Source organism: Pelobates fuscus, chromosome 11 (genome assembly GCF_036172605.1).
Source record: "Pelobates fuscus isolate aPelFus1 chromosome 11, aPelFus1.pri, whole genome shotgun sequence".
Classification (NCBI taxonomy): Eukaryota; Metazoa; Chordata; class Amphibia; order Anura; family Pelobatidae; genus Pelobates; species Pelobates fuscus.
Window position 1 is genome coordinate 76,769,229 of NC_086327.1, and position 144,179 is coordinate 76,913,407.

A 144,179-nucleotide genomic window follows, 5' to 3' on the forward strand; every position below is an offset into this window, starting at 1 on the left:
TGGGATTCAGTGGTACATAACGGAGCCCTGCAGATAAATGTTTCTCATGTGGAAGAATGATTCCTGAATTATACTTGAAGGCTTATGAGCGAATGTTTGTTCTTCTCTGCAATGCAACATTAAACTAAAATGGTAGGTAGACAATATCGGTACATAGTTCAACACAAACACTGCATTTATTAATTTACTTATAATTATAGGGGATACGTAAACATAAAAGAAAAATTCCTGGAAAGTGACGGTTCCCATTTAAAATATATTTAACTGTGTAATGTGTAAAACAGCACTGCAGAACCATTTGCTTGTTTCTTTTAAGAGTGGACATATGAAATACAAATGTTTTGATTATAGTAGTAATAGTGATTCCCCCCCTCCCACCCCCTCAATTGTGATGCTCAAAGTGGCAGTTGGCATAGATTAAACATATTGAGAAAAGGAGAAATGAAACAATATTTATGTTTCTCCTCCTCATTTGGAATGGCTGTGCCTGAACTGAATTGGATTGTGATGTCACTTGCTAAATCTTTAAACACAAATTAAAAAAACACAGAGCATCTCATAAAAAAAAGGTTAGCACAATTATAAGTGATTTTCCACTGACGTTACAGTTCCCTTTAACTTTTTTTCATGTTAACTTGGATGTAGGAGTCTTCAGTATTTACTCAATTATATAGATGACAGGCATTGATTTCACAATAAAAGAAAGAAAAAAAAAAGCCATATTTCTGTAGATTTTACAATTTTCATTAGATTGTCTTGTTTATTTTTTCTGGGGATTTTATAGCAAAAGCTAAAACAGCAGCAGGTAGGAAAATAAAAGAACTAATGTTTCTTTAAGCTTATTTAATATCAGAATATTACTTCCCACTGCCCCTTCCAAAAATATCATTAAATGAGAGATATTTCATTACAGATACATACACCCTTATAAGCTATTATGCATAGAGAGAGCTATTCCACGTACATAAAGCTGGACAAATATATATATTTTAGACAACCATCCGTGACGATAAAAATACAGGATATGAATGTTATGACAATTCTTTTAAAGAATACTCTCAAATCTTGGATTTAGCTTTTGTTAACAATACATTAATCATGTATACAGTCAATAAAATGGAGGATGAATTCTTTTTTTTAAATATTAAAAAAGTCAGAAAGGATGCTGAAAATTCCCTATACAGGAAAACACACAGCTAGGTGAGCTGTGAATAACCAGTCCATACAGTGCAAAGGGTAGGTACTTATTCTTTTCCATTAGTCTAATCAACCAACACCAGCATTTCAAGGTCCACAGAACCAACAGCTGCAACCTGGAAAGTTAGTCATAGTAGTGTGTGAACATTGGCAATGTAAGCATAACAATAACTGGATATGCATGTTTTTGGCTGTTAACACGATACACATTGTAAGCTGGTGGACAGATTGATACCTCGTTGCATGGTTTTTAAAAAAAGTTACTTTCATTACAAAAGTAGAACTTGAATTACTACGCATGACACAAAGAGAATGTAGCGATTGTAGGTTTGCATTATCTTTTAGTCTGCAAAAGTGTTTTTCTACGACAATACTGAAGAACAGACTTCTATAGAGAGCAAAGTTGAACAGCAAGGTCCTCAAGTGGTAAGAAGATATGTAGACCAGCTAAAAACACTGGCTGGCACGTGATTTGTTCTCTTATATGAAAATAATGGAGCAAATTGGCATGTTCTGGTCCCAAAGCCACTTGCTGTGCAACATTTGTGAATAGTTTTAGAGAAGCGGTCATAACTTCAGCAGTCTGTCAGGTTGTAGCTGGCAGTGTTATAGGAAACGTTAGTTAGCAAATGTGGAAATGCTGGTGGCCATTTTGAGGATTGGAAGAGATAGAGGAAGTCAAATGTAAAATGCATTTGTACAAGCTTGGCAATGTCAGTGCAAAAAGATAAGCATTCAGGCAACTTTATTACTGGCCCTTAACATAAAATAAATTCTGGTGCCTGCTTCAAGAATTTGATGCCTCGTTAGCTGTGTAGTGTTATGCATATATCGTGCTCATGTAATAGATAAGGATGACTACAATGTCTGCCTGACTTTGAATACAATTAATATGCTTAGTTACACTTTAACCTTTCCACACAATTGCGGGAGGGTATAGGTATCCAATGACAAGTTTCAACATGAGCAATATGCACTTATTTCAGTTTTGTAAGTGGAAGAGAAGGAGAAAAATATTTGCACACCCCATCTAAACTATGAAGAGATTAAACAGTGTTTGTAACAATAAAACCATTAAGAAAATAAAACATGCCTCACGTCAAAGACAAATAAATACATCTCTCATTCTTTTTGCTCTCTTTTAAATGGCTAAATCATTTTTATATCCTATACACACATTTCTGTACATTTGGTGTGCTAATGTGGATCATGAGCTAGGTGGGAGGCTGTATTGCGCGTTTGCTGCAAAGTGAGCTCAGACTATATATACGCATCCCCAAGTTAGAATGGGATATTTCAATCAGATTCCTCCATTAAGTTGAGATTCCACAAATCAGAACATCGATGTCCCGCTTAACCCTTATCGGTGAGTAGCTTTGCAAGATCTGTGGGAATAAAAAGAATGTTTAAACAAGGTATTCAGGGATCAAAAACAACAAGATTCTAGATACTTTTTTCTTCAAATGTATCAGTGGCCGTATTTGAAAATTGACCTTTTGGTTTTTTTGGGTAGCCAGGAAAGGGAAAGTTGAGTGTGAGTTCACATAAATTTAGGACACTAAATTGGCTTGCATACAAATTCAGTAAACAGACAAACTGGCCGTTATGATGAAAACAAAACTTAAGACACCAAGATAAGTTAATAAATTATTGGAAAAAAAAGTTAGTACTGTCATTGATAATGAGGAAATGAGAATTTGCATGTTAATAAAAGTTTTTTTCCCCCCCGCACGTATACAGTGGCAGTGCATATTGCCACTTAAATAAAAGGATGTCAAATATTTTCTGTTTTGTCTTTGCCTAAAATACCTTCCATCCTCAAGTGGCATGGGGTCTTGTTACCAACACATAATGGACTGGGCGATTTTGTGGGATTTTCTATACATCTGTGTTGCACTCTCAAACATGCATGCGAGAAAAACAATGGTGAAGGCTCAAGAAAGATGCAAGAAAGTACTCCGGAGGGAAATGACAGCACTTGAGACAGTCAACCTCAAGTAAATATATCTATTTTCCCATGGGTTATCGTACACCAAACAGGCATCACTTTTTTAAGAACCTCTGCTACGTTTGACCTTTTATATTAAGGTATTCTATGAGACTTTTACAAGGATTCAGCCAGGATTAGTCACTAAAGTGTGAACGGTAAGTAAATTCAAATTAAGTAAATTTAAAATTTTAGGCCAAAATAGTTTATCTGTAGACATTGCTTAGGAAACCACCCACAATAAATTGATTACTATAGCAGCTTACTTTTCTCCAGTACAAAGGAGATCCATTTGACGCAGGGAAAGATCTAATTAATTTGCAGAACTAATTTTACTATTATTTTACATGCTGTTGCCTGGGTAGACCACACACTAGGTTCGACTTTCATTTTTTCAATAAAATGAAGGCAGCTTCACACAGAGAACAACAGTCACAACTAGAAAATTGGTGGCCATTGCCCTCAGAACAAAGGCCACCCACATCACTGCACAAAATAAAACAAATCCTGTCAACTTTCTGTCAAACAAATAGAAGGACAGACAAATACCAGGGAATTTGTAGGGGGTTACTGAACTTTTAGCCTGAGTCTATCTAAAACTTCACCCTCATGTCTGCCAGTCCTGTGGAGTGGAGGAAAATACAGCTTTAAGTAGTAAGTACCAGTGCTGCAAAATTCCATGTAAGAAAACACACATGTACAAGCGGGGTGGAACTAAAATGGGCCATAAACTATCTTTAATGAGTCAGTAATACTTTAATATCAGTAACTTCTACTTGAAATAGCAGATTGAGAACATAAAATATTTAAATGTCTGCATATCTTCCTGCAAAATGCCATGTAAGAAAATACACAGACTAACACACTAAGCAGCTCATTTTAAATCAAAGCAATATTCGAATTGGCCGCTTTTAATAGTACAACCGGAACAAACATCATGGTCATTGAGTAGAAAATCCACTGCACTTATGGCATCTGCCAGTAAAATTTAAAGTGAAAACAACCATGTCCCATTAATTCATAGGTATTTTTGAATTTCTCTAAGTATTTTATATTCACTAGACCCAAACTGAGGCAATAGTGCTTAGGTGCTTGTTTTTTCCTGTCCTATTAGTATCCATGAATCCAATAATTTTAATATGCACAATAATTTCCTTTGCAAACATTGAAAAACATCTGCGTAAATAGAATTCATCCTATGTCTCTTTATTAAAGGGACACTACAAGCACCAAGACAACTCTAGCTTAATGAAGCAGTTTTGATGTATAGAGCATGATTTCAGTCAAGGAGCCGAAGCTTGCGGTGGAGACTTGCAGCGCTGGAAAAACAATAAGTGAAATACCTTTTTAACGAGGAAAAAGGGGGCTGGCCACCTAAATGTTGCTATTAGACCTATAGTGTCAGGAATAAATGTTTATATTCCTGACACTATACTGCTTCTTTAAGCTAGTGCTTTTGTTGCCTATAGTGTCCCTTTAAGAAAGCACACTAGATTTACACACATTCTTCTTTTAAGGGATATTGTCACTTTACAGATTTTTTTATACAAGGTGTTTGCTTTTCTGTCCTTTTAACAAATATGTATTAGTGAGGTGTGAAAAATAAAATTAAATGTAAAAATCTTCACTTATTTTTCCTGCAACAGGATGCCTCCATCTTAGCTCCCATCAATCATTTTTTTATAAGGTCTGTCCTCTGTAACAGCATAGAAAAGTCTTGTCTGAACTGGGTTATGTAATATAATAAAAATTAGTATTAAAAAATTATTTTGTAATGAAAAAATGTTAATACAAGTTAAAGGTGGTGATTTTTAATAATGCAGATGTTACAGATGTACAGTTCTCATTTTAACTGAGCTAATTACTACTAGTTACCATATTGTTTTACATAATGCTTTCATTATGCTTAAAAGAACTTTTCCACATCAAACATGCCAAAAAGCCTACAATTTTAAGGATAACAGGATTATACATTAAACCAAGGCCTGCTGTTATGCAACTGGGGAATTACAAATTGTAGGCCTAAGTAGACTTTGAAAAAAAAAAAAAAAAAATGGCATACAATTTCAGGGCTTAGTGACACAGCATGCAAGATTGGATTCCCTCAAGAACAAAACCATGACATTTGGTTTGCCAACAGACTGAATTTGATTTAAATGACAATTTAAATTATTAGTCAATAAGACTGAATTTAAATCTTGTTTTTTTCTACGTAAAGACTAATTTTGCTGGTTGTTAAACTCTTAATATTTACAACCAAATGAAAAGGTTTCATTTTTAGAATACTGCAATTACTTTTATTATTTGTGTTTAATGTGATTTATTATCACAAGGTATTTTTCTAAACTGAGCAAAAAGTATTTTATAACATTTGTTGTGAAGAAGAGATATGCTATCTCTGCTGACACAAATGCACAGTTTTGAGAATGCCAAGTCCAAGTGTCTGTGATAATAGATGTATGATAGAAAAACTGTCCAAAATAATCTTACAGAAATCTTTGTGAAAGCATGACATTGACCAATGGATTATTAGACTTAATGTACCAAAAAAATTGGACGTAACACTACATGAATATACAGTTTTAATGTACATAACTAAAAACAAACCCCAATTTCACAATGATGATAACCTTTGGACCATAAAATGTATCTCAAATAGAAAACTATCTAGATTTTTTCCTCAAAAAGCATTTCATATTAAAAAAAAAAAAAAGTAAAATTTATTATATATATATATATATATATATATATTTTTAAATCATTGATTTGTATCGACCCTGTCTAACAATGACAGTAATGTATTTTGTTGCACCCACATCTTCTAGGACTTTATGACCTGAAGCAGAATAGCATAAGTGGAATCATGTATGGTACATACACTGCTCTACCAGTCTCCTCACTACCTGTGAAGTACAACTTGGCTTCCTGAACTCCGTGAAAAATCTCATTTTTCCAGCTCACCTTCCATGAAATCCTAAACAGCTGGTCACAATGTTTTCCTGTTCACAACTTATTTCTGCTGATAAGTAAGTCAAACCTTAAATGAGAGCAAATTAGCCCATAAAACAGCTCATCAATCTAGAAGCATCTGATTTGTAGGAGGCAAATTATACCACTAAAGAAGTATGGCTCAATTACTGAAATTGTTTTTTTTTTTTTTTTTCTAGTATGCCTTCAAACAATACAGCTTTTGACATACAATATCAAAGCAGAGTGGTGTATAAACTGGAAGATAATAGACATCTCTTTAATCCTTACTAAGCAACATTTTAAACACAATGTCACATAAAGTAAAGCAGACTTATTTCTCTAGACTATTACACAAGACACTGATGCCATGGGATGCAAGTAAAATTAGTTCTGCTTACAGCAATAGTATCTTGGAGGAGTTAGGCAATATAAATATTATATAGACACACACATTGCAAAAAGGGCAATATGAAGTACAGAGAGAAAAGCAGTTCTAAAGACAGTTTGTTTAAAAAAAAAAAAAAAAAGGAGGCATTTAAACAACTATTATGATGCATATAGAATTACATGTTTTTTCCTTTTAGTTTGTTTGATGCCCACTGAAAAACTGCCCTTAAAATAGAGGATTAAAATGAGTTGTTCTTGACAAGATCACAGTTCAGATCAAAATGGTATATCTTACCAGGATCGCCTGGGTCAGAACGGCCTGCGGTTGCCAGTCTGTTTTGTAGTGCGTGGTAATGACTTTCAAGTACCTACAAGACAAAAGATCAGTATTGAGATTGAAAACGGACTAAAAGGTCCACCTCCAGGCATTTGAGCGTATGAATAATACTGTTACAAAAAAGAAAAAGTACCTACAACTTAAGGGTGTTTTGGCTCTAGTTTCACCCAAACCAGTGATTACATACAAAGCATTGAGAGGTATTTCTCTTATTTGGATTTGTAAGTGCAGGCTAACATGTATGTCTTGATGAAGTCAGCAAACATGCTGTTAAAATATGGCTACTTCTATTTCTTTCTAGGCAATTCAGAGGCACTGCCTTCTGAAAACTCAACAAATTTGAGATTGCCGTTAACCTTAACTCATTACATTATGGTTGTGCCTTATGGAGACTGGAACTGTATGTTGCATAAACTTTAAAAGGGGTATTGTAGGAACCATTACCACTTCAGATGATTAGGAAGGTTATTGTGTCTGGAGCACATGGGTGCCAGGTCCTGCATCACTACTCAATGCTTTACTCACAGACATGCTCAGTCTCCAGCAACCTGGAGCCTGGCCTCAAATGATACAATGGCTAAAGTGGAGCTATGGATTGCTTCATGTAATACCAGGGGAAGCACTAAAAGTGTCATCTGAACAATTGGGGAGCAAGCACTTTACTGCCTCCTACACACATTACCAACACTTTATTCTTTACCCAACAGGTTTCATTATTATTATTATTATTATTTATAAAGCGCCAACAAGTTCCGTTGCGCTGTACAATGGGTGAACTAACAAGAATTTGTAACCAGACGAGTTGGACACACAGGAATAGAGGGATTGAGAGCCCTGCTCAATGAGCTTAGATGCTAGAGGGAGTCGGGTATAGTGGCACAAAAGGTAAGGGTAGAGTAGAAAAGTAGGTTGCCAGGATAGTGTTCATTGAGGACTTATAGTTTTGTTTTGATGAAAGTTTCAGGAGAGGAATCAGGGTGCAGGGAGGGAAAACTGTTCACAGTTTAATTAATATGCTTTTCTAAAGAAATAAGTTTTGAAAGCTTTTTTGAAGGAGTGGAGATTGGGTGAAAGTCTAACAGAGAGGGGAAGGACGTTGCATAGGAACGGTGTTGCCCTAGAGAAGTCTTTAAGGTGAGCGTCAGAGGTAGGAGTACGAACAGAGGTTAGACGTAGGTCTCCAGCAGAGCGTAGGGTCCTAGATGTGACATATTTTTGTAATAGTGAGGATAAGTAGGTCGGAGCAGCATTGTGCAGGGATTTATAGGCAAGTATCAGGATCTTAAATTGAGTCCTATATCTTACGGGAAGCCAATGTAGAGACTGACAAAGGGGGGAGGGTGTGGGAGGTCAGGAAGATGAGCCTCGTCGCCGCATTCATTATAGACTGTAACGGGGCAAGTTTGAAACACGTAAAATCACTGAGAAGTGGATTACAGTAGTCAAGGCGATAGAGGACAGCGGCATGGACAAGCACCTCTGCGTATCAGGCGTTAAATAGGGTCGGATGTGCACAATATTTTTTAGATGGAAGCGGCAGGATTTGGCGATTGATTAGACATGAGGGGTGAAGGAGAGGTCGGAGTCAAAGAGAACACCTAGGCAGAGAGCCTTAGCGGTAGAGTGGATGGTAGTACCATTGACTTGGAGGGACACAGACAAGGGAGTAGCAACACTTGAGGAAGGAAAGACCAGAAGTTCTGTTTTGGACAGGTTCAGTTTAAGGAAATGAGCAGCCATCCAGTTGGAAATAACAGAGAGGCAGTCAGAGACACAAGTCAAGAGGGGTGGTGAGAAATCCGGGGAGGACAGATAAGTTTGCATGTCATCCACATAGAAATGATACTGGAAGCCAAATGAGCTGATGAGTTTACCAAGGGAATCAGTGTAGATTGAGAACAGTAGGGGACCAAGGACAGACCCTTGGGGAACACAAACAGAGAGTGATTGGGGAGAAGAGGCAGAGCCCAAGTAAGAAACACTGAATAAGCGCTGGGAGAGCTAGGAAGAGCACCAGGAGAGAGCGGTATCTCGTAGACGAAGCTGTTGATGATCAACCGTGTAAAAAGCAGCAGAAAGGTCGAAGAGAATTAGGATAGAGTAGTGGCCATGGGATTTAACAGTGATAAGATCATTGTATTCTTTGGTCACAGCAGTTTCAACAGAGTGACGAGCGCGGAATCCAGATTGAAGTGGGTCAAGCAGAGTTGTATTCTAGGTCTGTCAATCTCGCATGCACAACTCTCAAACGGCAAACGGCAGTAGCGAGATAGGGCGGAAGTTGGATGGGGCATGAAACAGTCGTTTGGGCTCGCGGGAGAGTGTGGTTATGAGTGTATTGAAATAGTTTTCTTTTGAAGAGGAAAGAGCCAGACTGTAGGAGAGCAGCATACATTTATAGTGGAGGAAGTCAGACGCAGAGTGAGGAAGTCAGTAGCGTTCAGTAGTTGCAGTTCTGGAACATTTTTGGAGGTATCGGGTCAGCTTGGTGTGCCAGGGTTATAATTTGGGGCGCTTAGTGCGTTTAAGTGTAGGAGGTGCCATGGGGTCTATTTGAGAGGAGATAGTGGAGTTGTAGAGGGAGGTTGCAGTGTTCAGGCAGGTGAGATTTGAGATGGGTGAAAGGAGAGTTTGGAGGTTGGTGGAGAATTGCTGTAGGTCAAGACAATGGAGGTTTCTGTAAGACTGATGTGGTGAGGGCGGTGTCTCCTTTCCTACTTAATATATCTAACGCACAAATTACTCTAGAGCAGGGCTCAATATTTCCACTTGCCACTAGCCATTGGCAAATGGTACTTCAGTCCCACTGAACAGAAATTCACCCCTGGTGAATATGCCTTGGACAATACATGCTTTTAAAGTCCTGCTCTAGACCACCTGCTCCTGGTACTGTACCAATGTGTAGGTGGACTGGCAATAATCTGTGCTCCTTTGTTACTATTGTTTTATTCCTTTATTATTCTTAATGTAAAACAGGAGCCTTTATGATACTGCAACTAAATTTGCATTCATATCTTGTCATGAATATAGAACCACCAACCCACCAAAAAAAATAAAAAAAATATCTAAATATATACATACAGGGAGGTGTAATATCTGCTCAGCTACCTATTTTAATGGATAGATTTCTCTTGCCAACATATATTCTTGCATTATTATTTTATTTTAAAGTAGAATGGTTACTAGTGAAATATATGAACAATGAAAACTTCAACAATTCTTACTTTGTAATGTACACTCTATGCCTATCTGCCCATAACCTTGTAGCACAATATGACTTACTGTGCAAGTACTGCGTGTCTCTGAAGATGCCAAAGACTGCATGACCAAGCACAGATCATAGGGTGATGTCACCCTAAACATTGAAGTTGTATGGACGGACATTACCTCCACTTTTCTAGTCATGCCAGAGTTTACTAGAGAAAGAAAACGAGGAAACGGCACTTCCAGAGAAGGGAACGTTGGGTTTTAATATGCACATTACATAATTGACAGGACTGATTTTCCATAATTCATGGAGCTCTCTACAAGCCCGTGCCAGACTGATATTTTTTTCAATAAAAAAAAAAAAGTTTGTACATTGTGTTTTTACAGTGCTCACCTTCAGCTGTTGAAGGTCTGACTCAATATTTGCTATATAATGTAGCATGTGGCTAAATACGTCAGAAGAAGGCTCAGGCAAAAGGTGCTCACTGATGGGCGCTGCCAGTCTTTCACCAACATGTGAAGAAGAAGAAGCTGATACATCAGGTGGGGTGCGTTGCGCTAAAAGGTCTGTGCCAGAGAAATCTTCATCTGTAGAGCTCTCTTGTACTTTCTCATAGCCATCCAGAATCAGATACTTTCCTGCAAAAAAAAAAAAAAAAAAAAATGTATTTGTCTGTTTGACATCTTTGACAAAAAAAGAAGTATAAGAATAGTTTTCAAATGCTACACATTTTATATCATCTATGCAGATGAAATGTTCCCCATGACGAGAACGGGTTGTGAGATGGCCATTGAAACCAGTTTCATTCAACCCAGTTTAGGACACTGAAAACTAACCTGAAATCCTGAATTGTGTTTCTTCTGTATTTTTTGCTTTACATTGAATCTCTGCGTGCTCTTCAAAGTGAGGCTCCTGAGCATCAAAAACAGGTTCACAACCACTATCAATAGCTCCTCCAACAAGCTCTGTGGCACTATAGTCATATTGTCTGTCTGCACATGTTTTTTCCAAATGGGACGCAGCACTTGAGTACAGATCATCACTTCCCCTATGCTGGCGATTGTGAACTGCTCTCAGCTGGCTCTCACTTTTCCTTACATGCTCACGAGACTTTCGACTGCAGAAGCGCTGGAAGTTTTCCGTTTCTTCCTTTTGAACGAGCATTAGTTGTTGTAATAGTAACTTTTTCAGTAAGCCAACTGCAAAAAAAAGTAACAGCTGAATTAAGCAGAAATGAATGGCTCTGCAGTATTGTAAAACCTAATTAGATTATATTCAGTACCAATTAATATTCGCTTACATTACACTTATAGCAACTAAACATAATATTGTACTGCTTTGAAAACAATCAGAGCCCACTAATAAAGAGATGGTGTTGGAATCTTCAACATATACAAGATGGTAGGAACGAATGTCATATAGACTAATCAAAGTAATGCCTAGGTTTAATAAGGTGTGGGCAAACTGGCAAGTTGTTTATACATACACAGGGTCTGTGGCTCCTTCTCTTTTAATTCAATTATTTAATTTTCTCTCCTTTTTTTCTTTGGTTCTGATTGCTTGCCCTTGTGATTACTATGCCATTTGTTGCATATGAGTATGAGCATATGACAAGAGGAAAAATAATTTTAACATAGTTTAGGATAGTAACAAATTAAATCAAAAAGTAAAATTTTTCAGAGGCTTTGGTTATTGTGTCTCTTTTTCCCCATTGAAAATATTCAGCATTATGTGCAACAAGAATGTTTTGTTGAGTGGAATTCTACTCACGGTTGTGGAGTGCATCCAGGGCTCGATGGTGCTCTGATGAATGGTGAGAAGAGGCAGGACTTGGCTTGGGAAGTGACTCCATTTTGTGCAGATTAAATGTGTCATGCCCTGTAGTTTGTGAAACGTCATTTTCAGGTGTCTCAGGTGTAGAAAAATATTTAGGCATAACTACTGCCTCAGTGTCTGGGTCTTTGCCTATGTGAAATAGAATATATAGAAATAACTGAGAACAGGGTTTCATTTAGTGCAAGGTGTCCTTGTTATGAAAATGCTTTATTTCTAGAACAGCAACATTAAAATAATTATGTTACTATCCTATACAGTATATCTCCAAGTTTTCAGATTGTAGTCAAAAGCTACATTTGCAATACATACCTGAACACTGCAGGGAGGAGGTATTGTCTGGAGTACATACAGTGTCCACTTTCTGCTGGTCCCCATTTTCTGATTCCTCACTAATGGTAAAAAAGTAAGATGGCTGTGTCAGCAGTGAATACTTTAAGAACCTTAAAAGACAGACTGATCCTCCCTTCCCAATGCTTCTCTTTGCTCCATTTTGTTTACCGATCCTTCAACTGTCTACACATTTCAAATATTCCACTCTTTTATTTACCACCATTTGTCTCGGTAAAAACACATGTCACTTACGACTGGCCTGCACTAACCTATTAACGCCAATTGTTTCTATATGCCACAAAGTCTGATAACATGCATGGGTTCAGCACAAAGTTCATGTTTCCACTGCTCTGTCATTAATATTTTAGCACTCTCATGCCTAGCACACTGCGATACATTCATGTAGCTATATTTAATAACATTTCATCTTGAAGTTTTGCATTTTCCTTTCACAACTTACACACTAGTGATCGCTGTGGAAACGGTCGGTAAAGGAATTACTGGCCTATTATCCTCCACCTTCCTTGAAGCAGCCATCCTTGCTATCAGGTCCTGCCATCTGGGTTGAGGAGAAATTCAAGTCAGTTAGTGAAGGTGCAAATTCAAGTGTTGCCAATTTTCAAAATTATCTTACTTTCTAAAACGTTATTGTTGTGCACAAAAATTGCCATTAAAGGAAAACTATAAGAAATGTAACTCTAGATTTTTGGTAGAGTATGTTACCATATGCCATTTTGCAAAATACAGAGCTATTTACTAAAGTGGGAATTCAAAGTTATTTTCAAATGTAAGTCCATAGTAGCCTAACTGAAAGCATAACTGACTTTTCCAGTATTACTATTCTGAAAATTATAAATCCACTTTGATTTGTCACATATGTACAAATGTGGTAAAAAGGATAAACGTTTCAAAAAACAAAAACAAAAAAACCCCAGCAAAAACAAGGAGAGCATGTAAAAGTGGTAACTAGATAATATAGTGTAATATAGCTTGAAGACACACGCCCACACTGTATTCCTCACAGAGATTGAAAAGATAATAAAAGACTCCCACAATAGGGGAAGGGGATTGGGAGTAAAGAACTTTAGGGAAACTGGATGCGTTTCGCATTAACTACCGACACTTCATTAGCAGCTTTTTGAAGCTGCACTTGCTGTGGTCTGTTTTTCTGCTTTTATGAAATTAAATATGAACAAACCATACCTTTTCATGGAACTGCCTGGTGATATTTTCTGGGATACCATGAGTGTGGCTACAATCTTTGCCTAATTTGCTGCTTCAAGTGTGGCACAAAAGTGCCAGTACTGCAGGTAACAAATGTGTGCAGTTCGGACTGAGGGAGTCCGATTTTGACATGAATTTTCGGCCCATACTTGGTTAATAACTTAAATTATCTAGCACAAGAGTGTTCTTCCACAAACAAAATTGCTTAGCATACAAATCAGCCAATGTTTCATGTTGAAAGTTGGAATTTCTGCTTGAAAGATTGGATTTCCTGTCTGCTTTTAATCCCATTTGTAAAAACCTCCATCAATGATTCACTTGAATTAGTGCTGAGGGAATATACACTGGGTGTAAGTATGCAACTTAAAAGGAACACTTTGGACACCATAACAACTTAATCGTAATGATGTTGTTTTGATGCCTGAAGGTTCAGGGCACTGTCTTACCTTAATAGGATAAATCATTTCCGAATGGTATTGCCTTAACAGCTTAATAACCAGTGATGTAGTAATACATCATAACAATGAAAAACATGCAGGACATTCCATATTAGCACAGGGACTTTAGGGAAAAGATCAAAATCCTTAAGGGCTTAAGATGCAGTGATTAAAGAAGAAAAAACCAATCTAAAATAAAATGGTGTTAGAGTACCTTGTGTACCGTATGTCAGCATGAGAAATAGGGCTTAAAGGGGAGACAACTTACACATTTTTTTCAGAAACAGTGTTTGCAACCAGCTCGTAAATTGTAGCACCATTTTCTGACATGGATATTACAAACAGAGCCTTGTTATCTGTGAAAAGAAAAGAGATGGGTTTAGAGAGAATCTGTGACATTTAAAAGAGAAGATATGGTAATGTTCGTACCGGATGTCTAGCTGTTGCTGCAGCAAGAGGCTGTTCTATGAAGCCATGTGCAACCAGCTTTGAATTAAAAGCTCTGATTTAACATTGTAAGGTAGCACGTTTTCCTTCTGCTATGTTTGTTTCCCATGTTATAAAGTATTATTATAATTAATTGGGTTTCAATTAAGTCCAGTATAACAGCATGGCACTGAAGGACAAGCAGCCTTGAAGATAAATCTTTGGAAAAGTTTAATTTGATGGATTTTGTTTCTTTTTTTAAAACCTCATTAATTAACAAAACAAAGTCCCATGATTCTTGGTAAGCATTTGGCTGCAGAATAGAAAAAAGAAAGCTGAAATGTCAGCTAGTCCTGATATAAACATCCACAGTGGAATATTACAAATTGCCTACTTATTCAAAAAAATTACTTTTTAATTTTTTTGTAAATCTTTTGGTGAACAACTAGGAAACTAGGTGAAAATTGGCATTGAGAATACCAAAAACACAAGAGATTGGTACCCAGAAAAGTGGGTAGTCCTAGAAATAAGCAGAATCAAATATAAATAACTGACATAAACAACAAAAAAGTGTTTATTTCTTACTTTTAAACTATAATCTTTATTTTCTGCGTTTACAATACAATGGTGTAATAAAAACCTTAAAGGTAACTCCAAGCATCATAACCACTACAGTCTGCTGAAGTTATTGTGTCCGGAGTAACCTGGCCATGTACTCCGGTAATGGGGCAAGTCTCTTACCCAGATTTCTGCCAGGCTCCAAGGCTTTCAGCACTGGTGATAAGCTTCCAGCTTTTGCAGAGCTGCATAACTCTGAAGTCAATACACTCAGAACCATTCATTGGCTAAGAGCGTCAGCTGATATTGTGCATAAAAATGTGGACAGAATTGACATTAGCCATCCCTAAACTCTTGTTCCTGGCAGCCTAATGAGGCCCAAATGACGCTGCCGGGATGAAGTTACACCTCCAACAGCAAAAGACCATAACTCCATACTCATATTGAAACTCTGCACATACAGATGACGCCAGGCACCATGACCACTTCAAAAGATATAATAATGAGTAACTACTTTAAGGCTTTCTTAGTGACATTCTTCATGTACTTTACTGCAGCACTGGGGAACAGGGAGCTGGAATGTTTAATGGTAAGTTGGGCCATGAGAAAGACTAGCCCCGGGGTTCTTGGTATGTATTACTTGGAGCCCCTGTGGCATTTTTTATGTACACATTAACTCTGACACTGCGGCACATGGGAACAGTTCAGTATTTTTTTTTTTACAATCTTTATTTAGCATTTTTGACACAAAATGTACATACAGAAGGAGAAAGAGGAAGACAACCCTGCCACCCCCACCAAAGAGTACATGGAATTGGTAAGAAGAAAAAATACAGGCATGAGTGTTTAATCAAAACACCAATGTTTATTTGACCACTATGGAGCACCGCATGGAACAAGAAACAAGGCATATTAACACCTGTCTAATCTAACTACCCTCCTTAAAGTTGCAGATCTACTTTGCCAAGTCCATGGAGTAACACAACATATATTATATGATTTAGTTGTTTGTGTGTATTATTTCAATGTTCCAGCAAAGTCAAGCTTTAATTAATGTATTACTATCTAGAAAAGTCTTGCGTGCTTAATGAGGATTTAAGACTTCCTTAATTGGCTTTTTTTTTTTTACCCTTCGGGAAGCGTAAAAGAGGTTTTGGCAGACTATGGTATGGCTAATTTTCTTCCTGAAAGCTTTATTATATTGAAAGGGAATTTCATTTCTCTGCTGCTATGATGTATCTTTGCAAGTAGCAATTAATTTCACAAAGTCCAGGTAATTTCATTGTTGTCAGGTTTGTTTGTTTTTTACAACAGTATCACTAAATTTGCTTGTAGCTAAAAATAAATAAAATCCTTGTAATTATGGTGAAAGTTTGAATTAATTTGTTAAACTATGGGTCAAAATTACAAACATTTCGGGGGCGGGGCCTGGCTGCCGAGCAGGACAGACGTGCAGTGACCTGGCTCCTGCATGTAACGACCTGTTGGGTGACAAATACCCAGGCAAACTAGAGTTAAAACGGCAACAAAGGCATGCTGCAGGTGAGAGATACCCGGGGGCATCCAACGACCCCAAAAACGAGAAGCACACTCCCCGGGAACCCTCACAAGCTACTGGGGCCTACACGAGACCGCAAAGGGGAGAGGCGGCCGCTCTCCTCGACAGCAATGTCACACGCGGTACCCTCGACATGCGGGCCTCCTACCTCCCCCCCTATGGACCGGCGGGGGATATCCCGGTCCTCCCTGGACAACAGGGGCAGCTTGACAAGGTCTCACCACAAGATCAAGCCAACAATACAGCGGGGCAGCCCAATACAAGATGCATCCAAGATGGCGGCGGATAGAGAGGCCTCCAGCATCGTGACGGACACGGAGCTCCGACTAGCCGCGATCTTCGACTCCTTTTGGGAGAAGCTGGAGGCACGCATGCGACCTCCCCTCCCGGACACCCTGACAAGAGGCAAGATACAATGCCCGGTCCAGGTGGCCGCACAATGGCAGGCTAACAATCCCACAGGCTCCATGCACCTGAAGGGCCGGCGCCACAGGGGCACTATCCCGAAGAAAGACCTTCCCAGGAATACCAGCGGCAGCCTAAAACAGACCCGGAAGACCGAGAAAGCGAAAAGCACGGAATACTCAAGTCCCCCTTACCGACAAGCTGCAGCCAGCGACGGATATCACGACTACAATATCGCACCTTACTGGAGGCGGGGACGGCGAGAGATGAAGCTCATAACAGCGGCAATTCCGAGCAGGACCACCGAAAGCACTCAAACACAAAAAGGGGTGCCTCACAAGCACAAACAGCAGCTGAGACCAAGACACACAACGACACCAGAGTGGGACTATGGTATTCCCCTTGCGGGGGTTGGCTGACCGGGACTCTAGACACTACAGATGCCTCATATAGTATCTATCTGCAAATGTTGTAGTTTTAATTGCTTTTCCTTTGATGTTACTCTTTTATGTTATGCTCTGCAATTCAATGTTTAGGCCACTTCTCCAAGACACCAATTGGGGGGCCCTCCCTCCTCGTAGTAATCTCTCTACCCCCTAGTCAGGACAACCAGCTATCCTATTTCTGTGGCAATTCAAGAGTTGCAATGGCACCTGAGAAGGTAGTAAATCTTACTAAACTCGATCACACTAACCTAATGTAACATAGCACATACACTTCGGATGCGACTATCCTCATAATCACTAAGTGCTCCACACTCCCAGACTTCAGCATGCAACTCACTAATACATACACACTATTACTAAGTACTGTTAACTTGTTAACTTTATTTTTATTCTTGCACAATCTTCTATGTACATTCTCATGCATGCGCCATGCTCTCCTCCTATGTCTCTTCTTTAACTATCGCTCCATGACATGTGCGTTATGCTGCCATATTCCAAACTAACGCGAAACTAAACTACTGTTCCAAACATCACGTAAAAAAAAAAAAAATGTGCCCGTATATCATATACCACAACATGTTATACCAATGTTAACCTATTTTACCGGATGTCGCTGTTGTGGCACAAACCGGCTGTTTGTTCATCCTGTGCACAACCAAAATAAAGAATTTAAAAAAAAAAAAAAAAAAAAAAAAAAAAAATTACAAACATTTCACTATATATATATATATATAATTAAAAAAAATTCTATTATGCTGCAAGTTAATGAAACACTAGGAGATGACCACTTACTTAAAAAAAGTAATCCTACTAATTATCTGAGTAATGGCAATGTTTTACATAACATATGCTGCTTTTACCTTAGGCAACAAAAAGCAGAATTGAAAGAAAAAAATGTAAAAATAAATAGTGTCCCATTGGTTGGATAAATCTGTAAAAAAAAACATACATTCCTTCTCATTAAAGGGTATGCTGTTCGCTCAGGGAGATCTCTAGATGAACCTCTTCACTTCCAGAATGGAATATAAAAATGTTTACTTTCATGTACTTTGCACAACAAAAGTTTGTTGATAAAATCTCAATTATCTTAATTTATACTCTGCCTGAAAAAAACACTAGATACTTATTTAATTTAATTTCTTGACTAATTACTTATTTAATGCTTGCCAGTGTGCTGAAAATGTCAGCTCACCCTCTTGTTAGAAAATGGTAAAGAAATTTCCAATTAGTCCAACAATTCCTACAATCAGGGAGGGGAAGGAGCGAATTAGCATTTAAGAGAGTAATACAACGGAACATCACTTTTTAAATATCTTCACTCTAGAAATCATCTAACTGTATTTACGTGGACATAATTCTCAAATACAGAAATTCTTTTCACATTCTGTTGCCATATTGAAGCTGTACTGTTGGTAATGCATTCCAGGTTCTTACACAAGTATACTACTTGACCATTTTTATGTACCATACTTTTTAGATTATAGGACGCACAGAATAGGTAGGGAAAGGTTGGTAAAAAGCTAGGCTAATTACTTCAACAAAAGCAATTTTGAGTTTGAAATAGGCAAACATGGTGTCCAGTTAATTAAATAAGATTGGATGTGTGGGTTAGAGCCACTTTGAATTCTAAAAAGCCCTAAATAAATCACTATTTAGTAGATACACCCCCAGTGAATTCATGTATTTATTCATTGGGTGTAAACAGTCTGTAGATCATTTGTCTGCAGCCTTTTCAAGACCTCAACCAACTAATCCAGTCCAGACTTTCTGAAGCTGCCCAATCACAGGGCAGTTCAATAAAAAGTCTTTGCAAGGCAGATGCTCTGGGCAATTGCCCGTCTTAAGTTTAGTTCCACGTAGCTAAACAGGCAGGAAGTAACAGGACCAGTTGTCGGACTGACAGCCAAGGGGATGTAACTCAAGTACTTTATAAAAGTGGTATTTTCTATTGAAATCTGCACTTTTTGTAACTTGAAGAAAACAAACAAAAAAAAAACAAGGGAATGCGCTCTTTACACATAAAGCACTTCAGCAAGCTGAAGTGCTGTAACAACACTTTGTGGACTGATGGCTGTAATTAAAACATATAATTTGGGAAATAAGAAGGGTAAGACCCCAGCTAGCAATAAGAAACTTTTTCAAATAATCTATAAGTTCTGACATTAAGCAATGTGTTCATTCTTTTAAGCATAACATACATATTTTGTTTCTTTAGCTATGAAACACACACACGAAAAATGTCTGGATAACTTTATAATAAAAGAGGTTAAGTGAAATTGCATTATTGTTCCATTTAAAGACACATGTAATAAAAATTATATGTTTTTATCTATGTATCAAGCTCTTCAGCGACTCTTAAGAAAACTTCAGCATTGGCTCCTAAACAAAATGTAATCAAATAAAAATAATGACCAATGTATATGCCTGTTTAAATTTAAAATAAATAACAAATGAGCTTTAGATGACTTACCAGTCGCCACAGGTCGTACTAATACAGTGCTGAGCTTGATAACGGGACTGAATATGTGTTTGCTGTCGGAAGTGGAGGCCAGGTTCTTGCTGTGACACCTAAGAATCAGTTTGTCATCTTGCTTCTGAAGCAAAACCAGGATGTCCTCCAAAAGAAGGGTATATAGATCTGAGGAATTGAAGCAATAATGTGACAGCCATTAGCTTATGAGTTATGGGAGAAAAGACACACATTCTTTTTAAGAATATCAGATGCCATGATTTCTCAAGACACCAAACACAGATACTGACTATGAAGTAAAATATGAATACATTTGCATTATAAGAAAGGTACATCAATCATTATTTGAAAATGCAATACTTGCATCTTTGTGGAATCAGAAGCTCGGCTAAGCATGTGTGTTAAAGTCAAAGTAGAATTCCAAGGACCATAACCACTACAGCCCACTGAAGTGGGCGCCACAGAACCAATTTAGAAAGATATGGGTTTTATGGGGGCCTGTGCCACATCCCGCTTCTCTCGCTCAATATCTTTACTGAGCTAGGCAGGACTGATACAGGAGTGCATTCACAGATGAGCAATGTGGAGCTAGGGTATGCAGGGCATGTGGCTGTGTCCACCCAGTTGGAACCAGGTAAGTTGTGAAGCCATCCTAAAACAGCTCGACAAATTAAAACAACAACAGCTGGCTGCAGTGGTTATGGCGTTTTGAGAGCAAATGTAATCCTTACACTTTTCCTGAACTTTTGATTTTAATAAAAAAAAACATTTGCTAGTCTGACTACCAGAGTCAGATACCCCAAAAACTTTTCGCTGATTGCGAAAAGTATGAAGTCTAGCATGGCACTGTTGGGTGTTTTTAGCATTTACTTTAAAGTAATAAGTTCTATTTCCCTCAGCCTTGGCCTACTGCTGCACATGTTATAACAGAGTAAGACCTAGGCAAAAACTCAGTTTTTGCTTTTAGCTTATTTGGTGTTTTAGCTTGGGAAGGTGCAAATTACTAGACTTAGACTAAGCACAGTGATACTGTTTCTTGTTCAGATCACACTAATCCCACCATAGCCAAAAATATGCTTTAGCTGAACTGACCGCTACGATTTATGGATATGTATTTTACTATTTCTTATTCAATACAAAGAATATTTGTGCAATTCTGAGTATTTGTGAATTATTCTTGATGTCATTTTAATGAAAATATTGTAATTCTAACCCTATATTTAATAGAAAAGAACAATTTATACTCATAACGAGTTTAGGTCACTAAAACTTTATTTATAGTTCCTATATGAAGTGAGCAGAAAATGTGTAAGTGATACATGACTAACAGAATACATACTTTTTGGTCGTTAAAACTCACATTAAAAAGGCAAAACAGACACACAAAATCTTAAGTTCCTTTCATAAGTTGTGGTGTACTAAACACATTCAAGGTTATTTACCAAAGTGAGAAATGTTATGAATTCCAAGCTAATTCAAAATGAATTTGAAAATGTAGGAAAGAATAGCCAAATCAAGAATAATCTCAAAGTCAATTCTGTTTTCCTTTGGGCTATTTTGGCCTTAAATTTGAAATTCACTTTGAATTCTCTTTGCATTCCTGGCAACTCTCATTTTAGTAAAAAACCCTGGTTGTGTTATAACTGCTAAACTTCTAATCCGATAAATAATAAGGTTTGTGGGATATACTTAGCCCTCTGAAAATAAAGGGAGTACTAAGATTGGTTGAAATTTGGATTATTTGAAAACATAACCAAGCAAGTCTCAAAAGAATGAGACTTGCGCATGGATGTACAGTGATTATTTTTAGGTTATAGAGACTCCCTACTGAATACTTCTAACAAGGAAGGGTGCAAGTATGCCATTTGTCATTATTTGTGGAGCGGGTGTTTTATGAGGATTGCAAGCTATGTGTTTGGGGCCCTTAGCTAATGGATAGGGTTAATATTTGGGGCCAGGATACTGGTCATTTATTAAGAGATTGTTTTAGGAATTGTACCAGAGGATTGGAGAAAAGCAGTTATGGTGTCTAATTTTAAAAAAAGTTAAAAGCTCAACCTGGAAACTACAAATCTGTGAGCTTAAAGGGACACTCCAGGCACCCAGACCACTTCTGCTCATTGGAGTGGTCTGGGTGCCAACTCCCACTACCCTTAACCCTGCAACTGTAATTATTGCAGTTTTTCATAAACTGCAATATTTACATTGCAGGGTTAACTCCACCTCTAGTGGCTGTCTATTAGACAGCCACTAGAGGTCACTTCCTGGGTTCTAGCACAGGTTTCCTGTGCTAGAGCGTCGCTGGACGTCCTCACGCTGTGTGAGAACCTCCAGCGTCGCTCAAAACCCCATAGGAAAGCATTGAAATGATTTTTCAATGCTTTCCTATGGGGAGACGTAATGCGCATGCGCGGAATTTCCGCGCATGCGCATTAGGTCTCCTCGGCCGGTGAGCGAGATTAGTCTCGCCCACCGGCCGACGTAATCACTAGGAGGAGCGTCGCGGAGGCGGAGACAGCGGCGAGGGACATCGCCGCTGTCCCAGGTAAGTCACTGAAGGGGTTTTTAACCCCTTCAGTAACCGGGGATTGGTGGGTGGGAGGGAGAGGGACCCTCCAGTGCCAGAAAAACGGATCGTTTTTCTGGCACTGGAGTTTCCCTTTAACATATGTAGTTGGGGAATTATTTGAAGGGCTGTTACATGAACAATATAGTGGTAGGAACATATCTTTATGTAAACCTCGGCTATAGGTCTAAAGGGACTACTTATTTTTACCCAAAACCTCAAAAGGTTAGGGTGTGAATGAGAGAGAAGTTTCCAGGAACCCCTTCGTTAATCTTAGGGCCCAGATATCACACCTAGAACACACTGCATTATTTTTCTTTAAACCTTCTGAAGCACATTACAATCCAGATATAGTTTGTACATTTTTAATAATAATATTTATATATATATATGGAAAAACTGAAACTCTTGCATTCCAACTGACAAAAAATTTTATTACCCGGTGCCAAGTCACAATATTATTATAAGTTCAAAAAAATACCGGCACTCTAGGCTTTGCAGAGTCGATTATTTTACAGTCAATCCAGGACAGTCAACGTTTCAGCTCCCGGTCGGAGCTTTCATCAGGACACACCAAAAGTGTTTTTTGAACTTATATATATATATATATATATTATAACATAACTACACACAAACAAACCTAGTGACCAGTTTACTATATAGATCTCAATAATTGAATGAGGATTCACTTAAATACACCCTATAATTGGCTTACCAATCGTCTTATCTCGATTCACTTTCCACGCTAAAGGACCCTCGTGAATCATCTTCCTTTTGGTTAAATCAAGACTCTGTCCAAAATACGGAAATGCCATGGTTACGTTTTTTCAATATTTACATAATGAAAAATTAAACAATTTATTTTTAATTAACACATCATGGGTAAGAAACCAGGAGAATCAACATCTTGTCTAGCTATGTAGCAGCCATATAACAGTGTATTAATGTACTTTTTCCATATTCCACAAAAAGCTTTGAGATATTTTGCCAGTGATTAGTTCAACTTTATAAAATAATATCATTGTCACTCTATGCATCAGATATAAGCATTTGAAAAATAGAATATTCACAACTGCCATTTCAGTGCAGCATGTAACATTATTGTGCTGAAGACGATAAAGAAAATGACTTACTCTTAATTCATCAATCATAGGATACTCTCCTGGCTTTAAATAGGATAGATCCAGTCTGTGTTGGTAATCCTCTAATTTCTGCCAAAACAAAATGACAGCAAACTATTAGGAGCATAAGCAGCACAGGAACCAGTATATTTGTCTTCTTGTGATATATTTTGGGAGCCCATTGAAATGAACACTGCAAGTAAGCATTATTTATAGAGATGTCACTGAATTACAACATTAGTTGTCCTTTGTTCACACTTTTTATTGATTTTATTTATAAAGTAAAAAAATGCAAATAATATTTCAAACAGGTTTGGAAGATGTGCTCAGAAATTAAAATGAAACTTATATAAAACAAAACAAACAAACAAAAAAAAAAGTTCATCTTAATGTTGAATGGGTAGCATAAAGAAAAAGTATTATCCTACATATTTCTATAACTTATTCCTGAGTTGCATGAGCCTTACATAATGGGAAATGTAAGGCTGTGTTTTCTTGTATAGCCTTAAATAGCCCTAGAAATACCATAGACTGGGAAGGTAAAGCATTGATTGCATGGATACCTGTTTATTTTCTGCTTCCCTTACAGCCTGATTCACATAATCCAAAATCCGCCGGCAGTGTTCTGCTGCCCTTTTAATCTTGTCCTTCTCATCTTGACGGTCTGTTGAAAGGAAAACAAACAGTGTGGTCATTACAGTTACAGTAATATATACTTTGCTGAAGTGCCCATTTAAGTTTCACTGAATTAATGCACTCGGGCTGTAAAAGGTTCGGAGTTCATAACTAGAAGTACCAAATGTAGATCAGCCAAATATACTTATACATTCTAGTTAATACTATTCTCAAGTTAATTCGAAAGTTAAAATTTAAAAGTTAATAAGTTGAGATGTTCTACCTAATCTTGCCTTGAGAAGTTCTGAACCAAAAACTGGGTCCCTGCTGCCCACTGTACTTATTCAGACCAAGATAACTGCTAACAATAAAATTACTACTGAAGCACCTTGTTCCCCAGATCAATGGAGAACCTTATAACACTGAGCGACTTTCAACATTCTGAGGAATATATTTTAGTGTATGGTTCATCAGAACAGAAGAAGAATTGGTCACTGATCCATTTTTACAACTAAAATATGCACACTTAGCTAATAAGAAGTACACAGCTCGAAATAGAAACAATGTTTTATTGTATTAATTTGCAGGTAGAAGTGACGATAAAACTGCAGGCTACATACATCAGGACACCCAGTTCAGCATATGTGTTTGAGTTAAGTCTAATATCTGCAGTGCACTTTACCAAAATGTACAATCACATTTAGTTAAAATTATAATGAAATAATCTGGATTGTATTTATAAATCCAGCTGTTATTTCTTCTATGTACATTTTACAAATATGAAGTCGGACACGAGAGTCACAACTCAATAAGACCTCTTCCACTGGTTTAATAAACATTTAGTATAGCTGTAAGTATGGGCTTCCCCCCTCCCCCCCCCCCCCCCAGCAGCCCACTTAACCCCTTAAGGACACATGACGTGTGTGGCATGTCATGATTCCCTTTTATTCCAGAAGTTTGGTCCTTAAGGGGTTAAACTCACAATGTTACTAAATAGTGTACAATATATTTTCCATAAACCACATATCAGCGTTCTCATTTAAGTGAATGACAACAACATAATCAAGTGGAAAGAAGTCACCTCCCCTTCACTTGCATTATTTTTCAAGCCAACAAGAAGTCAATGTTGGCTTTGTTGCATATGGCCAATAATTCTCATTCAACTGAATGCTAAATCACAGCTCACGCAGACATCTCAAGTCATGTGTGCATCTTGTCATCTTGCTTTAAACAAAAGACCTAGTCCTTGTCACACTATGTGGAACATTACTTCTCGTTTCTCAGAAAACCTCCAGTGCTGTTTTTCTCCAAGCCATGCCCGATAGAAATTAATGTTTCTGCAGTGTTAACAAGATACATAGCGCTTGATGTAGTGGGACAATTACTTACTTTATTGGATGGATATCTCATCCTCAGAGAAAAGGGGAGGTTACAAGAGAACTAAACACAAGCGCAAATAAGCAAAATGTACATTTTGAAAACAGACCAGTGGGGACCTAATAGCACTATGACCAAAGGGTGACGATATGCATTCAGCATAGAACTGAGGAATGTGCATCTATCACCTGTACAGCTTCTAAAACAACCACCAATGGACAGTTATATAATACAGGAAGAAAACAGAAATTACCATATATAATCCCAAGGGAAAAGCAGCAGAGAAGAAATGCCAAGAAAAAATGCCACTGTGAAGACCAATCCATATTTTCTAGTTAGCAGCCTTACCGGTGTCTAACAAATAGTAAATATATTTCACAACAAAATACATTCATGGGGACATAATACTCTGTCTTCCAGGTATACTTACACAACTAACATCACATATAACTATAAACATAAATATCGGCATACTAAACATTGCAACAGGTACAAGACATATGAATAGGGATTATACAAGTGATCACTTCTCACATTGGAGAGCAGATTACACAATCAGAATGTAGAGAATGTAACCTGAGCGAGCCACACTGGATGCCTAGCCAACCTGGACATGCACAGTGCAACTATACAACACACAGCTGCAGTAGATACATCAGGATCTGCTTTAACCTTACCAACCACAGACTAACAACATTCAGTATAGTGCTACAGTATGACACACCAGAAAATACAGGTCAATACATACATGTGGGGTAATAATGAACTGTGTCTGTAATTACTAGATAACAATACATTTGGAATATATCAGCAGAGTTTGGATCCAATGTCAAGTGAACATTGTATATTGTACAACAAATTGCACATGCTATATTTCACACAGTATGGAAAGTTAGAAAAATAAAGGAAAATCTGTGTATTATACAGAAGATTTTATATATATATATATATATATATATATATATATATATATATATATAAAAACAATAACAATGCATTTTTTCAGTAACAGATACTAAATGGCTCCCTGATGTTAAGCAGGACTGTTGAGCCTGCTTTCGACTACATCCATCTTTCGAATTCCTCTATTTCTTGTCAGTTGCCTTCAGCGAAAACTTGCTGACTGAAAAAAATCAACTTCTCAGTAGTCTACCCTAGGGGTACAAACAGCTGAAATGGCATTATCAACCTGTCCAGAACATGATGCATGTCATTTCTGTCAGTGCTTATGTCTCCTTGTGGTTTATGAAAGCAGCATTGCTTGACTGGTAAGGGGTGACAAGTCAGCAGAGCCCTTGCAATAGCTTTAAAGTCCAAGGTATTGATTAGCAGAGCTGATCTAGATTTCCCACAGAGAACTTTAGTTTTAAAGAGGCAATCAATATTCCAATTTCCAATTCCAACAGACCAGAAACACTTAAAATTTTGAATAAAGGTCTGCACGGTTTTACTTGTAGGGAGAACACAAAAGGCTGTGTCACTTTGGGTTGTGACTTCAAAACAAAATAAATTGATAGAAATCCCCACAGCACAGTTATTGTGATCCTTTTAATTTGTAAATGATCACTCTAATGATTCCATGTAAAGGCTCACCGTGACTTTACCTAGAAAAGTCCTTAGAAGAAAAAAATAAAAAAAAATGTAGGACTTGTTTTGCCATTCTAGCTCTACTGGCCTGACCATAAGATTCATCTTGATATTTATTTGTGATAGACCTGCTGCATTTTTCTGAATGGTATATCCATTCAGAAGACAGACAATATCGGAGATGAAGAGCAAACAAGGATAGTCAAAGCAAGTTAATAAAAAATATCTCAAATGTACTGCCTTATTCAACCAGATGGGCTATAACCTACAATAGTGTGCAGATGGCTAATGATCATAACATATTGTAGTGTTTGTGGGGTAAAGAGGTTGTAAATGAAATCCCCCCAAAAAACAAAGGATTCCAGGCATGCAAAATATGCCCTTTCTGCTACTGTCACTGTCACTGTAATGCTTCTTCTCATTATCAGCCAAAATATTCTCTGCTTCTGTCCCGATAATGCATTTCCTCAATTTTCAACCAAAATATGTGTTAAGTAATCAGGATCTGGGCACTACCTTGATATGTATGACCAAATAAATTAATTTGTGTCATTGTCCATTAAGAAAAAATCTCCCTAAAAGTTTTATGCTACAGTTGTAGATTTGTATCCAACATTATGTCTGAATACTTGTTTTAGGATAACTGCGTAATGGAATAATCTGGATTATTCATATGGTTTTTTTTTTGTTTTGTTTTTTAGCATTTATGTGTCACACCTTCAGAAGTCCCATACCAGTTGCAATCGTATTGTCAACATGAATATCAAGAACTTTCTTAAAACTGCATTAGTTTACAAAATGTGTGATATTGCCATGACAGGATGACTTTCAGAAAAACATGTTAATCCCCTGTGAGCCCTACTTAGGCTGATCTTTTTTTCAAATACATTCAATCATAGAGGAGAATCAAGAAAGACTACTAAATTGAGAGGGAAAGAGCATGCCAAATGACAAAAACGGTGAACCAGAAAAGAATCAACATTTGTCTTATACTATTGTAATCAAACTTTGATGGATAGGTTCTCAAACATTCCGCTATCAATCGTACAGAAGCAGAAACAAAAGTCTATTTGTGCAAACATATATATTTTCACTCCGCAGTCCACCACCAGTAGGATTTCAGTGTGATATCAATCAAATGAACACCCAAAGGGATTAACGTGTGGTGGGGGGAGGGAAGAGTTTGTTGCTTAGCTAGTAAAGGAAATGTCAAAAACTGAAGTATGTTTAAGAGGCAGTGGATAATTCTGTCAGATTCGTAAAACTGCAATGAGATAATTACCTGAGTACTTGGCAATATTATCAAGTAAAAGTGGATATTTGGTTAGCCTCTGCATCTCAGTTGGAATAATATCTTTCAGCTGCTGGCGTCTGCACAGTGGGTTACTCTCTGCATCCTGCAAAGGAGTATCAAACATGAATTATTATATTTCACTGATAATTACATGCACATAAGCAACATCACCAATATATACTAAAGGAACATAAAATGATAAACAAACAAAAAAAACAAGACTGTATAACTAAAGAGCTGAACGTGATGATGAAGCTTAGAATAACAAAATATTTAACTGTAAGTCGATCAGGGTTATTCACTAAAAGTGAGAATCAGTGATCTTAGGCTGGGTTCAAAAATTCTCCAAGCCAGCTACATTGACCTAAAATTTTAAATACACTTTGAAGTATCAACAATTCACACTTGAGCAGGAGCATGTCAACTAAAAGTGCCAGTATAACAAGCGGTAAATCAGGAAGAAAAGAAAAAGAAGTATATATATATATATATATATATATATATATATATATATATATATATATATATATATATGTATGTATGTGTGTGTGTGTGTAAAAAACAGCTAAAATTCGTAATGACAAGCTTTCGGGAGAACCTCCCTTTTCTCAAGTCTACTTGAACACTATATATATATATATATATATTTAATTTCAGAGGTAATTTCAGTAAGGTGGGTTTCTGCCCTTGCCAGGTGGACTCCTTTACCTTATTTGTATGTATTTTCAACAGCTTAATGTAGTTGTTCTAGTAAGTATAATTATTCCCTGCAAGCATTTTCATGCAAACAATGGGTTTTCAAAAAAAAGTATATTTTTGTAACATTTGTATGATATTGTAAGATATATATATATATATATATATGTGTGTGTGTGTGTGTGTGTAAAAAACAGCTAAAATTCGTAATGACAAGCTTTCGGGAGAACCTCCCTTTTCTCAAGTCTACTTGAACACTATATATATATATATATATATATATATCTTACAATATCATACAAATGTTACAAAAATATACTTTTTTTTTGAAAACCCATTGTTTGCATGAAAATGCTTGCAGGGAATAATTATACTTACTAGAACAACTACATTAAGCTGTTGAAAATACATACAAATAAGGTAAAGGAGTCCACCTGGCAAGGGCAGAAACCCACCTTACTGAAATTACCTCTGAAATTAAATCATTCAAAGGTAATGGCAAAACAAGAAATAAATCATAATACTAAACTTTATTTAAACAAGAACCTGAGGTTAAAATAGGATACATAAAGAGAAGTGAATAAAGAGGAAAGGAAATCACAGTTACAAAAGCAAATGTGACTGTGATACAGAATAAAATGCTATAGCAAGTATAGGAACACCAACATTAATAATAAATAATTAATTTGTTATTGTTGGAGTGTTCCATGTTCATTTTGATTACAGTTGATTAGCTTTGTAGTTTTGATTACTACAGGACCCTGATATACACTGGATATCTAAGTGACTGTCAGGGCAAATCTGAATTGCACGTCTCAATACAATGCACTGCTGGTAATTCTATATATATTATTTGTTTCAAATCTCTTCCAAAATCACAACAAAAGATATCTGGTTTACAAACTTGTAAAATCTAGCAATCCCCCCCTCCCTTCCCAATTACTTTCAAATCTGAAGCCAATGTCTACTTTTTTTGAAAACATATGATTGCATTCCAGTTACACATATTTTATTTCTCTCACCTGTACAAATGTCAGGAACCTTGAGTCTTTTTTCTGTCGGGATTTGATCATGTCTAAAGCAAAGGGCTGATTACTGCAAAAGGTGGCAACTGCCTGCTTCAGTTTCTCCTCCTCAGGTCCACTGAACTGTGATCAAAAGAGAGTAATAAATCATGACGTGTGCTTCATGGGTTTACGCACAGAACTTCCAACTAAACAGCAGGTCAACCTACCCAACTGAGTACATCATCACCAATCTGACCAATCAAAGAGGTTTCATAACGTTTCCGGACAGCTTTCATCTGTTCATTTAAACCAACTGAGAAGAGTGGAAAGTGCATTAATAATTTGTAGTCGTTAGAGATAAAAATGACAAATGCTACAAAGTTACTTGGGTAATAAAACGTGAAACTTTCCATTTTCTTTCTTTTACTAATCATGCAGATTGGTGGGAGAGCAAAATAAATATTTGCATAAATCTAAGTTACCATAGCTTTACCACAAATAAAAGAATACCACATGTTACCAATGGTATAAACTTTACCAATTTAGGCCTTGATTTAATTTTGTTAAAAAAAATAAATAAAATTCAGATGATTTATCTACACAAAAAAAAAAAGCTAGACTTCAATGATGATTTATAATTTGAAAAGTTTTTCTAACAGATTGTGATAATTTGAAAATCGTATCTAAAAATATTAAATCATGGCCATAATATTTATTTTTGACAATAAGACATGATAGAGAGCAGAAATCTACAGTTAGAGTGTAAAAGTGATCTCCGGCATGATATGATAAATCTGCTAAATTGAATTAAAGTATTGGTACAGTTTTCATTCCTTGACTAACTTGCAATAGTTTGTTTCATTGTTTTTTTTAGCTCAATAAAATCCATAACCCTAAACTGGATTTATGAATGGATACAATGTCAGTTAGGTATGTGTACTTAAAAATACACCCAGACCACTTCAGCTTATTGAAGTGGTCTGGGTACAGTGTCCCTATTGCACTTAGTGCTGCAATGTTAAACATTGTAGTTCCAGGGAAAATGCAATGTTTACATTGCAGAAATAAGTCTGCCTCAAGAGGCTGTCTCCCCTGAAGACCAAGTAATGTCTCCATAAAGCGTCTGCAGCCTACCACAGGTCAATTCTATATGAACAAGACATTTCCTTTTTTTTTCCAAACTATGCCAGTATAGTAAAAACATTATTCATTATTAATAGATATAGGTGGAGACATAAGTATATTTTTATACAAACACAAAGATAAAGCACCGCGCTTACAGCAGCAGCTTAGTATCCAACAGCTTAAAATACATAGTAAAAACAAAGAGAACGTTACCTGCGCTCTGGCCTAAATCCCCAAGTACATTTAAACAAAATGGTGGCTCTTTTTGTTTAAAGAGCCTCAATTTTGGTTAAATGTACATGGGAATATAGGCCAGAGCACAGGTAACGTTCTCTTTAGAAGTATATTAATGAAGGTGGTTGGGTGTAAAATAAATTCCCATTTCACAAGCCTGTGTGCTTGGACTCACTGGGTACTATTATTCAATGCCGAGTCTACAAATCTAAGCTGTAGTAAAACAAAGATGTCTGTTCAGATATTCCCTTTGACCACTAACCATGTATCTGCAGAATCTCCTCCAAGTTGGAGAACACACTACGGGTTTCTGCGGCAGTTAAAAGACTTTCACGAATCACACGCTGGTGAAACACCTGATCTAGGACATTGAGAGTTCTAACATGAGCTCGCTCGGTGTAAAACAACTCTGTTAGAGAAGAACAAAAAGTAAACAAGAATAGTTATGTCAGAAGCAATCTTTCTATACAGTATAATTAATATTACAGAATGCCAACAGATATTAGTCACTTCTGGATTAAATAAATCCCTGGCACACATTATTATAGTTGCAGTTGCCATTTCAAAGAAAATAAAGCGTTCTTTAATAGTAAAGCTTTGATTTGGGAGGGTGAAGGGTAGAAAACTGGCAAAAGAAAATAAGAATAAGTGCAACAAAGCTATAATTCATAACACAACACAGAATGAAAGCACTGTCTAGATATGTCTTTTGTTCAAGGTGAGCTCAGTCCCAGAGCTGCTCTAAGATTAAAGTAAAATAAAGTAAACTGCCTGAAAAAGTAATTTATGTTCAGAAAGGATCTAAGGACTGAGAAGAAGACGTTTCTAATCTAACACAAAAGAAACCTAAGCGATTAATTTGACATTACCCCAGCAAGTATGAACTATGTTTAAACCCAAAGGAAGAAAAAACAAACAAAAACAAAACACATTTTATACTTAAATGTAATTTGTTCAAATAGGAAAAATAAGGTTTGCAGTCAGATAATATTCAAAATAAGTTCTTCACTTTTTTAACCACTATGATTTATTTTTTCACATATACATGAATAAATGGAAGGCAAATTTACTTTCAGTGTAAAACAAACACTTATTAGTGGATACTGCATAGGATTATTGCATTATAGGCAGATGAAAACAACAACACATCCATAATGATGCAAACGATAGGCATGTGGAATATTAATGCTTTTTAATTTAGCTCCGCACCATTTATAACCTCTTGTTGTTTGATTTCATGTGGTTTCAGACCCATTAGGATATCTCTGCTCACAAGCTGCTGCCAGTTAGGGGGATCAGTCTCCAGACCCATATCGTACAGTTCGTCCTCGCTTTGACATTCAATAAGACTCATGCTCTCCAACCTGTGCAAAGAAATGGAGTGAAGTGAAATGGTTAAGGAGACTGTAAAAAAAGAAAGCCCATAAAGTGTTATAAAGTCGTCAGTTTATTGAAATAATTAGTTGTAAATCACTGTATTTTATTTTTTCGTAGAGCAATATGTGCATGTAACTTATATTTCTGAAGTGTTTTATTTGATCTTGTAATGCAAGATTTCAGTGAAATTGGTTGTGTAAGAAATCTAGTGTGCATATTTACTATCCCTATTCTTGTTTCAAGTTTCAACTAAAAAAGCAACAGCAAGGTTTTTATGGGTTCACAGAGAAAACAATCAAATCGTCACATTTTCTTTTTGGGGCTAAATTCTGTGGTAGTTCGTATCTTTTAAATTTGCAAAACCTACTCAGAGTTCATGTGAATTGAAGATGATCAGAAAATCTATTTAAATGACTCAGAAATGAGTCCCAAATAGCTTAGGAATAAATATGGCAAAATAAGTGTAAAATAAAGAAAAAATAGGTGAGAGTCATGAATGGTCAAACCCACACCTTCCCCAAATTGCTTCTGATAAACATTTTACCAATTATTTTAAGCAGACACTGAATGTGATGTTTAATTTACCATATTAATCCAGTAGGAAGTAAATGCAAAAAAAAAAAAAAAAAAAAAGCCAATTTATGTCTCATCAAATTGATTGTAAGCTTTCCCCCACCTGGCTTCAACTGTGATGTTTAGTAAAATGTGTTGATGTTCCTGTTGTCTTGTACAAACCAGTCAATTATTTCTGTATAATCAAGTACTCACTTTATTATTACATATATACAAGGTTCCTGACTATAACTCCAATCAACCTCATCCCGTGGTTGACTGAACTACCGGAAGATCAAGGGCAGAACTGATCTCACCCAGCCCAATGCTTTCTCATAGGAAAGCAGTGGGAGGCTGATGGGCATGCGCAGCAAAACGCCACGCTGTGCCAATTAGAATGTCGTTATCAGACCAATTTTTACTCTGCTATTTCCTCTGAATGACAGCAACAAGAGGCATTTAAGCTCTGCAACAAAAACTCTGGCGATCTGCAGAATATCAATGTTTTCACTCGTAGAGTTAAACTAGAGGACTATTCATTTGAGATGACATGGTCTGTGTTGAATATAGAAACATCTGTAAATGTGGATGATTTTCATTTTTAACAGGTAGTTCAATATTTTAATTAATAATAAATCACTGACAACAAGCTTGTTTGCCACTCCAGTGACTGGTGTGTATTGATATTATAGCATGCCTGTGGTATATCTAAGGCATACCTTGTTTGCCAACGACAAATCAGAAAAAAAAATGTTTTTAATAATACAAGACAATAAAAGAAGAAACCATATATAATAACCATATATCATAGTATATAAGCATTAGACCAGAACACACATTTTTTATTTAAATACATTTTGTACAATATTATACTCACTTTCTGAAAGGCTTTGGAGTCCCCAGTTCACTAGACCTGATATGAATGATGAAGAAAAAAAAGAAACACCCATAAATGGAAAGATGTAAATTAAGGAAAAGTTATATTCCAAGACATCAAAGATAAGTGTACAATTCATACCGATCAGTATCGCCAACATCCTCATGAAGAAGGTCTAAAGGAGAGGATGGGCTATCAAAGATGGTACCAGATATACGAGATGTCCCTTCACTAGAATCAGAGGGTAAGACCTCAGCTTTTAGAGCTGAAAAGCAATTAATAATATTAAGAAAATCCGGGTAACTGAAAAATACAAATGTTGCAGCTCAGTGATCAGTGTTAACAGAGCACTTGTTCCAAGTTTAAGCACATAAATAGTAGTTCTGTTAGATATTATGTTGGCACTTACCTCCTTCCACTTCTTTGCCCTCTTCTGAGGAACTGAAAACTGGGAGTAGCTTTGTTGTGGATATTTGGACAAAATATCCATCTGGAACCTCTACTGATCCACCACTGGAGCGTAATCTGCTACCTTCTGCTGGTTCAGGGCTACTGGATGAGGATGTGGATAAGTGCTTATGGTGTCTCTGCTTTTGCATTTCCATGGCCCTAGATACTATATAAAAAGATAGTTAAGATTACTTGAAAATGACATACAAAACTGTATGTTTGTGAGTAGTGTGCTTTCTGGCTCTTGAAAAAAAGCTTGCAGCAAAGTCACAACCATGTACAGTTTCTTAATTAGTAGGTAAATACTAAAATCCCACAAGTCTCATTGACAGGGATGGATTTTTACCAGTTGTAAGATGCAGGTAAATATATTTATTTATGGCACTTATGATGTACATTACTAAAGCAGGGTTACAACTGGCAGGCTACAACAACCTTCTTCCCGCCTGGATCCTATAGATCCAGCAAACTGATGTCACACGGCATAGTAATAAATATATTTACCTGCATCTGACAACCGGTAAAAATTATTTTGTGTGAATAAGAGTTGTAGGAATTGGGATCCAACATACATCAAGGACATAATTCTCCCAGGGTGCTATAGTGTTGAGTGGCAGAGCAGAGTACCCTTATTTTGTGAAAGCAGTGAAAGCAGTGGGAGGCTGATATTCCTTTTTTTTTTTTTTTACTTGTACTTGGACTGTTATATATCAGCCCCATAGTGACCAGACCGTTTTTCAATTGTCTTACCATTAAGGACCTGTTTTTACATTTCTGCGGTGTTTGTGTTTAGATGTAATTTTCCCCTTATTTATTTACTGTACCCACACATATTATACACCATTTTCTCGCCATTAAATTGTCTTTCTAAAGATACCATTATTTTCATATCATAATTTACTATAAAAAAAATATAAAATATGATGAAAGAATTTAAAAACACTTTTTCTAACTTTGACCCCCAAAATCTGTTACGCATCTACAACCGCCAAAAAACACCCGTGCTAAATAGTTTCTCAAATCCTGAGTTTAGAAATATTCAATGTTAACATGTTCTTAGCTCTTTTTTTTTTACCGTTATAGAGCTATAAGTTAGGATATTGCTGTTTCAAAATATATAGTTTTAAAATGTATCAATAATGACATTGTAACACTGTTATCTGTCATAAATCTCTGAATCACACCTCACATGTACATAATTTTTTCAAAGTAGATAACCCAGGGTATTCAATATGGGGTATGTTCAGTCTTTTTTAGTAGCCACTTAGTCACAAACACTGGCCAAATTTAGCATTTATATTTGTGTGTTAAAAATGCTAAAAACAATTATGAATGCTAACTTTGGCCAGTGTTTGTGACTAAGTGGCTAGTAAAAAAGACTAAAAACATACCCCATTTGCAATACCTTGGGTTGTCTTATTTTGCAAATGGTATATCATCATGGGGGTAATTCTCATTCCTGGGCTACCATACGCTCTCAAAGGCAACATATCCAATCTGGCAAATTTCAATGTGAAAAAACAGAAAATCAAGCCTTATATATGACCCTGTAACTTTCAAAAACACTATAAAACCTGTACATGGGTGGTACTGTTATACTAGGGAGACTTTGCTGAACACAAATATTAGTGTTTCAAAACAGTAAACCGTATCACAACAATGATAGCATCAGTGAAAGTGCCGTTTGTGAGTGAAAAATGCAAAGAACTTCACTTTCACAGACAATATCCTCGCTGTGATATGTTTTGCCATTTTGAAACTCTAATATTTGTGTTCAGCAAATTCTCCCGAGAAACAGTACCTCCCATGTACCGGTTTTAGGGTGTCTTGGAAAGTTACACCCTAACTCAGCGCTCAAGTTTGCTTCGGACATACCCGATACGTCCGCGGTCACTAAGGGGTAAGTCTGCACTATTTTGTTTTTCTATGCCAAAAGAAACACTTCTTGACATAAGTATTTTAAGTATATATTTTCACACCATTTTTTGGTGCTTCCTTGTCCAGAGCTGCACAGAGTGACACTGACCGTTCCCCATAGAGATGTATTGCTATAGCCTCCCAATGCTTTTTATGGAAGAGAGATTGATGGATTCAGCCATTGAGGCAAAGCCAGCCCTGGCAAACCAGCACGGTGGGAGGGAAAAAAGGTAAGTAAACTCACCTTTTCAGCATGATCAGAGCGGGGCTGGTCACCTAAACATCCACATCAGCACTATAGTGTCAGGAATGTTTGTATTCCTGAATATAGAGTGCTCCTTTACAATACAACGTAATATTAACTAAAGCATAACTTTCTGTCTCAAGTTGTTACTAGCTCATACTTACTTGCATTACTGTCTTGGCGACTTGGTCTCCGTGGAGGTCCTAGTATGCTGGAGAACCCTCTGCGCTTCCCTTTTTCCTCCCCCTCTTTGTCTTTCTTCATGCTTTGCTACAAGCAAAAGAAATTGTAAAGTTATCTTAAGGTTATTTTATGGTCAAAGAGGACACAACAATGAATGAAAAAGCTGGAACTGTCTATAATTTGCAATCACAAAAAATATATTTGTTGTGAATTAAAGATCCTGTATAGACTGTTGGGTGATTTTTTCTTTAGTGTATTTCACAGTTCTTTTTTTTACCTTATCTTTTTGGAAAAATACTGTGAATATGCTACTTCAATATTAGAGGCCTCCTGCAGACCTACAGAAGTGCACGCTGTATGGAATAAACACTCTCTCCACTCTGGGCAGTGGCCCTGCCAACTACTGCACACAGCCTGAAATCCCTAAACAGTAGACAAGGCTGTGTCATCTGAGGTTGTATTTACCTAATTTTAGGACCTGCTAAGAAATAGATCATTGTTATTATGTTCTGATATGTAAAACCATAGAATTCAAAGAGCGTGTACTTTATTTTTCCTATGACTGTACAACTGTCTATAACTATGAACTAGTTAGAATCTCAAACTATTTGCATGAATATTTTAACTCACTCGCTTAACCCCTTAAGGACACATGACATGTGTGACATGTCATAATTCCCTTTTATTCCAGAAGTTTGGTCCTTAAGGGGTTAAACCCTTACAGCTTGTTAAATGTTACTTGTATATGAAAAACTGACTAAATATTTTGTAAATCATTTACTAGTTTACATTCATACCTTAATTTTAGGCAAGAAACCAATGCGGCCACGCTTCTGTTCTAGGCTTCGAGATTCTTTAACCTTCACACCAAGATGTTTCATATAGCTTAGGATCACATACTGGATAGTGTTGCTGGGTGGAAAAGTGACACAAAAGATTATTTTATGACTAAATACTACTAGATATAATTGTGTGAGATGTGAATTAAGCAACAATTGACAGCCAGATAGGAAGTGGAAAAAAATTAAAACTAAAAACAATATTCAGGTTAATCCTCACAAGTGTTCATCAGTAAATTTACAAGCAACTGCAGAATTGTGGGGAAAGAGGTGAGAGCAGCACTCTAGTATTGCTCTTGCATTATTAAACAGGTGCATTCTCCTTTCAAGACAAGTCTTAGGACAACAGGGTACCTAACCTAAGTCATTAGTGGGACTGGACTGAAATGGGGAATTGTGATTTCATTCTCTGAAACTTTCAGTGGACATAAATAAAATAGTCAGATGGAAAGGAGACAAGGGATAAAGAGAGAACAAGAAAACCCAAATATGTGAAAATGTTCCCACCTCCAAATTCCTCTCTAAGTCAACTAGGAATCTTTGTGGACAGTGTAAACAATTAAAAGACCTCCCAACATGGAAGTGCCTTGGATCTATAGCCATCCCTACATATATGTTTGTCTCTCTCTATGGCCAGAAAATGATAAACATCACAGCTAGGAATGGTAAATAATGCCCTTACTAGCATAGTTTTATCGGACAATGAAAGATTCCTTTATCCGTGCCTTGGGACATCAGTCTGCCCGATATATTGCTTGCCACCAACCTTACAGATAAGCTGGTGTACTACAGTTTCACTGTTAACTGCTCTTTTATCTCATATATTGCCTGTGTTATAGAAGTTGTAACAGTATCACCAACAAGAACATGTTGGTAGCACCTCAATGTTGAACTCCCAGACTGCAAAAATATTTCAGTACAGTCCAAGGTAGCTCCACCCACAAAACTTAAATAAAGGGGATTAAAGTGGAAGGTGAAATTAAAATCTCAGTGACATCTTATCTGATACATTTTGTCTGTTAAAACAATCTGGACTTACACATAGGTCTATTTTGGTTTAAAGTGATAATTACCCATTCTTGCAAGCCAGGGTACATTGTTACTCTTGAACCGATATGGTGAACACAAATACTGTAGTTTTACTGCTGTCCTACTAGAGAAAGCAACATTTTTTCCAATATGATTCTTTTTTTTATAGTCCGTAAAGTATGAGTAAAAGGGATTTAAATCACTCCAAACATCTAGGGGCTGCGCAGTGATGAGCAGTGGTAAAAGCAGAGCTCTTGTTACTCCTAACTAGCTGTCAGAAGTGGCATAAAGGGCTGTGCAACAACTAGGTGTTGCAGCCTGGAGCTTTTAACATCTGAATAAGTTACCATCCAGATCAGCTTAAGAGCTATTATGATGCTACAATATTGCATTAGGTCACAGAATTACTGCAGTCATTGAGATTTTTTGCTACAGACGCTAAGAAATCAAAAAAGAGAATGAATATGAATTCAAAAGTTGAAATGTAACTCGCCACTGCTCTAACACTCCTCACCTTTTTTCTTCCTCATGTGGTTGTAAAGCTAGTCTGTGAAATAGAAGAAAGGCTGGTCAATAGCAACGCCATGAAACAATATTTAAAATTCATGTCCAGAGAAAACAATTATCTTATTAATGACTGAAGATTTTAGAAGAGAAGAGGGGTGTCCTTTGTTATAGACAAGATGGTGAAGAACACTCTACATGAAGCCCGGTTCATTAACTACTATGATCACATTGACAGAAATTCAATATAAAAAGGCACACTGTAGGCACTATGACCTCTTCATCTGACTGGTTTATAGTGCCGGATAGCCCACATCCCAGTCCCCACTGAAGAAATTGTTTAAGCAGAGGTTGCACACTTTCTAATCATACAAACTCATACCAGCAATGAGTGCTGTGATAGGATGGAAGCAGTCAGCTGACACTCTCAACCAATCACAGCACCCATTGCTTCCTCATTAGCCAAAGCAGCAGAGGGGATGGACTTCTGGGGACTTTTCTTTAGCATCAAAAGATTAAAAACAGTTTAATGCTGCATGAAAGGACAGCGTGAGGGGACTCCAGACAATATAGCCGCTTCAATGAGATGACAGTTACAGCGTCAACAGTATCCCTTTAAGGTTACTGACTGTTCTACTAGCCCACATATTTACTTACAAGACCTCCTCAACCTTCTGAATAATGGTTTCTGCGAAGACTCGCTCTTTCTCTAAAATGCTTCGATCTTTTGAGTGTTCTGCACCCAGTTTGGCTAGTTCTCCATCAGCCAAGGTCAATCCCATGCTGCGCTTCTGCCTGGCAAGAGAACAGGGGTTTACAGTTAATACTAATGCATTTGATTAATTACTAGTTATGATGCAAGTTATTACCGGTATAATGTATAGAATAATGTAAAAGGTACTTACACACATTTTGCAGGTACTTGACAAAAAAAAAAGGCTTCTGTCTCTCTAACCTCAATTTGACCAAAAAAACAAATATAATAATACTCGGCAACGATACTTCCGCAGTTAATGAATTTATTTAGAGCATCTAAGCGGATGATCTGGCAAAGCTATAGGCCAATAGCATATTTGTCAAGCCCACTAGACATGCGCTTATCAAATTCACTCACTGAAGTTGCAGTGTTGCTGAATCTTCTGCTTGTCATCACAGTTTAGGGTCTAAATAACTCTTATGTGTATTGAAGGACCTTGTGATATAGTTTATGCAAAACACTGCAGAGCTATTGACATTAAATAAGACCTTGTGTATGTCATTATAGTTTGGATTGTTAGGACATAATTCAAGGCCATACAGCTGTAAATAAAAGGTATAGTTAGATTTACCTGAAGTCTTCTAGAAGCTTTTGTACTTCTGGGTAAAGCTTGTCTTGCACTGTTTGGACATACTGTCGCTGCAGATCTTCAGGAATAAGTTCTTGGCGTCTTTTTTCTGTTAATTTGCAAATTGAGAAACAAACATTCATATAGAATAGAAACATTCAAATTCAATTCTACGTCATTTAGAACCTACCAGATATCTCAGACTAAGTGGACTTGTCATCTATGTGATTCAAATTCAAAAACCAGTATGAGTCAAGTGAAGGGCTGAACTAGAAAGTCAACACTTAAGGCAGGTGTCACCTCACTGCAGTTCCTGGCAGCTATAACTTTTATATGATAGAAATTAAAATAAAGATTCCTTTAGCCAACGGACGTCATAGAAATATATCCACTCATGCATATGAAATCAAGGAAAACTCATCACAGCCATTTAGCAAAATATTGTATAATAAGAAAAAACAAGAATGTATCTTCATTAAGATGCAATATATACATGCATACTTACAAAGAAATACATCAGCAACATTTTGTGAGAAATACCCTTTTCCATCAAAATTACGTATTTTGATTCTAAAAATGTAACATGCATTTTGAAAGAATATTTCCTTCATTTGACCAAGGCTCTCAATATTTTTAATTTTGGCACTTGCCTAAATCAGCAGCAAGATCTTCTGGCACTGAAACACGAAGATGCTGCAACAGAAAGTTAAAAGTTAACATTTTTTTTTCATGTAAATTTATAAAAAATAAAAATAAATTAACACTGTTTAGCAAAATAACTATTCTTATCCTGCGTACACTCCAGAAAACGGTAGCTAAATCAATAAATTCTGACACCACTGACAGTGCAAACAGATTAAGTAGACAATCTTTTCTGTATCTTGTTGGCCATAAACACAGCAGAGTTGTGCCATTTCTCACCGCAGCTCGATCTAAGAAGAACTGGTGAAATTCCATAAAGATTCTCCGTGCTTCTTTGGAGTTAATTTGCTGATAAAAGTCTCCATAGAGGTAACAAAGCTGGGGACAATAAGGTGAATAGTTAGAAACATCATGATGATTTCATAAAGCAATTTTGAAAAAAGAACTTAATATTTACCAAAGATGAGGGGTCAAATTGGGAAACTACATGGTGGATAAACACAGCCAAATGAGCAGGGTGCGATTTTAGAAGACCCATGCTCTGGAAACAGTTGTACTGGCCATCAACTTGCTGAAAATAAACAAATACATCAAAGGAAAAAGTAATTAGAATAAGCCTAGATGTCCCTTATTACAATGCACTCTTCTATTACAGGTGTGCATAAAGTTTAACCAAATGATAAAAGCATATGCAGATTAATGTTTTTAAAAACACGATCAACATTTGTTAAAGGGATATTGTAGGCACTGTAATTGCTTCATTTTTTGGAGAGGCTACAGTGTATGGAAACCCTGTATTTTATTTGTGTTTTTGTTTTATGCACGGCTGTGGAGCTTTGGACATTACATCTTATCACAATTCCTATATCCCAAGACGGGGATTATACCGTCCAGGCGCTATACGGCAGAGCTCTCAGTAGCTCTGCAAAGTGTGAGTTAGCCTTTTTACCGGTTTTCCATATATTTTCTATACATATTTTATATTGACATATTGCACTATTATTGTTTTATATTTGTATTTCCTCAAGGTTTATATCCAATACCATATTGTTGGAATACCCTGTATGTATGTATATATCATTTTCATAATTTACTATCTTCGATTCCTCTGTGGCGCGGTCTACCACTCTGTTTTTGCACATTAATATATTTGTACTTTTTTGTGTTATAATTTTTAACCTTTACCTAACAAAACGTTCTTTTTTCATCTTTTTTGGTCTCCTTGGAAAAACTGACAGCGGTTTCTTGCGGTTTTAATGCTATACAAGAGTTCCCATCACTCATCCTCATGCTGCTCGAGCTAACAAGGAAGCATTAACCTGAGCAGCAATGTTAGTCTGTGATTGGCTGAAAGTTTCATCTTATCTCAGTGCCCATTGCGGTTTTGAATCAGTATGGCTAGGAGGAAGTGTGTAATATCTTCCTTAACCATGCCTCTAGTTGGGCCTTGTCTATAGGCCATGCCTCTAGTTGGGCCTTGCCTATAGAAAGCCATAGGCCCACATTCAGTGCTAAACTGCTCGAAAATGGGTTAACACTGAAAGGAGGGACAGTGCCAGGGCACTTCACTGAGGGTCCCTAACAATCTCTTTTCAGCAATAAAAAAAAAAAAAAAAAAAAGGTATTATACAATAATGTATATGGCACTAAAATAGTCATCAGTGCTCTACAATAGGTAAAACAAGAAAATATAGGGACACTATAGTCACAAGAACAACTGCAGCTTAATCTCCCTGCAGGCTTTTTCCAGTAAAGACTGTCTCTTCAGAGAAAATGCAGTGTTTACATTACAGCATAGGAACACCTCCAGTAGCCACTTCTCACAAGAGCTGCTTCCTTGATTCAATGCATCTCTATGAGGAGATGCTAAACGGGCAGGTTGCCGCTTGGCTCTGCCACCTGGTCCATCTCCTTGGTTAAGATCATCAGAATTGACAATCTCAGCCAATCCAATGCTTTCCTATGTAAAAGCATTGTTATTGGCTGAGATCATCACTTCTGATGATGTCAACAAGGAAGCAGATCAGTGGCAGAGCCAACACCAGCAGACTGGAATAAAGTTAAGATTTTTATTATATTTAGGTGACAAGGGGGGCCAGATAGTGTTCCTTTAACTCTACCAAAACATGTTTTATATAGATGAAGTAGTCCTGCGAAGAGGCCAGGTTGGAAGATATCTGCTAATGAGGTATGAAATATAAATTCAGATCACAGTTATGGAAAGCCAGTGTATAGACTGACAGAGGGGTGAGATTTAAAAGATGAGGGATGTAAGATAGAGGAGTCCGGCTGAGGTAATCATTATGGACTGTAGAGGGGAAATCTGAGCACTTTTTTAGGTCAATAAGCAAATGGTTTACGATAATCAAGACAGGAAACAATGAGAACATAGAAAAACATTTTGGTTGCTTCCAGAGTGGTAAAAAGGAGAATGTTAGAAATGTTTTAAGGTATATGCAACAATATTTGATGGTATATCTTGTATAAGAGATAAAGGAAAGGTTTAGAGTCAAATAGTACACCAAGGCAATATGTCTGCGGGTAGAGGTTAGAATAGCTCCGTTGACCTTTAGGTAAACAGAGAAAGATGTAAGCTTGGAGGGAGGAATACAATAAGTTCAGACTTGAACAGGTGTGTATTAGTAATCATTAAGTCATTAAGTCAGAAACAGAGGATAGGCAGTAAGTGGCATGAACCAGTAGATGGGGAGAAAAATCAGGAGAGGTAGATATGTGTATTATCAGCATACAGGTGATTTGGAAAGCCATAAGGTGATATTAGGTCACCAAGAGAGGCAGTAGAAATTGATAAAACAAGATGTCAGAACACAGAGCCTTGAGGAACTTCAACGGCTAGAGGTACAGAAGGAGAAGAGGAACCAGAGAAGGAGACAATGAACGAGCGGTTAGAGAGGTCGGGTGAGGACCAGAAAAGAGCAGTGTCCCTGAGACCAAGTTTGCAAAGGACGAGGAGGAGAATAGGCTGGTCAAAAGTACCGAATGCAGCAGAAAGATCAAGAAGAATAAGTAATAAGTAAAGACCATGGGATTTTACCGGATCGTCCTCTCACCCTGGGAGGAATGGCAGGGAGGGCAGGTTACAGGTAGGACTTTGGTGGCACATAAGGGGGTGTGCTACATCTTTATATGTGCAGCACTCGAACATAAACACTGCAAATACAGAATCAAAGCACCACAACTACGTAAAATCGGTGAAGAGTTCATGGTGCTTGGAGTAACCTTTTAAGAAATGGGATAGACCTATTTCACTATGGATGCAGCAGGTAGTAGTTTATTAACACTGCTGTATAACTGACTATGGGGCAGTTGGAAATAGTACAAAATAGATTCCACACGTAATAGAAGACATTTAAGTTAAAACCACACATGTACAAATGCATTAAACATGCATCTATTTAATTTTTATACGAAATAAAGATCAAATTATCTATTAATGAGTTGTGCATGTAAAATGTGTCCCTGATCTATCTCAGAGTGTTATGTCCTTGATGGAACTCACTTCGCACTGGGTAAGCACAGATAATATTGTTCTATCTAGACATTTACATGTAATCATATACGGGGAGAAATATTACTGGCATTTCTCCTACTAATTGGAAAGGTAAAACTATGGAGCTAATGCACACATATTAGTCTAAGTAAACAGAAATAATACATATAATGACCAAAAGTGCCATCCCACTTACTTTTTAATAGAAATAAATGGCATATTATTCTTCAAGTGAACAGAAGCCAGTGGCAGCTTGCACTCATGGCTCTTAATTCATTGTTTAAAGTGTCTGGAATGCTGCTTGCAGCTATATTGCGCAAGCTTAAGCAGACCCATTTATTTCAAATGGAAAATGCATGTGGTTTGGCAAAGGTAAAAAAATAATAATAAAAAAAAAAAAAAATCTATCCACATTCCAGTTATATCTGGAATAGTCAGAAGGTAAAGTATTGCAATTTTACAAAAGATAACAGAATGCAGTAAAATAAATAAATAAATAATTGCATATCAAATTTTTTTTTGGTGGGTCTTTTCATACCATGAAAGAATGTACATTTCCCCCTTCCTGGCCATTCCATTTCTACAAAGCTTTTAAGGCTGCATGCTAACAGGTCATTTGACAATGTAAACAAAACTCTAGAGTCATTGGCTTCCCATAGCTGAGCCCTCACTGGAGGTTTAGCTAAGGCAGAAATCAAACACTTAATTCAAGCCATACAGATTCATACCTGCAATGTGGTATAGGCACTGTGATAGGCTGGTCACTGACACTACTAGCAATCACAGCTGCCAATTACTCCTCAAGATAATGCTTACTCTTTAGCCCTAGCAGCACAGGGAGGGAGAGCGGGGGGGGGGGGGGGGGGGGGGCAGGAGGGATAGGTGAGCGGGGGAGTTGCTGGAAAGTCTGTTATAACATTAAAACTTTAAACATTATGTAACACTGAATGGAAGGATGGCGCCAGGGGACTACAGACATTGAGCCACTTCAAAGAGACAAAACAGTTGCAGTGCGTATAGAGTCCCTTTACTTTCCCACTATAAACACACACAAATTTATTGTAACTACATACACTCATTTTGTAACGAATGTATTTCTTATTCTTATGTCAATGATGACACTTCTGTCTAAAATGCATATAAGCATTTGGCAACAATAGAAAACAAAAAGTATTAAATGATTGCTAAACAAGTCAATATAAAATAAACATAAGTTGTTACTTGAAAGCAAGTAATGTAAGAATTTATCCTCCGTTGTTTTGTGGATGGAACCAGATTCTATCCTATTAAATATGCAATAAACAGACAACCATTCATTTTAAAGTAATTTATATTAGGGGCTAATTCCCAAGACATAAAACAAAACCATAATGGCTCTGAAATACAAGGATAAACTATAAATTTTAACGGAAGCCTGAAAAAACGTTACTAATTAAAGTGTAATGTGTTTGTTTGCCGTAAGCTAAAAGCCTGGAAATTCAATTATTTTAAGCGGTGCTCTTAAAATACTGGTAATATGTCTGCCAGCATCTGAGATAAATAAAAGTACTCAAAGATTAATGAAGTATGTCACTAATGCTATTTAAAGTGAAGATGAATGGGCATACGGTAGTTTTATAAACAGTTCAATGAATCTCCATAACAACTGGTCTGCAAGTAGCAATTTTATATAAAGACTCAGCTTTTATCTTCAGAACATTGTGCTTGAAACAGGTGTGATTCTTTTTTCCCCCGACTAGTTCTGAGTACAGAGTAGGGATGGGCAGGAGTTTGTTTTCATTTTGTAAGACATTCTACTCACAGCTTGCTATTTTTAAAATTAGAAGTTTCATATTCATTGTAATTAATTATATGCTTATAGCCTATGAAGAATGAGATTCTACCTGTTGACTAGGAGTTTCAGTGAAGAAAAAGAAGAAGAGGGGTAAACAATGAGATGAAGTTAGGGTTCTATTTACTAAGGCAAAATTAGCTAAAATAATTCAACTACTTTCTTGTGGTTAATAAAATTACTCTGTATCTTTATCACAGTATTCACTGCCAAACACATGGTAACCTAATAGAGCCAAATAAATGGATTACTGCTAGTACCAGTTGAATTTTAAAGTGAGGGGAAACTACAGCACAAATAAAAAAAAAACAACAAAAAAAAAAACACAAAGAAACAACACAATTACACTGCTAAGATAAGGTAGGGCTTGAGGGACCTTCGCAGGATTTCCTTGCGTTGGCAGGAAATGACTTAAAGGAACACTATAGTGTTGCAAACATATATTCCTAACACTATAGTGCTGGAGTAGAAGTTTAGGTCCACAGCCCTCCTAAAAATGGAATTAAAGTTACCTTTTCTTCATTGCTGTGAAGTGGCTGTCCCTGCCTCCATGGCTGATTCTCAATTTTGATGATCTCAGCCAATGCAATGTTTTCCCATAGGAAAGTATTGAGAGGCTATTGGGTATGTTTGGTAAAATGCAGTGCTGCGCCAATCAGCATCTACTCATAGAGATGCTTTGAATCAATGCATCTCTATGGGAAGCGATCTGAGTCTCCATGGAGAGAATGGAGACACTGAACGTAGGTACTGCACACAGTACAGCACTCAAATAGGAAGCACCTCTAGTGGCTGCCGGTGCGCCACTAGAGATGTTACTAGACAGCAATGAAAACACTTGGAAAATGCAGCATTTACATTGAAAAGCCTGCAAGGACATCCTACAGACACCAGAACCACTACATTAAACTGTAGTGTCTCAGGTGACTATAGCGTCTCTTTAAGACAAAGGAAAGCCAATTATCAGTTCTGCTTGACAGACAATACAGTGGCGAGAATTATTTCCCAAACGTCTAACTAATGTCTTAATTACTCTGGAATGTAGGGAATTTCCTTTTGCTGCAGTTGTGTATGGTGTGTGGGAGAGTGAAAGAGGATTAGCCCACATATTATTCATATTATGCACAAAATACCCCAAGAACATTACACTCTCCTCTTTATGTTTTCACTTTAGCTATTAATATCTTACCTGCTCTTGTTCAGCATCAAAGTCGTCATCTTCTGCTCCAATGATACAGTGTGCAATGCAAGTGGATGGGCTTCCAATGCTAGACTGAGAGTCCTGAGGGAAAATGATAAGCCATTATATTTTATATAACAGCATACACATACTAGAAGTATGTACACACTGCTATGAGTACATCCTCATGAATACATGATATATACAGCAGTAAAGCATACATCATGAGAAAATAATGCCATTGAAGGGTTCAGAAGAACCAAAAGACTAAAGGATGAATACCAAGGCAAGAGAGACCAAAGGACAAATGTTTTATACAGGTCTTCATAACCCAACAATGGCATTTCCAACAATACATGCATCAGTACTAAGTGTTTTACAATTACAATTAGGAGTAGGGTTCATTTAATATTAGGGAAGTAACAGGATATAAATGTTTCGCTTTGGTAAAAATTGCTGGGACTAACAGTCACTGGCTGCAGCCCGTGTCACCGACAACACCTCTACATTTAGTGATCTACTGGAAAACGTGCTGGGGGGGATAGTGACAATGTCTCTGGCTCCCCAGCTAATCTCTCAGCATACTGGTAACAGGAGATGGACTACATTACTAGATTAACCTCATGATTATCATTTTCCAGTAGGATAATGACCTTCAGTACACATCCAAAGCTAAATGGAATGATTTATAACCAATAACCTGTTAGGAGTGTCCCAGTCAAAGCCCAGACACTGATCTGAATATGTGCAAAGTCCTAAAAAATTCTGTTCACCAATGCTCCGTGATCAAACTGACAGAGCTTGAACAATTTGCCAATACTGAGACTTACCCAAAAGATTCCATGCTATTACTGGGCCCAAGGTTCTTCTACCAAGTTTTGACAGGTGGGTGAATAAGTATGTACAACCAACAAATGTCAGGGGGGTGGTTTGTTTGGCCTTTTTTTAATTTTTATTTTTTACTTGAAAATATTTTATATATATATATATATATATATATATATATATATATATATTTATTTATTTATTTTGTCTAAAACAATTCTATATTTGCATGATGTAATAAATTGATTGGCATAATAAAAATCCAAAGCAATGCATGCAATGCTTTAATGAGAGTCCACTTTCCACCAAAGCAACTGTTACAGTAGTAAGTTTGCCACCCCCTCCCTCTGATGTCAAACTAGGAGGTATACATTTAGCAATGTGATGTAAAATATATTATTACACGGATTATATAAAACAAGGATGACATTTTGTTCTAATAAATAAAATAAAAATTTACCAGAGCCCCTCATCCAAACATGAACCTGACCATAACAGCACATTATGCACAAATAGGAGTTGTGTGAAATGTGACCATGCTTCTCTCAATGTAGAAGCAGAAGGTTCTTTAAAAGCAGTGAACATGAGAAAGAGGGTATCTCTAAGGACATGTGATTACAGTTCTTGTACCCACTGTACCTGGAACAGTAATGACATCTAATTATTAATAGAGCTATTGTGACGCCACGCTTTTAAATACAGCACATTTATAGTGTCACTATACTGATGTTCATTATTTTACAGTTAGCATTTTAAGGTGAATATAACAGGAAACTCTTTGGATGTGCATAACTTCCCAATATTTAAATTACAGGTAAATGTTAATCAAGCCCTATTTGGATGTGAATATTTTGATACAACAATATTATCTATAAATAAAAGAAAAACAATGTGGAACACATTGTCTCAAGGGGATAAAAATGTTTAACAAAAACAATAATAAAAAAAAAAAAGAATTAAGCTCATACGGTGTCCAGAAGCTCAATCTTCTCTGGGCTCTCTTCTAAGAAGTGTTTCTCTCTCAGTCCACTACGCGGACTCTGTGAAAAGAGATATTGTTGTCAATCACACAGACTACAGAAAGGATCAGTTAACAGAATACTCTAAGCACCATAACTACTACAGTGCACTGTATGAGTCACTGGTTGCTAACTAAAGTTAGCAGTAAAACCATTTACAAATAATTTTACACTTCTCTTATTCTATTGGGCATCTGTGGTTCTTCTGCTCTGCACTGTGAACATAGACAGTGGCCAAAAAGTTTTTATTTTATAGAGAGGAGGGCATTTACAAGAAGACAGACAGGATCTCTATTCTACACAATGTCTCTTTTCTCACGCTTGATTACTGTGAGTCAACTGAGAAGCTTCCAGTGAATATACCCATTGTGTAACTACGCAGTGTATGTTCTAAGCTCGAGCACAGTTTGAAAGATGTCTGGTAAATCATGGATAGTTATGTAACTATCAGTACCAATGTTAATCTGGAAATTGCAGCATTAATGTTTCCATGACAAGATCTCCACAAAATGATGTTCCAGGACAGTGACTCTTCCCAGGAACAGTTTTCTGTCCTTTAACCCCTTAAGGACACATGACATGTGTGACGTCATGATTCCCTTTTATTCCAGAAGTTTGGTCCTTAAGGGGTTAAACTTTAACATACTACCATAGTGGTGGATGCTAAACTAAATAATGTCTTGTTGATAACCCCTGATGAAGCTGCTGAGTGAAGAAAAAAGATAAAGCACCAGTTTATGTAAATACAATTCTAACCCTCATCTTTCTTGCATGATCACATTTTAGTAATCCATTATATTATGGGATAAAAGCTCAAAGAGGGCTGGTTGAAGAAACAAGTGTTTTAGCAAGTTCCCGCTGAATTAGATAGTAATAAAGCATTTGTCATTTCGATTGCAACTCCTCATAAGTTACCAAGTTTGTTTCCTCCTCTCCCACAACTACCCCACTTCCAACAATACAAACACCTATTGTTAGTCACACCGGTCCCTGCCACTGGAAAAGACAGTTGCTCTGAAATAACTTCAATGCTTTTTGTAGAGTTGCACACAACTCAGGCATTTTACAAGGCTTAGTACCAACACTATTATAGTTCAACATATGTGTTAAACCAAAGATTATCCATGTAAGTGAAATCTGAGTCCAGGGCATACCTCTCTCTGTCTGGTTTGCTGGTTGCCTGGTCCTGATCGTGCTCTTATTTGCTGTGGTTAAGGAAGCTATATGCTCCTACAAGCCTGGTTAATAAAGTTCCAGCATTCTGCAGTTCTGTACAGAATCTTCAGTTACGAGACTGTCTGATGCACAGAGAAGCAGTATTCATCAAGAGTGTGGCCACCCCACAGTTGTGTGTAGCTGTGTGTGTACAGGAGATTGTAGTTGTAAATGTATGTATTGGATTGTGCAGTTGTGTGTGTGTGTGTGTATGGGATTAAGAATTTGTAAGTGTCTGTATGAATGGGAGTGTGCGGTTTTGTGTACAAGTGGATATATGGTAGTATGGTAATGCAGCCCCCATGAGAGATGACGACTACACCACTGGCCACCTGGTAAATTGACTTTGAGACTCCTGTGTTACACTAATGAGCGCTATCATGTGAAAATTAACTTGAAATCCATCATTACGCCCAGTTTTATTCACTCAAGTGAGAAATTAAAGTGAATATCAAATTTAAGTCAAAAATAGGGGATTTGGGAAAATTCTCTGAAACAAACATGCTTTCAAATTTGACTATTTTGACCTAAAATCTGACATTCACACTGAATTCTCAAATAGTGAATAACCCTGTAAGTCTCTCAGCAGACCAATCCTAAAATGCTTTATGTATGAAAAGTGTGTCCTCTTTTTTCCTCATTTTAGAAAAAGTACAGATTTCAATACAATTTGGCTTTTTTTATAAACTGACCTTGTTACACCTCCCTGGCTTTCAAGCGGACAGCATGGCCTGTTACTTCCTAATTTGTTTAGCTTTGTGGAGCTAAACTCAAAATGCAGGCTAATGCCCAGAGCACCTGCCTTGCAAATACTTTTCATTGAGCTCCACTGAAAGTCTGGGCTGTGTTAGAAGTGGAGGGCTTGCAAAGGCAGTAGACAAGAGAACTGCACATTTTGCAAGCTGTTTTTTGATATTTTCATTTCGCATATATAATTATCAATACCCTATATACTAAGCAGTGATCGAAAATGCTTATTTTATTCGGGCAATGGAGTGTCCCTTTTCGCTGCCTGGCAGATATATTCTTGTAGATGATTAAAAAGTGGCTCAAGCACTTATTAATATATCTGAATATTTTTTTCAAGTTGCCAATTAAAAAGTTGCTTCTAAAATGGTTTATACATTTAATGTAAAGACAAATACTATCTCCGCCACTACTCACTACATAAACGATAAAAAAAAAATTAAATAGACTTTGCTTTAATAGAACACCCTCTACTCCATATCCCTGTTATACAAAATACAAAACTTCAATGACACGTGGAACATTCATAGTATAAAGGGTACAGGTTAAGCTAGACCTTGTGAATGCCCAAATCTAGAGTACCAACCTTCAATGCACAAGATACTCACATCTGCAGTTTCACTGTTTGGACGTGATCCGAAACCACTGCTGTAATCATTGCGCACAAGGTCACCATAGTCTGCATCCAGCTCATTGATTTGTAACGAGTTTGAGCCATGCTAAGGAAAATAACAAACGGCATGAACATAGTTCAATCTACTAACAAAACAAAATAATTAATTATACAACCTAAAGAGACACTGTAGGCCTCATAACCTTTGTTCTAATATTTTGTAGAAATGCTCTAACCCTGGCAGCCTACAGCCTAACCTGCAATATCAAAATGGCAGAGGCAGAGGTATGGTGCACTTCACGCTATACCAAGGGTAGCAGGCAGTGGTGGGGTGAGAGTGTCACTGCCCTAATCACCCAATGTCCTTGGCTAGGCGGCGGGGAATGAGAATCTCTGCTAAACTGTGAGTAAATCATTTAGTAGTAGTATGGGATCTGGTGTTTCTTAACTCCAGGCACCAAAACCCCTTAGATCCGCTGAAGAGGTTATGATGCCTACAAAGTCCCTTTACGACATCTGTGACACCTTGTGCTGGATGTCTTGACATGTCAAAACAAGATGTAATTTTTTCTTATACTTACTCTAAAATCTATTCTCCATAGTAAGAGTAGGACTCACCACTGGGTTGTTGACTTGTCCCCCAAAATCTGGACAGATCCTTTACAGGAACACTATAGAATCAGGAATACAAGCTTGTATTCCTAACACACTAGTGTTTCCGTACTCCATTGCAAGGGTTTAAAAGGTAAGATTTACTTAACTTATATCTTACAGTATGCTAGTTTTTGTGATGATGCTCCACCTCCCTAGATGATATCAAGACTGATGATCTCAGCCAATCCAATGTTTTTTCACAGGAATGCATTAAAAAGCTAGTGCGCATGCATGAGAAAACTCTGCAAAATGCCAATCAAATGCACGCTAGGAAAGTAATTTGCGCTATAACTCAGTGCAATTTGGTTATAGCTGCAAAAGCACCTCTAGTGGTTGTCTTCCAGATGTGTTAATCCTGCAATGAAAACATTGCTGTTTCTGCAAAACAACGTTTCCATTTTCTTGGTTAAAAACGACAGTGGAATGGCAACCAGACCACTTCATTGAGATTAAGCCTTCTGGGTGACTATAGAGTCTCTTTAACAAACAGAACATAGAAAAAAAACCTAAATCACACCCCTGTACACCCCTCTGGCCCATAAGTAATGCCAAAACCAGACATAAAAGCCTGTAGTCAAAGTATACATTTTAATGAGTAGAAGGGAGGTAATATGTACTGCCATGGGAAAAAAAGATTTTACAGGAAAGTAAAAAAATAAATAAAATAAAAAACACAATCTTGTTTATTGATCTAAAGAGCTGCAGTACTTATTATATTAAGATGGGTGGGTCAGGTCTTTAACATGCAGTAAAAAAAAAAAAAAAAAAAAAAAAAAAAAGGTTTTTGGTGCAGTATATAATTTGTTTTTAGATTTTTTTATTTTAGCTAAATCTTACAATTTTAGGAGCATGAATTACAATTTTTGTAAAAAAAGTGACATGACAAAAATCACTTCTTATATACAAAGATACATACTTGCAACTGTTCTTGCTGAAATATCTTCTTTAATATCTCTAGCTTTGGGCTTTGTATAAGATTGTTCTCATCCTTCGATGTAAACATAAATAAAACACAATTACTAAAGCTTTGACTAATTGAATTCCTTTTAAAAAGAACACTCCATGCGCTGCAGATGCTATGATGCCAGAAGTACCCCGGTTCCCCCCATCTAAGTAGTCAAACTGTTTTAGAACAGTCTGACTGCTTACCTGAGATCTGCAAGACATGGTTCCTAGTGTCCTTTCAGCCTCCAGGAGAACTGCAAGACCCTGTTCTGAGTGCAGTACAGGGCCAACTCATTGGCTGTGATCTAGGATGACTTGGATCCAGACTTGGCAAATAGTTTGCGCCAGGAAATAATTCAAACCATTCAATGGATTGCCTACCTACATTGGGAAGCACCCAAGCACTCCTGGCACCATAATCACTACAGAGTTCCTTTAATACCATTGACCCAAGCCATATATGATATAGTCATAAAGTAAAAAACAAAGTTTGGGATTCAAAAGTAAAGTTGTTTTGTCAATTTAATAATGTAATTTCCAATATTAAAAAAATCATTAAATTAAATGGTTACTTCAACCACCATGACCACGCATATGCTCTGAGCCTGTTAAATCCTCCATTCAAGGCTTTATTGGACCTCGGTGCAGCTACTGTGATGTCAGACAGGGGTGTGCAGAGATCTTTGCCCAGCAATGAATTGAGAGTAAACCTTATTTCAAAATGCTCTTTAAGAGTTTAATTTGGGGTGACCAAAGAATAATGCCAAGAGGACATTATTCTAATAATTATCAACAAAGGGTTGAAGAAACCCTTTAACTACTTTTGCAAATTTGACATAGATTTAATGAGATATGACAGTCAAATATTGGAGATTCTCATATTTATATTATAGATATAGATGTATAGAGTGATGTACATAGAGATATAGATCAGATAGAATAGATTGTTAATATACTTTAGCTATATAGATTAGACAAGACATATTAAAATGCTTTAATACAATAATATTCTTTAAAATCAAACATAAATACTAGCAAATTTGCCACAAGAGCGAAGAATACAACTTCAAGCTTCTTTCTACACATTCAGATTGTATTTTGGCAACTTACCCCAACAAGTACAGGGCTTTTTATCCTGTCAAGATGCCCTGGGGTGCTTGGGGACTGGGGAGACAAAAGTGAATCTGGCTCAGAATCAGAAAGGGGGATGTGCGGAGATCCTGGGGGTCGTCCTTGAACTGTTAGTGCCACATAGGAGCCAGCTGTATGAAGAAGATAAAAAAAAAATTGTAAAAAAACATAACAAAGGCAAACCAAATAATGAAATGACATATGTTTAAAGATGTGTCCGCAGTGTCAAACTAATTCACAAAGGGAATTTATGGCATACTACAATGCTCTCGACAAAATCACTCAAACAGTATTGGCTAAATGTATCTTACTAGCTAGAGTAAAAACTGGTAGGTGTGCAAGTAAACATATGTTGTATTATTTTCTGGCATTATTTCCATGTAAAGGAATCTCTTCAAACAAGCCATACGATACAATTTAGTTTACTAAAATGGAAAACCTAAGTACGATTGCTTCATCAGACTTACTATTTTCATTCCCTGACATATTTCAACATTTTGGTTTTCTTTTTTAGTGATTTTTGGTTGATCATGAAGTCAAATGACACTTACATTTTATGAGCTTGACTACTTCTATGTGATTGGAGTGTGTGACAAAAGTGCCATTAACCTGAAGGAAAGAGATAGACGTGAAACAAACTGCAAATGTATATACATATAAATGCATACAGTTTGTAAATAACAACATTGTAGAACTACAAACATCACTGACTATTATTTATTCAATGGTAATCTATACAATATGTTTTAAATTTACATACTATATAAAAAAGATACAGGGTATAAAACAATGAAGAACAAAATGCCATTCTTTGTGTATTACTTTACAAATAACATACACATTACAATAGTGGGGCATGTACTTTACCTTAATGATTCTGTCTCCAGTCTGAACTCCAGCTCGCATGGCAGCTCCATCTAAAGTGTAAACATGTAACAGCAACTATTATACTCCCAAAATACATATTGCATCATTTGTATTTTTTTCCCCCATCAACTAAACTGTTGTCAGTTTGTGATCTGTACCAAGCAATCCATTTTTGTGGAATTTGAGGCTCTGCAGCACTGCTTAAGCTTTCACTGAGATGGGCTTTAGCGTCATAACAATATGTTCCTTACAAACTCTATTATAGAATAGAATGATGACTGAATTAATGACAGCAGGGTTTAATGAAGCTGCAATGCATTTTAACACATCTATATAGCAGAACAGTCCTCAAGGATAAGCAACAGTCCAGGATTTAAGGTAGAAGGAAGGAGAGAGATGGGGAGGGAAAAGGTGGGGGATTGAGTGACAAGAAAGGGAGGGCGAGATTAGTTTGTAGGAAGGTGATTTGTGTAGAGATCAATTGTCAGGTTACTGCCATATGGAGATGAGTAGGATGGTTACAGATATGGGGAGATGAATGGATTTAATGGCTCTTGTAATCTCAACTGGTTAGGGTTAAGCTCAAATTGTAAATATGTAGCTGTGGAAAGATCAACCTGTAGGGCTAATGGCTACTGCTGTGGGGAGACCAACAGGAAGGACATGGCCAAGGAGCGTTTAATTGGCAGGGATGTAGCACCTTCATGTTTAGGGCATCATTTTATTCTGCACAACTTATCCAGCGCCACTAAATAGCCTGCTTATGTAGGCAGCAACCTCCTCTCTTGCACTGCCTCTGTTTGGAAAGTGTCAGACAGCTTCCTCACCATGGCACAGTAGGATTACAATTGTATCTACCTATGGGGGTTTTATATTGCAAGGCCGAATTTGGCAGGCTATATAGCTCTCCCTTTGTATTTTTACTTTCTCACAATCACGTTTGTTACACCACTTACCACTTGATGCTTTATATGTGACGTTAAAATTATCAATAAAGATTAGACTTGTGTTTTATACCAATAGAAGTGTATTTCAATTTGTAGTGTGGGTAAATCTTTGAGATCTGGTATCCACACACTTCTCAAAGTTCTGTTTCTAATTTCAAGTTTGTCTCTATCTAGGTTAAAGGACCACTATAGTGCCAGGAAAACAAACTCTTTTTCCTGGCACTATTGTGTTAATAGGTCCCCCCCCAACCTCATAGCCCCCCTCCTGCCGGGCTCTAGGGGACTTTCCTCCCTCTTCCGCCGAATGCACATGCGCGGCAAGAGCCGCACGCGCAGTCAGTTCATAGGAAAGCATTCTCAATGCTTTCCTATGGACGCTGGCGTCTTCTCACTGTGAAAATCACAGTGAGAAGCACGGAAGCGCCTCTAGCGGCTGTCAGTAAGACTTGTTTCTTTTTCTGACCTTTATTTTTTGTTTGCTTATTATCATGGACAAGTTGAACAGGGATCCCATCTTCTAGCACCAAAGTTTTGAATTTGTTTAGAAGTGCCTCACACACTATTTACTCCTTGACTCTAATGATATTTACCAAGCCCACTACACACCAATATGATCTGTGTGCACATCTTTATAAAGAAAATTTGCATTTAACTTGCACTCTAGTATTTACAATTTCAAAATAGCTGGGGGTTTACCTTCTTTAACAGACTGAACAAAGACAGGGTTATCTCCACTGACCGTCAAACCAAAGCCATTCTCGTCTCTTTGGATTATCACGCAACGCTGAACTAAACCTGGGATAAAAAGGAAAACGTTATCATGTAGCACAATCAACTATACGTACAAGATTTTTTTATTTTTAAACAATGAAACTCAAATTGAAGGTTTAGAAGGAAGGAGAGACTGCTCCATTAGTAGAGATGTTCATACCTTAACTGGGAGGAGAATTTAAATTACAAAAGCTAAGATTTACGAACATAAGACAAACAGGTTGGAGCACTAATGAAAAATGTAGGCAGGAAAAGACAAGATAGAAAAAAAAAAAAAGGCCTCAAATGGTCATCACCTGCAACAGGGCAAGTGCAAATTTGTAAGCCTGATCCACAGTTGTCTTTTTGGGCTTGCGTCCTATTCAACGGGCAGACACATGCCAGGATGGAATTACATTCATATTTGGTGTCTGCAAAACCAGCGGTTTATGATGAATAATAATTTTACAAAATTGTATATGTATTAAGCAAGCTGCATTCTCTGTAGTACATTCAAATGTTGTTAGTCTGCAAACTGGAAGAGACCTGCCTGTTGTGATTAATGAACAGTGACAGAGAGAGGCTCTGGACAGAAAACTCACTTCACTGGGATACAATCAACACCTCCATGATTTTTCCTTTTGACAAAAACTATGTTGTTTTGCAGATAGAGAATCTGGCTTGCTTCTGTGTTTTAAAGCAGCACTGTCATGGCCGCATCAGGTTTTTTTTTTTTAACCCCTTAAGGACTGAGCCAGTTGTACAAGTTGTGATCAAAACAAAACATAAACAAAACCTGCCATTTGCGCTATATGTCTGTCCAACCGTAATTCCCCTCTTTCATATTACATTTAGCACATACATTTTTTTAGTTTATACACATTGAAATTTGCCAGACTGGTTATGTTGCCTTTGAGACCTTATGGTATCCAAGGAATAAAAATCACCCCCATGATAGTACACCATTTACACAAGTAAACAACCCAAGGTATTACAAATGGGGTATGTTCAGTCTTTTTTTAGTAGCCACTTAGTCACAAACACTGGCCAAAGTTAGCATTCTAATTTGTATGTGTGTGAAAAATGCAAAAAACAGATCCGAACGCTAATTTTGGCCAGTGTTTGTGACTAAGTGGCTACTAAAAAAGACTGGACATACCCGATTTGCAATAACTTGGGTTGTCTACTTTTGCAAATAGTATGCCCTCATGGGGGTAATTAATATTAATGAATTTAGTCAATTCAGTCAGAAAGACAAGTGAACGAATAGAAATATCAGACGAACAAACAGTGAATATCAGTGTTCGTTTGTGCATTTGTTTAGTTTATTACAAGGAGGGAGCTACTGGCTCGCAGTTCCCGCATTTGTAATATGTAAAGATAGAATTTAGCCCCCCCCCCACTCATGGGTGGGGGCTGGGGAGGACAATAGGTATCCCCCCCCCATTATTGTAATATAGGGCCCCCAGCCGTTGCTCATGAGTGGGGACCAGGGGGGGAGGACAATAGGTCCGTCCCCCCATTTTCATTTCAGGCCCCCACCCGTCGCTCATGGATGGGGGTGGAGAGGTGGGGGTGGAGGACAATAGCCCCCCCCCCCCCACAATTTTCATTTGGCTGCTCACTGTTTACTAGACATGCCCTTACTCGCGATATAAGTAAATTTTAGTTGGTATTAGTAGGGTCTTGGTCTTTCAGTCTTTCGGTAGATAGCTCCCTAATACCGTGGGAATTAAGGAGCTATCTACTAAGCGGATTCAAGATGCAGCTGCAGCACGGATCGGAATTTCAATAACTCAAATTAAATTTCGATCAGTCCTAAAAGTACCGATTGTCATCCTAATATGAATGAACAAACTGTTCTCATTCTGTTAGGGCTAAATTCTGTAATTTTGCCAGCGTTCTGTCTAAGTGACAGGACGTTCAGGAACACTGACAGGAAGCATCGCAAGATCACGGAGGAAAGGTGAGAATTGGGGGAAAATTGCTCTGACCACAGGAATAGTAGCATACTTTGCTCCTCCGCTGGTCAGGCGTAGGAAATATACATAAGACAAAATAGTCCCTTCGTTTTATGTTTTAAAGAAAACTAAAGCACACAGGAAGAAATAAAGAACAGATCCTGAGAGAGGAAGAGAAGAGAAAGCGATTAGGGAAAGGTAAGTTCAGCATGACAGTGCCACTTTAAATATTAAAGGGACACTGTAGGCACCCAGACCACTTCAGCTAATTGAAGTAGTCTGGGTGCTGTGACCCTTTGCACTTAGTGCTACAATGTTAAACATGTTTATATTGCAGATCTAAGTCTGCCCCCAGTGACTGTCTGCCAGACAGCCACTGGGGGCACTTCCAGAATCCTAACAGACTTTTAGTCTGTTATCTGGCGCTGGACGTCCTCACGGACCTCCAGAGTCTGATTTTATTGGATAATGCTTTCCTATGGGAAGGCCTAATGCGTGCGTGGCTATTGCCACGCATGTTTATTAGGTCTCCCCCCGCCAACTTACGTCCCACGGGAGGGGTGGACCTATTAACCCTATAGTGCCAGGAAAACGGCTTTGTTTTCCTGGCACTAAAGGATCCTTTTAAGCTCGTATTTTTTTCAAATTGTGTATAGACATAAAATTGTTTACATTTAGAAGTAGCAGTAGTAATAATATTTTTAAAAGTATCTTATGTTCGTTATATTAAGCCCTTAAGGACAATTGACCAACTTCTGAACCAAGACAATACAGAAAAATGTGTGTTTGTTTCACCATAATTTAAGGGTTTGTCTTTAAGTGCACCCATACAACTTACATATTTTTTTTAAAGGACCAAAATGACTGCTTTAAAGGGAAACTACAGGCATCAAAACAACTTTAGCTTAATGAAGTAGTTCAATTCTCTTCCATTTAGGAGTTAAATCACTTTGTTTTTGTTTATGCAACCCTTACCACAACTCCCCTGGCTCCTGGCTGTGACTCACACAGCCTGCATGAAAAAAAAAAAAAGGTTTTACTTTCAATCAGATGTTTACTTTACTTTTTATATCTCCTGCTCGCTCTGTAAATCGAACTTTAATCACACATGGGAGGATCCTGCAGGGTCTAGCAAGCTATTAACAGAGCAGGAGGTAATACATTCTAAATTAAATAGAAGTTGCAATAAAGGTAGTGCAAACATTAGATGACTCTAAGGTTTAGGAAGGCTGTGTAAGTCATATGCAAGGAGGTGTGAATAGAGCTGCATAAACAAAGTGATTTAATCCCTGAATAGCAGAGAATTGAGCAGTAAGACAGCAGGGGCATGATCTATACACTTAAACTGCTTCATTAAGCTAAAGTTATTTTGGTGACTATGGTGTCCCTTTAATATTATATATATATATATATATATATATATATATATATATATATATATATATATATATAGAAAGGCCTTGGCCTGTAGTTGTGGGAGGTGCTTGAATTCCCTTAAAAGGGCTGCCAATCCCCTCCCACCTTACAGCGGTCAGTCTGGCGAGTCACTTCCGGTTCCCAGAGCGGTTGGACTTCCGGTTCCCAGAGTGGAGGCAGCAGTTCCAGGTTGCAGGTTGCAGCACAGCAGCTCCTCCTGACAGCTGGTGTTCCTCCTTTCACGGCGGTTTTCGACGGGAGGTGAGTAGGCAGGCCGGTATCATTGTACCGACCTGCAGACCACACACAGCCTGACCCGCCGAGGTCCACGGCTGCTGTACAGGGGCATCGGCTCGGGGGTTCACGGAGTTTCCCCGCCGGGGGACCTTGCTCCCATGGCAACATACCCGAGTGCCTAACTAACCCGAGTGCCTCCTCAGCCTGCACTAACCCGAGTGCCCCCTCAGCCTGTACTCACCGCAGTGCTCGGCTCTCTGATGGCTACCCGAGCACATGTTTACAGAGTCGAAGACTCCTCTGGACCTCCACCGGTCGGAACCCGGACTGTCCTCAATGTATTAAAAAATCAGGTGTATGTACTGCTGTTCTATTCTGTTAGCCAACATTATTGAGACATGTATGCATCTCAAGTTGTATATTGGAAGTAATCTGGCTATTTATATCGTTCTGCTATAATTAGGGTTCTGATATGTGTTTTCTGAATATTTAAACGTTATGTCGAATTTTCTGTCAGGTACCTCTATAAGATCCAATATTTGTTTTTACTCCATGCTATCTCGGGCTGTCAAGCACTGTCTCAGCACACGCTCTGCCTGTCTCATTAGTCAAAACGGCAGAGGGTCTGCAAGCACAAATACATGCCAATCTCATTACTCTTAGCCATGCGTGGCCACATAGAGTGATTCATGCTGACCCTGACAGGGAGGGTCACGACATTCCTGCATATGGACTAATATAGATATGGTACAATTACTTATGTTATGTGCACATATTTGGTGAACACTCAGTTTGTACGAGTGCTGCGGTTTGCTATCCACGTCATAGGAGTCTTAAACGTAATACCTGACATGACGTGTTAGTACTAGACTTAACTCATTTTGTATTGTAGGTCTTGAGCTGTTTGTGGAGATGGTTACTGAGTACTGTTTAGGATGGCATATCAAACTTCTTGCCGATTGTGATAGGGGGGAAGTAGGGATAACCTTTTTCCTTAGGTCGTTTATTTTAGACATCACTGAAACACCATAACTACTTTGCATATTTGTACAGGGTTATGGTGTAGTATGCAGAGGAGTGACTTGTAGTGGCAGCAGTGGCTTATACCACTGCAGTTAAGAACCGCCCTCACTATAACGACCACAAGTATCCATTCTGGTCTGTCTGTGTTAATTCTGCCTATATGCTTCAGATACGTGGCCTTGGGTTATTGATGTGGTTTTGGGTTGTACGTATTGAATGTTATTTTAATGGGCATTGACATCTCGCTTTCTTTAGGTGCCTTGGTCATGCAGCGCGGTTGCTGTACATACACTGCAATTCCGTCACCTACCTTTGTCATACTTTCATTACTCATTTATAGGTTCTGGTAGGTTTTCCGTTTTTACTGTTCAGGGCCACGATCTGGGCCATTCACTTAATCTATACGCACGGTTACTCCCTATATCGTTTTACTGGGTTACAGCACTTATCTACTACCTCCCTCTCGCCCCTATTTTCTGCTTATAATCTCGTCCTGACTCAGACTACATCAGGCACGTTTCACAACCCCGTACTTTCTATTTAGGGTAATTACTGGCTTTGAAGATTTAGGTTGCCCAACTAGGTTTTGTTTCCGGTCTTAATCCATACGTTAGTGGTCCCGCGAGGCCAACACCCATCCTCATACCCGGAGGTATACGTCCCTCGGCCCAATTCATAAGTAGCCGCCTCGCATTGTTGCATAGGGAGGGCCTCCCATGTCACTCCCATTCTATCTTATGCTTTAGTTGCCACCGAGAGGCCGACAACCCGCCACAACGTTCGGTGGCCTCAAAATATCCCCTCGGGCCAACGCATAGTTAGCGCCTCTCACGCCGCTTGGCATTTAGTAGGGACTCATCTGTCACGTTGAGGTAGCTTAATTCTTCGCCGCTTGGCTTCTAGCTAGCCTGCCAGTACCAGGTCCTTCTCACTTATTATAATCAGGTTACATATGTATTTCTGTTGCATTTCCGTCACCTACCTTTTATTATTTTCATTACTTCTCTATAGGTTCTGGGAGGTTTTCCGTTTACTGTTCTGGCCCACGTTCTGGGCCACTCACATAATCTACACGCACGGGTACTCAATCCCCTTATCGTTTTACTAGGTTACAGCACGTATCTAATACCTCCCTCGCTCCTATTTTCCTGCTGGTAATCCCACTAGGTATGTTTTCCTGGCCTTCTACGCCTTACGTTAGTGGTCCCGCGAGGCCAACACCCATCCTCAATTGGGAGGTACGGCATCCCATCGGGCCCATTCATAGCTAGCCGCCTCGCTTGGTTGCATAGGGAGGGCCTCACTTGTCACTCCCATTCTGTCTTATGCTTTTACAAGTCACAGAGAGGCCATCACCCCGCCATAATGCCAATGGCCACGTACCCCACACGAGCCAAATCATAGATAGTGCCTCTCAAAGCCGCTTGGCTACTAGCAGGGCCTCACCTGTCACGTTGCTTAGTAATTTTTCGCCGCTTGGCATTAGTAACAAAAAAAAAAAAAAAAAAAGTATCTGTTATATGTCACAGTTCCGGAGGGGCTGGTGGTTCTAGTTCAGATGCCGCGGCATACTCTGGTTTGACGGCCTTCGGAGGGTATGTATGGCGTTGCGCATCATGGCTCATAGGCGTTAAGTCCCAACCCAGCTTCTCCTATACTTCGACCTTGTTTCATATGATATCCGTTCATGACGGCTGCCATAGCCGGGGGACCAATATGGTCCAGTCAGTCTGTCAGATATTATTCACATACACCTAGCCATTGTACATACTGGCCGATCTTCATCTCTGATCTTAAGGAGACTATTGAGGAAACTCACAGGAAATAGCTGCTTGCTATTTTATCACTTGTATTCACAGGCCGGGTTTCACAAACAGCACAGCTCACCGCATTTATCGGTTTCGTTTCGGGGTTTCGGCCAGACACTACCCACCTCTTCCGGGCTAGCTTACCGGTCCACCATTCCGAGACATGCTCGTGGAATAAGGTATGGTTACCCTTGCACATCACATTTCTCACCTTACACTTTCAGTCAACAAGGTAATTGTACGATAAGGTGTTCACATATTTTCACTAAGGCTGTAGGGGGGTTCAAGCTATTGACATGTTTGCTTGGAATCTGTTTTGGGGTTCACTTCTTTTGCCACCTTAACTTATATAATCATTTCACACAATTAAACGGTATCTTATGGATATTCAACACCACATGCTCCTACGACACCCCAACAATACAGGATTCCTTTTTATATTATCTGCTAAAGACCTACTGAAGGAATTCAAATCCAAACACAGTGCCATATCAAAGGCTACTCATCCACACAACATATTCATTCACTATCCAACTATAGATTCAGCTCCTGCGGAGCACATGACCATACCACAATCAAACAGCCAAACCTCTAGCATACGAGGGGTCTTACATCCATGACTTTACCACTAAGAATATAATAACCATAGACACCATAGACCATTAGGACCTATCTTTACATCAGTCTATACCTATCCCTATAGCACATATGGTCAACATACCCCTATTACCTACTCTAAACAATGGGGCCCGGTAAAGTTCTGGATACTTATTGCGCCACTTTACAGATACAACCACTCCAGCATTATCAGAACTTCTTGGCTCCCATTCATACAGCATCTTAAGGTAGGCTTCGTGTTCCCTTACTGTTAACTAGGCTCGGCATAATACAAACCTTTCATCAGGACACTCCTACCCCATTGGGGCAGCATTCTCAGCTTCCTCCAACCACATTCCAGCTCATGTCGTCGGGACTATGGGATGCTGGACGTTCTCCACTTATACTCTTTACAGCCCGAACCAGTGGAAGAGGTAATACAAGCTTTTGTGACTTGTCCAAATAAACGATTGTTGTTATATGATAAATTGGTATGGTATTCTTCTTTTTGCCCACTTTTATTACAGGCCTACTGCTCTGTCGGTTCCGGCACACCACAACCGACTGGTGTCATTTGAATATGTCTATTGGTTAAATATACTATGTTACACTATCATTATGGCTAGATTGCCCCGACTACAAATATATATATATATATACACACATATACATATATAACACATCATTAAGTGAATAAGAGAAAGAAACAATTTTCCTTAATAATATATTTTACAAATTGAATGCAACTAAAGCAGGACACGACAAATCCCAGGCGCCAGGAAATTTTGCACTGGCGCCTGGAATTTGTCAGCCTTTTATCCAAGGGGCCGGCTCAGAGAGCGTTGTAGCCGGCTGGCCGCTATGGGGAGCATCGAGGCGGTCGGTTGATGCAGCGCGCAAGGGAGCAGTGATCTTCCTGCATCTCCGCTCTCTCGCGCTCTTTAATGACGCCGGGAGGCAGAATATGACATCATTCCGGCCCCGACATTACTACAGGGAGCAGAGAGGAGCTGCAGGTAGATTACTGCTCCCTCTCACACAGGAAGAGAGATCATCCCCAGTGGACCCCAGGGAAAGTCCACTCAGCTCTCCCAAAGATAGGGAGGCTTGGTGGATTAAATTTAAAAATGTAAATTTGTGAGTGTGTGAATGTCGCTGTTAGCGTGTGTGTGTGTATGTCAGAGAGTGTGTGTCTGTTTAGGTACCTGCCCCCTCCGATCACATGATTGATGTTTTTACTCACCTTTTTTAGCTGGCTCCTAGATTCCAAAGGAATTTGTCAAGCACTGAACTAAATAAATAGAACTCAGTCATGATTGTTAAATGCCTCAAAGCACCTAAATTAATTATTGGTAGGTAACACTAACCCTTATACCAATGTTGGAGCTCACACAGTACAGAGCAGTCTGTACTCTACAATTGTAGCATGACAGTGAGAGTTCCTCCATGCTGAACCTTCGTCTGTCTTGAGCATCTACATGGCAGATTGCGTTTATTCAGCCCTAGTAATTTAAATGTATTTAAAAGGCTATATGCAGCACTCACTTTGAGAGCAGCATACAACTCATCTCTACATTTGGGGCCACAAAATATGACCCCAATCTTCAGGATTTATAGCTGCGTTCCCCTGTTGCACCAAAATGAAATGCTGTTCCATTCCATACTAACAGTGTTAATGTCTCCTATTATTAGGATGTTATGAGATGTTCTAGCACTTAAAGCACCATTAACACTACAGCATATTGTAGTGGTACGGTGTCAGGTACGGTGTTTGACTACTTAAATTGGGGGACACAAACCTAACAGTTTTACATCTTACCCAGGGTCCCTGTCTCTTCCACAAGTGAGAGCTGTACAGGGCTCAGTTGATGTTCTCAGCAAATAAGATAGCCCCGCAGGAGCTTTTGGCTCCCACTGGTAGAAGTGACTACAGCCCAGAGGACCCCAGGTAAGAAATAAGGGAAATAGACACTAGAGGCTGGATTAACCCTGCAGTGTAAACATAGCAGTTTCTGAAGCTGCTATGTTTTCAGCTGCAGGGTTAAACCTAGGGGGACCTGGCAACCAGACCACTTCATTGAGCCGAAGTTGTCTGGGTGCCTATAGTGGTCCTTTAAGCTTTGTCGTGGATCCACACAAAACTTGCTAATCATAGCAAATTGTTAATTGTTTAGTTACAGTTAAAGTATATATTGCATACCCGAGTTTTGGTTGCTTTAAAATGTAAGGGCTTTTTTGAAGATGATCACTGGTGGTAACAGGTCATATTACTTTTGAATGCAGGAGGATATTAATCCATTCAAACCAACGATCCACCCTCCACATCTCCATCTCCTTACTGTCATTATGTGACTGATAAACCTAGTCATGACATAAGACCTGAAGAGTCGACTCTAGGAGAAAGGGTGTGCTCAGAGTGATGTTTTTTTCACTTTTTTTTTTTTTTTTTAATTTTTTTTTTTTGCAGTGCACAGAAAACGTTACAAGCAGGCATGAGGTGCCCCAAGAGCAGTCCTCAGGCTTTTTCACGCTAAACATGTGGGACATTCAATTACAAGGCACATTTTTATATTATTGTTAGCTTATGCGTTCAGTGTGTAAGAGTAGTGTTACAGGTAAATTAGGCTAGAACAGTATTTAAGCTATTCTGCGGGCATCACAGATGATGTATATATATGAGAGTGGAAGAAAAAACTGATTTTAAATTTTAACATGCAAATTGTCAGGCAGGCTGGCATATCATTGCTATGTTACTGCAAGCTATACTGTCCAGTTAACCTATGCCTAGGGGCGGTAAGTCTCTTTTCCCGCTGCCATCAGCTATCTCTTTCGGGGCCCCCCAGTCAGTGCAAGCTTGCGTGCAGTATAATGCCATTACCCTCTGGGCGACTGCAGGACACCAAGCGGTAGCTTGCTTTCGGTGCTTGTGGACCCCTTTGGTCGATGGAGATTGCTGCCAGGCTTCCCAGGGAGGCAGCGTGCGGGTGTTCCATGTAGGTGTTTGCTCAAATGTATGAAGCATGTTCGGGTCATTCCCTGTAGCGTGTAGGGGGTTTGGGCTAGACCGGAGGTGGCCCTGGTGCTTTCCTCCTTGTGGGTGCCTCACTTTTCCAATTCGTTGAGCGACTCGGCGAGTTAAGGGGCGCTGAAGGGATGACCTCGTGGTGAGTCCACGCTGAGGCTTGGAGTGATGCACCCCTGGTCGGCGGTTAAGGTGCTGGGGCTGTCTTCTACCTGCCCGTCTCCTTCTTCCCGCTTTCCAGTTCTCTCTTGAGGTCGCAGGGTGCTGCTCGGAGTTTTGTGGAGTTGCTGTTGGTAGGGTGTCAACCGAGGTGCTTCTGCGGATAGAGAGCCTGGCCCAAAAAGCAGCAAACAGACGGTCAATCCGCTCCGATAGCGGGGGCAGCGGGGGCCCAGGTGCTGGGTGACTTCCGCCATGTTGTGCATTGTTGGCCCGCTGGTGTAGGTAAGCTGATCTTGGTTCCCCTGTCTCAGGCTGCAGGCTGTTGTTGCCGGGATATCCCTCTCCGGCAGGGGGGGGGAATGGAGTGTGCCGGGGAGACCTTCTGTGATGTAGGCCGCAGTCGGTGGAGGGATCGGCCGCCTCCCTCGTGCCGTCTGAGTAGGCCTCAGATCTGTCCCACGGCCGCAACCGCCGATTCTGGCCACAGACCTGATTGTGCATCGCCGTAGCGGTGGTCCCCTGTCTCTGGGGCTCAAAAGCAGGCATGGAGTGGGTAGTTTACAGGCTTTTTGTCGATTTTTTGCCCACTTTAGCCCGGAGCTCCTCTAGTGTGCAGCCGCTCAGCTTGGCTGCCAAGCTCCGCCCCTACTTTTTATTTTCTTCTTGTAGAAATACCCAAGGAATCTGAGTGCTTGTCTGATTATAAATAGGAAAAGGCAAGGTTTCATTTCCTTTTAATTTAAAAAAATAAAACTGGTAGGTTGAAGATGTACATTCATTTTTGACAATACTTGAACATACCCCCCCCCCCCCCCCCTCTCTTACTATCGCTGAGGCATGGAAGATGTCATTTTGATGGCTGTGAACAAAATAAAAAAGCCACAAAACAGTAATGTTACGGTTACTCTTAGGCTAGCTGAGAGCTGGACCGTTTAGTCGTCTGGACTCCTAGTTGCTGAAGAGGGGAGAGCCGAGTTCCATAATATTCCATTCGAGTCCTGTAAGTGTGGAATCATCCCACTAGCTATAGCATAGCTAGGATACTTTTTCTACCCACAAAACGAGTCAAAGCAGCGATTTGAGGGTCAAGTAAGAACTGAGGACTGGGCTGACCAGCCTGCTTTTTATTGTGGTTACATGTAAAAAGGATACTCCCAGGGGGAGGCATAAAATCACCAATCACATATTGGGTACCTCCCACACATCTCCTCCCCTCAGATAAACAGTTAACCCAATTATACAGTACATATTTTTAACCAAGTTCTGGATGTACCCCGAAACCAGGGGGTACCCCTTTAAATCCTACACCGCTGTACAGATCTTGTTCAGGGGAGCAACATATCCGAAAACCAACCCGTTCGGATGAACGGTTCAGGAGTTAGGGGTTTTCAAAGTTTTGACCGACCGCACAGACTTTCTGGCCGAAAATAGTTCCACACGTTTAGGCCTTGCGGTCGGTCTCCGTTCGGACGGTAAAACTCCACGAACCCATGGCCATCCATAGTTATCCTGGAGGTCGCTGTACTCCCCATGCGGAGAGTAATCGTCCTACCGAACGGTGGGCTGTTCGGTAGGTCCAGCACGAAGTTATGCTATCCTGGAGGTCTTAGCGGTGTTCGCCTGGGTGCGTCTCCGTTTTTAGTTCCAGACGATTGCTGGCAAACACCGCTGTTCGTACGTAAGATGGCCGCGAACACGTGCAAAGTCCCGAAATGGCGGCCACCTATACGCTTACACAAAGGATTCGTGCTGAACCACACCAACGACTGCACATAAGTCAGAAAGGCGAAAATAGCATTTAAAGGTACACAGTGCAATAAGGTTTTTGTAACAGTTTTTGTAACAAGTAAAATAGGGGAAAAGTAGAAATGGGTGAAAGGGTGTTTCAAAAATACTTTAACAGATAAACTTGCCAACATGTGAAACTAGTTCATGAAAACACTTTAAAGAAACTTTATATGCACCCAGACCACCCATCCCGATCTATTTAACACAGTAACTGAAAACACAATGTACAAGTATTGCAGGATAATTAGTTTGGCAATACCTCATTGTTTTGTACTGCATGTAAAGAAAAAAGTTTTTACTTTCAATCAGATGTTTACTTTACTTTTTTTTTATCTCCCGCTCTGTAAATCGAACTTTAATCTTTACCAAGACAGGCTAGACCAGGAGTCCTCAAACTCCGGCCCCCCAAATGTTGCTGAACTACAACTCCTATGATTCTTTGAATTACATAGATAGCCAGAGAATCATGGGAGTTGTAGTTCAGCAACATCTGGGGGGCCGGAGTTTGAGGACCCCTGGGCTAGACTAACATGTCAAAACTGATAACCAATCGTATACCTATACAAGTGGAAGACTAGCTGATGACTTAAAGGTAGGCAGACAATGTAATAGAGCAGCAGGAAATGCTAGCAGAATGCTTGGTTGTATAGGGAGAGGTATTAGGATGTAGAAAGAGGGAAGTGCTCATGCCATTGTACAGAACACTGGTGAGACCTCACTTGGAGTATTGTACGCAGTACTGGAGACCGTATCTCCAGAAGGATATTGATACTTTAGAGAGATTTCAGAGAATGGCTACTAAACTGGTTCATGGATTGCAGGATAAAACTTACCAGGAAAGGTTAAAGGATCTTAACATGTATAGCTTGGAGGAAAGACGAGACAGGGAATCAACACAGTAAAGGAGGAGACTATATTTAAAAGAAGAAAAACTACCACAACAAGAGGACATAGTCTTAAATTAGAGGGACAAAGGTTTAAAAATAATATCCGGAAGTATTACTCTACTGAGAGGGTAGTGGGTGCATGGAATAGCCTTCCAGCGGAAGTGGTAGAGGCTAACACAGTAACGGAGTTTAAGCATGCGTGGGATAGGCATAAGGCTATCCTAACTATAAGACAAGGCCAGGGGCTAATGAAAGTATTTAGAAAATTGGGCAGACTGGATGGGCCGAATGGTTCTTATCTGCCGTCACATTCTATGTTTCTAGCTAGGCATGTGGAAGGGAACTAAATAGATAATAATGCATAACAAGCTAGATTTGCAAGAGTGAAAAAACATTGAAACATGACTCACTGTTAAACCCCTGGGGCTTGAGCACACGACAGTGATACTGCACTACACAAAATAATACACTAGGGTGTTAAGGAAACTAGATAACACGGCACTGGATATAAAGTAAAGGTTTAGGAGGCCAGAATAAGAACAGGATGGCGTCCATTACAAGCAAAGGAAAACGCTTAATGGGAACAGGCCAAGTGGGCGAGATCCAAATTATCCAATGCTTAGAATGGGAAAGAATGTACATAATACATGGAGACTGATGAGGATATTGTAAGTGAGGCGAGATAATTTCAGTTTTTACGCCTCCAGTGGCTGTTAGGAAGCGCATTTGAGGGGCTTCTGCAGCTATAACAGAGTTTAACTGATATATAAATAGCTGAAATGACAGAATGCCAGCATTTAACTGGCTCAGCGCAAAGTTTTCTTGTGCATGCACAGGAGCCTACCAAGGCTTCCATTTGGGAAAGCAATGGATTGGCTGAGATCGTTGAGACTCAATGATCTCAGCCAGGGATGCAGAGAGTCAACACAGAGACCAGCACGCCGCGGGATGTAAGGCAAGTAAAACTTTCCTTTTAAACTCCTGCAGGGGGCGTAGGGGGGGTGGGTGGAACTAACATAGGTAGGGGAATCTTATGCGTTTAAATACAAGTCCATATTCCTTACGCTATAGTGTTCCTTTAAGTAATAAAGATACACAAAAGAAAAAAAAAATAGAAGAGAAGTAGTCATGTTAAACAATAGGGATATTTTTTACCACAATACAAATTCTGTTTTACATGTACCACAACATATGAAGGCAATGAAAGCAAAGCCAAGTTCCAAAAGCATTGCACTTAAAACACTTCTAAAACTGTATATCACCATACTGTATTTGAGGTCATATATCAACAGTTTGCTCTACTTCCCTGATTTCTATTGGTCAGTGTGTGTGGGTTCTTATACTATTACTTTATCATTTATAGTGCATTTTCACCTTGGGTTGGAAAATCAACAAAACACTATTAGGAGAACATGGATACTGATGAAGTGAACCTTCAAGGTTCCCTCAATCCCTGAACAGCGCAAGTAAGTAAATAATGGAGTTACAACACTTCGTTAATATAAACCAAAAATATTTAACCCATTAACATGTGGATCTGGCTAAATGTTGGTGGATTAAAGGGGCACTATAGTCACCCAGACCACTGCAGCTCAATGAAGTGGTCTGGGTGACAGGTCCCTCAGGTTTTAACCCTTCACATGTAAACATAGCAGTTTCCGAGAAACTGCTATGTTTACAAAGCAGGGTTAATCCAACCTCTAGTGGCTGTCTTCCTGACAGTCGCTAGAGGCGCTTCTGTGACGTTGGATGCGAAATTCGCATCCAATGTGCAGAACGTCCATAGGAAAGCATTGAGAAATGCTTTCCTATGGACTGTTTTAATGCGCGCGCGGTTCTTGCCACGCATGCGCATTCCGCTCCACTCGGGAGCTGACGTCGGCGGGGGAGCAGAGGTCACCAGCGCCGAGGGAGCACGGTGCTGGATTAAGGTAAGCCCAGTGGGAGTGGGACCCTGAGGGTGGGGGCACCCTTAGGGCACTATAGTGTCAGGAAAATGGGTTTGTTTTCCTGACACTATAGTGATCCTTTAATAAAGCCGTTTTGGTGCTTTGTCTTACTGCTCAATTCTCTACAATTTATTATTTAAATCACTTTTGTTTATGTTTATACAGCACTAGCCACACCTCCCCTGGCTGTGACTCGCACAACCTGCATGAAAATAATGGTTACAATTTCAAATCAGATGTTAAACTTGCTTTAGACGTTTTTATTTTCTGCTTTGTAAATTGAACTTTAATCACACACAGGAGGCTCCTGCAGTGTTTAGAAGGCTATTAACAGAGCAGGAGATACATTTTTAAATTAAACAGCATGTGAAATAAAGCAAGTTTAAACATAAGATCTGTCTTTACAGGAACGTGTTTAGGAAGGCTGTGTAAGTTACACGCAGAGAGGTGTAACTAGGGCTGTATAAACAAGGTGCTTTAACTCCTAATGTCAAAGAATTGAGCCGTGAGACTGCAGGGCCATGATCTACACCAAAACTGCTTTATTAAATTAAAGTTGTTTAAGTGCCTATAGTGTCCTTTTAAATGTTACCGGTTTATATTACTTTGTTGTTGTGACTCCATTATTTATTTACTTGTTCTTCCCAGTAAAGGCAATGATAATCTACATCTTAATCGAAGTACCATTTATTAAATGTTCACCTGCCTTATAATCTCATTTTAAATTGTTGCCTCACAGACAAAGAGTTTTGTTCTATTTAGGACTTGAGGCAAAATGGTTCCAGCTTAGAGAGAGGCAGTCAAGCACAGACACGATGGATGTCTTATAAAAAAAAAAAAGAAAATAGAGTATAATTTTAGGAAAGCTTACATTCCCTTACTTATATAAAGGAAATGAATACTGCTGCAATTAAGCTTTTGCCGATGCAAGAGAAATTAACCATTATCACTATTTTGTGTAAAACAACAAATGCAAAAACAATAGCAAAAACTGTAGTTTTAATTATAGCATGCAATGGGTAATGTTGCACTATTAATTTTGTTTGGAGACAGAATATCAAGTCACAAAAGAGAAGCACAAAGAAGAGGAAACACTTGCTCTGTGATGTATATAGTTGTGTGTGCAGGTAGCTGGTGAAAATACAATAAAATAAAGAACCAATCGTCATATCAACACCTTTTAAAATGTGGACTTTGTATACACACATCTTTAACGTTTTGCAGTTTGTTTGTTTTTTGATTGAATAACAAGTGCAAATTGATCTAAGCTAAACATCATCTAAACAGATTCACACACTGAAAAAAAATATTTAAAAGGGAGTGTTAAACACAAAAAGCAGTAAAACATTCTTAGACTGAGCTTAGCAAAGGACTGTAGAAAATGAAAAGGAGTGCAGGTCTTAGATCTTTGGAAACAGATTCCTACTGACTGAGGGACCAAAACTGTATGTCTCAGAATGAGTACACATAGATCACACTGCAGGTAATACACTTATAACAAAGAGTGAGTAAATGGTAAATTTATGGTAAGCAATGGTCTTCAGCTAGCTGTTGACTCTAGGGATATTGAGTAGTTTGCCCCTCCATGATTTAGAGGCAGGTGATGGTTATGGAAGATCTAATCCTGTGAGGGAAGGTGAGGAATCATCTGGAGAAGTTATGGTAGCTGGACTACGAAGGAGCCCGGTGCCCTCCCTCAGATAACTCACTCTTCTAACCCTCAAGGTTGACGTGACTGCTGCAAATCTGCATGACGCAGAAACACAGATCCTGTATTATACTGTAAGCAAGTTACTACCCCAAAGCCACAAGCAATTCCTTCACAGCTGACATTTTTATTTACAGCTATTCTGCCCCTAGAAACTGTGGCTGCCATTGCCTTGTGAACTTCGAAAGAAAAGATAAATCCATCTGGAGAGAAATTGGAAAGTTGAGAAGGGCAGGAACGTTTCTTGAACCACCTTCAAAATAGCGCTAAGATTTTCTCCTATGTCTTTGCTATATGGGAAAGTGTCTGTAATGGAGTCTGAAAAGGTTATTTTTTGAGCAATTGCCTTATGGCTAGTCTCAAAGGAGCTGGTCATCTTCTCTACCACCATGGCTTGTACCTACACTACTTCTTCTTTGTCCTTGTTTCAGATGTGGCATTAGATGTAAAAAGAGGACACTATGCAGTATTCTTGTCTTGCAGCTTTCTCGGTCTACCATTGCTGTTCAAAACTGGACAAACTAAAGGAAAATCTACTTTCACATTAGCAGAGCAGCAGAAGTCAGGGTTGTAGGCACCGGTACGTAACTCTTTAAAAACTGTTTCACATAAACAGGTCAGATGGTTGAGCTGTAGTGATTATAGAGCCTAGGAAAGCCCTTTAAAGCAGCACTGGCCAAATCAAGTTTGTTTGTTTTAACCCCCCTCCTGACTCTACTACATCTAATTGTCCCCCTAGTTAACCCCAAATGCCCCTAAGCCTGTGGGACACGTCATATGCCCACACTAGATAGCACTGTGAAATTCACGCACATGCGAACAGGAATTTCATCTATTCATTAATTCGTCAGAAGACTAATAAATGAAAAGAAATTTCAAACGCATGAACGAAGACCTCTTCATTCGTTCATTTGGTTTATTACAAGGAGGGAGTTACCGGCGCACAGCTCCCTCCTTGTAATATGTAAAAAGCCCCCTCATGTCCTCCCTCACTCTATGGGGATCAATATGACCCCTATAATAACTTAAGTTAACGAATAGCAGCATGTCTACTAAACAGTGAGCAGCCAGTGGCTGCTCACTGTTTTAAAAAAAAAAAAAAGCCCCCTAGTGCTTATAATTGTTTTATTTATTGTTAATTTTCCCCCTTTCATAATATTGTAAATTGCTGTGGAATAAGTTGGCGCTATATAAATACCAATAATAATTATATTAATCTGCTTGTTGCCGCACTGCTAACTCTTATCTGCAGGATTTTTCAAGGGCTGCCCCATTCCTATGGAATTCTCTACCTCATGCCAGAGACTCCCCCTTAGCTTCCTGACCTTTAAGAAGCCGATGAAAACACACGTCTTTAGGATAGCCTACTAACTTTCTGGGTGCTACTTCTCTCATTACATTTGCCCTCCCAGTTCCCTCGCTTTCAAAGCCCAAGTTGTAGTTATTCTGGTGTTCATAGTGTTCATTTAAGAAATAAATGTAAATACTGGAACATACTTAAAATTCTTTCTAATCACTAGCCCAAAATACAGGTTATATGAAAGTCAATACTACCTGTAATTAACATTCAAACCCATCTCAATTCTTTTACTCTGTCAACAAACTTTGTGTGTCCTCTGTTCTCATTTCTATCTTCATCTGTCACCTAAAGATCTTCATTAGAACGCAGTCAATCAAAGGGAATGCAAAATGCTTTCCCATAGTTTCCTGACCTCTTAAAAGGTGTGCATTGCACATGCATCAAATGCTTCTTATTGGAAAGCACTGAATTCAATTGTGACAGACTTTAGGTCACCTTATCCAGGTACTGGTCTCCCCAACCCTCACCCTCTCCAAATTTGACTATTTTCACTAGAAACTGACCCTCCATCCCATGTCTCCCGAGGCAACCAGACTTGTTCGCAGTCCATGAAGCAGCCGCTACCGGCCAGGAAGACATGGTATGCCTGACCGGGAGCAGCTTTGAACTTTTATGGATCTCTAGTGCTAAAACTTAAATCAGAACACTTTCAGTCCCTGAACCAGCAAACAGGGAGCTTTTCGGAGAGTTGATAAAGGAGGTGAGACCAAGAATGTTGGGGTGCTCCATATACCCATGGAAAGCGCTATGGTTTTAGGTGACCGTAGATCTCTACCCAGCATTATGGAGCCCTGTGTCAGATCGGAGGCTAGCCACATCCTGCTGAACTTTGGACTTCTGTCTAATTCGGGCTAAACCTATCCAATCAGGGCGCTTTTAGGACAGATTGGGCGCTTCAGAGAGACCTTTCAGGGGATGTATGGCATATGGGGATACTTCATTGTATAGTATTTGTTTTCAGGATTTTTAAGAATTTAGCTTTCTGTGTCCGGGACGGGAGATAATTAGTGAGCTGACACAATTATCTCCTAGACGCAGAAGCACCTAGGCGGGTTTGTGTTACTTTGAATGGAGACCTTATGCTGGGAGTCTGTGTATATTGGTGTACCTAGACCTAACAAAAAACAGTTCTTCTTCACCCTTCACTAAGTCTCGCCTAGTGTTTTGGTGAGACAACGGTATTCTGTGCAGGAAGGTATAATCAATCACTCTGGAGCTATTCACAACTGGGAAAGGACATACTAGGTGGTAATAACCCATCTTCTCGAGGATTTACTGCCAAATCAATGCTTTCCTCATAGCCTCCACAGTCACGTAACCAGGTTTTCGTCAGTGCAGTGAAAGCGCCTCGAGTGGCATTATGGCTGCCACTAGAAGTGTGTGTTTAAGGGTGCACTGCCGTTTCTACAAAACAGCATGGGTTAAAACACGCTCACCAGCATGACAACTAGGAATTTTGTCCCACTGCCTGAGTGTTTGTTATCCCTGGCCATTTTAGGGCCTGCGAGGTGGGTGGCTGAGGGAGCTGTGATCTTCCTGCTCTTTCTGTGTGTACCCTGCTGTGATGCCTCCAGCACTGGTATCACTAAACAGCATCCGAGGTAGCAGAGAAAGAAGAGCAGTATGATGACAGGCGAAAGTAGGAAGGCTGGATCAACATAAATTGTTTTAAAACAAATCATTTGTGAGTGTGTAAAAGAACGTGTGTCTGTATGCATGTCAGTCAGTGTGTGTTTAGGTGACCGACTCCTCCTTCAATCACATGGGAAAGTTGTTTTTGCTCACCGTTTTCCTACACTGTGCCGGTCTTGCCACGGATGGCCCTAACTCCATGGCTGGAAAAAAAAAAAAAAATACCTATCTTAATAATCTCAGCCAATCCAAGACTTTCCCATAGGAAAGCACTGGGAGGCTATTGTGCATGTGTGGCAAAACGCTGCACTATTCAGCAACTCCTCATAGATTTCTATGGGGATCCTTCAGCGCTGATCTTAGGTGCTGCACTGGCCTAGGAAGCCTTTGATTTGAGGACTCTAGCACTACAGCCCATTGTACAGCGCTACGGAATTTGCTGGTGCTTTATAAATAATAAAATAATAATCATGCTGTGTGTGATGAATTCGAATTGGATGACAATAGAAAGCTTAGGGAAGAGAAATAGAAAAAGAGTCTAAAAGCACCAAAACAAAATTAAGATGTAGCGGTTTTGGTACTTAGAGTGTGTCTTTCAGGCTAGTGCTTACAGGAGTTGTTTTAGGTAGCATCCTTCATTTTCCTGGGGCAATGGAAAAACCAAAAAAGTATAATGAAAGTGCCTTTCTAAATGCTATTTTAATATTGTTAATCATACATATTTTATAAAAATATGCTTAAGAATGGGTTCCTAAAACCATGGCCAATTTAGGCAAAGGGACCTTGTGGGAAACCTATGAGTGATGCTCTTCAGTGCCACAACCCAATTTAATGTAATGTAAAATGATAATAATCAAAGATGGGTGAATGAATGCTCAAAAATAATTAAACAAATACACATTAACTGAACTCCCATCACACTACTTCACCTCCCTTAGCAATGTGATCATTCTTATCTATGAAGCGGAGTAAGTCATAGAAAGAGCTCAAAAGAGCTAGGTATGACTCATTTCTCTGCATTTCTACTCCCTTGCAGTTTGTAGGGCCTTTAAAATGGCACAGTGGGGAAGGTCAGAAACATTTGAACTGTGTCAGACAGGGCTTAAAGAGTCAATATCCTCTGATATCCCCTGATATCCCCAATAATTCCATAACAATGGTGCAATGCATCACTGCTAAGCTAATGATTGCGAAGACTGTCTTTAAGCATGGCTCTTCAGCTTCTAAACTCACTACTGCACAATCTGCAATGTGGCACGCACACACACACACGCACCTGTAAGGTCAGCACCGTCTAAAATTGCTAGCATATTTAAAAGTTCTGTAAATTCTTACATTAATGTTAATATTTCTAAATTATGTGAAAAATAAAATGAAAGCAGCTTTGTCACTGAAATACAATTTGAATATTTTAAAAGATATATTTGTAAAATACTCATGATGACTGCATTAGAATTACACGTAACTTCGGCGCAATCGTAAGTTATCAGAGAAAGTACTTTGTATTATAGTCAAGCCTGAAATTGACAAAAGTTGACAAAAGGCAGAGCTTCTTTGGTCAACATTTCTTAATTAGCTGGCAACAACTGTGGAAAACTGCAGATCGACAGACTTTGTCTACGGTGGATCCTGCAGTCCAACAAGATCATCCAGAAACGTCTGTGCTGTAATATTGTGCATGAATGATGTGAGCTCTTGGCAGATTCGGTGCCAGAGCTGAAGAAAGAAGATGGAGGCAATCATGTGGAAGAGTTTTAGGTAAAATAACTATTAGTCACCTTTAGATATCACAGAAAACACATTGCTTACATGGGGAAAGGATCTTTGCATCAAGACTGTTACATTAGGCTGTAGTGGTTCTGGTGCTTAGCGTGTCCCTTTAACTTTACACAGTAGAAATCTGACAATTGAACTGAAATTACTAAATGCCCTTGATGTGCCCTTAAAGCACTATAAATATTTGCCGTTTCCCTCAATACCCTACTATTGTGTTTTTATACCCCACCTCCTCAAGACTCGTTTGAGCAGGGTCCTATTGTTCCGGTTACATTTTGTTATGGTCTCATTTGGTAAATTCCCCTCTTATTGTAAAGCGCTGTAGAATAAGCTGGCGCTATATAAATACTAATAATAATATATATTAGATAACCTCAGCAATGTTACAGAGTTAAGAAAGCATGATTGACTGAGGCACTTCCTGGTTTGGTGACTGCAGTATCGGCAGAGACTGATCCCTCAACCTTTTTTGTTTCCTGCATAGATATAATGTAGAATGAGTCAACTCCCTTTAAAGTCTGCAGCCTTTGTTATAAAACACACACACACACACACACACAAATGCCAGTAATAAATAAAAATACATATACATACATGCACATATTTATTTTCACGGCTGCCACTGTAAAACACTGTCAACCTAATAGAAGTTATTATGGCAGCACTGTTATCTATAGACACACACATTTCCTTTAAAGTTAATCTAAGATAAACAGACAGTGTTTAATGACTGTGCAGTTTACAGCTCATCAGGCAGGCTAGTTGAGAGTAATTAACTTAAACATGTAGTAAAAATAACGGTGCTTGTCTACTAAACTCCTCCAACGAGTTCCGTTCTAGCGGATAGAAGCACTCCACACTGTATTCGGGATAAAAAGGGGGGATTAATAGAAAAGACTTGCAAAAAGCGTACATTCCTTAAATTACATAACCTCTCTGCTCAATGATGTCACTGTCGGTACAAGTACTTATTTGCAGGTCTCTTCTAACTTCTATAGGCTCTCTCACAAACAAAAATGAATGAATCTATTGAGTAAGTAAGGGAAGTTACACACAAAACCCATTTATGGAAAAAGAAAAAAAAATGTTGATGTACCAGTTGGAGTTAAAAGCAACATAATTCACAATGTCAGTTACGCTCGTAAACTAGAAGAAAATGGAATGTTATTTACTAGCACTAACCATGGTCATTATTCACCACTAGTGCTGAATTAGCACAGCGCTGGATACACCATGGTGGTACTGTTTGCAGACAAACATCGTTGGTTTAAAAAAAAAAAAAAGTTAAAGCGGGTCAGTCACTGCTAAGTATTTCATCAAGATAACATCTTTAACCCCTTAAGGACCAAACTTCTGGAATAAAAGGGAATCATGACATGTCACACATGTCATGTGTCCTTAAGGGGTTAAGGAATATCAATGCTGGCTGCGTTGAAATTTATTTGAAATTCCAATGCAATATAAAGGTACGGACTACTTGATAAAAGGCGGGACTCCACCTTCAAAAGAAATGGCTGTGGGATTCATGCAACTTCTAACTTGCTGCGGGACTTAAAAACCCACCCTACACTATCTGGCAGTAAAGTTTAATAAAAATCAGGGGAGTAGAGTAAAAAAAAAAAAAGCAGCAGCCCAATCTACCTGTCCGTCATGACAATCTACTTGTCCTGACAAAAAATTAAAATAATATCAATTACAAAGATTAGTGCCACTGCTCCGAGCCCTGACACTGACTGGGCTGTTTGCTAAACTCACATATTAAAACTGAATGAAAAAAAATAGAGGCAAAAAAGCTGATCTGGATATATATTCTCAAACTTTGCTAAAGTTAATGTGTATTTTTGCTTTAGTTTTGCCATTTGGATTTATTTTGCAAAAATTCAGAGTTTTGTGAATTCCCCCAAGTAGTCTCTCCTTTTGTCTTGGATAGTAAGGAAAGATAGCATCAGACGTACTTATTTTAATAGAGACATACTGGATACCGCACTCACCAAATAACCCAGATGCTCCAAAGCGGGCTGCCCAGGCTTCCCTTCCAAGATATGCAGAATAAACAACAGTTCAGGCACTCCAAGAGAACAACAATATCAGCTTTATTGGGGGGAAATGAGCAATGTTTCGACCCTACCGTACTTAATAACTTATTAATGTGAGAAGAAAAAAAGTACCATATAAGTATTCCTACAGAGAAAGGAAAACAGAGATGTAATTAAGCCTGTGATAAATTACTGTCTTGCCCTGCTGTGCCTTCGAGGGCACCTTAACCAGACGACAAAGTAGAGAAAAGTAATAAACTATATAATAGTGTGGCAGATCATCATACCGCACTGGTAATACAAAAATAACAAGCAGATAGTCCAGCCAAAATTAAGCTCCAATGACCGCTTTGCTGATCAGGTGGCTATTCAAGCGGGATATTGCAGATCTCTGCAGCGATAAAACATGTCAGTCCTATCTAGCAGAAACAAAGTAAAATTCAACAATGTCAAACCTCAACAATCTCAAGAGTCCACTGATGAAATCATAGCATTAAACAATCCTCTCTATACAAGTGGAAAAGAGGCACGATGCAAACTGTGCTAATCAGTAGCTCCGTGAAACCCTAACAGCCAGGTTCTTGTCAACCCCTAATGAGGGCTCAAGTCCAAACTCAATTACACTAATAGCAATTTCCTGCATGCACATAAATGTGCTCAACTTTTTTTTATGTCAAAATGAGTTAGAAAATGTCCTAGTCGGCTATTTTGACCTACAGTTTGTATTACCCAATGTTCCACAATTTGTAGTGTAATTAAAAAAATCTCAATAGCATTTTATCTCTAGTAAAGAGATACTTTAAGTACCAACGACATGACACTTACCTGGTTATGCCTGATACCCATAGTCCTTTCGCTCTATACTGATATGCTAAATCGTACGTTAATGCTTTTGTTCAGCCACTAAATGTCCAAATTTGGTAATGCCAAAGCATGCATTAGCATATCAATGCAGATTGAAAACCATGGGTGCCAACAAAGCCAGAGAACAATTAAAACTCTTCATAAGCAGTTTGACAACTTACCGCTGGATGGCAACAGTGGAGCTTTGGCACTATAAACACTACAAGTAAATTGTCCAAACAAGCAATAATATTTGGGCATTGGCACTAGAACAAAGGAATCTATCTACCCAGTCCTAAAGGTGCTCAATTTAAAAAAAAAAAAATCTGATTAAAAAAAAGCAGAAATATATAAATTGGAGGCTGTGCGCCGAGACCAGTTCACAGGGTAGGAAAGTGGATCACAAAACACAAGCTTTTCCTAAACACTTACAAAACTGTCACAATGATCTTTGGAACAGTACTTAAATTAAATTACAAAAAAAAATTCCCATCTATGCATCAGAACAAAATCAAATAACACACTGACCGCAGTCCATTCTTTCAAATACTTAAGTATGATGCTAGACCCCAATCTATCTTTTGGCCTCCACATTGAAAAACCCATCAAAACTATATCCAAACCTAGGTGTCCTGTATAGAAATAAATACTGTCTAAACCCCACAGTAAAGAAACATATTGTACAAATTCAAATCCTAATGCCAGTCGTTGATTATAGGTTTGTAGTGTATGCACCTGCACCGCAAACTTGCTACATTGTAGAACTCATTCTTCCACAATGTGATACATGACTCACCATTGTGACATTAAAACAGGGGTGTCCAAACTTTTTTCAAAGAGGGACAGATTTGATGAAGTGAACATGCGTGAGGGCAGACCATTTTGCCTGACATTCTTTGAACCATGAAAATGAAATGCAAATTAACTATTTTGTGCAAAATTTATTGCAAGCGGCATACTTTTCATTTCATCTCTTTATTCTGTCTCTCTTTAGTCTGTCAATTCTCTCTTTTATTCTGTCTCACTTTATTCTGTCCATTCTCTCTTTTATTCTGTCTCACTTTATTCTGTCCATTCTCTCTTTTATTCTGTCTCACTTTATTCTGTCCATTCTCTCTTTTATTCTGTCTCACTTTATTCTGTCCATTCTCTCTTTTATTCTGTCTCTCTTTATTCTGTCCATTCTCTCTTTTATTCTGTCCATTCTCTCTTTTATTCTGTCTCTCTTTATTCTGTCCATTCTCTCTTTTATTCTGTCCATTCTCTCTTTTATTCTGTCTCTCTTTATTCTGTCCATTCTCTCTTTTATTCTGTCTCTCTTTATTCTGCCCATTCTCTCTTTTATTCTGTCCATTCTCTCTTTTATTCTGTCTCTCTTTTATTCTGTCCATTCTCTCTTTTATTCTGTCTCTCTTTTATTCTGTCCATTCTCTCTTTTATTCTGTCTCTCTTTTATTCTGTCCATTCTCTCTTTTATTCTGTCTCTCTTTTATTCTGTCCATTCTCTCTTTTATTCTGTCTCTCTTTTATTCTGTCCATTCTCTCTTTTATTCTGTCTCTCTTTATTCTGTCCATTCTCTCTTTTATTCTGTCTCTCTTTATTCTGTCCATTCTCTCTTTTATTCTGTCTCTCTTTATTCTGTCCATTCTCTCTTTTATTCTGTCTCTCTTTATTCTGTCCATTCTCTCTTTTATTCTGTCTCTCTTTATTCTGTCCATTCTCTCTTTTATTCTGTCTCTCTTTATTCTGTCCATTCTCTCTTTTATTCTGTCTCTCTTTATTCTGTCCATTCTCTCTTTTATTCTGTCTCTCTTTATTCTGTCCATTCTCTCTTTTATTCTGTCTCTCTTTATTCTGTCCATTCTCTCTTTTATTCTGTCTCTCTTTATTCTGTCCATTCTCTCTTTTATTCTGTCTCTCTTTATTCTGTCCATTCTCTCTTTTATTCTGTCTCTCTTTATTCTGTCCATTCTCTCTTTTATTCTGTCTCTCTTTATTCTGTCCATTCTCTCTTTTATTCTGTCTCTCTTTATTCTGTCCATTCTCTCTTTTATTCTGTCTCTCTTTATTCTGTCCATTCTCTCTTTTATTCTGTCTCTCTTTATTCTGTCCATTCTCTCTTTTATTCTGTCTCTCTTTATTCTGTCCATTCTCTCTTTTATTCTGTCTCTCTTTATTCTGTCCATTCTCTCTTTTATTCTGTCTCTCTTTATTCTGTCCATTCTCTCTTTTATTCTGTCTCTCTTTATTCTGTCCATTCTCTCTTTTATTCTGTCTCTCTTTATTCTGTCCATTCTCTCTTTTATTCTGTCTCTCTTTATTCTGTCCATTCTCTCTTTTATTCTGTCTCTCTTTATTCTGTCCATTCTCTCTTTTATTCTGTCTCTCTTTATTCTGTCCATTCTCTCTTTTATTCTGTCTCTCTTTATTCTGTCCATTCTCTCTTTTATTCTGTCTCTCTTTATTCTGTCCATTCTCTCTTTTATTCTGTCTCTCTTTATTCTGTCCATTCTCTCTTTTATTCTGTCTCTCTTTATTCTGTCCATTCTCTCTTTTATTCTGTCTCTCTTTATTCTGTCCATTCTCTCTTTTATTCTGTCTCTCTTTATTCTGTCCATTCTCTCTTTTATTCTGTCTCTCTTTATTCTGTCCATTCTCTCTTTTATTCTGTCTCTCTTTATTCTGTCCATTCTCTCTTTTATTCTGTCTCTCTTTATTCTGTCCATTCTCTCTTTTATTCTGTCTCTCTTTATTCTGTCCATTCTCTCTTTTATTCTGTCTCTCTTTATTCTGTCCATTCTCTCTTTTATTCTGTCTCTCTTTATTCTGTCCATTCTCTCTTTTATTCTGCCCATTCTCTCTTTTATTCTGTCTCTCTTTATTCTGTCCATTCTCTCTTTTATTCTGCCCATTCTCTCTTTTATTCTGTCCATTCTCTCTTTTATTCTGTCCATTCTCTCTTTTATTCTGTCTCTCTTTATTCTGTCCATTCTCTCTTTTATTCTGTCTCTCTTTATTCTGCCCATTCTCTCTTTTATTCTGTCCATTCTCTCTTTTATTCTGTCTCTCTTTTATTCTGTCCATTCTCTCTTTTATTCTGTCTCTCTTTTATTCTGTCCATTCTCTCTTTTATTCTGTCTCTCTTTTATTCTGTCCATTCTCTCTTTTATTCTGTCTCTCTTTTATTCTGTCCATTCTCTCTTTTATTCTGTCTCTCTTTTATTCTGTCCATTCTCTCTTTTATTCTGTCTCTCTTTATTCTGTCCATTCTCTCTTTTATTCTGTCTCTCTTTATTCTGTCCATTCTCTCTTTTATTCTGTCTCTTTATTCTGTCCATTCTCTCTTTTATTCTGTCTCTCTTTATTCTGTCCATTCTCTCTTTTATTCTGTCTCACTTTATTCTGTCCATTCTCTCTTTTATTCTGTCTCACTTTATTCTGTCCATTCTCTCTTTTATTCTGTCTCTCTTTATTCTGTCCATTCTCTCTTTTATTCTGTCTCTCTTTTATTCTGTCCATTCTCTCTTTTATTCTGTCTCTCTTTATTCTGTCCATTCTCTCTTTTATTCTGCCCATTCTCTCTTTTATTCTGTCTCTCTTTATTCTGTCCATTCTCTCTTTTATTCTGTCCATTCTCTCTTTTATTCTGTCCATTCTCTCTTTTATTCTGTCCATTCTCTCTTTTATTCTGTCTCTCTTTATTCTGTCCATTCTCTCTTTTATTCTGTCTCTCTTTATTCTGCCCATTCTCTCTTTTATTCTGTCCATTCTCTCTTTTATTCTGTCTCTCTTTTATTCTGTCCATTCTCTCTTTTATTCTGTCTCTCTTTTATTCTGTCCATTCTCTCTTTTATTCTGTCTCTCTTTTATTCTGTCCATTCTCTCTTTTATTCTGTCTCTCTTTATTCTGTCCATTCTCTCTTTTATTCTGTCTCTCTTTATTCTGTCCATTCTCTCTTTTATTCTGTCTCTCTTTATTCTGTCCATTCTCTCTTTTATTCTGTCTCTCTTTATTCTGTCCATTCTCTCTTTTATTCTGTCTCTCTTTATTCTGTCCATTCTCTCTTTTATTCTGTCTCTCTTTATTCTGTCCATTCTCTCTTTTATTCTGTCTCTCTTTATTCTGTCCATTCTCTCTTTTATTCTGTCTCTCTTTATTCTGTCCATTCTCTCTTTTATTCTGTCTCTCTTTATTCTGTCCATTCTCTCTTTTATTCTGTCTCTCTTTATTCTGTCCATTCTCTCTTTTATTCTGTCTCTCTTTATTCTGTCCATTCTCTCTTTTATTCTGTCTCTCTTTATTCTGTCCATTCTCTCTTTTATTCTGTCTCTCTTTATTCTGTCCATTCTCTCTTTTATTCTGTCTCTCTTTATTCTGTCCATTCTCTCTTTTATTCTGTCTCTCTTTATTCTGTCCATTCTCTCTTTTATTCTGTCTCTCTTTATTCTGTCCATTCTCTCTTTTATTCTGTCTCTCTTTATTCTGTCCATTCTCTCTTTTATTCTGTCTCTCTTTATTCTGTCCATTCTCTCTTTTATTCTGTCTCTCTTTATTCTGTCCATTCTCTCTTTTATTCTGTCTCTCTTTATTCTGTCCATTCTCTCTTTTATTCTGTCTCTCTTTATTCTGTCCATTCTCTCTTTTATTCTGTCTCTCTTTATTCTGTCCATTCTCTCTTTTATTCTGTCTCTCTTTATTCTGTCCATTCTCTCTTTTATTCTGTCTCTCTTTATTCTGTCCATTCTCTCTTTTATTCTGTCTCTCTTTATTCTGTCCATTCTCTCTTTTATTCTGTCTCTCTTTATTCTGTCCATTCTCTCTTTTATTCTGTCTCTCTTTATTCTGTCCATTCTCTCTTTTATTCTGTCTCTCTTTATTCTGTCCATTCTCTCTTTTATTCTGTCTCTCTTTATTCTGTCCATTCTCTCTTTTATTCTGTCTCTCTTTATTCTGTCCATTCTCTCTTTTATTCTGTCTCTCTTTATTCTGTCCATTCTCTCTTTTATTCTGTCTCTCTTTATTCTGTCCATTCTCTCTTTTATTCTGTCTCTCTTTATTCTGTCCATTCTCTCTTTTATTCTGTCTCTCTTTATTCTGTCCATTCTCTCTTTTATTCTGTCTCTCTTTATTCTGTCCATTCTCTCTTTTATTCTGTCTCTCTTTATTCTGTCCATTCTCTCTTTTATTCTGTCTCTCTTTATTCTGTCCATTCTCTCTTTTATTCTGTCTCTCTTTATTCTGTCCATTCTCTCTTTTATTCTGTCCATTCTCTCTTTTATTCTGTCTCTCTTTATTCTGTCCATTCTCTCTTTTATTCTGTCCATTCTCTCTTTTATTCTGTCTCTCTTTATTCTGTCCATTCTCTCTTTTATTCTGTCTCTCTTTATTCTGTCTCTCTTTATTCTGTCCATTCTCTCTTTTATTCTGTCTCACTTTATTCTGTCCATTCTCTCTTTTATTCTGTCTCACTTTATTCTGTCCATTCTCTCTTTTATTCTGTCTCTCTTTATTCTGTCCATTCTCTCTTTTATTCTGTCTCTCTTTTATTCTGTCCATTCTCTCTTTTATTCTGTCTCTCTTTATTCTGTCCATTCTCTCTTTTATTCTGCCCATTCTCTCTTTTATTCTGTCTCTCTTTATTCTGTCCATTCTCTCTTTTATTCTGCCCATTCTCTCTTTATTCTGCCCATTCTCTCTTTTATTCTGTCCATTCTCTCTTTTATTCTGTCCATTCTCTCTTTTATTCTGTCTCTCTTTATTCTGTCCATTCTCTCTTTTATTCTGTCTCTCTTTATTCTGCCCATTCTCTCTTTTATTCTGTCCATTCTCTCTTTTATTCTGTCTCTCTTTTATTCTGTCCATTCTCTCTTTTATTCTGTCTCTCTTTTATTCTGTCCATTCTCTCTTTTATTCTGTCTCTCTTTTATTCTGTCCATTCTCTCTTTTATTCTGTCTCTCTTTATTCTGTCCATTCTCTCTTTTATTCTGTCTCTCTTTATTCTGTCCATTCTCTCTTTTATTCTGTCTCTCTTTATTCTGTCCATTCTCTCTTTTATTCTGTCTCTTTATTCTGTCCATTCTCTCTTTTATTCTGTCTCTCTTTATTCTGTCCATTCTCTCTTTTATTCTGTCTCTCTTTATTCTGTCCATTCTCTCTTTTATTCTGTCTCTCTTTATTCTGTCCATTCTCTCTTTTATTCTGTCTCTCTTTATTCTGTCCATTCTCTCTTTTATTCTGTCTCTCTTTATTCTGTCCATTCTCTCTTTTATTCTGTCTCTCTTTATTCTGTCCATTCTCTCTTTTATTCTGTCTCTCTTTATTCCCATTCTCTCTTTTATTCTGTCTCTCTTTATTCTGTCCATTCTCTCTTTTATTCTGTCCATTCTCTCTTTTATTCTGTCTCTCTTTATTCTGTCCATTCTCTCTTTTATTCTGTCTCTCTTTATTCTGTCCATTCTCTCTTTTATTCTGTCTCTCTTTATTCTGCCCATTCTCTCTTTTATTCTGTCCATTCTCTCTTTTATTCTGTCTCTCTTTTATTCTGTCCATTCTCTCTTTTATTCTGTCTCTCTTTTATTCTGTCCATTCTCTCTTTTATTCTGTCTCTCTTTTATTCTGTCCATTCTCTCTTTTATTCTGTCTCTCTTTATTCTGTCCATTCTCTCTTTTATTCTGTCTCTCTTTATTCTGTCCATTCTCTCTTTTATTCTGTCTCTCTTTATTCTGTCCATTCTCTCTTTTATTCTGTCTCTCTTTATTCTGTCCATTCTCTCTTTTATTCTGTCTCTCTTTATTCTGTCCATTCTCTCTTTTATTCTGTCTCTCTTTATTCTGTCCATTCTCTCTTTTATTCTGTCTCTCTTTATTCTGTCCATTCTCTCTTTTATTCTGTCTCTCTTTATTCTGTCCATTCTCTCTTTTATTCTGTCTCTCTTTATTCTGTCCATTCTCTCTTTTATTCTGTCTCTCTTTATTCTGTCCATTCTCTCTTTTATTCTGTCTCTCTTTATTCTGTCCATTCTCTCTTTTATTCTGTCTCTCTTTATTCTGTCCATTCTCTCTTTTATTCTGTCTCTCTTTATTCTGTCCATTCTCTCTTTTATTCTGTCTCTCTTTATTCTGTCCATTCTCTCTTTTATTCTGTCTCTCTTTATTCTGTCCATTCTCTCTTTTATTCTGTCTCTCTTTATTCTGTCCATTCTCTCTTTTATTCTGTCTCTCTTTATTCTGTCCATTCTCTCTTTTATTCTGTCTCTCTTTATTCTGTCCATTCTCTCTTTTATTCTGTCTCTCTTTATTCTGTCCATTCTCTCTTTTATTCTGTCTCTCTTTATTCTGTCCATTCTCTCTTTTATTCTGTCCATTCTCTCTTTTATTCTGTCTCTCTTTATTCTGTCCATTCTCTCTTTTATTCTGTCCATTCTCTCTTTTATTCTGTCTCTCTTTATTCTGTCCATTCTCTCTTTTATTCTGCCCATTCTCTCTTTTATTCTGTCTCTCTTTATTCTGTCCATTCTCTCTTTTATTCTGTCCATTCTCTCTTTTATTCTGTCCATTCTCTCTTTTATTCTGTCCATTCTCTCTTTTATTCTGTCCATTCTCTCTTTTATTCTGTCCATTCTCTCTTTTATTCTGTCCATTCTCTCTTTTATTCTGCCCATTCTCTCTTTTATTCTGTCCATTCTCTCTTTTATTCTGTCCATTCTCTCTTTTATTCTGTCTCTCTTTTATTCTGTCCATTCTCTCTTTTATTCTGTCTCTCTTTTATTCTGTCCATTCTCTCTTTTATTCTGTCTCTCTTTTATTCTGTCCATTCTCTCTTTTATTCTGTCTCTCTTTTATTCTGTCCATTCTCTCTTTTATTCTGTCTCTCTTTTATTCTGTCCATTCTCTCTTTTATTCTGTCTCTCTTTTATTCTGTCCATTCTCTCTTTTATTCTGTCTCTCTTTTATTCTGTCCATTCTCTCTTTTATTCTGTCTCTCTTTTATTCTGTCCATTCTCTCTTTTATTCTGTCTCTCTTTTATTCTGTCCATTCTCTCTTTTATTCTGTCTCTCTTTTATTCTGTCCATTCTCTCTTTTATTCTGTCTCTCTTTTATTCTGTCCATTCTCTCTTTTATTCTGTCTCTCTTTTATTCTGTCCATTCTCTCTTTTATTCTGTCTCTCTTTTATTCTGTCCATTCTCTCTTTTATTCTGTCTCTCTTTATTCTGTCCATTCTCTCTTTTATTCTGTCTCTCTTTATTCTGTCCATTCTCTCTTTTATTCTGTCTCTCTTTATTCTGTCCATTCTCTCTTTTATTCTGTCTCTCTTTATTCTGTCCATTCTCTCTTTTATTCTGTCTCTCTTTATTCTGTCCATTCTCTCTTTTATTCTGTCTCTCTTTATTCTGTCCATTCTCTCTTTTATTCTGTCTCTCTTTATTCTGTCCATTCTCTCTTTTATTCTGTCTCTCTTTATTCTGTCCATTCTCTCTTTTATTCTGTCTCTCTTTATTCTGTCCATTCTCTCTTTTATTCTGTCTCTCTTTATTCTGTCCATTCTCTCTTTTATTCTGTCTCTCTTTATTCTGTCCATTCTCTCTTTTATTCTGTCTCTCTTTATTCTGTCCATTCTCTCTTTTATTCTGTCTCTCTTTATTCTGTCCATTCTCTCTTTTATTCTGTCTCTCTTTATTCTGTCCATTCTCTCTTTTATTCTGTCTCTCTTTATTCTGTCCATTCTCTCTTTTATTCTGTCTCTCTTTATTCTGTCCATTCTCTCTTTTATTCTGTCTCTCTTTATTCTGTCCATTCTCTCTTTTATTCTGTCTCTCTTTATTCTGTCCATTCTCTCTTTTATTCTGTCTCTCTTTATTCTGTCCATTCTCTCTTTTATTCTGTCTCTCTTTATTCTGTCCATTCTCTCTTTTATTCTGTCTCTCTTTATTCTGTCCATTCTCTCTTTTATTCTGTCTCTCTTTATTCTGTCCATTCTCTCTTTTATTCTGTCTCTCTTTATTCTGTCCATTCTCTCTTTTATTCTGTCTCTCTTTATTCTGTCCATTCTCTCTTTTATTCTGTCTCTCTTTATTCTGTCCATTCTCTCTTTTATTCTGTCTCTCTTTATTCTGTCCATTCTCTCTTTTATTCTGTCTCTCTTTATTCTGTCCATTCTCTCTTTTATTCTGTCTCTCTTTATTCTGTCCATTCTCTCTTTTATTCTGTCTCTCTTTATTCTGTCCATTCTCTCTTTTATTCTGTCTCTCTTTATTCTGTCCATTCTCTCTTTTATTCTGTCTCTCTTTATTCTGTCCATTCTCTCTTTTATTCTGTCTCTCTTTATTCTGTCCATTCTCTCTTTTATTCTGTCTCTCTTTATTCTGTCCATTCTCTCTTTTATTCTGTCTCTCTTTATTCTGTCCATTCTCTCTTTTATTCTGTCTCTCTTTATTCTGTCCATTCTCTCTTTTATTCTGTCTCTCTTTATTCTGTCCATTCTCTCTTTTATTCTGTCTCTCTTTATTCTGTCCATTCTCTCTTTTATTCTGTCTCTCTTTATTCTGTCCATTCTCTCTTTTATTCTGTCTCTCTTTATTCTGTCCATTCTCTCTTTTATTCTGTCTCTCTTTATTCTGTCCATTCTCTCTTTTATTCTGTCTCTCTTTATTCTGTCCATTCTCTCTTTTATTCTGTCTCTCTTTATTCTGTCCATTCTCTCTTTTATTCTGTCTCTCTTTATTCTGTCCATTCTCTCTTTTATTCTGTCTCTCTTTATTCTGTCCATTCTCTCTTTTATTCTGTCTCTCTTTATTCTGTCCATTCTCTCTTTTATTCTGTCTCTCTTTATTCTGTCCATTCTCTCTTTTATTCTGTCTCTCTTTATTCTGTCCATTCTCTCTTTTATTCTGTCTCTCTTTATTCTGTCCATTCTCTCTTTTATTCTGTCTCTCTTTATTCTGTCCATTCTCTCTTTTATTCTGTCTCTCTTTATTCTGTCCATTCTCTCTTTTATTCTGTCTCTCTTTATTCTGTCCATTCTCTCTTTTATTCTGTCTCTCTTTATTCTGTCCATTCTCTCTTTTATTCTGTCTCTCTTTATTCTGTCCATTCTCTCTTTTATTCTGTCTCTCTTTATTCTGTCCATTCTCTCTTTTATTCTGTCTCTCTTTATTCTGTCCATTCTCTCTTTTATTCTGTCTCTCTTTATTCTGTCCATTCTCTCTTTTATTCTGTCTCTCTTTATTCTGTCCATTCTCTCTTTTATTCTGTCTCTCTTTATTCTGTCCATTCTCTCTTTTATTCTGTCTCTCTTTATTCTGTCCATTCTCTCTTTTATTCTGTCTCTCTTTATTCTGTCCATTCTCTCTTTTATTCTGTCTCTCTTTATTCTGTCCATTCTCTCTTTTATTCTGTCTCTCTTTATTCTGTCCATTCTCTCTTTTATTCTGTCTCTCTTTATTCTGTCCATTCTCTCTTTTATTCTGTCTCTCTTTATTCTGTCCATTCTCTCTTTTATTCTGTCTCTCTTTATTCTGTCCATTCTCTCTTTTATTCTGTCTCTCTTTATTCTGTCCATTCTCTCTTTTATTCTGTCTCTCTTTATTCTGTCCATTCTCTCTTTTATTCTGTCTCTCTTTATTCTGTCCATTCTCTCTTTTATTCTGTCTCTCTTTATTCTGTCCAGTCTCTCTTTTATTCTGTCTCTCTTTATTCTGTCCATTCTCTCTTTTATTCTGTCTCTCTTTATTCTGTCCATTCTCTCTTTTATTCTGTCTCTCTTTATTCTGTCCATTCTCTCTTTTATTCTGTCTCTCTTTATTCTGTCCATTCTCTCTTTTATTCTGTCTCTCTTTATTCTGTCCATTCTCTCTTTTATTCTGTCTCTTTATTCTGTCCATTCTCTCTTTTATTCTGTCTCTCTTTATTCTGTCCATTCTCTCTTTTATTCTGTCTCTCTTTATTCTGTCCATTCTCTCTTTTATTCTGTCTCTCTTTATTCTGTCCATTCTCTCTTTTATTCTGTCCATTCTCTCTTTTATTCTGTCTCTCTTTATTCTGTCCATTCTCTCTTTTATTCTGTCTCTCTTTATTCTGTCTCTCTTTATTCTGTCCATTCTCTCTTTTATTCTGTCTCTCTTTATTCTGTCTCTCTTTATTCTGTCCATTCTCTCTTTTATTCTGTCTCACTTTATTCTGTCCATTCTCTCTTTTATTCTGTCTCACTTTATTCTGTCCATTCTCTCTCTTATTCTGTCTCTCTTTATTCTGCCCATTCTCTCTTATTCTGTCTCTCTTTATTCTGTCCATTCTCTCCATTCTCTCTTTTATTCTGTCTCTCTTTATTCTGTCCATTCTCTCTTTTATTCTGTCTCTCTTTATTCTGTCCATTCTCTCTTTTATTCTGTCTCTCTTTATTCTGTCCATTCTCTCTTTTATTCTGTCTCTCTTTATTCTGTCCATTCTCTCTTTTATTCTGTCTCACTTTATTCTGTCCATTCTCTCTTTTATTCTGTCTCTCTTTATTCTGTCCATTCTCTCTTTTATTCTGTCTCTCTTTATTCTGTCCATTCTCTCTTTTATTCTGTCCATTCTCTCTTTTATTCTGTCCATTCTCTCTTTTATTCTGTCTCTTCTCTCTTTTATTCTGTCTCTTCTCTCTTTTATTCTGTCTCTTCTCTCTTTTATTCTGTCTCTTCTCTCTTTTATTCTGTCTCTTCTCTCTTTTATTCTGTCTCTTCTCTCTTTTATTCTGTCTCTTCTCTCTTTTATTCTGTCTCTTCTCTCTTTTATTCTGTCTCTTCTCTCTTTTATTCTGTCTCTTCTCTCTTTTATTCTGTCTCTTCTCTCTTTTATTCTGTCTCTTCTCTCTTTTATTCTGTCTCTTCTCTCTTTTATTCTGTCTCTTCTCTCTTTTATTCTGTCTCTTCTCTCTTTTATTCTGTCTCTTCTCTCTTTTATTCTGTCTCTTCTCTCTTTTATTCTGTCTCTTCTCTCTTTTATTCTGTCTCTTCTCTCTTTTATTCTGTCTCTTCTCTCTTTTATTCTGTCTCTTCTCTCTTTTATTCTGTCTCTTCTCTCTTTTATTCTGTCTCTTCTCTCTTTTATTCTGTCTCTTCTCTCTTTTATTCTGTCTCTTCTCTCTTTTATTCTGTCTCTTCTCTCTTTTATTCTGTCTCTTCTCTCTTTTATTCTGTCTCTTCTCTCTTTTATTCTGTCTCTTCTCTCTTTTATTCTGTCTCTTCTCTCTTTTATTCTGTCTCTTCTCTCTTTTATTCTGTCTCTTCTCTCTTTTATTCTGTCTCTTCTCTCTTTTATTCTGTCTCTTCTCTCTTTTATTCTGTCTCTTCTCTCTTTTATTCTGTCTCTTCTCTCTTTTATTCTGTCTCTTCTCTCTTTTATTCTGTCTCTTCTCTCTTTTATTCTGTCTCTTCTCTCTTTTATTCTGTCTCTTCTCTCTTTTATTCTGTCTCTCTTCTCTTTTATTCTGTCTCTCTTTATTCTGTCTCTTCTCTCTTTTATTCTGTCTCTCTTTATTCTGTCCATTCTCTCTTTTATTCTGTCCATTCTCTCTTTTATTCTGTCCATTCTCTCTTTTATTCTGTCTCTCTTTATTCTGTCCATTCTCTCTTTTATTCTGTCCATTCTCTCTTTTATTCTGTCTCTCTTTATTCTGTCTCTCTACCTCTACAATATCATCCTAACGGTGAAAGGTGGTGGTGGTGGTAGCATCATGTTTTGTGGGTGTTTTTCAGCTGCAGGAAGTGGGAGACTGGTCACACTTGAGGGAAAGCTGAACACAGCAAAATATGGAAATATCGTTAAAGAAACACTCCAAACCCTTAAAACACTTTAGCTTCCTGAAATGCTGTGTGTCCCCTCTCATTTGCCATTTTGCAAAAAGTGCAGATTGCAATAGAAATTGGCACTTATATAAATTCACCTTGCTACACGCCCCTGGCTGTCAATTAGGCAAATGGTCCTGTTACTTCTTGGTTTGTTTAGCTCAGTGGAGCTAAACTCAAGAGGCAGCAATTGCCCAGAGCATCTGACTTGCAAATACTTCACACTGAGCTGCATTGGGAAGTGTGTGATTGGAAAGCCATAGAAATTCTGGGCAGGGTTAGTAGGGGAGTGCTTGCAAAGGCTGCAATGTATGTTTTGCAAGCCATATTTATATACACATCCAATTAAATAATGCATAATTAAATGCTAGCATGTTTTTGTTGGGGCTATATCTACTAAACAGTGATTTTTATTTATTCTGTATTTGGGCAGTGGAATTTCCCTTTAATGGAAACCTAATCCAGAGAACTCGGGAACTCAGACTGGGACAAAGGTTCACCTTCTAATAGATCAGTGATCCTAAGCATACAGTCAATAGAATGAAAGAGTAGCACAGGGAAAACTCTGTGCATATCCTTGAGTGGCCAAGCCAGAACCCAGTCTTGAGCCCAATTGAAAATCTCTGTAGAGACTTGAAAATGACTGTTCACCGACGGCCACATCCAGCCTGACATAGCTTGAGAGGATCTACAGAGCTGAACACAGAAACTACACAAATCCAGGAATGAAAAGCTTGTTCCATCATCCTCTAAAATAATTGAGGCTGTAATTGCTTCCAAAGGTGGTTCAAGTACTGAGTTAAGGGTCTGAATACTTATGGCACTGTGATATTTCAGGGTTTATTTCTGTTGTAACAACATTCCGCTACTTGACTCTGTTTTGATTCTCGGTCCAAGCATCATACTCCATATGTTTTGGGGTTCATGTAAAATGTGGTGAATGCACATTTTAGTTTAAAACAGGAGTCTATTTTTAAACAGCTCAAGCACAATTTGATTTTAACAAAATCAGCAGTTGATCGACCCAAATAACAGAGAGAATACACAATTTCCAGACGGATTCCCTACTTTAATTAGAATTCTTCTGATGTATTCTATTCACAGATCTCCATATGATAGTGTCTGTTCACTACAAATGTCATAGTTAGTTCTGTTTGCATAATGTGATGTGCATGCTACCTTCTCTGTGCCACCTAGATCTAGCATTGGCTACGGTTACTGAAGCACTGCTATAAAAAGTATCCAGGAAAGTGCCATTGTTGACAAGAATAAACCAGTATTGTGCTCACAGAAGTATTTGTTTTCTCTGCTGCCTTCCCCACGAAGCCTGGCCAGTCTGAGTGTGTTTATCTTTTGTAAGTCATCACCAGAAGTGCTTACAAGCAGGTTCTGTGTTTACATGTATGGTCTCAGGCAGCACACTGTCTTAAGTAACACAGAAATACAGCCAAGCCTTCCCAGCTGCAGTGCAAACCCCCCTTTGTGCCTGGTGCAGACAGCAGTAAGGTGGCAGGCTGTGTGGCCCATGTTATTGTATTTTCCCCATTGGTTAAAGTGTGAGCATTACAGCTTCTATTAGTTTTTGCACAACTTATGGAACATGGCTGCCGCTTATAGATGCAGGAGAAGGGGGAGGGGGGGATCTACTTACCGGCGGGGGGCCCTGATCGCATGGGGGACACGCGGGGTGAACATGCCACTTCACGAGACCAAGATAGCTCCAGCATCCAACGACTTCAACCGAGATGCGTCGGGAGAATCGCGTCATCATCGGTGGACCACTGCTCAGTCTGCCGGTGACGCGTTGAGCGACGTCATCAGTGTGCGGGTAGATGGCGCTGGCGGATGGCACGCAAAGGAAGACGGGAAATGAGTAGGTCGCTGAAAGCAGAGCGCTGGCATCTATTCCAGAGGAGGATGGAATTCTGAGCGTGTTGGACGTCACGGGCATTCTATTGTCACTTTTTTTAATTTAATTTTTATTTTTTATATGTAATGTCTAAATGCAGCTTTTTCATATACATTCACATTCCTGTCAAGAAATATGTCGGTTTTGAGTGCCATACGATTGAGATTTCTGAATTCTTTAATACTTAGAATAAACAAACAAAAAAAATTAATAAAAAGGATTTGAGAAGACCAACAAGAACACGTAATGCAGCTTTTATAAATTCACCTTGCTACACACCCCTGGCTGTCAATTAGGCAAATGGTCCTGTTACGTCTTGGTTTGTTTAGCTCATTGGAGCTAAACTCAAGAGGCAGCAATTGGCCAGAGCACCTGACTTGCAAATACTTCACACTGAGCTGAATTTGGAAGTGTGTGATTGGTCAGCCATAGAAATTCTGGGCAGGGTTAGTAGGGGAGTGCTTGCAAAGGCTGCAATATTTGTTTTGCAAGCCATATTTAGATACACATCCAATGAAAAAAATGCATAATTAAATGCACGCATGTTTTTGTTGGGACTATATCTACTAAACAGTGATTTTTATTTATTCTGTATTTGGGCAGTGGAATTTCCCTTTAATGAAAACCTAATCCAGAGAACTCGGGAACTCAGACTGGTACAAAGGTTTACCTTCTAATAGATCAGTGATCCTAAGCATATAGCCAATAGACTGAAAGAGTAGCACAGGGAAAACTCTGTGCATGTCCTTGAGTGGCCAAACCAAAACCAAGCTGGTCTCTTGCTGTGCCATCTTTTTGTTTTCTGGACATGGCTTTCAATTTAGCCATTTTCATATTTGACATTTGACATGTGTTGTTAAAGGACTCTCTAAATACCATAACTACTACAGCTTGCCGTGGTATTTTTGGTGCTGTCCTCAAGTTACGTGTCTGCTCTGCTCACAACGGAAACATGTTTTATAGGGGGGAAGGGGGGATACATGCAAAAAGTAATGATAGACATTATCTTTGCACCGATGCATTAGAGCTGAAATTGGGCATATTTCTGATAATCGGTGTCGGTCTTGTAGTTTACGAAAACTTACATCTCGCAGTTGCTACATACCGTCTAATGCAGCTGAATGTACCATGTGATGTGATGTACCATGTCACAATCTTATGTCACCCCTCTCTGTGAGACCCAAATGCAGAGCTTAGCTGGGAGGTGAGGCAGTGAATAATATACTGTAATACACCATGCGGTCAGCAATCACACTCGTATCAGTAACAAACTGTACATGCAGGGATCTCACTGATTCTAGCATGCACTGGCTGCCTGAGAGTGATTTGAATGTAATTGCTGTCAGCAAGTTGTCTGCGTGCTGTGTCCCTATTGCACTTAGTGCTGCAATGTAAAACATGGACCAAAGGTTTGTTTGGATTCCGGAAGCGCCCCCAGTGGCTACTGGGGGCGCTTCCGGAATCCAAACAAACCTTTGGTCCATTATCTACCACTGGACATCCTCACGCTCTGCATGAGGACTTTCCCCTATAGAAAAGCATTGAATAATGCTTTCCTGTGGGGAGATTTAATGCACGCGGGGCTATTGCTGTGCATGCTAATTAGGTCTCCCCAGCCGAGGAGCATGGGTGGAGCCTGACCCAGCGGCGAGGGACATCGGCCCTGGATTCAGGTAAGTGACTGAAGGGGTTTTAACCCCTTCAGCCTCAAGGGAGGGGAGACCTATTAAACCTGTATTGCTAGAAAAACGGCTTTGTTTTTATAGAATGTGACGGCAGATAAGAACCATTCGGCCCATCTAGTCTGCCCAGTTTTCTAAATACTTTCATTAGTCCCTGGCCTTATATTATAGTTAGGATAGCCTTATGCCTATCCCACGCATGCTTAAAGGGACACTTCAGGCACCCAGACCACTTCTGCCCATTGGACTGGTCTGGGTGCCAACTCCCACTACCCTTAACCCTGCAAGTGTAATTATTGCAGTTTTCATAAACTGCAATATTTACCTTTCAGGGTTAACTCCTCCTCTAGTGGCTGTCTACAGTAGACAGCCACTAGAGGGTACTTCCGTGTGTATAGCACACATTCCGTGTGCTATAGCGTCGCTGGACGTCCTCACGCTATGTGAGGACCTTCAGCGTCACTGAAATCCCAAAAGGAAAGCATTTTTCAATGCTTTCCTATGGGGAGGTCTAATGCGCGCGGATGCGCATTAGGTCTCCCCTGCCGGCGGCCGCGCATGTGCAATTTGTCTCCAGCGCCGGATGACGTTGGCGGGGAGGAGCGTGGGCGGACCCTGAACTGGCGCTGGATACAGATAAGTCACTGAAGGGGTTTTAACCCCTTCAGCAACTTGGGATGGGGGTTGGGAGGGAGAGGGGACCGGCAGTGCCAGTAAAACAAACCATTTTCCTGGACTGGAGAGTCCCTTTAAACTCCTTTACTGTGTTAAGCTCTCCCACTTCATGGCTATGCCATGCATCCATTACCCTCTCACTAAAGTAATGCTTCCTGGTATTATTTTTAAACCTTTGTCCCTCTAACTTAAGTCTATGTCCTCTTGTGGTAGTTTTTCTTCTTTTAAATATAGTCTCCTTTACTGTGTTGATTCCCTTTATGTATTTAAATGTTTCTACCATATCCCCCCTGTCTCATCTTTCCTCCAAGCTATACATGTTAAGTTTCTTGAACCTTTACTTGAAAGTTTTATCCTGCAATCCATGAACCCGTTTAGTAGCCCTTCTCTGAACTCTCTCTAAAGTATCAATATCTTTCTGAAGATACGGTCTCCAGTACTGCGTACAATACTCCAAGTAAGGTCTCACCAGTGTTCTGTACAATGGCATGAGCACTTCCCTCTTTCTACTGCTAATACCTCTCCTTATACAATCAAGCATTCTGCTAGCATTTCCTGCTGCTCTATTACATTGTCTGCCTACCTTTAAGTCATCAAAAATAATCACCCCTAAACCCTTTTCTTCAGATGTTGAGGTTAGGACTCTTTCAAATATTCTGTACTTTGCCCTTGGTTTTTTATGTCCAAGATGCATTATCTTGCACTTATCCACATTAAATGTCAGTTGCCACAGCTCTGACCATTTTTCGATTTACCCAAATCATTTGTCATTTGGCTTATCCCTCCTGGAACATCAACCCTGTTACATATCATCAGCAGTATGTCACCTTCCCATCAAGACCTTCTGCAATATCACTAATAAAAACCCTGAGGTACCCCACATGTGACAAGCCCATGCTTCGAATATACTCCATTGACTACAACCCTTTGTTGCCTGTCACTCAGCCACTGCCTTACCCATTCAACAATATTGGAATCCAAACTTAAAGATTGCAGTTTGTTGATAAGCCTTCTATGTGCAACAGTGTCAAAAGCCTTACTGAAATCTAGGTAAGCAATGTCTACTGCACCACCCTGATCTATTATTTTACTGGCACTATTGGATCCCTTTAATAAGAAACAGGGAGGAATTGGGTTGGGTATAAGTATTAACTTATACTACATAGATTCCTCATTAATGCATGTAGTACTTTCTGGAATCGTTTTAAAAGAGATATAAATTGAAATAACAAAATATTACCATCTATTCCGCTCAATACCCTATGAATATGTGCGATAATTTGGATTTGTCACTGTATACTGCAGAGTATCACAAAAATCTCCATGCTTTGAAATCAATCTGGTCTGATATTTAATTATATTAGAATTAGTAACTTTTTAAAGACCTCAATATATAAAAAAAAAAAAAACTCAAGTGACATAGTGGATAAACTAAACAACATTATTGAACTAGGAAAGGATTTAAAATGCATTGCTATAATGCAAGCCACTAAAGGGAATATTATCCCCAAGGCAAAAGAAAGGTGGACTAGAAATCTTTAAAAAAGAAATCAATATTACAGGTGTGCTGCATTAGAAACGAACAGTGTATTCACCAGTTCACTGCCTTAATAAAATGGAGCGGTTCACTGTAACCGTATTCTCTATCTGTATATGAAGAAGGCTTACTTACATATCTAATGATACCGCATGCAAGGCTTTCAGCGGAAGTATGTAGATGGCACCATATGTTGTAAGTCTCTTGTATTATGGTGATGTGGATTGTAACTGTATATTCATTCTGAAAAACTGGCAACATGTATCTATGAATGTGCAATCGTGCCATTTGCCAATAAATAAAGAATAAAAAAAAAATTTAAATGTACCCCCATGGTAAATGTCTTTGTTGGAGATGTGGTTCGGACACAGCCGACAAATTACATATATGGTGGGATTGCCCCCTGATTAAATCTGGTTGGGAAACACTTGTGGTGTGTGTCAACAAACTTTTAGGGCTGAAACGTGTAGCCGGAAATGGTTATATTACATCTGAAATTGCCACCCTTATTGAAAAGCAAAAAATGGCTTTTGATCCACATTTTAACAGCATTTATAGGCTCAATTGACACAAATTGGGAAATATCTAAGGTTGAACTATGGCCACAAATCAAAGAGCAGGTTAAATTTTAGTGTAAAATAGGATGCAAAATTGCATCTAATTTTTGTGTTAAACGATAAAAAATATTGTATTTGAGATAACTGGAGAAAGGCCGTAGATGCAATGTCATAATTGGGGAGCTGAGACCCAGAGTTGAGCTGATTTGAGTTTATAAAGGTCTTCCCTCTCCTTTAGTGGTCCGTCATCTTTACACTGCCCTAATTTAATTCTTGCAATGTAATTATCTTCACATTGTATGTATGTATGTCTAATATATGTATGTAATCTTGATATAATCTATTCAGACAATGAAATATGTATGTCTTTATAGTTTGAAAATCTATTATAGTTTTTAAAAGTTGATGTCTAAGACACACCATCAGTTTATTCAGAGCTTTTGCAAAACATGAGCCGTGGAGAAGGACTTGGCATTGACTTCAGGATTATCTGTGCAAGCCAGAAGTAACTGCTTATTGCTGGTAACTGCAATACTCCTGCCGAGGCTTTTTCAGAAAGGGCAGAGTCTAGTCCTGACAACTTTGGAGAGAGAGGTGGTGAACAAGGGAGTGGCCATAAGGTGGAGACGTCATCTTTATTTCCTAACACTTACCTATATATTGTTTTTCTCCTCACAATGAGAACGTCTAACAGGGTGTGGCTGCATTCCAGAGCTTTGGTATGCTGGGCATATTAGAATAGTGTGAGCATTGAAAGTAGCTTTTTTTTCTGGTGATATGCAGCAAGTCACAGGTGTGTTTGCTTTTCAAAAGGTTATTGATTGAAGGATTGATATATATATATATATATATATATATATATATATATATATAGAAAGCAATGATTCAGAGCACTCCAAAGGACTTGTTTGAAACAAACTTTATCTGTGTGAAAAGATCGACGTTTCGACCCGCAGGTCTTTATCAAGATAACATCAAATTTAAAATGGTGTGTTTATATAACCAACATAATTAGCAGGAAATTGCTTACCCCGATGTGACCGTGATGCCCCTCCACCATGTGAAGCCGCTTGTGTGGTGATTGACATAGAATGCGCCGCATAATGATGACGTGAATCGTGTATGTCCAATGAGGATACAAAGTGGGCGTCATGTATCTTATAATGACAACTGTGATGTGCGCATGCGTAAAAGAGTGAAATACGAAAATGATTAAAAACAAGGAAGACGATCTGGCATCTGTAACTAAATAAAAAATGTGTAAAGATATGTATATAAGCCTGGAATAGTTACCTAGGTAAATGTCTAATGTGTAAACGTACAGATTGCGCCGTTTATGAGGATTGTAGAGGAGCGTCTTTGTAGTCATGGAGACGTCCTCATAATGCGCATGCGTAAAGAAATTTATAGTACTCAAAGGGATCTAGAGGAGTATATTATGTGAATAACTGGTATAAGTAGTGTGTGATGCTGCGTGAGAGATAGATGCATGTAGAGCGGAACATAAACCTAGTGAGTGTGGTGAATGTGGCTAAGTGTGATATGTGAGTGTAACAAAGAGAGGGATGAACAAGAGAAGAGAGAAAAGGAGAATGTGGAGTCCTAGAGTGTACGGAGATGGACAGTGTTGGGCAAACTAGACACTGTGTGATGGTGACACCTCATGTGAAAATATCAAATCATGTGTGTAAATAGAGAGAATGAAAAGGGCAGGATCAAAAAGAACCTAAAGTGGTGGCTAGTGATATGTGAACCAAGTGATGAGTAGAAGTGGATATGTACAAAGTGTGGAGATCCAAAGAGGCCAGGGATGAGACAAATATATGCGTACAAAGAATAACGTGTAGGTACAGGCAATGGTGAGCTATATATACATATGTACAACAACTATATATAAAGGGCCAGAGAACCCAAATGTAGGAGGAATATATAAAGATGGCGTGTATCATATGGGTATAGACAATACGTTAATATCTGACTATGTGTACCATAAAGGTGGGCATAAGTCTAAATAATTAGTAGATAATAATTTTGTCTAGGATTAGATGAGGGAGACAGCATTTAGCGATTGTCCAAAAAAGAATGGAAAGATATATATTCGTTGAGGCCTTTAGGGTGTACGGTGTCAAGCGTCTTTATCCAGTATGTTTCTCGTTGGAGCAAACTTTTGGAGCGATCACCGCCTCTGGACAGTGGAGGGATGTGGTCGATGGCAATGAACTTTAACGTCGGAAGTCGGTGATTAGCTTCTAAAAAATGTTTAGCCACCGGTTTCTCCGTTTTGCCGTCCCTAAAGGCGGTCATGATGCCTGAGCGGTGACCCCGCATTCTGTCTCGTAGTGTCAGGTCCGTCTTGCCCACGTAGTAGAGGCCACAAGGGCATGAAATTAGGTAAACTACGTGATCCGTGAGGCAAGTGATGTGATGTCTGATAAGGTATCGTTTTCCCGAGTGTGGATGGGCAAATGATGGTCCAGTGAGCATGTGTCCGCATGTAACACAATTGGTGCATTTAAAGCATCCCATTTTCGTGTATCCTTTTTTGGTCTCGTATTGGTTAGTGTAATCGCTTTTTACCAAGATGTCCCTCAGATTGCGATTCCGTCTGAATGCAATACGGGGAGGATGAGAGAATGTAGGGTGCAATGTAGGATCTGCAGCCAATAGGTCCCATCTATTTCGAATTATCTTCGCGATCCGGTCACTAGCTGTGTGATACAAGAATGGTAATGTGATGGTCGCTGGGTCTTGTGTAGATGTGATGGTTTTAGGCGTAGATTGATGAAAGATCTCAGTGGCTCTCTGTAAAGATCGTTTGAGTATGTGGGGTGAGTAGCCCCTCTGTAAGAAAGATTGCTGCATGGTGTCCATCTGGTCTTTAATGTTGTTAAGATCTGAATTGTTCCGTAGTACCCTAAGGAACTGAGAGATCGGAAGAGATCTTTTAAGTGCACCTGGATGGAAGCTGGTGGCGTGTAGCACTGTATTGCGATCGGAAGTTTTCTTATATAAGGTGTAGCCTATGGAGTTTTGTGTTCGGTATAACTCTACGTCGAGAAATTGTATCTTATTGGTGTCACTACAGTGACTCAGACGTACGGGAGAGGTTATGCTGTTTAGATCCTGGATCATCCCGTCGAAGGATGCAGGGGAACCTGACCACAATATGAGGATGTCGTCCACATATCTAAAATAAGATATGATGTTGGACTGGTAGTTGGACAGAATATGTTCTTGCTCATAGGCATACATATAGCTGTTGGCGTAGTTGGGCGCTATGGCCGACCCCATGGCTGTTCCTGTTTGTTGAACATAAAAGTGCTTCTCAAAACGAAAATAATTGTTAGTCAGAGTGAATTCTAGACATTCCAAGAGATACTCAATAGGGGGACCATGATATTGATCTGAGTGAATCAGAATTTGTCTCATAGCATCTAACCCTTCAGAATGGGGTATTATAGTGTAGAGGTTTTTAACGTCCACGGTGGCGAGGGTAATCGGTCCATCCGGAAGGGAGATCTGTTTAAGGTGGATGAGAAGATCCTGTGTGTTCTTAAGGCATGTTGGTATGAGTAGGGAGGGTGTTTTGCAGTGGTGGTCAATGAACTTCGCCAATGGTTCTAATATGCCACGTCTGGCGGAGACGATGGGTCGTCCGGGAGGATTGTTGAGGTCTTTGTGGACCTTGGGCAAGGTGTATAGCACCGGGATGTTGGGATGAGGATCTATAAGAAATTTGGCAGTCTGTTCGTCGATCCAACCTGCTTCCACACCTCTGGTGACTAATGCTTGTAATTTACCCATGATAGTGTTGGTTGGGTCGAACGTGATCCGATGGTAAGTGGTTTGGTCAGATAATTGTCTGAGGATCTCTGTCCGGTATGATGTATAGTTCTGTATAACTATGGAGCCACCCTTGTCGGCCGGTCTAATAGTGATACTGGTGTCGCCTGCAAGGTCTTTAAGGGCTTTATATTCCATGTGTGTAAGATTAGGCGAGGTGGGTTTGGGTTCCAAAAAAATGTGGTGTATGTCGTTTCTGACTAAATTGGAAAACGTCTTAATAGAAGGATGAAGGGTCTTGGGTTCCCATATGCTTTTGAGTCGAAAGTGGTGTTTAGATGAAGAGTGATCATCGTGTTTGAATGTTTGTAGGTTGAGGGTTCGTTCCATCTTGTATAAATCGACATCCGTTTTGAATGTGTCCGGTCTCGGGGTAGGTACAAAGGTGAGCCCTTTAGACAGGACCCTGATGTGGTCCGGGTTCAACGTTTTAGACGACAGATTGAAAATGGGCGTCAGATCTTTCTGTTCGATCGAGTGCCTGTATATCTTGCCCCTCTGTCCCCGTCTCGTGTTTTTGGGTCTCTTGATTCTCTTGATTCTTTTCTCCTTCTTATGTCGAATCCCGGTGGGTCGTTGGTGTGTTGATCCTGAGGAAAAAAAGGTGGCCGAGTAGATTGTCTAGGCTGTGTGCCATATATATCTTGAGATGTACCTGCCCCCTCGGTTTCCGATGTGGATTCAGCCGAGCTCGTGTCTATCGACAAGAATTGTGGTTTACGAACCTTCTGTTTGTACCTAGAGAAATTAGGTCTGCGTCTCTCTCCACATAACCAATGATATACTTGGTGGTGTGTGTAGTCAAAGTTCACCTGTTCAACTTTATGTTTTTTGAATCTGATGAGATCATTTCTATATCTGGTGATTTCATCCTGGAGTTTAACCATATATTGGGTGGAAGTGGCTGCCGTTAGGGTGGATGTGTGTGTCATCTCAAATTTGTTGATGGAGTCTTTTGTGAAGATTAATTCATTTCTGACTTCTTCCACCACAATAAGCATCCAATCTAAGGAGCATTTGTTCGCGATCCCCAGCCATTTCTTACAGAATTCCGGATTTTGGCGTCCAATAGTCGGTGAGTTGCGGACTCTGAAGCCCCGAGGAATGCGCTTAGCGCGGAAATAATCAGAAATAAACACTCCGTGCAAATCTAAATCTGTCTCTCGTCTTTTTAATTTGGTAAGATCATTATATAGATCTCTAATTGAGTCTGTGTGTGTCAACTCCATAGTGGTATTTGGCCATAGTATTTGGTCAGCATCTTGCTGATTAAGTTGTAAGGTCTCTGCTGTTTCAGAAAGGGCTCCCGCCCTTAGTAAAAAGTCTTCCATGTGTAGAAAGATAAAGAGGGGGCAAGGTCAGTTGTACTGTCAATACAGGGAGAAATAGCCTGAAAAACTATTATAAAGCGAACTGGGTAGCAGTTCAAGTGGAGGTGCACAGATAGTGTATCGCCATACACTGTAGTATACAAACAAATTCGAAATCTGGCACTCTACCTTTAAGTGATGATCCTCAAAAATTGCCTTGGTGCTGCAGAGCGTAGGTATATAGAAAGCAATGATTCAGAGCACTCCAAAGGACTTGTTTGAAACAAACTTTATCTGTGTGAAAAGATCGACGTTTCGACCCGCAGGTCTTTATCAAGATAACATCAAATTTAAAATGGTGTGTTTATATAACCAACATAATTAGCAGGAAATTGCTTACCCCGATGTGACCGTGATGCCCCTCCACCATGTGAAGCCGCTTGTGTGGTGATTGACATAGAATGCGCCGCATAATGATGACGTGAATCGTGTATGTCCAATGAGGATACAAAGTGGGCGTCATGTATCTTATAATGACAACTGTGATGTGCGCATGCGTAAAAGAGTGAAATACGAAAATGATTAAAAACAAGGAAGACGATCTGGCATCTGTAACTAAATAAAAAATGTGTAAAGATATGTATATAAGCCTGGAATAGTTACCTAGGTAAATGTCTAATGTGTAAACGTACAGATTGCGCCGTTTATGAGGATTGTAGAGGAGCGTCTTTGTAGTCATGGAGACGTCCTCATAATGCGCATGCGTAAAGAAATTTATAGTACTCAAAGGGATCTAGAGGAGTATATTATGTGAATAACTGGTATAAGTAGTGTGTGATGCTGCGTGAGAGATAGATGCATGTAGAGCGGAACATAAACCTAGTGAGTGTGACAAAATTATTATCTACTAATTATTTAGACTTATGCCCACCTTTATGGTACACATAGTCAGATATTAACGTATTGTCTATACCCATATGATACACGCCATCTTTATATATTCCTCCTACATTTGGGTTCTCTGGCCCTTTATATATAGTTGTTGTACATATGTATATATAGCTCACCATTGCCTGTACCTACACGTTATTCTTTGTACGCATATATTTGTCTCATCCCTGGCCTCTTTGGATCTCCACACTTTGTACATATCCACTTCTACTCATCACTTGGTTCACATATCACTAGCCACCACTTTAGGTTCTTTTTGATCCTGCCCTTTTCATTCTCTCTATTTACACACATGATTTGATATTTTCACATGAGGTGTCACCATCACACAGTGTCTAGTTTGCCCAACACTGTCCATCTCCGTACACTCTAGGACTCCACATTCTCCTTTTCTCTCTTCTCTTGTTCATCCCTCTCTTTGTTACACTCACATATCACACTTAGCCACATTCACCACACTCACTAGGTTTATGTTCCGCTCTACATGCATCTATCTCTCACGCAGCATCACACACTACTTATACCAGTTATTCACATAATATACTCCTCTAGATCCCTTTGAGTACTATAAATTTCTTTACGCATGCGCATTATGAGGACGTCTCCATGACTACAAAGACGCTCCTCTACAATCCTCATAAACGGCGCAATCTGTACGTTTACACATTAGACATTTACCTAGGTAACTATTCCAGGCTTATATACATATCTTTACACATTTTTTATTTAGTTACAGATGCCAGATCGTCTTCCTTGTTTTTAATCATTTTCGTATTTCACTCTTTTACGCATGCGCACATCACAGTTGTCATTATAAGATACATGACGCCCACTTTGTATCCTCATTGGACATACACGATTCACGTCATCATTATGCGGCGCATTCTATGTCAATCACCACACAAGCGGCTTCACATGGTGGAGGGGCATCACGGTCACATCGGGGTAAGCTATTTCCTGCTAATTATGTTGGTTATATAAACACACCATTTTAAATTTGATGTTATCTTGATAAAGACCTGCGGGTCGAAACGTCGATCTTTTCACACAGATAAAGTTTGTTTCAAACAAGTCCTTTGGAGTGCTCTGAATCATTGCTTTCTATATACCTACGCTCTGCAGCACCAAGGCAATTTTTGAGGATCATCACTTAAAGGTAGAGTGCCAGATTTCGAATTTGTTTGTATACTACAGTGTATGGCGATACACTATCTGTGCACCTCCACTTGAACTGCTACCCAGTTCGCTTTATAATAGTTTTTCAGGCTATTTCTCCCTGTATTGACAGTACAACTGACCTTGCCCCCTCTTTATCTTTCTACACATGGAAGACTTTTTACTAAGGGCGGGAGCCCTTTCTGAAACAGCAGAGACCTTACAACTTAATCAGCAAGATGCTGACCAAATACTATGGCCAAATACCACTATGGAGTTGACACACACAGACTCAATTAGAGATCTATATAACGATCTTACCAAATTAAAAAGACGAGAGACAGATTTAGATTTGCACGGAGTGTTTATTTCTGATTATTTCCGCGCTAAGCGCATTCCTCGGGGCTTCAGAGTCCGCAACTCACCGACTATTGGACGCCAAAATCCGGAATTCTGTAAGAAATGGCTGGGGATCGCGAACAAATGCTCCTTAGATTGGATGCTTATTGTGGTGGAAGAAGTCAGAAATGAATTAATCTTCACAAAAGACTCCATCAACAAATTTGAGATGACACACACATCCACCCTAACGGCAGCCACTTCCACCCAATATATGGTTAAACTCCAGGATGAAATCACCAGATATAGAAATGATCTCATCAGATTCAAAAAACATAAAGTTGAACAGGTGAACTTTGACTACACACACCACCAAGTATATCATTGGTTATGTGGAGAGAGACGCAGACCTAATTTCTCTAGGTACAAACAGAAGGTTCGTAAACCACAATTCTTGTCGATAGACACGAGCTCGGCTGAATCCACATCGGAAACCGAGGGGGCAGGTACATCTCAAGATATATATGGCACACAGCCTAGACAATCTACTCGGCCACCTTTTTTTCCTCAGGATCAACACACCAACGACCCACCGGGATTCGACATAAGAAGGAGAAAAGAATCAAGAGAATCAAGAGACCCAAAAACACGAGACGGGGACAGAGGGGCAAGATATACAGGCACTCGATCGAACAGAAAGATCTGACGCCCATTTTCAATCTGTCGTCTAAAACGTTGAACCCGGACCACATCAGGGTCCTGTCTAAAGGGCTCACCTTTGTACCTACCCCGAGACCGGACACATTCAAAACGGATGTCGATTTATACAAGATGGAACGAACCCTCAACCTACAAACATTCAAACACGATGATCACTCTTCATCTAAACACCACTTTCGACTCAAAAGCATATGGGAACCCAAGACCCTTCATCCTTCTATTAAGACGTTTTCCAATTTAGTCAGAAACGACATACACCACATTTTTTTGGAACCCAAACCCACCTCGCCTAATCTTACACACATGGAATATAAAGCCCTTAAAGACCTTGCAGGCGACACCAGTATCACTATTAGACCGGCCGACAAGGGTGGCTCCATAGTTATACAGAACTATACATCATACCGGACAGAGATCCTCAGACAATTATCTGACCAAACCACTTACCATCGGATCACGTTCGACCCAACCAACACTATCATGGGTAAATTACAAGCATTAGTCACCAGAGGTGTGGAAGCAGGTTGGATCGACGAACAGACTGCCAAATTTCTTATAGATCCTCATCCCAACATCCCGGTGCTATACACCTTGCCCAAGGTCCACAAAGACCTCAACAATCCTCCCGGACGACCCATCGTCTCCGCCAGACGTGGCATATTAGAACCATTGGCGAAGTTCATTGACCACCACTGCAAAACACCCTCCCTACTCATACCAACATGCCTTAAGAACACACAGGATCTTCTCATCCACCTTAAACAGATCTCCCTTCCGGATGGACCGATTACCCTCGCCACCGTGGACGTTAAAAACCTCTACACTATAATACCCCATTCTGAAGGGTTAGATGCTATGAGACAAATTCTGATTCACTCAGATCAATATCATGGTCCCCCTATTGAGTATCTCTTGGAATGTCTAGAATTCACTCTGACTAACAATTATTTTCGTTTTGAGAAGCACTTTTATGTTCAACAAACAGGAACAGCCATGGGGTCGGCCATAGCGCCCAACTACGCCAACAGCTATATGTATGCCTATGAGCAAGAACATATTCTGTCCAACTACCAGTCCAACATCATATCTTATTTTAGATATGTGGACGACATCCTCATATTGTGGTCAGGTTCCCCTGCATCCTTCGACGGGATGATCCAGGATCTAAACAGCATAACCTCTCCCGTACGTCTGAGTCACTGTAGTGACACCAATAAGATACAATTTCTCGACGTAGAGTTATACCGAACACAAAACTCCATAGGCTACACCTTATATAAGAAAACTTCCGATCGCAATACAGTGCTACACGCCACCAGCTTCCATCCAGGTGCACTTAAAAGATCTCTTCCGATCTCTCAGTTCCTTAGGGTACTACGGAACAATTCAGATCTTAACAACATTAAAGACCAGATGGACACCATGCAGCAATCTTTCTTACAGAGGGGCTACTCACCCCACATACTCAAACGATCTTTACAGAGAGCCACTGAGATCTTTCATCAATCTACGCCTAAAACCATCACATCTACACAAGACCCAGCGACCATCACATTACCATTCTTGTATCACACAGCTAGTGTCCGGATCGCGAAGATAATTCGAAATAGATGGGACCTATTGGCTGCAGATCCTACATTGCACCCTACATTCTCTCATCCTCCCCGTATTGCATTCAGACGGAATCGCAATCTGAGGGACATCTTGGTAAAAAGCGATTACACTAACCAATACGAGACCAAAAAAGGATACACGAAAATGGGATGCTTTAAATGCACCAATTGTGTTACATGCGGACACATGCTCACTGGACCATCATTTGCCCATCCACACTCGGGAAAACGATACCTTATCAGACATCACATCACTTGCCTCACGGATCACGTAGTTTACCTAATTTCATGCCCTTGTGGCCTCTACTACGTGGGCAAGACGGACCTGACACTACGAGACAGAATGCGGGGTCACCGCTCAGGCATCATGACCGCCTTTAGGGACGGCAAAACGGAGAAACCGGTGGCTAAACATTTTTTAGAAGCTAATCACCGACTTCCGACGTTAAAGTTCATTGCCATCGACCACATCCCTCCACTGTCCAGAGGCGGTGATCGCTCCAAAAGTTTGCTCCAACGAGAAACATACTGGATAAAGACGCTTGACACCGTACACCCTAAAGGCCTCAACGAATATATATCTTTCCATTCTTTTTTGGACAATCGCTAAATGCTGTCTCCCTCATCTAATCCTAGACAAAATTATTATCTACTAATTATTTAGACTTATGCCCACCTTTATGGTACACATAGTCAGATATTAACGTATTGTCTATACCCATATGATACACGCCATCTTTATATATTCCTCCTACATTTGGGTTCTCTGGCCCTTTATATATAGTTGTTGTACATATGTATATATAGCTCACCATTGCCTGTACCTACACGTTATTCTTTGTACGCATATATTTGTCTCATCCCTGGCCTCTTTGGATCTCCACACTTTGTACATATCCACTTCTACTCATCACTTGGTTCACATATCACTAGCCACCACTTTAGGTTCTTTTTGATCCTGCCCTTTTCATTCTCTCTATTTACACACATGATTTGATATTTTCACATGAGGTGTCACCATCACACAGTGTCTAGTTTGCCCAACACTGTCCATCTCCGTACACTCTAGGACTCCACATTCTCCTTTTCTCTCTTCTCTTGTTCATCCCTCTCTTTGTTACACTCACATATCACACTTAGCCACATTCACCACACTCACTAGGTTTATGTTCCACTCTACATGCATCTATCTCTCACGCAGCATCACACACTACTTATACCAGTTATTCACATAATATACTCCTCTAGATCCCTTTGAGTACTATAAATTTCTTTACGCATGCGCATTATGAGGACGTCTCCATGACTACAAAGACGCTCCTCTACAATCCTCATAAACGGCGCAATCTGTACGTTTACACATTAGACATTTACCTAGGTAACTATTCCAGGCTTATATACATATCTTTACACATTTTTTATTTAGTTACAGATGCCAGATCGTCTTCCTTGTTTTTAATCATTTTCGTATTTCACTCTTTTACGCATGCGCACATCACAGTTGTCATTATAAGATACATGACGCCCACTTTGTATCCTCATTGGACATACACGATTCACGTCATCATTATGCGGCGCATTCTATGTCAATCACCACACAAGCGGCTTCACATGGTGGAGGGGCATCACGGTCACATCGGGGTAAGCAATTTCCTGCTAATTATGTTGGTTATATAAACACACCATTTTAAATTTGATGTTATCTTGATAAAGACCTGCGGGTCGAAACGTCGATCTTTTCACACAGATAAAGTTTGTTTCAAACAAGTCCTTTGGAGTGCTCTGAATCATTGCTTTCTATATACCTACGCTCTGCAGCACCAAGGCAATTTTTGAGGATCATCACTTAAAGGTAGAGTGCCAGATTTCGAATTTGTTTATATATATATATATATATATATATATATATATATATATAATTATTGATGAAGTAGAAAACCAATAGATTTATATTTATTATTGCTTTTTATTTTGTAAAATCCTTCTTAATAAACATTAATAGTATATTATCGCTAAAAGGTCTATTGTGTTATTTTTCTTTCACAAATGATCTGGTTTTAAAGCATAAATAAAAGTGTGTTGTGTGTTGTGTGCCATCTATTATGATTGTAACAATGAACTCTGGTCATGGGCTTAATTTAACCCCTTAAGGACACATGACATGTCATGATTCCCTTTTATTCCAGAAGTTTGCTTCTTAAGGGGGTTAAAGGAATGCTACAGTCACAATAAACACTATTGCTTAATGTAGTACGTCTGGTGTCTATCGCCAGAAGGCTGCGCACTGTAAATGCTTCCTTTTCAGAGAAAATACACTGTTTACATTTCTACCTAGGAACACATCTAGTGACAGTCACTGAGATACTGAGATGGCCACTAGAGGAGCTTGCTAGTGGTCAGTGTCTCCATGCTCTGCATGAAGGCGCTAAACGTTCCGCGTAGAGTTGCATTGATTCAAGGAGTTGCTGATTGGCGCAGCGCTGCATTTTGCTGTACATGTGCAATAGCCTCACAATGCTTTGCCATGGGAAACGGGGCGAGAGCGGTGTGAGAAAAAAGGTGAGTAAAAACATCTTTCCCATGAGATCAGGGGGAGGGGGACACAGTGATCTTAAGAGTTATTTTAATACTGTAGTTACTTTCTGACACTAGTGTTCCTTTGCATAATGCAAGTGCATTTTCTGATGCACCTGGGAATCAACACAAAATACTAGAATAAGGCCAGATCCAGGACAATTAACTGCTTAAGACCGCAGCCAAATGTACAAGTTGTGATGTAAACAAAACCTGGCATTTGCGCTATATGTCTGTCCAACCGTAATTCATTTACATTTTCTTAGTTCTACGTGACATTTTAACTGTGAATGTCAAAATACTGTTTGCTTTTACTGCAATAAAATACACATATTTGTATTCAGCGATATCTCGTGTAAAACAGTACCCCCTATGTATCGGTTTTATGGTGTTTTGGAAAGTTACAGGGTCAAGTATAGCGTGTTACATTTTTCAGTTTTTTCACATTGAAATTCGCCAGAGTGGTTACGTTGCCTTTGAGACCATATGGTAGCCCAGGAATTAGAATTACCCCCATGATGGCATACAATTTGCAAAAGTAGGCAACCCAAGGTATTACAAATGGGGTATGTCCAGTCTTTTTTAGTAGCCACTTGGTCACAAACACTGGCCAAAGTTAGTGTTAATATTTGAAAATGCAAAAAACTAATTTGAACGCCAATTATGGCCAGTGTTTGTGACTAAGTGGCTACTAAAAAAGACTCAACATACCATTTGCAATACCGTGGGTTGTCTACTATTGCAAATGGTATGCCATCATGGGGGTAATTTTCATTCCTGGGCTACCGTACGGTCTCAAAGGCAACATAACCAACCAGGTGAATTTTAATGTGAAAAAACTGAAAAGCAAGCCTTACAATTGACCCTGTAACTTTGGAAAACACCAAAAAACCTGTACATAAGGGGTACTGTTATACTCGGGAGACTTTGTTGAACACAAATATTCGTGTTTCAAAACAGTAAAATGTATCACAACAGTTATAGCGTCAGTGTAAGTGCCATTTGTTTGTAAAAAATGTCACTGTCACTGACGATATCGTCGTTGTCATACATTTTACTGTTTTGAAACACTAATATTTGTGTTCAGCAAAGTCTTCCGAGTAAAACAGTATCCCCCATGTACAGGTTTTATAGTGTCTTGGAAAGTTACAGGGTTAAATATAGTGCTTGCAAATTAAATTCCCTGAACTTTTGGCCTGGGTTGTCAGGCAGGTCCTGCAAATTGTAATTAACCCCTTAAGGACATAGCTTCAGAAGCTTGTCTTACGCTTAATGACACAAGCAATTTTTGCATTTTCTTGCTGTATGCGTTCAACTTCAATTTGCATCTCTCTCGTTTATTGCACCGACGCATATTATATACTGTTTTTTAGAGGACAGAAAGGGCTTTAATTTGATGTAACATATATATATATATATATATATATATATATATATATATATATATAAATGCTTATTTATTAATAAAAAAATACAGAAAAATGCAAAAAAAAAAGAAAAATTTTGTGTTTTTTGTACAGTTTTTGCAATAATAATGTGTGCCTAATTAGTGCAGGTTAAAGAAAGTAATTAAAAATAAATTAATTTAGTTGTTCTGATTTACAGAATATATAATGTGTCTGGGATTTTCCGTTTTTTTTTTTGGTAGTTACAGGTCACAAAGCACAAGGAGTAAAATAAACTTTTAATATGGAGCAATTTTAGAATTTGGTATGTTTGTCTTGTAAGCTTAATAGCCATAAAAGAAAACAAAATTGCCACACAAAAGTATATATTTATATAAAGTAGACATCACAGGCTATTGTCCTAAGGTTGTTTTGACACTTTCTAAGTAGCCATTTCACCGCCAATCTCTGCTAAATATTGGAGTAAAATTTAGTATTTTGGGGTTTTTGGCACACAAACTTATAACAAAGAACTTCTCATGTGTATTTTGTAAAGTTGGTGTGTGCTATTCCTGTACAAGGTTTTATTATGTGTTCAGTTACTTCTGAGTAGAACGGTACCCCCATTGTATGTCTTTGGCACTATTTTGTGAAGCTACAGTGCCATATAGGAGACCTGTCCGTTTCAACATTTACAGTAGAATTTTGAGAGGCGGATTTAATGGGCCTATGCTTCAATTTGGTGTATTGTAGCAGTTTGACTGTTCAAAAAAACCTCACAAAGGCCTACCATTTGTAAAAGTAGACACCTCAGGGTATCTCATATGGTGCATATTGTGCTTTAACATGCCCCCATTTTTTCACCAATATATGCTAAAGTATGTGGTAAAATATAATTTTGGGCATTTTTTACATATGGATTACATTTTTGCTGGGCATTTTGTACATTTCATATGGGCCACTAAGTTCAAACCCCCCAAATTATGCTCAGCTAAGCCTTCTGAGTAAAACAATATGCCCAATGTATGACCTAGACACTATTTTGTGAAGTTACACTGCTGTAAAAGAGACATAACAAGTTAATTTTTTTAAGTGGGAATTTTCATGGAGGGTTTTGATGCGTCCGTGTCCCACTTTGGAGCACTTGAGCAGGCTACATATTACAACTACAATATAAAGGCATACCATTTCTTAAAGAAGACATCCCAGGGCAATTCAAAAGGCATTTTTTGAACCTTAGCGTGGGATCATTTTTCCGCTAGCTTGTACCAAGTGTAGTGGTAATACGCATTTTTTCTGCCTTTTTGACACACAAAGTGAGTTTGCGCAGTATATTTTTCAAACCTTATGTGTACTACGACTGTATAATACTTCATATGTTGCTCAACTATGTCGGCTGAGTACAGCAATATCCCCGTATGTACCTTTGCCAGGTATATGTGGACATTGAAGGGGCACATTTGAGACACAGCCATTCCATTTTTTTTTTTCAAACTTTGAATTTTTACGCTGTGTCCATGTCCCATTTTAGAGTATTTTACAAGGCTATGTAATCCAATTACTCCATAAAGGCATACCATTTCTTAAAGAAGACATCCCAGGGTAATTCAAAAGGCATATTTTGAACCTTAGCGTGGGATCATTTTTCCGCTAGCTTTTAACAAGTGTAGAGGTAATGAGCATTTTTTAATGTATTTTTTTACTTTGTAAATCTTTTTTTACTTTGTAAAACTTTTTTTACCTTGTAAAACCCGTTTTTAAACTTTTTTTCTTACTTATTAAATGTTTTACATTTTCTTAACTTTTTTTACACTTTAAATTTTTTTTCTAAACTTTTCTTTTACCGTTAACCCCTAACTAGCAGTAAGCAGCACTAACAGTAAATTCCCAATTTTCCCATAACTCCCACCCACCCCAGCTAGCAAAATATATAATTATAAAATATTTAAATGAATTAAATAAATTGAACCCCTGAGGGTTAAAAAAAAAAAAAAAAGTTAATCCTCAGGGGTTAAAAAAAATTAGATCATAGTATAATACTGCGATCTGTATGTTGATCACTGTAGGCAGTGATCAACTGGCAGGGAAGGGGTTAATTTTTATTTAGACTGGGTAAAGGGTGGTGGTATTGTTATTTTTTTTACTTAAACGTTACTAAAACAGTTACAAAAATTTTTTTTTTTACCTTTTTAACCCCTTAAGGACCAAACTTCTGGAATAAAAGGGAATCATGACATGTCAGGCATGTCATGTGTCCTTAAGGGGTTAAAGCTTATTTTTAAAAAAAAAAAAATAACGTTAACCCCTAGTTAGCCTAACACCAAATTCCCCAATTCCCCACTAACTTCCACCCATCCCAGCCACCTAAATATATAATTTTTAAATATTTAAATTAATTAATACAATAAATTTAACCCCTGAGGGTTAAAAAAAAATAATAATTCACCCTCAGGGGTTAAAAAGAAAAAATCAGATGACATTAAAATGTATACCCTGCCAATTGATCACTGTAGTCAGTGATCAATTGACAGGGAAGGGGTTAATTTTATTAAAACAGGGGAAAGGGGGGGTGGGATTTCACTTTAATTTTTTTTTTTTTTTACACTAGGGGGCAGGATCATTGAAGATCCGGCTCCCTGCACTTCACACAGAACCCGGAAGTGCAGGGAGGCGGAAGGTAAGTACATTGAGCACATGTGCTCGCTCTGACATGCTGTCAGAGCGGGCACATGAGCTGGGGCAGCCCGATCGGGTGCTCCCGGTCTGCCTCTAATGCAGAGGCAGACCGGAGCACCGTTAACCCCGCGATCGCCGCGATTGCGGCGATCTGGGGTTATCTTTAGTAAATGACGGAAATTTTCCGTCAACGGTCCTTAACTGAAGGACAAAGTTGACGGAAAATTTCCGTCACCGGTCAGGAAGGGGTTAATAAACTGACCTAATTATGTAAAATTATTACATAAATATATACGTAGAATTATTATATATATATATATATATATGTGTGTGTGTATATATATATATATATATGGATAAATGAAGTAAAGCAAGCTGCACTCACGGACTTATGAATTCAAATGGTGTTTATTCCATCGAAGGTAGAAAAAAAGAGAAGATCGACGTTTCGGTCCACACAGGGACCTTCCTCAAGATCAAGTGATACAAACATTACATAGAAAACATCTCAAATATATAGGACATTACATTAATTAGAACAACTTACCCCAGGTGATGTGCTTACTCGCCGGCGTTCACCGCTGAACACCGCGCATGCGCGCACTGCCTTGTGACCCTACGTTAACCCCCGGTCCATGCGTAATAACGCTACGTGTACATCGCTGTCATAGCAACGTGTGTAGACGTTGCCATGGAACCGCTGTGGAAGCACAAATGAACAATAACAGTGCCTGATCGTGAAAAAGTTAGAAGTGAGATGAGAAATGGATTAATTTACATTCAATTAGCTCTTAAAACATGAAAAATTGAAAGAAAATTTAAACAATTAGATAAAGGCAGATATTAAATCCCAGGAACCATTAAAGTTGGTAGATAGCAGGTTAGAGCCTATTAAGGTTTTAAATTTATGACGTGGGGAATGTGTCTTATGGTGCTATCATGGCATATAGAAGTGTTGGATTATCTTAATCCTATCACACTTTAGCTTGGAGATTTACTCCTTTAACTTCAAATTCTGCCGTATTGAAAAAAGATTCCAGAGCACCTAAAAAACAAAAAGTCCCCTGATTTAGCTATATTACATTATTCTATGGTCCTAGGGCGCCTAATTAAACTACAATGGACCCCAAATTCCCTTTTTCCTACTTAGGGTAATATTTCATGTGGGTTTACATATTAGCCCCCAAAATTATCTTGAAATTATTGCCATGGAAAACTTGTGTTTCTATAGTTCCTATAGCATAAGGGCATCCATAAAGTTTAAAACTAATTAACATTTTCAAATATTTTTACAAAAAAACTTATTTACATAATATACATTCCTGTTGCAAGCAATAAATCAAATAAATGAATGATACGATATCATTTCATTAAGGCCTCTTGGTGAGACAGTGTCCAGTCTGAAGATCCAAAACGTTTCCCTATTGAGGAGTAACATCCCTCTGTCCCCACCCCTCCGGGGTTCAGGGATATGGTCAATGGCCGTGAACTTCAATGAGGAGAGGGGGTGCTTAAGCTCTAAAAAATGTCTTGCGACTGGTTTATCGCTTTTTCCATCCCTATAGGCTGTCCGAATATTGGAACGGTGTCCCCGTATACGGTCACATAGCTGTGTTTCGGTTTTGCCTATGTAAGATAGACCACATGGGCATAGAATTTTATAAATCACGAACATCGTTTTGAATGTAATTGTGAACTTAATGAGGAACTCTTCATTAGTGTGTGGATGGTGAAAAGAGCGTGTGGGAACCATATGGCTGCAGGTAACGCAGCCCAGGCACCTTACGCTGCCTCGTTTCTGTATCTTCTCCATCTTCATATAGCTTTGTGTGGGGTCCTATTTTACCAGCATGTCTCGCAGGTTTCTATTACGTTTGTAACATATTAGTGGTTGTTGTTTAAAGTTTCCAGGGAGTGTAAAACAAGGACTGTTAAGACCTAAATCAACGTTTGATCCAGCTACCAATAATCCATCCCTCAAAACGTATATGTCGACGGTATTGAATGAAACCAAGACACATATATTGAAACCTCGAGAATATCCCCAAAATTTGTCCAAAAACCAGAAAAAACTGGTACAGAATTTGGCTGAAGACAAGAACATCATAATTCGTCCAGCAGACAAGGAGGGAGGTATCGTGGTTATGCAATACACGAATTACGCAAAAGAACTAAAGTCACAACTACAGTGTCCGTTGACATATAAACAATTGAAAAATGACCCAACAAAGGAGGTTCAGAGAAGGATCGAGGAAGCACTGAATATGGGAGTGATGGCGGGACATATTGAACCAAGGACAGCAGAATGTCTATATAAGAAGCATCCCAGAATACCAGTTATCTATACGATCCCTAAACTACATAAGGATCCAATACACCCCCCCGGAAGACCGATTGTTTCAGCGGTGGGGGGTGTATTGGAACCGGTAGCTAAGTGGTTGGACAATCTTTTTAAAAAACCAGTTGCCGATTTGGAAACATGTATCAAAGACACCCCTACATTGATCAAGACATTAACAACAATTCGATTACAAGGCAAAAAGGTGATATTAATGACCATGGATGTCAAGAGCCTTTATACAGTAATCCCCCACACACAGGGGATAGAGGCTATGCGCCAAGTCCTGACACATTCCAAATCCTACAAGGGACCAAATATAGAATATATTCTCTACATGTTGGAACTGGCACTATCTAATAATTATTTTCGGTTCGAAGATGAGTGGTTTATGCAGATTGCCGGCACATCCATGGGGGCGGCAATGGCCCCCATGTACGCAAATGTATATATGTATATTTTTGAAACGACCTACATACTTCCAGTCTACGGTGATAAAATCATGAATTTTTTCAGATTTATCGATGACCTATTAATAATTTGGACAGGTACAGCTCAGGAAGCGCAACAGATGGTGGATAATTTGAATAAATTGGATACACCCATTCGATTTACATCAGAAATTAGTACTGAGAGGGTACATTTCCTTGATCTACAAATATGGACAGATGGAAATGAACTTCAATTTTCACTATACACCAAGCAAACAGATCGGAACACACTCCTCCATGCACGGAGCGCTCACCCCGAACATTTAAAGGCATCATTACCTAAAGCACAATTTCTAAGAACGATACGCAATAATTCTACCTGTGCAAAAAGGGAAGAACAATTAGCGGAAATGAAGAACAAATTCCTATCTAGGGGATATAAAAAAATGGACTTAGAAATAGCGCTACAACAAGCCAGAGAACATACTCCAGGAAAGGGGGCGATATCTCAAAGTCGAATACTATGTCCAATGACTTATAACAGCAAAGCACCGAGTCTATCAAACATCATTAAGAAGAACTGGAATATGCTGGCACAAGATAATACACTCCCTGGAATCTTTAAACAACAACCACTAATATGTTACAAACGTAATAGAAACCTGCGAGACATGCTGGTAAAATCGGACCCCACACAAAGCTATATGAAGATGGAGAAGATACAGAAACGGGGCAGCGTAAGGTGCCAGGGCTGCGTTACCTGCAGCCATATGGTTCCCACACGCTCTTTTCACCATCCACACACTAATGAAGAGTTCCTCATTAAGTTCACAATTACATGCAAAACGATGTTCGTGATTTATAAAATTCTATGCCCATGTGGTCTATCTTACATAGGCAAAACCGAAACACAGCTATGTGACCGTATACGGGGACACCGTTCCAATATTCGGACAGCCTATAGGGATGGAAAAAGCGATAAACCAGTCGCAAGACATTTTTTAGAGCTTAAGCACCCCCTCTCCTCATTGAAGTTCACGGCCATTGACCATATCCCTGAACCCCGGAGGGGTGGGGACAGAGGGATGTTACTCCTCAATAGGGAAACGTTTTGGATCTTCAGACTGGACACTGTCTCACCAAGAGGCCTTAATGAAATGATATCGTATCATTCATTTATTTGATTTATTGCTTGCAACAGGAATGTATATTATGTAAATAAGTTTTTTTGTAAAAATATTTGAAAATGTTAATTAGTTTTAAACTTTATGGATGCCCTTATGCTATAGGAACTATAGAAACACAAGTTTTCCATGGCAATAATTTCAAGATAATTTTGGGGGCTAATATGTAAACCAACATGAAATATTACCCTAAGTAGGAAAAAGGGAATTTGGGGTCCATTGTAGTTTAATTAGGCGCCCTAGGACCATAGAATAATGTAATATAGCTAAATCAGGGGACTTTTTGTTTTTTAGGTGCTCTGGAATCTTTTTTCAATACGGCAGAATTTGAAGTTAAAGGAGTAAATCTCCAAGCTAAAGTGTGATAGGATTAAGATAATCCAACACTTCTATATGCCATGATAGCACCATAAGACACATTCCCCACGTCATAAATTTAAAACCTTAATAGGCTCTAACCTGCTATCTACCAACTTTAATGGTTCCTGGGATTTAATATCTGCCTTTATCTAATTGTTTACATTTTCTTTCAATTTTTCATGTTTTAAGAGCTAATTGAATGTAAATTAATCCATTTCTCATCTCACTTCTAACTTTTTCACGATCAGGCACTGTTATTGTTCATTTGTGCTTCCACAGCGGTTCCATGGCAACGTCTACACACATTGCTATGACAGCAATGTACACGTTGCGTTATTACGCATGGACCGGGGGTTAACGTAGGGTCACAAGGCAGTGCGCGCATGCGCGGTGTTCAGCGGTGAACGCCGGCGAGTAAGCACATCACCTGGGGTAAGTTGTTCTAATTAATGTAATGTCCTATATATTTGAGATGTTTTCTATGTAATGTTTGTATCACTTGATCTTGAGGAAGGTCCCTGTGTGGACCGAAACGTCGATCTTCTCTTTTTTTCTACCTTCGATGGAATAAACACCATTTGAATTCATAAGTCCGTGAGTGCAGCTTGCTTTACTTCATTTATCTACAATTTAACTCCCTGGAAGTCTGGCACCCGGCAGGCCTCTTAAGGCACTACTTTATACTTTGAGCGTGAGTGCTGAGAACTGTTGTATTTTTATAAATATATGTGTGTATATATATATATATATATATGTGTGTGTATATATATTTGTATATAATTCTTTTAAATTATATTTATATATAGGTGTGTATATATATATATATATATATATATATATATAGTGATATATACGTATATACTTATGTATATAGATATATATATATATTTTGTTCTACATGTATTTTGATATCTATATATATGTTAATTTTAAAATACAGTTAGAACAAAATTACACATGTATATATATTTTTTATTATTTTTTTAATTAAATTTTTTAACGTATTTACATATTTATTTATTTTTTATGGGTTTTCTGTGCAATGCTTTCCTATTGAGAGCTCTAATGCGCATTTCCGCACATGTGCATTAGGTCTCCTCAGCCGGCGGGCGGGATCAGTCTCGCCCATCGGCTGACGTAAGGAAGGGGAGGAGCGTCGGTGACTCGAAACCACCGCCAAGGGACATCGGCGGGGGTCTCAGGTAAGTCACTGATGGGGTTTTCACCCCTTCAGCAACCGGGGATGGGGGGTGGGAGGGAGAGGGCACCTGCAGTGCCAGGAAAACAGATTGTTTTACTGGCACTGGAGTGTCCCTTTAACACACACCTTCAACTGCTCTCTCTCTTCTGGTGTTGTCCCTGCTGACCTTAAACATGCCACTGTTGTACCTATCCTGAAAAAGACATCTCTTGACCCGTCCTCCCCCTCTAACTATCGTCCCATATTCTGGAAAGACTTATCTTTACCCGTATGTCTCACTTCCTCAATTCCAGCTCTCTCCTTGATCCTCTTCAATCTGGCTTCCCCCCTCTCCACTCTACTGAGACTGCTCTTATCAAAGTTACTAACGACCTAATCACTACTCCAAACTAATTCTTCTTGACCTCTCTGCTGCCTTTGACACCATTGATCATGCTTTCCTTCTTCAAACTCTTCAATCACTCGCTCTTTGTCTCTCGTGGTTTTCCTCTTAACTCTCCCAACGCTCATTCAGTGTCTCCTTTTCTAATGATATCTTCTCCCTTCGTCCTGTCTTGGTTCGAGTCCTCCAAGGCTCTGTTCTTGGTCCCCTTCCATTTTCTCTTTATACTGCCTCTCTTGGCAAACTTATTACATCATTTGGATTTCAATTAGGGGCATGTCTATTAAACAGTGAGCAGCCTGTGGCTCACTGTAATAAAAAAACAACACGTCCCCACTCCTAAACTGAAGGGGGGACCTATTGCTCCCCCCCTCGGCCCCCACCCCCAAACGGCGGGTGGGGGCCCTAAAGTAAAATAAGGGGGGCGGACCTCCCCCATGGCCAATTAGGGGGGGGACCTAATGTTCTCCCCCATGGCCCCCACCTTTGCGCGGTGGATGGGGACCCAAATTAGAATGGGGGGGACCTAATGTCCTGGCCCCCACCCCTGAGCAGTGGGTGGGGGACATAAATAGTAATTAGGGGAGGGGGACCTACTGTCCACCCCCCGGACCCCACCCCTAAGTGTCGGGTGTGGGCCCTAAATAAAAAAATAACCCCCCTCCTCCAGGTGACTAGGGGTCCCCAAACCCCTAGTCACCCCCTCCCCCAAACAATTAACCCCTACCTACCCCCCTCACCCTAAAAATAATGAGGGGGAACCATTTAACTAAGTACCTGTAAAAAAATTTAAATAAACTTACCATTTGATGTTTTCTTTCTTCTAAAATCTTCTTTTTTCAGCCCCAAAAAAGGGCAATTAAAAATCCATAATAACCGACCCCAAAAAAAAAAAAAGAGGGCAAAAGTCTCTACATTTACCTGTCACAGCACTCTGATTGGTTGGCTTGAAATCCAGCCAATCAGAGTGCTCTGTGTCATTTTACACAGCGTGGGAAAGTTCTTTGGAATTTTCCCACGCTGTGTAATTTGACTCATAACACTCTGGTTACTTAATCCACCAATCAGAGAGTTATGAGTCAAATTACACATCGTGTGAAAATTCCAAAGAACTTTCCCACGCTGTGTAAACTGACACAGCACTCTGGTGGATTTCAAGCCAACCAATCAGAGTGTCAGTCTCTTCATGTGCCTGTCAGAGTACTCTGATTGGATGGCTTAAACCCACCAATCAGAGTGCTCCGAGCCTAATTGCAGGGCGGGGCAAAGCTTAATAAGCTCAGTCTGCGCGGAGCCCTCGCCGGGTGAAGATTATTTTTTTTTGCGCTTGTTTTTTTTATTGCGTTGGTTATTATTGATTTTTATATGGCCTTTTTTGGGGCTGAGATTTTAGATTTTAGAAGAAAGAAAACATCAAATGGTAAGTTAGTTTAATTTTTTTACAGGTACTTAGTTAAATGGTCCCCCCTCATTATTTTTAGGGTGAGGGGGGTAGGTAGGGGTAATTTTTTTGGGGAGGGGGGTGACTAGGGGTTTGAGGAGGGGGGGTTATTTTTTTATTTAGGGCCCCCACCCAACGCTCAGGGGTGGGGTCAGGGGTGAGGACATTAGGTATTGAGCGCTCAGATCCAAGCTATCTGGATATGGGGGTTCAGTTATGTGAAAGATGAGTTATGTATTTTAATGTGTTTGGTTACATTTATAACTTGGAAATATTTTCTCTACCTGGAGATAATTACGTTTACTATGGCCACTTAACCCAATTATGTCCAGGATAGAGAGGAGGGATTTTACTGTTTATGTGGGAGTGTATGTTGATTGGTTACTGTAAATTGTGTCCCAGTCCTCCACAAAGTCTATGTGGAAGTATCCCTTGCTGGAGGACCTGCATAAAAGGTCAAGTTGTAGCCACCATTAAACAGATCGTTTTACCCCTTCATGATGTCTGGGCTCATGTTTGGGGGATTGGGAGCTATAATTCACTACACCTTCTGCTACACTTGGATTTCTTGGGAGATTCTGCACGGATATACTCAGCTAGATTATAGGAGATCCGTTACATTGCTATTGCCATCTTCCCTTCTCTCCATGCTTTTCTTTAAAAACGATGAGTCGGGGGCGGGGCCTGACTGCCATGCTGGGCAGACGTGTTCCACACGAGCTCCAGACTACTTTGTCCAAAATGAGGATTTTCGCCCAAAAACTCGATAAAAAACTGAACCAAGCTGGCAGATTACCCTCGGTGGCGGTACCGGAGCCCGATATAAGCGACAATAATGACCTGCAAATGGTCACAAACCCGGAGAGCAGGATGACTGACCTGCAGCCTGGTGAACCCTGGAGACACGGCCGATCTCATTGTGGGGAACGCCCGGAACGCAGAGGGAGTCACCACACAGAACCCCGCAACCCCCCCCTATGGACCGGTGGGGGATATCCCGGTCCGTGAGGCAACCTGGCGAAGACAAGCGCAACTACCTTGCAGCCTCCCAAAGCGAGAAACACAGCGACCCACCCAATATGTCGGACGCCACGTGCACGGCACAACCAAGACCCAAGACCTCGCTCGACATGATCTTCGAGGAATTCTGGGCAAAACTACGCCGAGCATTACAAGAGCCCTCCTCGCTAACGCCGGGCTCTAACGCACCACATGAGAAGCCTCCGAGCACTCAGCCCACTCCGATGGCTGGGGCTCCACGCCGGCGATACCGCCATGAGGAAACACAAAAGCCTACCTACAGGGAAAAACACCGTGATAACCCGGTGCAGCCTGTACATGCATCCAAGTATCGACTGCACAGGCAAAGGGCATCGTACAACAAAATCCAGCCGAGTAAATGTGTACCTTCAAAGCGAATTCCAACCCGACAACAGAAGCTTCCAGCTCTGGCTGCGACACAGACCCCAAAATGGCGGCTTGTGAAGTGGCGCCCATCGCTTCGGAAGCAGGCAGCACTGGTGAGAGCACAGCGGCGCCCCAGTCATCGGTCTACTGACGCACCACAAGTGGTACTGGGGATTTCGACCCGAAGGGAAGACTCTGCCATCTGGCCCACCTCGATGTTGGGTGCTCAGGTCGCCCTCAAGAGGGACAGGTCGGTACACCCGGTGGGCATAGGCTGAGGGGGATGTGATTAAACGGCCTGTGGTACAAGACCCCAGCTTACATGCCTGGCACCCTCAGGAACATTAATACTGCTGGTGACGACCTACAGCCCAGATACCTACCTGCCCACATGTGCCCCTGCTGAACTGTGACCAACATACCATACCTTGTGTTTCGCATACCAGCGAGTTAATACACTAATAAAGCATGTTTAGAAACGTAACTAGCAAAAATCCTTGCCTAGTTTATAGTTAAAGTAAGACCGCTGGCTATTACCAGACCTTTTTTATTCTTGTTATCCATATTTGTTTAGACATAGCAATTTTACATTAAGCGATATAACTAACAAGCAGACGCTGCAGACACATTGTCTTACCTAGTTTAGCCTACGAAGATTTTCTTGCATATGACAGCCTATAGTTTGTTTATACCTAGGCGGATGTACCTGACAGGCATCTTACTATACATAAAAGCAACAAGTATAATCTGTATATCATGCTAATCACTTACATATTAAGCCATTCTTTTCGTTTATGTTTATGTTCACTATCTTCAACTCGTAACCATTCATAGTCACAACTAGTCTTCATGTCATAATATAAAAATGTGCATTGTATTCCCATGCCATGCCTCTGTTTACCTATGTTATATGTTAAAAAAAAGTGAGCACATGCTGTTGGGGCATGTTAAATGCATTTGTAACCATGTTTTCTCTATGCACTTAAAAATAAAGAATTTTAAAAAAAAAACGATGAGTCATAGGTATGGAGGGGAACTCAGACACGAGATCAAAATTCCATTACTGACCCACAGATAGATGATCCGGGTGGAGAGAGTACAACTTTGGAATCTGATAATTACTTGCTGTTGCCATTAGATCGATCTGGGGAATGCCCCACTGGAGATTAATTTCCTTGAATACAGTCGGATGAAGTTTCCACTCTCCCTGAAGAATTTCTTACCTGCTCAGAAAACCGGCTACATTATTTTCTATGCCTGGGAGGTAAACTGCTTATGGAACCTGAAGAGAGGATTAAGCCAGATACATGGGAGGTTTCAATTCTTCCAACAGGAGCCTGCTGCTTGTGCCTCCTTGATTGTTTATGTATGATGCTACAGCTCAGTTGTCTGTTGATATCAGGATCCATGAATTTATAATGAAAGGAAGGAATTCTAGCAAATAGCTTTTAATTATCTCTGTAAGTCCACTTCCATTGTTTCCATATTGAATTGTAGGGGCTCCCCATACGAACTTGCATCTGTGGTAATAATCTGCCATCTTGGATCTTTTAGAAGAAATCCTTGACTTGATTCTTTCTTCCCACCAATTCAAGTCTTGTTTGATTTGAGGGAGAATCATAACTCTTTGATCCCAATATACATTTTTTCTTGTTGAATTGTTGAAGTCCTATCATAGAAGTTAATGGCCCTAGCAGGTTAATGAATTTTCTTGCAGAAATTGAGAGACACTTTGTATCCCTCTAATTGTCTTCTGATTCTGTTCATTCTTTCTGGTGATAGGTTTACTTGAGCAGTAGTGGCATCTATTACTGCGCCGATTATGAGGGATTTAAAGCACTTTTCTCTGTGTTTATTAGCTACCCATGTTCTTAGTGAATTCTCATTACCAACTGAGAATGATGAATCACTTTCTTCCAAGAAGGCCTACTATTAGGATGTTGTCCAAATAATGGAAAATCTCTATTTATTTTTCTCTTACATAGGCGATTAGGGAAACCAGAGTCTTTGAGAAGGTTATTGGAGCCAGACTCAAACCCAAAGGCAGGCCTCTGAACAGATAATGTTTCCCCAATATCCAGAACCTTACAAATCTGATATGATCCTTGTGGATAGGTATCTGATAATATGCATCCTTTAAATATATGGATGTCATCCATTCTCCTTCTTTTATATTCCTTTCCATCGTTGATATAGAGTCCATCTTGAATGTTCTTGTTTACAGCACGGTATTGATGTTTTTTAAGTCCAATATTAGTCTCCACTTTCCTTGAGGTTTGGGGACTATAAAAATCATAGAGTAAAGTCCTGTGAATCTTTCTTCTTTTGGGACTTCTTCTATAACGTCCTGTTCTTTTAGCTACATTCTGACATTGCCTTTTCTTTTAAACCTTTCAACACTCCTTATTTTTTGAAGATGGAGAATGGAAAAATGGAGAACTCTATTTTTGTTAGGGAACAGGAACCAGACAGAGACAGAATGCAGATGCAAAACACCTTTATTAAATAAATAGCAACAAATGAAATAAACCAAAAGCAAAGTCCAGGAGGCAAGCAGGGGTCAGTCAATTAAAGCGGGTAGTCAGATGAGCCGTAATCAGGAGAATGGAAAGCAGCTGAGTCAGGAACAAGGCCAATAGTCAGGAACCAGGAATACACAGGAAACAGGACACCACGCAAGGGCAAGAAGGTACTGGAACTTTCTGCTTAAATAGGCTGCACTGATTAGCAACAGGGCTGGCTACTAACAACCAGGTGAGTAACCGTGGAAATGGTAATGAAGGAGCTGATCGTTAAAAAGCAGCTGAATAGCTCAGACACAGAGAGAGGAAGGGTTGTTGTTTAAAACTGCATTCCTTTTTGCAGTTGAACTCACATTTCTCCAATTTACAGAAGAGATAATTTTCTCTGAGTCTCTGTAGGAGAGATGTCATGAGAGATGTCTGCGTGATGGTTCTTGAGAGATGTGGAATGGATAAGTTTATCATCAAGATAAACCACCACACATTGCTGCAGCATATCTTGCAGGACATCATTTATAAATTCCTGGAAAATCTCTGGAGCATTGCAAAGACCAAGGGGGAATTACTATTCATAATATCCGCTCTTGGTGTTAAATATGGTTTTCCATTCGTGGCCCTCTTTTATTCTGACGAGATTATATGCCCCTCTCAAATCAAGTTTAGTGAATACTGTAGCTCCCTTGAGGCGGTTAAATAACTTTGTGATCAAGGGAATGGGGTAGGCATTCTTAATAGTGTTACGATTGAGACTCCTGTAATCTATACAGGGTCTCAACTCGCCACTCTTCTTTTTCACAAAGAAAAATCCAGTCCGGCAGCAGAGGAGGTAACCTACTCCTCCATGGCTTGATTTTCTGCTACAGACAACGGGTAAATCTGGCCACGAGATGGAATGGCATCAGGTTGGAGTTCAATAGCAGTCATAAAGACGGTGTGGCAGCAGAACGCTGGCCTGACCCTTGTCAAATACATCTTGGAATTCCTGGTATTCAGCAGATAGCAAAGAGGCAGAAGATATGCACAGAACTTTGACCGGTTTCCGGAGACAAGTATATGTACATTGCTAGGACTAAGATAATATCTCAGATTTGCGCCAATCGAATGTGGGATTATACTCTGTAGCCATGGGTATCCCAAAACAACCGGGTAATATGAAGAGGAAATTACCTGGAGTTGGATCATCTCACGGTGTAAAGCCCCTACAGCCACAGATATTGGCACGGTCTTATTAGTTACGTGGGTAGGCTGCAGTGGTCTGCCACCGATGGCTTTGAAAGCCTGCGGAGAGTTGCGTGGCTGTAAGGGTATAGCATGCTCTGATGCAAAGGCACTGTCTATAAACAAGCCTGCAGTCCCAGAATCGAGTAATGCCTGGATATTAACAGGTAGGCCAGGAGAGGACAATAGGAACCAAGGGTTTGTATTTATAGATCTCTGGTGATGCGGCTTTCCCTCATAGTTGTGTCTGATTCTGGTAATTGCTTTTGGGATCAAAGGCCGGTCATGGCCAATCATATACACAGGAGGGTTTGTGCTGAGCAGCAATCATGCACCTGGAAACCTGGTAATTGCTTTTGGGGTCAAAGGCCGGTTACAGCCAATCGGATCCACAGGAAGGGTATTTAAACCTAATTCTCCTTTTGCTCATTGCCATTCAGTGGTTTCATCCCTGAATTCTGGTATCCTTGACTTTTGGCTTTCCCTCATAGTTGTGTCTGATTCTGTGTTCCTGACCTCAGCTGGTATTTTGACTACTCTTGGATATGTTAAGTCCGGCCATTCTAAGGTCCGGTTATATGTTATCCTTGCTCATTTTGTATAATTGAGGATTATGCTAGCTTTATTGTATTTATAATCTTAATTTTAGTAATGACATGAGGCGAGTATTTTGCATAAACTCTCTTTACTAACTCCACAGCAGCAAATAAAAGTATGACAAGAACCAATCAAAATGTAATAGGAAGTATAGTATCCACAGTGAGTAGGCTCCTCCTCTATCTGAAAAAGACATCAAAGAAGGATAAAGTTCAAAACCATAACCGGAACATCAGGTATCTATCACCAACAGGCGACAATCCAACTAGACAATAGCCATTATGAAATGGATGATAATCCAACCAGGCCAAATCTGAAAACGAACCAGAATCCCACAACAAATTTAAACTGAAAAGAGAACGTGAAATAGGTTAGGCACTATTTTCGAAACTTAGGGAAGCAATGGAAGTAATCTGTCAACTAATTGCATATAATATACTCATATGAAATAAATTACAAATACTGAACTAATGATAAAACAGAATTACATAAATTCTAGGTAAACTAACCTAACTGAAACCATTACTAATATGGTAGACTTAGTATAAGAATGAGATACTGGCAGGTAGTAGAAAGATTTACCCAAGAAGAAGGAAATATCCAAGTAAGGAAAGTCATGTATGAAGGACAGAAGACACAAGGTTCCCTGTAATATAGCCCCGAGATATCCCAATCGTCCCACTAAGGGAGGGAGTAGGGTGGGAAAATACTTGCCTCCTGTCATTACTAAAATTAAGATTATAAGTACACTAAAGCTAGCATAATCTTCCATTTTACCACATGACAGGAGGCTTCCTATGTTGCATTTTTAACGATGCAGAAGAGACAGGGCCGCACATGAACCTGGCCAAAAGTAAAACATCTGAAAAGTGGATTCCTGAGACCAGTCCGCAGAACGGAGGATATCCGATAGCGACGCCCCAGTCGAGAAAGCCAACAAAGCTGCCCCTCTGACAGAGTGAGCCCCAAATGAAGTCACTACGCCCGCCAGAGACAAAACGCGACATATCCATCTGGGGAGCGTTGTAACCGAGACGGGGTCATGCGGTCTAATGTAGGACACTAATAACTGACCCAAATTGGCGGCTCAGAGTGGAGACATCACTTGCACGTAACACTGGAAAGCCGAGACTACACATATTTGAGGGTCCGTAACGAAAAAGGGGTAAAAAACAACATTGAATCTGATTTAGTGTGACAGAAGACCCAAAAGGGGACCCCATCCGGGGAGACCAAAAAAGTGTCCACGTCGAACGCCCGAACATCCGACACCCGACGGAAAGAAACGAGGCAAAGAAGAACCATGAGAATTTTGCCGAAAGTTGACGGAGAGAAAGCCCATCGTTGGGAGTCCAGTCTCTCAAAAAACGGAGGACAACTTCTACGTCCCACAAACACGAGTATTTGGGCCCCGGGGGTCGTTGCAGACGAATGCCTCTCAGAAGCCGACACACCAGTGGATCCTTCCCTACCGGGATCCCCTGAATAGTGACATGAGCCGCCAACATTGCCGAACGCACTACATTAATCGACCGGAAAGATCGACCTGTGGAAAATAGGGAGGATAGGAAGTTTAGAATGTATGGTATAGGGGCAGTAAATGGATTGAGGTTCTGTTCTACACACCAAGTGGACCAGGAAGTCCATGCCGAGAGGTAACATCGTCTTGTCCCCGGTGCCCAGGAATCCCATAGGAGGTCTCTAGCAGCCTGCGATAGTTCACAGATCTGCCAGCCACCCTGGAAAGAGTCCAAGCCACCAGGGCAAGACGATCATCCAGAGTTAGTGGATGCGGGTTCCCTTTCAGATCCATGAGTGTCGGATAGGACAGCAGTAGGAGAGGGTCCACGCAGGACAATGCCAGTAGATCCGGGAACCACGGTTGACTCTGCCATAGGGGAGTAATGAGTAGCAGCGATACACATTGGATCCTCAGGTATTGGAGTGTTGGTGCTATCATAGCGAAGGGGGGAAACGCGTATGCTCCAGTGGTTGGCCACGGTTGCAGGAACGCGTCCACTCCCCTGCTCCCTGGGTCCGGGAGCCAACTGAAGAAGTCCGGAGTCTGCCTGTTGTTGCGTGATGCAAACAGGTCCAGTTGAAATGGACCTTTCTGTCCCGAGATCGAGTAGGAAAGGACGTGGGCATTCCGACCACAGTCAGTTACGCAACGCCTTGTCTAAAGGCATGCGTAGCCATAGGTGCATAAATTTGGACAAATGCTCTGGGGGTGTCCAAACCCCTGACAGTGGGTGTCTGATATTCCGTGGGTCGAATAGTTTTTGACCTGTCGGGTCCAGGATCGCTTCCCCCTCCTCCTGTGGGGTTTCTGTGCTCTTGGACATCTGGGGTTCACCCATGAAAGTTTCTCGCATCATCTTGTGAGTCCGATTCTACCGCCTGCCATTCGTCCAATATGGCCATTGAGAGCGGGTCAGGTCACGCTCCTCCTCCTCCGAGTAGTGGGGCAGGAATAGTGGATGGAGCCGACCTGTGTCGTTTGCCTGGGATGTGTTGACCCTTTTCCCCCTTCCAATGGAGTTTGCCAGGGTGGGTCTTCTTCTTAGTGCGAGGCTCTGAAGCCTCGGAGTCCGAGTCATAACTGGAGTGGTGGGGTTTGGAGGGTTTTCTCTGTTCGACCTTCGCCGTCATCACTTTGCAGAGTGCTTTGCTACAGCCACATTATATATGGCTTGGAAGTCCGCAATGGAGTTCTGGGAGGCTTCCATGATGTAAGTAGACCAAGGACTATGGCCCTTGTTGTAAAGTGTGTGGCACAGGGCATGTGGTGGGGGAGAGGTCAGAGCTGTAGGCCTTAGAATCACAGTATAGTGATAGTACCAGCAGTACTAATATAATCCCAGCAGGGTATGGTAATATTTCAGGTAATTAGTACCAGCAGTACTAAAGGTTAACCCCAGCAGGGCATGATAATATTATTGAGTTTTGTCTGGGCCTCACCCAGGTACACAGAGGTTGCAAAAGCACAGATAATAAGGGGCCTTACCCCAGAAGCACAGGGTAGTAAGCCCTGCAGTTCAGGCCCTCGCCTCCTGTATCACCATGCTATAGTCTCGAGATGGGCTGCACTCGGGCTCTCCGGACAAGCCCCGACCCATGGACAACCACCGTGATTCGGTATGATCAAACAGTAGTTTGCAAACGGTAATATGAAGATAACCACAGAGGGATACGATGGCCATAGGCGTTCACTGGGAGGCATAATGGGCCCTAGACCTTGCGAGAGGCGGACTGTGGACCTCCAACAACCGAATACGTAACTAAGCTAGACGCAACTCACCGCCGGATAGAGACCCCAAACCCTACAGCTATTATCACTGGCAGTGGGGGGGAGGGTTGACGGTGAACCCAAGCAAAGCAAACACAGCTACACTGCTTCAGAAGCTAAATATGGGCCCTGTAAACCTTGTTCACCAATGTCGCTGATGTAGAGAGTGTAATGTATAAACAGGGCTGCAACACAGGCTCATACTGACCACCCGCTTGACATACCAAGCGGAGACCGGTTTTATTATATGCCCCACCAGGGATAATGGTTACACGAGCGGCAACGATATCCTACCCCGGAGTCCCCTGCTCGGTTAGCTCCACTTCTCCCCCAACCTGTTGACCATAGCTTTCTACATGTACAATGCATGCAAACTCAGCATATGTTAAGACGCTATTATACAATGTATGTTCTTGCAACTTGTCCTCTTTGGCGTTAGAAAACAAAAATTGTCAAATGATCTAACCCAGTGTTTCCCAACCCAGTCCTCAAGGCACACCTTCCAGTCCAGGATTTAAGGATTACCCAGTTTTGTCTAAGGTGCTTTTTCTTTTTTTTTCTAAAAACACCTTAGACAAAACTGGGTAATCCTTAAATCCTGGACTGGTAGGTGTGCCTTGAGGACTGGGTTGGGAAACACTGATCTAACCAACCAGTACAGAGAAGATGGATGAGACCGCAAACGATTGTGTAACATAGTGACCCGCCAATCCCGTATTTCGCGGTCCTTCGAAGATTCTGCTAATAGATACACCTAGGCGACCCTGTGTTTATGTCTGATAAGGGTTTAAGGGTCCTATTCGACTAAATGCAATGATGAAAAAGTAGTGAGATGGGCCATGCTACACAATTGTGCCATTTTCTTGATGTGACCCTTGTGTGGTATTTGAGCAAATCCTGGACCATATCAATGATGTATGTGAATAACAGCTCTCATAATCTTCTTTCTGTATCTTATTTGTTTTTGAAAATTCAAAATAAAGAGTGTAAAAAAAAACAGTGCTAGGAGACATGTCAGGCCACCAAGAGATTAGATTTCTTAGTTAAGGTAGTCCTTGTTAACTGTTGTTAGAGCAGATAGGCTATCAATACCCCTGAGTCCTGAAAGGTGATGCAGGGACTAAGAGTGATGAGAGTCATTACGTTACTGGAGATGGTCTTGCCCTGTGTTAGCAGGAGTTTCTTAGTCTGGCTGTCGCCCAATTCCACAGGTGGGCCACAGCAGGGAGATTAGCAAGTGAGTCCCAAGATTTTTAGACCATGGATCAGTTTTCTTCCCAGCTGCTCTCCATCTCGGGTTCTTGGGTGGTCCCCGCTGTCAGGGTAGGGTCTGCGTTGTTGTGCTACTGCGGGCATTTCCATGAGGGTGCAACAGGATTTCATTTGCCGCCTCCATAAACCCTGCTTCGCTGTATGAAGCTGGCGGATTGACAGAGGGGCCTTTTCCCATGTGCTCTGTTAACCTGCAATTTGCGCCGTTTTTTTTCCCGGCTCGGTTAACCTGCAATTTGAGCCGTTTTCGGGTCTCTGAGCGGGAGCTCAGACAGAGCACGTCTGATCCCGTCGGCGGCTAGGCCCCGCCTCGGTGTTTTGTTTTTTTCTTATGTTGTGTTCCTTCTTTTTTTTAATATTGCTAGTCAGTTTTATATTGCCAAGGAAGAGATCAATCCTAAAATAGGAATGTTAAGTCTTGGAGAAACAAATATAATTTTTCTCTTTTGGATGATATATTCTCAAAAGATCTAAAAGATTGTTATTGGTTTTTTTTTTTAACAACTTTGATAACTTTATTGACTCATTATTGACTGTAATTTATGAATCTTGCTTCTGAATCTATTTCTTAGTGTATTACCTGAAAGTCAAGATGTTTAGTTACTAAAAGGGCTACTCTTTTTTTTTATCTCCTAAAGATGTGCATTGTTTTTTAGAGAAACTATCTGGTAAGAACCTTAGTGTATCTGTTTTGAGCCAATGCGTTTGCTGTAGAAGGATTATTTGTGCATGCTCTTTTCTTATGTATTCAAAAACATATGATCTCTTATAAAGGTATATTAAAACCTTGAACATTATGGTTTAAAAATGTAACCATTTTCCAAAAACATTTCCAGTATAATTGGTATTGAAAAAATCCCATTATTTTGGAAGTATCATTTAAGAGAGGTATATCCCCTTTTTGATTTTGTACGATATTTGCATAAAACATACACAAAACACATATATGCACAAATATAAAAACACATATAGTAGTAAATACTACTTTAAACCATGTAATACATAACAAGTAGGATTTTTAGTGCTTATATAAAAGGTGGATAGACAACTGGAACGATCCAAACCAGAGTCTCTTCCTTCTAGATGTGGATACAAAAACGAACACTTTAAAAACCTACTGCCATGTAAAATGCGTTACTGTATCTTATTTATATGCATGGGCGTCCGCAGGAATTTTTCCAGGGGGGGGGGGGCACATAATTGTAATGACATCCATGCTCGGCCCCTTTTTGCAGGGCCGGACTGGGGTTACAAAGCAGCCTTGGAAAAAAATGTATGCCAGCCCCATAAGTCATTGTGCCATGTAGTGTGAGTGTATTGTGTATTGTGAGTGTATTGTGTATTGTGAGAGAGATAGATAGATAGATAGATAGATAGATAGATAGATAGATAGATAGATAGATAGATAGATAGATAGATAGATAACTAAATAGATATATATATATGTGTGTGTATATATGTAAATAATATAATATAATATATATATAGATAGATAGATAGATAGATATTATTGGTATGTTTCTTTTTCTAATTCAAAACATTGGTTCTGTCAGTGTAAAAAAAATTAATCAATCATACAGTAAGCATACTCACATGCAGACAGACAATCTCACTGACACAAGCACACAGACTCATTGATACACAGCTTCACAGACCGACAATCTCATTGATACATATAAGCTCGTTGACATAAAAACACAAGCTCACTGATACACATTTATAGGCACACTGACAGACAATCTCACTGACACACACACACTTAGTACAAACTCTGACACTCACACGGTTACTACAGACAAACTCATTGGTATACAAACACAAACTTACTACAGACAAGCCTACTGTCACACACACACACACAAACGCTCACTACAGACAAGCTCACTGACACAGACATGCTCACTACAGAAAAGCTCGCTGTCACACATGCTCACTACAGAAAAGCTCTCTGACACACACATGCTCACTACAGACAAGCTCACTGACACACATACACATGCTTATTATAGACAAGCTCACTGACACACCTGCTCACTAACACACACATACATGCTCACTACAGAATTGCTCACTGACACACACATACATGCTCACTACAGAAATGCTCACTGACACACATGTTCACTAAAGACAAACTCAATGACAAACACACATGCTCACTACAGAAAAGCTCACAGACACACACAAGCTCACTTACAGACAAGCTCACTGTAGTGGGGGAGTTAGGGCCAGTAGTGCGGTGGGTCTGGGTCTGTGGTAGGGGGGTCATGACCTGTAGTGTGGGATCAAAGGCTGAAATGGTGGGCAGGGGGGATCAATAGGAAGGGTGAGGGGAAAAAGGGGGGGTCAGGACCTGTGGTGAAAGTTGAGGGGTAGTAATGGGGTCAGGACCTGTGATGAGGGTCAGGACCTGTAGTGCGGTTGTTAGGACTTGAAGTGGGGGATCATAATCAATAAAACGGGATTAGGGGCTGTGGTGGGTGCTTAGTTGCAATAGTGATGGGTTAGGGGCTGTAGTGGGTGTCAAGTGGCAATAGTGTGGGCTTAGGACCAGGTGAGAGAGCCATGGACTGTGGTTCTGCCTAAAACTGAACATGGTTCACTAAACAACTTTGCGATGTGAAACTGATAGCTGCTGTGGTACTATCTGTGTGGTAAATATATATACAGAATGTGAGTATTTACCCCACACACACCTGTCTTTGTCACCACTTACTTTCTCACTACACTACACCCCTCCCCCCCAGCTGTACCTCTGCCTCCATTAATCATTTATTAATCTCTTCCTTCTCAAGCCCCCACTTTTATTTGTTTTAAGTTACCTATTACTTGAGTCTCTTCTCTACACCAGCCCTTGAGCAGCATGCCTCTGCAGTGTCAGGATCAGGACAGGGATCCAACACGCAGAGTACAAACAGGTGGTAGGTACGTATACCGGACCTTAGAATGGCCGGTCTTAACGTAAGGAGTAAGTAGAGAATAGTCAGAGACAAGCCGTGGTCAAGGGAACGAGAGGACAGGTAAGCGAGGAACAAGCCGAGTCAAAGGGTAACAGAGATAAACAGGGTAGTATAAACAAGCCGGGTCCGAACCAAAGAGACAACTAGAATACAAGAGCGCTGAGTGACTAGACAGGCTAGAACCACGACAGGGCAATGAGCAGATGCCGAAAGCCATACTTTATACCTTGATTCTAGAGGGTAATCACGCCCCCGACGAGTCCTGATTAGTGCTCGGGACTTGACTGACAGGTCGAGCCGGGTTGGCGTCATGACGTCGACTACTGAGCGTCGCGTCATATAAGGAAGTGGATCCCTCGCGGTCGGCTTGTAAATGGCCGAGAGGACCGTGAGGAACGGAGGAAACAGCCCCTCTGGGAGGATAAACGTCTAAGTCTCTCACCTCCTCTGAGGCAGAGACTACAGGTACCCTGACATGCAGTAATCCTCCCCACAGTGTTTCCTGTTGCAAGCAGCTCCTCCTACACGCTGGGAGCACACAGCATGCAGTAGAAGGAAGAGGGGATGTCACTCCCTATCTCCTCCTCATTCAGCTCTGAGCTCTCCTCCCTGTACACAGAGAGCAAGACCTGGCAAGGAGACTTCTAACACTGCCAGGTCTTGCTCTATAAAGGATAAGGGTGGTGGAGTTGATACTTCACTGGTCAGAGAGATCTTTTGATCTCCCGGCCACTCTATAAAGGGAAAGGGAGGGAGGATTTACACTTCGGTCAGAGAGATCTTTTGATCTCCCTGCCGGCTTAATCAGCAGCTGACCCTGGGGGAGGAGGCAAGCTGAAAAATCCAGGGAGGGGCAAGTGCCCCCTCTACCTACGAGCTCGAACCTACCAAACCAGTCCAAAGGCCTACCTATTAGCCCTTAGACTTAGCCCCAAACTGGACCCCAAACTCACTCTTTTCTCCCACCAACTTTACTCTCCATCCCCCGCCGCCGTGACCAAACGGGAAACACCTGAAAGCAAAGGGAGGGTGGGTGGGACAACAACAGGTAAGTGTAACTTTCGATTAAAAGTGATCCTTAGATTTAAAATGGCCGCTACTTATACTCCCCTTATAACTCCACCCCACTCCATATCCTTAGGCCAACCCCAAACCACTGACCACTAGCTGGCCTATCTCCTGGCAATGTCAAGGCCCACTCCCCTTAGCTACGCTGCTCCATGGGCTACATGACATGTGCACAGTCGCCTTGTCGGCATATGCACAAAACCCCCCACCAATACCCATTCCCATAAAGACACTGACACCAGGGTTTTGGCAAAAGTATATCACAGCTTTATTTATTATTAACATAAATTATAAAGGTCATTGTCAACATCAGGCCCACGTTGGCCTGCACAATTACCACAGCAGTTTACAATTTAACCCCCTGACAATGACCCACCCCCACGTAACATAATACCCAAACATTGTAACATATTAACTTAACATTGAAACATGACCATTGCCACCGAAGGGCACCATCCATTGCCACCAAAGGGCACCACCAGTGTAGGGGCATACCGAGACACCCCTATACACCCTGGTTGAGAGATACCTACGAGCTCGAACCTACCAAACCAGTCCAAAGGCCTACCTATTAGCCCTGAACTCCAAACTTTTCCCCATCTCACTCTTTTCTCCCCCCAACTTTACTCTCCATCCCCCGCCACAGCTCAGAGCTCGACTCCTCGAGCTTCTGAGCGACTCCCCCCCCCCAGGGAAAAGAGTGCCCTCTGGAGGCCCTCCTGGAAACCCAGCAACAGGAAATCTAAGCCCACTTTGGAGAGGTGAACCCCGTCCCTCCTATAATAGCCTGAAAGCATGTCCTCCAACTCCCTGTGCCTAATTACTAGCCCCCCCAAGCGCTTCACATACGCCGCCATGACTTTATTCACCTTACCCTTAATTTTCGCCACCGCGGAGGGGTTCCGCGCGTGCCGCCAGAAAAACCTCGGATCCATTTCCGACCACACTACCAGAACCCCTTGCACTAGCTCCCTCAACCTGTCCACATCCCTCTTCATACTATCGAGCAATACCTTCCAAGGCAACGACCCTACGTCATTGCCTACTGCATGAAGCAACACTATGTCCGGAACCTGACCCAACAGAATTTTACTAAACATTTACGCACAGATAGCATTCCAACCCCAACCCCGGTATCCAAACCACCGGAGCTGCACCGTGGAACTCGGAAAGCCCAGCTGTAGACTCTGATGTCGAACTTCAGCTCTCCGATGTGCCCAGTATATATATATATGAGTGGCCGACCACCCATGCCGTCCAACCTGTAAAACAGAAAGTACAATTCCAACCACGACACAACATTCAAGTAACAATCCCCCTTAAACCATCCATAGGCCTCACACCAACTTGTCTGGCCTAACGTAAGACCTGAACCTCAGGGATTCCCACCTGCTGATCTTTTTTACCTGATCGTCACCCAAACCCAGTCTCGCCGCTTCCGTAGCCGCGCCAATCCGAAAGGAATGAGTCCCAAATTTCCTTGGGTCCACTCCCAACTTTTCCAACACCTTCCGCAAAACCTTGAGGAACTGGAACTTCGATAGGGAAGAGCCGTCCTCGCGCTGAAAATATGAACCCCGGCCGTCGCCCGGACTACCTGGAAGGCCGTGGCGCACTTAACCGGGCACTTGCCCCCGCCTGGGAGCTCCCGCATCGTAACCAAGGTCCCCTTCCCCATTGTGTCCGTTTTGGACCGCCTCAGGTTGATCGCCACCTTGTCACTCCACACCTCCACATCCGCTGCCTGAAGCCCACCCGCCCCTAGGCGGTTGCTGCTGACCAGCTCGCTGACCCGAAAGGCCCCGAAAAAGGCAAAACTAAAAACCACGGAGAACAACTTAGCTTCATAAACCGAAAAACACACCACGGGCAGGACCCCGACTACCCGCTGTAGCAACTTGACACTTTCCCCCTCCTTAGACCTTTTAGGGCCTGCCTCACCAGAAAATGCTTAGTGGCGTCCTCCCAACCATTAAATTTGAACAAGAAAGCTAGCGTTGCCAGCTTTCGGCCTACCATTGCGGCCGAAGCCCCTGTGGTAACCGCCCTACACACGAGCCACAACAGCGTGTCCAACCAGGCCTCCCGCGATAGCTGTCCCCCGGCCTGCCGCACTAGCTCGTCCCATTCCCCCCACACCTTACTGTAAGCTGTCCATGTAGCGGGCGCCAAGGAGTACCTGATCAGTCCGCCAAGCATGATGTCCCGAGCCGCCACATCTCGTCCGGGCAAGACATCCCTTCCTCCCGCGCGCCAGGTGCCGCTTGCCGAAACCTCTCCCACTGCGAACGAGATAACGCATCGGCAATAACATTCAACATTCCAGGCACATGGCGGGCCCGAAAAACAATATTAAAACGCATACAAAACAATACAAAACGGCGAAGAAGCCGAACCACTGGGATAGAGGACGCTGACAGCCCATTCACTGCATCAACCACTGCCATATTGTCCGAAAAGAATACGACCTTCTTATCACTCAACTGCTGACCCCAAAGTGACAGCACTACGACTAACGGGAACAACTCCAGGAACGCCAAGTTGCGGATCAGCGGGCTGACCCAAGTCCCCGCGCACCATTGCCCGGAGAAGTAAGCCCCGAACCCAACGCTGCCTGAAGCATCCGTGAAGAGCTCCAGCTCCGGTGACGAAGCTGCCGGCTCCCGAAAGAACACCTTCCCGTTAAAATCCCGCAAGAATTCCCCCAAACATCCAAATCGGCCTTCATAGCTGCCGAGACCCGAATAAGGAGGTGCGGGAACACCACCCCCCCGTTGCCCTGGCTAGGAACCTGTTAAAGACCCTGCCGACTAGGATCATCCGACAGGCGAAGTTTAGCCGGCCTAGCAGTGACTGAAGCGCCCGGAGCGTGACCTTCTTCGCTCCCCGTACCTCTGGCACCGCTTGCCGCAGGGCCACCAACTTATCCTGCGGCAGCCTACACTCCCCTTTGATCGAGTCTATCTCCAAGCCCAAGAAACTCAAGCACGTCGTAGGCACCACCGTTTTGTCACCCACCAGGGGGATAACGTGCGCCACCCATTCCAAAGTCCTCAATCCCCTCCGGCATTCCTCCGATCCGGGAGGCCCAACACATAAGAAGTCATCCAGGTAATGGACTACCATCCTAGTGCCCGCTTCCAGTCTCACCACCCATTCCAGAAACATGCTAAACTTCTCGAAGTATGCGCACGATATCGAGCACCCCATGGGCAAACATAAATCCACGTAGTATGCCCCCTCGAAGTGACCACCCAGTAGGTGATAGCACTTCGGGTGAATTGGCAACAGGCGAAACGCCGCCTCGACGTTCGCCTTAGCCAACAACGCCCCCCGGCCCGCTCGCTGCACCAGACTCACCGCCTGGTCGAACGAAGCGTACGACACCAAACAAAGGGCCTTGTCGATGTCGTCGTTAACAGACGACCCCTTGGGTAGGACAGGTGATGTATCAGGCGGTACTTGCCGGGCTCCTTCTTAGGTACCACCCCCAACGGTGATACCCTCAAGTTAGGTAAGGGGGGCTCGCTAAACGGCCCCGCCACCCTGCCCAGCTGCACCTCCTTAAACAACTTCTCCCTGACCACTCCTGGAAATTCCCCGGCCGACTTCAGATTGCGAAGCCGATGAGCCACATCCCGGTCCCGGAACGGTATCACAAACCCTTTGGAAAACCCCTCCTCAAGCAACCCCGAGTCTTCCCTGTTAGCGTACTGGTTTAGCCAAGGCAGCATCGCGCCGACCTTCACTGGCGTTGCTCCCAGTGGCAGGGGGCGTGGCCGAACCTCCGAGCCCCCCCACTGTGGAGGCTGCCCTCCCCTTCTTAAAGCACCTGTGAAGACCGTGAGTGCCTCCACACCCTGAGCACTCGTGCTTGAGCGACAGGTGGCTCCCCATTTGCACTGCCCCTCATTGTAGAGCCAACAGTAGCCCCGCATACAAAACAATACAAAACGGCGAAGAAGCCGAACCACTGGGATAGAGGACGCTGACAGCCCATTCACTGCATCAACCACTGCCATATTGTCCGAAAAGAATACGACCTTCTTATCACTCAACTGCTGACCCCAAAGTGACAGCACTACGACTAACGGGAACAACTCCAGGAACGCCAAGTTGCGGATCAGCGGGCTGACCCAAGTCCCCGCGCACCATTGCCCGGAGAAGTAAGCCCCGAACCCAACGCTGCCTGAAGCATCCGTGAAGAGCTCCAGCTCCGGTGACGAAGCTGCCGGCTCCCGAAAGAACACCTTCCCGTTAAAATCCCGCAAGAATTCCCCCAAACGTCCAAATCGGCCTTCATAGCTGCCGAGACCCGAATAAGGAGGTGCGGGAACACCACCCCCCCGTTGCCCTGGCTAGGAACCTGTTAAAGACCCTGCCGACTAGGATCATCCGACAGGCGAAGTTTAGCCGGCCTAGCAGTGACTGAAGCGCCCGGAGCGTGACCTTCTTCGCTCCCCGTACCTCTGGCACCGCTTGCCGCAGGGCCACCAACTTATCCTGCGGCAGCCTACACTCCCCTTTGATCGAGTCTATCTCCAAGCCCAAGAAACTCAAGCACGTCGTAGGCACCACCGTTTTGTCACCCACCAGGGGGATAACGTGCGCCACCCATTCCAAAGTCCTCAATCCCCTCCGGCATTCCTCCGATCCGGGAGGCCCAACACATAAGAAGTCATCCAGGTAATGGACTACCATCCTAGTGCCCGCTTCCAGTCTCACCACCCATTCCAGAAACATGCTAAACTTCTCGAAGTATGCGCACGATATCGAGCACCCCATGGGCAAACATAAATCCACGTAGTATGCCCCCTCGAAGTGACCACCCAGTAGGTGATAGCACTTCGGGTGAATTGGCAACAGGCGAAACGCCGCCTCGACGTTCGCCTTAGCCAACAACGCCCCCCGGCCCGCTCGCTGCACCAGACTCACCGCCTGGTCGAACGAAGCGTACGACACCAAACAAAGGGCCTT

At 39.8% G+C, this 144,179-nt stretch overlaps 1 protein-coding gene across 1 annotated transcript; it reads right to left on the reverse strand.

Annotated features, from left to right (window-relative positions):
• Positions 1-1,444: 1,444 nt before the first annotated feature.
• On the reverse strand, positions 1,445-96,433 carry ARHGEF12 (Rho guanine nucleotide exchange factor 12). The gene is made up of 37 exons (XM_063436523.1): positions 96,258-96,433; positions 57,519-57,617; positions 55,876-55,925; positions 55,560-55,617; positions 54,988-55,139; positions 53,849-53,920; positions 52,274-52,384; positions 49,653-49,724; positions 47,869-47,961; positions 41,795-41,908; positions 41,617-41,715; positions 41,346-41,388; positions 40,699-40,804; positions 40,028-40,165; positions 39,381-39,413; positions 37,796-37,910; positions 36,980-37,085; positions 34,614-34,820; positions 34,346-34,469; positions 34,205-34,240; positions 32,608-32,762; positions 31,661-31,807; positions 30,267-30,352; positions 30,055-30,180; positions 28,325-28,439; positions 24,027-24,127; positions 23,476-23,553; positions 23,058-23,133; positions 19,777-19,944; positions 14,182-14,269; positions 12,713-12,811; positions 12,232-12,311; positions 11,857-12,051; positions 10,923-11,285; positions 10,480-10,724; positions 6,837-6,909; positions 1,445-2,582 (listed from the first exon to the last, which is right to left on the reverse strand). The coding sequence occupies exons 1-37, from the start codon at positions 96,331-96,333 to the stop codon at positions 2,551-2,553; spliced, it is 4,131 nt and encodes a 1,376-aa protein (XP_063292593.1). The 5' UTR covers positions 96,334-96,433; the 3' UTR covers positions 1,445-2,550.
• Positions 96,434-144,179: the final 47,746 nt, after the last annotated feature.

Bases quoted from the DNA above. Each gene is read 5' to 3' on its own strand.
- ARHGEF12 (XM_063436523.1), bottom strand. From the start codon at position 96,333: ATGCTGGAGCTATCTTGGTCTCGTGAAGTGGCATGTTCACCCCGCGTG. The intron at 47,962-49,652 runs GTATGAGCTTAA...ATTTTCCCTCAG, and splicing joins AGATTGAGCTTCTGGACACC to GACTCTCAGTCTAGCATTGG. The intron at 39,414-40,027 runs GTAAGTAAATAT...TCTATTTCACAG, and splicing joins CAGAAGGTTGAGGAGGTCTT to ACTAGCTTTACAACCACATG.